This window comes from Phaethon aethereus, assembly GCF_964289735.1.
Source record: "Phaethon aethereus genome assembly, chromosome: 1".
Taxonomy (NCBI): Eukaryota; Metazoa; Chordata; class Aves; order Phaethontiformes; family Phaethontidae; genus Phaethon; species Phaethon aethereus.
The window spans coordinates 106,262,732-106,406,910 of record NC_138575.1 but is presented as its reverse complement, the minus strand read 5'-3'; positions in this window follow the sequence as shown (position 1 = coordinate 106,406,910).

Below are 144,179 nucleotides of genomic sequence, written 5' to 3'. Positions count from 1 at the left end.
AGATAACGGGGGAGTTGGGGAAGTAAGAATTTTTAGAATTCATTCAAAAAACCTGGGCTCTTTCCATCAGTCTTCCTTAATAAAATACATAATAAATTGAAGAAAATGTGTTGGAAAGATTCTGGAGAAACTTCTGTCTTGATGGCACTACATTTTAGTGGAAAACAGAAATATTTCAAACAGGGTTTCATGGAAGCTATTGTTTAGGTACTTAACACTCCTATTCTTCTTCAGGGACCAGGCTGTCCAAAGAGATTTATCCGTAACAGTTAAAGTAGAAAAGTTTTTAAGATGAGTATGCCTTATCCACTGGCAGTACTACTAGTCCTAGCTAAGATCACCAAATTTTATGAAGAGCTTAACTCCCCTTTACAAGCATAAAAGACATAGCCAGATGTCCAGAATTACCTAGTATTCTTCAACATTTTTGACTGCCATACTCAAATATTTGACAGTGAGCATCTCAGGGTGTTGAAATTCTATTCTTGGCTGCATAAATCTATGAAGAAAGTAAATTAATTTAAATTTACACAGCTGTAACAGAGTAAAGAGAAAGAAGATTACAGCCTTTCAAAGAAAGAATGAAATTAAATACAGTCTGAGACAGGCATCTGAAGAGCGCATCAAACAAAGGGGTTGTTTAGCAACACTAATGGGGAAAGTATTAGATGGTTAAAAAAAGACTAAACTGTCTAAAGAACTGGCTAAGTTACAAAAACATGGTAGACATTCTAATGAATGTTTGGGGTCTAGCTTCACATCGTTGGGTGTTGCTAAGTGATTTTCTTTTTGTTCAATTGTGAATTGAAAAGGACACAATATTTAAAGTGCTCATTGATTTACTGGTAGTTTAACATCAATCAAGCTGTCCCACATGCAATAAACTAAACGGTCTCCCTCTGGGTCAGCAACAGAAATATATAAAAAAATTAAAATAATTAAAAACAGAAAAAGACCATTCCAGTGGGTTTAACAGAAAGAAGGAAACATCAGAGAGTCATTGAGATCACCTCACTGTATAAAACCTACCTGGTATTTTCTCTGTTCAAGAAGGGATGCAAGCTAAGGCTCTCAGGGATATATCCTTGAAGATTTCTGAAGATCCTCCTGCTTGGTTGCCACAATAACCTAGGTCAGCCCACTTATTTTAAAAAAAAACCCATAGTATTTCTGCAGTCTCTACTTTCAGTTGTCTACTCTGCTATGTGCTGCTTCAATCTACCTCCTTTCCAGAGACAAATACTCTTTACTGGTATTGAAGTTGGTTTTAAGGCTATTTTATTGAGATATTTCCTTTGTTACAGACTCTAATACCTTCAGGGATCATAAAAATAACTACTTCAAGTCCTGCTGCTTTATTACTTTTCTCCATTTGTCTTTACTAAACTCATTACTAAATGCAAAACTACTAAATTTAAAGGTGGTTAAAATATAATGGTTCTTTGAAACAATTTTTTGATCAATTCACTTTTCTGTTGTGAAAATCGTCATAAATCTGTCAGCTTGGTGTTTGCAATGCAACAGGATAAGCATTTAACTCTTTAACCTCTGATCTAAAATATGCACATAAAATGTTAAATGTAACATCATAAATTATCAGGATTTGTTGTTTTCTTCTAAGTCTGGACATCAAGCATTTTTTTAGTAATTCATATCATTTACCCGAAAAAGCCCACTGCATGCTTCAAAAGAAATTCTTGGAATAGTGGGGAAGAATAAAAAACCTAGCAGTCTTTGTTGGAGTCTTGAACTGGCATGAGCTTGACAGTGAAACTTCCAAGTGGAAACTCTTATTTATTGCCTTCATTCTGTGTGGCCTTGGCAGCTGCGTAGCTTAGGAAGGTTTCATAAAGCAGAGTAATCAGAATATTTCTGGAATATGGTTGATAGCACTATTAACAAGCTTGCTAGGTCTGTTTTCTGTACCCACTGCCAAATCGATCTGTAGTAGAGTCAGGACTGTAACTGATTTCTTACAGTTAACAACTAATCCTGAATAAATCAGAACAACACAGCCTATTAAATCCTTAATTATACATATGTACATATATTTAAACAGACCTAGATGTAGCCTGTATTTTCACTGTATTAAAGTGGGGGAAGAGACTGAGTGCTGAGTGACGCTAAGACTGTACATGAGCCCTGCTCACAGATTAGTACGGTTGGTTTAAAAAAGCTGAAGTGTTTCTTCTTTTATGGCCTCTAATTCTCACATCCTGATTTATTAAATACACATCTCTGTCAAGCCTGTGACATGCGACTCAGATAGACACATTATAAAAATCACAGGGTGAAATCAGGACTTCTTGGCTATCCGAACACAACAAATATGGGCCCTTGGCTATTCTAGCTGATGTACGCATGAGTCTGCCTTACCAAATGTTACTGAATTGGATAAACACCACCACTGCATGCCAGAGAACATCACAGTTTACTACCAAAGCAGGAAAAAATTATGTTTCCAATGGAAAAAACACCCTCAGTTCTACCATTCTTATTAGACACTTTTATAAGCATGTTTCTTAGATTACAGCTGTATTTAAAAAAAAATTTAAAAACTCCAAGTTCACTCTCTTCTCTGCATCCAGATTATGAAAATATTTACTTTGCTTTTTTGTACTTACATATATCCCATTCTCCTTGTTTCTATGATAAAACTTTTATAGACTATAAATTATAAGCCACATTTATGCATAATTTATTATTTTAAATACATATTTTAGCTTTCAGCTTTTTAAACAGGGAACTCTTTTAGCTTTGTTCCTTTAAGGTCTCAGTAGTTTGAAAAATTCATGAATAAAGCATGCTTCAAGCTGCATTTACATTTTCATAGTGTGTGCTGTAACAGTATAGATTTTGCTTTCTAGATGTACACTTTTAGGTCAACAGGATTGTCTTAAGAATAAACCTTACAGAAATCTCTGGGATGTAATAAATGTACGTTTTCATTATTTCCCAGTGCCTTGGACACCTCCCGAACATACTTGCCCTTCTTCAGTGAGAAAATGATGATGTTTTCTAGATGCACATACACATCTATGCCGGTACCTGTCAGATAGCTCTTGTACTGACTTCTGTATTAGAGACAGGTGAGATTTAGCTATTTTGAAACAGAAGTCTTAATTCTACTACAGAATAATTCAGAGTTCTTCTGGAGATGGATTAGTTTATCAGGTAGGTTTATTCCTTTCTTACTGTTAAAAGGCCACATTAATATTTCAGTCACTACAAAATTAAAGGTATTTCTTTATTTCAGAATTGTCCGGACTAACACAGATGCATTTTAGATTAGAACTTGATTATTTTATCTTACATCTTCTAAACATCTCCCAGAGCAAAATGCAGGTGGTCTATTGAAATTAATCTGCCCTGGGAAAAACAACATATAACCTTTTTCAAGAGAAACAAAGCCCTACAGGCACTGGTTTGATTCAAATTCCTTTCAACTTTCCTAAAAGTACAGTGTTGTCCAGGTTACCCTGGAACTCAAGTACGGCTTTTTTTCAGGACTGAAGTTTTTCCTCCATGAAATTTAATCTTATAAGCAGTCTTCTTATGCTTTTATCTTTTTTCCCCCAAAAAATTTGAAAATATATACAGAATAGAAAATGTATTCTGCAAGTAATTACAATTTGTGGAAAACTGTACTAGTAATGTGGAGAGGCAAAGATGAGTCAATAATTTACTATTAATTACAAGAAATATCCAACCTTTATACAGATATTATTGCCAATATGCTACAAAGAGGCAAGTACTGTATCATCCTCTAACAAATTACTTCTAAGCAATAAACAGCAACAAATGTTAAGAAAAAAAAGAGGGCATAAAGAATGAATGGATTGTATTGCAAGTATAGAATAAATTTTGGAGAGGGTATCAAATTTCTTTGCACTTCTCCCACATAATTAGGGATCTCTCTATTGCTATAGATACAATGTCTTACTCTGTCTTTGCAAAAGGAAAATAAAAACATATTTTAAACCCTTTTTTTCCCCCCTACAGAAAAACTTACACTTATTCATTTAACCGTTGTTAAAATAATACATGTTTTCTCATATGTCTTAGCTGAAACATCAAATGACTAACGCAATCCATTTTGATGAGTCACTGCACAAAGTGTGAGCTGGCAAATGTGAAAACAGACCCTGAACTGAAATCACAATTTGCATTCTCAGGGGCAAGAGTTTTGCAACTAATTCGTATTGAGGGCACTGAAAAAAACCCACACCAAACTCCTTATAGCTCATGCAAACACTGTTCACATCTTTGAAATACCTTCCAATCAGCCAAAAGTATTTGGCACACAGTTTCAGCCTGTATGCACAAGAAGGATTCAAAACAAGCTCTGACTGAAATCCCACAACTAAGTAACTGAGTTCATTTTTTTCAAGCTCTCTGAAAAAGGGGCAGTGACAAATAGCAAAACCATGCTGGTGTGTCATTGCATGCAGCAAATAGGCAAAAATACTTGAGCATTTCTAAGATTCATAGCTGGGAAACAAAGATTTTGGTAGTAGGTTCCATTTTCTTTCCAAGCTCTAGTTCGGGAGTCAACCACTTTCTTCACATTCTGGCACTGCACTACTTCTGGAATTTACTGCAGTATTTTTTTTTTTTATCCTTCTTTTCCCTTTTATGGCAAGAGTATTCTCTAGTGGGAACAGAGTTCTCAAGAAGATCATCTGTATCCTTCAACTCATTCTTCACTGACTTTCCCCACAGTCAGAAATGAGATTTGTCTCTCCTGTTTTCTCCCCGCTTTTCTTTCCTTCTCATTTTCCTTCACAGCTAGTGAAAAGAAAGCAGAAAAGTTCAGTGAGGATGCAGGTTTTCAAAAGGAAAGTAAGTTGGAGTAGGATTTACCCATTATAAAATTATCCAGAGAACCCAAATATTCCTAAACACAAATGGTCATCACAGTTGTAGGGGGAAAAACTGCAGCTTGCACATGAAGCTATGAAAGCAACTGTTGAGGTTTCCTTTTCAGTCTTGTCACCTGGAAGAGAAAATGATTCCCTTTATTTTGCTGAACAGACAGGAGGCAAACAGCAAGTGCCATTGCTGACTGAACTGCAAAATCAAAATTGACAAATCCTGGAGGAGGAAGCTACTATTACAAAACCAGGCACGACTGCTATTGCTACCTTGACTTCCTCAGCTCATACCTGCTGCTGCTGCTTAACAGTCCCTGAGGTCTGAGTGACATTACTCTGGATTCTAAGACATGCCAAGAAAGGGAATGATAATTTTGTCATAAAAAAAAAAAAACAAAACCCACAGAAAAAAGAGACTGATACAGAAGACTAGCCACCATTGTAGGTTTTTTGCTACGATAAAGGCAGATAAGGGGACTGTGTTAAAATTCAGAATCCTTCTTGAAAATAGCAACAATACTATTCAGGACAGTTAAATGAAGAAAGAAGATGTAACAGAAAGTTAAGGTCAGGGCTGAAAAAACAGAATTTAAATATAACAATGGTCCTTGATTTTTTTGTTTTTCAATTTGTCATAAAAATAATTATTATTATCGAAAGAAGCTGTCTTACTCTCTACACTGAAATAAAACAAAAACTGCAAACCTAAATCCTTCTCCAATTCCCCTTAAAGCACTGCAACAATGCCACTAATTCTAAAGGGCATTTTGTGGACTTATTCTGTGGCTATATATATGTATGAACACACAGGTATATATACACACTCATCCACACGTATATGATGTATATATATACGTATTGACATATACATACATATAGCAAAATAATCTATTAATTACAGCAGTCGTCATTTCAGAATGGAAAGACTGCTGGAGAAATCTGAACGTTTTAAGAAAAGAAAGAAATAGTAGATCATAATTCATGCCTTTAGAGCTTATCCTCCATTGTCACAGGGCGGTTTGATTTGAGGAAGAGCAAACACTTCTCCAAAGTTTAATAGTATGTTTATACCAGTATCCTAAAGTTCTTATGCTCCACTTGGGTTGGCTTTAGATTAAAAATCCAAGCTGGCCTTCTAACTGTAACTGGCAATATATCACTATGAAAGAGAAGTATGAAAAGCACAGCCATGCAAGTTAAGATTGGCATGTTTAGACTTCCTCTTGCTCTCAAGGGTTTGAGGAACAGACCTGAAGCATTTATATTCTGTCTGTGAATGTGCAAAGCTCAGTTTTTGCTGAATTCATAAAATTAATTCAGTAACTTCAAAATGGAGTACAAAGCTGAAAATTTTCATGTAGCTTCAAGTCCTTGTAGCTCTGTCGGTTTTCACCAGTAGAGGAAGTACTACTCAGTTCACAGAAGCTCTAACTGAACTGCATTTTTACGATTCGCAAATTGAGAAGTTAATGTTTTACAAAATGTAATATTCAAACTCTACAAATACAACACTTGGAAGAGTCATGATAACGATATCATAGAATGAAACTATTAGAGCAAAACACTTATTAAAGAAGTTGTTATCTGCCATTTCAGAGAGGTGTTGGGCCTAGGTGCAAAGTTAAGTACCTACTTCAGGCCTATTCCCTTCTCTCTATCAACACTGAGGTGGGCGTCTCTCATGCTCTGGCATAAGGGATATATACTTCCTAAATCTTGTGAGAGGTTTGTAACAGAGGAAACACCAAATGCCAAATCATACATTAACTGTATAATGGAGAAGGGAGCCAGCTATAGGGATACAGCTACAGGGCGTAGCTAGAGAATGCGTCTTTCATCTGGTTGTGCCTTTCCAGCACAAAGCATAATATCAAGGTATTTCCAGTGCTTTGGATTCTTCCCCCATTCCAATCCTTACCAAGCCGGTTGCTGTGGATTTGTATTTCATCTTCTGAATTAAAGGGAACTTAGTAAGCACAGAGTAATTTTACTGTTTCTCTCCCTTTCCAATTATTCTCATAATGTTACATATAGATAGCAAAGTGTTAAAGGAGTGCCTCACGTACCTGTATCTTTACATATGATTTAGCTGAGGTACCTTTATACATTCTCTTTCCTAGGTTTACCATAAGGACATTTTGTAACTAGAATGCTACTTCTAGATTGGTTTGAAATTTGGTGAAAATTTTTCCTGGGTAAAATTCAACACTGCCTATTGTCTACTTGGTTAAATTAAGAAACAATAAACAACACCCAAAAAAACCCTCTGCCTTTAAAATAGTGCAAAAGCACTAAGACCTCATTTTTACCCAGATATTCGTGACTGGCAAAAACTTGAGGAAAAAAAAATGGATCCGTAACATGAAAATTGGTTGCTTTAAGTGAAATGCAACAAGTTTGTTTTGAGTTCTTTGTTGTCTGTAATCTCAAAACCCTTCTACATACTGGAACTTTATTTGGTAACAGCGAATGGATTTTTGGACTGTTTTGTTTGTTATTCCTGTTTGGATTGAAGCCGTATAGTTGGATAACTCCGGGTCTTCCTAGACTTTCTTTTTTTAGGTGCACTTTGAAATGGGGAGCCAGAGGGTTTTTACATTCTTTCTGGATTTGGGTAGTTTTCAGAGGAAACTGCCTGCTTTCCACTAGCAACCTGTCTCAGTATTACTAGTATCAAATAAAAAAAAAGATGAGTTATAGAAACTGAAAGTATTAATAAGACAGCCATTGGCGTCTTGGAAAGTTACACAAATGTAGAGATAAAGCAGAAGGTGTACTGGAGTCCTTTCTGCTTTCATTTTTTTCCTTGACTGAGAGTCAATTTTTGTACAGAAAAAAAGGACTGAAAGGTGAGAATGCAGAATTTGTTATAGCAGGAAAATAGGATGTGATGTATAATTTTTATGCCATTATTCCGTGATTAGCGTAGGTGGGTTCGTAGCTGTTATTCCTATTACCAATTTATTCACCTAGAAGCTGGGATATAAAATGATACAGCATATCTACTGTTTATCATTGTTTTCTGTTCATTTCTTATAAATTACTTTTTTTTTTAACTGCTATTTGCTTTGGCTGTAATAATGCCTTACTATATTAAAAAGCAAACCCAGACTCAAAAAGGCAAAGAAGACAGCTCCTGATAATCATAATTAAACAAGTTAATTTCTTCCAGAATTCACTCAGACTGTCTTTGAAGTCCAGTAATACCTGATTGCCATTTTCATTTACTGTAAAGAAAGCCTAATATTTTCTGTGAAGTAAAAGTATCTGTTCCCACTAGGAAAAACATCGCTTGACTATACTCAAAGGATGTAATCTTTCCAACAGCCAGCTCCACAACATGCAGAAGCCTATTAGCCCTCATAAAAAGTCATTAACATTTATAGGTAAACTCTAAAGAGAGAAACCAATGTGCACATATAATAAAAGAATAAGAATGAACCCTTGTATCTCTACGTAAAAATCCTGTTCATGCCAATGGAAGTTCGCAGAAGAGAAGAATACTCAACAGAGTGACAGGGACCAGAAAATGTTCAGGAAGGTACATGACCTCAGAGGGACCGAAAGACCAATTTATTCCTTAAGCTATAACCAATTTTGAAAACCAGGAGGTATTATTTACTGCCAGAATTAAGATCCATATTCTCAAAGCTATATATGTACCGATTCCCAAATCAATAAGCATATTTCTAATGCAAACGCAAGCAGGTACCTGGATGGGAACTAAACAATTAAAATACTTGTCAGGACCTGTCACTAACATGCTTTCTGAGTGTTATGCAGAGGTCTGGGTGGGGCCAGGTCTGGTGCACCCTCCTCGCTGCCCCTGGACAGTGTTTGACCACTGGGGCAGGGCCAGCCTGGCCTCAGCTCAGCACCCTATGGGCAGAGCTGGGAAACCGCATGGTGATGGGTGGAGGAAGACATTTATGGAAAGGGCTGTGAGAAGCTGGGACTCATGCCCGTGCACCCAGCACTGCCTTTCAGCCCTGACCATTGTCCCCAGGCTGGCCCTGGTCACCACTGAACCAGGCACCAACTCAGCCCCATCCCATCCCACAGGCTGCCTACCCAGCTGGACCCAGGACCTGTAGCAGCAACTGGGGATGGACAGTCTGTGGCTGACCCCGGTTCACCATCTCCAGCTCAGTATGGCTCTCTGTGCTCATGGCTGCAGGATAGGTCTGGTCAGGGAGGGAAGGCATTGCACTATCCCACAGCCCTGTAAATCTCACCAGACCACCTCCAGACAGGTTGCACCCTAGAAGGTGGGTCTGGAGGAGAGCTCTGGCACCAGGAGCCAGGTCCTTCTCACATGGGTGCAGACTCAAGAAAAGCCAAGACTTAAACCATACTGAACAGGATTTGCCATTATCTGTGCTGACAGTCAGTCATGGTCGGGACCACAGATCACAATACGATAAGGCTAACCATATTTTGATTTGGAAGGAAACCCAGCAGAGCAAAGACCAATGTGATAGCAGTCAATAGCATTAAACATGGCAGAGAAGTCTGTCTGAAGACATATGGATATGATTGACTCTCTTGTCTAAGGACAGAAGAAAGTAATTCAGCAAAGCAACAAGTTTTGCTTAGTATCGTACTTTAGCCTAAGAGGACCCTAGGATACCAGCAAATGACGGCTGATCCTGGCAGCTGCCTTAATAGCTTCTAACCATAAAATACAATAAGTAAACTAAGGCAGCAGTGACAAAAAAAACCCAAAACACAACATACCGAGACACTTGCCTTCCCAAGGTATGAATTGAGAATAAAGAAAGGAAAGAGTTAGATTCCAGTTTATATTTTAAGACAAGTGTTTTCTTTGTTTACCTTGAATAAACCCTTTCTTGCTACATTTGAGTGCTCAGGAAAGCGCTGTTGACAACCCAGGCAACTGAAGTCTTTTATGTACACACCCTGGGATACAAAATTATTGCTGGGTTGGTGAACTGTTGCAGGACTGGCCCATTAAGGAGAACATTAAGAATCTGAAATCAAAGAGAATCTTTCCTGGTTCTGTATGTGCCTTCTATTACTCTTCCATAGTTGTTAGCACTTTAAAAAGATGAAAGCAAGTTTAATATAAATTTTCCAGTATATGGCTACCAGCATAAAAATTATTTTTAAATTTACCCTAATGTCTGTGCCAACGTTGTTTCAGTGCTGACATACTACAATACCTATGCCATGTCATTACTGGGACATAGCAGAGCCTCACAGAGTGGTGTGTCATGTCTAATTCTGGGCCTGGAGAGGGGCTGTGCTACAGATGAGTAAGCATTAGGGAGTGGAGTGATGCCAAGAAAATTCACTTTAAATGTGACATAAATCAGATTCAAACCCAGTGTTGTATGTAATCTTTAGAGAACTGGTTAATTCCTGGTAAAATTATGACGCTATATAACAAATTGTATTCATTTGTGCTTCAAGGCAGCTTGAAGCTCTATGTTTCAGTTATATAATGTTTTTGAATTCTGCTAAGTGTAGGATTAAATTTATATTCTGTAGTAGAAATTAATTAAAAATAATTTAAAACAACATATCTTGGAGGCTTTCCGAATACAGCAGTTAGTCCTTTCAGAAGACAAGCGTGATACACCAGGCACATTTGAAACCCATGGGTAATGTAAACCATCACCGTTTAGAAATGACTAGTGATCTGCTTATCTATAGACAGCTAATCAGCAGTTTGCAAAGTACAAATGCCTTTCTCAAGTTGCCTTTTTTTTTTCCTTTTCTGCCTAACATATCCATTTTTGTTACAGTAATTCATTTCTATTCTAAAGGGCCAGTAAGCACTGCTTTAGGTGAACAACTCAATTCACCTAGGCTCTGACTTCGAGCAAGCCATCCATGACGACACTAATAAATTGTGCATGAAATTGATTTAATCTATATTTGAGACATCATTTGTCCTGCAGAATATTGTGTGAGCAGTTCACTTGTATTTTTATTTCATTTGCTATTCTGTGGCCTGTTTCATTGTATATTTACTACAATAATTTCAGTTTTCTCATTAAAAAAACAAAAACACAATTTCTTCTGAGATTGTTTTTCTACTCACTTTTATTTTTATTGAGGACAACACAAATATCCGAACTGAGATGTCCCTTATGATCCTTTCCATCTCCACCACTCTCAGCCCTGAAGTCCTTCAGTTACAATTTTGATCCATCCATAGAACATACCCAGCAGGGTGCTCTGTTGATTTCAAATAAATTATCCTGCTACCAAATACATAATATCTGTCTGGATGGAATAATTGATATTAATTTCAGAAACTCTTTGTTTAGTTTGAGCATGATATTAAATTTAATTGATATTAAATATAATCTAAAGATTTTATACTCTGCTGATCTTGAAATTTAAAAAATATCTAAAATGTGTATTTATATATATACACACAAATATATATATAAAAAATATTTTTAAAGATTTGGATAAATTCTGTTACCATGCACAGGGAAGAATCCACATATTTGACTAGAGAAACTGTAAAACCTTCTAATGGTATAAAATAGATGAATCAGAAGTTCCAGAAAATTCAAAACAAACATTAAAAGCCCTTACACTTGACTTGACACCATACAGATAACATACTAATAAAGGAAAAATAACTTCCACCATAGGAAATGATGAATAAAATTTCTAAACCTTTGTTATACAGGAAGCCGGACTAGCTGATTGCAACTCTAGACCATTCTTTCAAATGCTTATTTTTTTAAGAGTACCATGCAATTTCAATGGGATATATTTCCTTTCGAAGTCTAGATCTTAAAACACTGGCTCTGAGCCTTGTATAACATGAACTTCAATGCAACACAACTGTTTCAACACGTTCATGGCAGATCCTCTCCTAAAGCCTCATAGCTCCTCATAGCTCTTACTTGCAGGCAGTGTAGTTGCTTCTGGAAAAGGCTGAACCATATATTAAGGAATATAGGAAAGCTGCCACAACTGATACCCTGCTTATTTTATACATGAAGACATGTAGATAGGTTCAATTCAATTCCCAGTTCAGTTGCATTCAATATACTCAAGATCAGTTTTGATGGAGACACCAATAGATAAACAAAAAAATAACTTTTTGGATGCTTTTGCAATCACAAGTCTGTCTCAAATCTACTTGGAGGTTTATTCAAAGTATATATATTAAAACAAAATATATATCTCAAAATGAAAAGTTATGTTTGATTCCTGATTTAATTTTTTAACTTTAAGAAAAACTTCTGTAAATTTACAATTTTATTGAGAATTATTTGCTTAAACAAGATTAATGTCTTCTAACATTCATTCTTTCACATTGGACGTCTCTGGTGAAATGGCAGATTTGAGGCTTGAAAATACCTTTTTATTTGTACTTACTGGGACTAACAGATACATTTTCCTAGTTGATAAAGTTTAAGTATGACATTTTTATGACATCCTCCGAATCTAATATGTTTTCCTACTTATTGAGATGTGGCTTCTCCACCAATAAAACAAGAATTGGGCCAATCTTTTTTGGGGTTTTCCTTTATCTACATATCTTTCTCTTTTTTACAGGCTTTAAAAGTCATTCACTGATACTTCAAGGTCAGATATGTTCAGGATTATTGCTTTAACACTGAATCTTGTCCATGCTCTTGTTAAATTAATTGTTGCTTTGACTTTGTCCTCTGACTGTTTTGGTTAATCCACAATATGTAGGAAAGGAAATTTAATTTTTCAAGTATGAATTTCTTTCCCCCCCCCAACTAATTTCAATAAACATAAATCAAACGTATAATGTGCCAAATCAGCATTATTGCCAGTCCGTAAGAGCCATCCATATCGCATTAATTAAGCCTTTCTGTCACTTCATCAGGTTTCCTGGAATTTCTTCCAATAGCTTTTAATTCTTCTTTCATTGGGCAAGAAACATGATTTGGGGAAGCCACGACCTAGCAGTCATCACTCACGTCAATAATAATTTAACTATCCTCTCTGTAGAGTAATCAAAGGTTGTTTTCTATTCTTATAAAATCTATAAATTCTATTTCTCTTCTTTTTTCTTTTTAATGCTGTTTTTCTTGTGCAAATAGCTTCAGAAGCTGTAGATCTTCTTTGAATAAGTATTTGTCTGAAAACTTGGTCTTATAAGAACAACAGTAAATTCTCTGCTTGTTAATCACGGGAATTAAAACATTCTTTTTATTCATAGCACCTTCTGATCTCCTTTCATTTTTAATTTGTCTTTCCTCTACTTCATTTTTCTTATGTTTAAATACTAACTTCACTGTTTTCTCCTATTTGCTACATGAAGCTATTATAGTACACTTTCTTTATATTTTCCTCCAGTAGGACTTTTTTGTTGCTGGGTTTTGAATTTCCTTTTTTTTTTTAAAATGTGCATATACACACATGCACACACAAGTATGTATGTATACATATACATACTAAAAATAAGAATGACGAACCTTTAGTTTAACCAGTAAACCTTGTTTCCCTGCTATTCATTTCTGTTGCAGTAAGTAGGATATAAATATAGTTATTTTTTTATTTGGGTTCAAATAAAAATACCATTCTGACTCAGCAGTCCAGTTCCAATTTGGTTCCAATTCAATTCCAGCCCCCCCCAAATTACTGTTCACTTTAAATGTGCTTTCCCCTCTGAAATATCTGGTTTACACAGTTGGGTTCAGTGCTTTCAATGTGAGGCAGAAAGCTTCACTAACCTTTCATAAAGCTGCTAGCAGAGCCGAGTTGGAAAATGCTGCTTGCTTACTTATTTTGGCACATGTCTGCAGTTGAAACTTGGAACACAATAAATCCCTGAAGCTCATATTAGCAGCAAAAAAAAAAAAAAAACTGAAGAAGGGGAAAGTGAGGAGATAAAGTGACTGGGAGAGCAAAGGAGTTCTGAAGGCATACATTAGACATTATCTGATATATATTTGCAAATGATTCTCATGAGTTCATCCATGTGGCAAATTCCTATGTACTGACTTTAGACTTCCTCATGAATACATTTTTTTAATTTGCAGTAAAATCTCACACCAAAAGAGCTCTTTTGTTTAGAGTGTAAGAAAGTTTCTCTTTGTTCTAAAATAAAACTCTTAGCCTTTCCCTATTCTCTTTACCTCCGAACCTCAAGAAATATTAACTTCTAAAAGACAGTTCAGGATCTGCTAGGAAGCTTTCTAGCTATGTTTCAACAATGTGACAGTGTTCAGATGTTGCAATGTTTCTGCATTGTATTTCAACAGCTGAATATGTTACTTACCATACATGAAAGGTAGAGGTGTTATTGAAGCCTTAATATCATCTTCTTCTGTTGACATAACTAAATGAATCTTAGAGTATATGTCTACTTTTCTAGCTCCAAACTATTTTTATTCCAAGCACAATGAGGCAGACTTCAAGCAATGGAGGCAAGAGTGTTGTTTCGGGTCATGAGAGGCATATGTATCTCAGGCCCACTGTCATTACAGCACATACTCCTTGGGCTCCTCATGTTTGATGCTCTTTTTCAGTGTTAAAATATCTACCCTCTAGTAAGCTTACAGTTCTGGAAATTTTTTCCTTTCACATGAATTTTTATTCCATCTTGACATTTATTTTTCAGCCCTTTCATCCATCAGTATGTTGCCCCTTCTGTTTTACTCTGTTTCCACGTCTACATGCTTTGTGTGCAGAACTTCTTATTCTTTCCCATGCATTGTTTCTATTTTAATGTGAGTGCTCCTCACTTCCCACCCACTCTCAATTTCTATTGATTTTATTCTCCATTTTTCACCCACATTTCCATTACCCCAATGCATTTTTGCCCCCTTATTACCACTCAGCAGCAAAGTAAAATCCACTAGCTTTCCAATCGAATTAGTGAACACACAGTAATACAGGTAAGAATTTATGATGAATTCTAATTCTATGAAAAAATAATGAACTATTTCATTAGTTCCCTTGAAAAAGGGACCTGACAAGCAAGGGAAAGGGAACCTCCGTATTGGTGAAAAGATCCAGGATAACATAGCCCGATCCTCAATATTTTTCATAGCAGTAGCTACAGACAGACATAGTTTAAAACATTTGCAAAGCCTGCTAAGAAATTGAGACTGGATTGTTCTGCAAGCTGGGATAATTTCACTTCTGGGAGGGCTGAAATAACAAATATTTCTATCTTCCTCCCTCATAAAACAATCTGTTCCAGACATTCCCTGGCTCGTCAACGTCTTCCTAGGAGGGTATCTCTAAAGACAAATATTGAAAGCTTTTCCCTGAAATTTCTGTTGAGCAGGTGGGCTGTAGGATGGTTTTTGTTTTGTAGATACATTTTGGATTGTTTGTGAAAGCTGTTTGTTACCATGCCATCTGATGGACAATCTCTCAATACACCATCATGAGTAGAGCATCTGCTCTCACCAAACATTTCTTGCGATGTGAATAGGCCTAGGAGAAATTAATCATTGCAATGTATTATTTATGCTGATAAAAAGGTTTGCAAAGTATTTCAAAAGGTAAAATGGTGATACTGTCTGCTCAAGGGCTCTTTTACTTTTTTGTACCCATGTTAATGATTCTGATTTCTGGTATAACCTTTCCCCTGAACAAACTAACACGTGTCAGTCTTCCAGACCTCAGAATAAAACAATGAAAAGAAATTATTTATGTCCCCTGTATCTCCATGTTCTGATGAAGATTCTTCAGGACTTGTTCTCTTTATTTGGTGTGGTAGGAGGTCTTGAGTGTGGCAAGCTTACCTGTTTAAAGCACAGAAATATTGGTGTATTACCAGTTGTTCCTGGAAAATGTACTCTAGGTGATGATCTTTCATATGGAACCAGGCAAACAACAACATGCAAATACTGCATTTCTTCATTTCTTACTCCTAGTGCAATTTAATTTTTTGGTGCAGGGGTGGAGGCTAGGGAGTTTAGTCACATAACATTTTAATACCTGGCAGCCTTCTAAAATTTCACCCAGGGCAGGGAGGACTAATTCGCAGAATCACAGAATAGTTTCGGTTGGAAAGGACCTCTTGAAATCATCTAGTAGTACAACCCTTTGCTCAAGTGGGCAAGCTAGATCAGGTTGTCCAGGAAAGCATGCAGTTGGGTTTTGAGTATCTCCATGGATGGAGACACTATAACCTCTCTAAGCAACCTGTTCCACCAACTTCACAGTAAGAAAACATTTCCTTGTGTTCAGATTGAATTTCATGTGTTTTAATTTGTGTCCATTACCTCTTGCCCTGTCACTAGGTACCAATGAGAAGAGTCTGGCTCCCTCATGTGATTTGCTTCCCATCAGGTATTTATTCACAATGATAAGATTCCCCTGAGCCTTCTCCAGACTAATGAGTCTCAGGTCTCTGCTTCTCTTTAAGCGACTAGAGCATCTTTCACAATCACCTAGGCGGCCCTTTGCTGGACTTGCTCCAGTAAGTTCCATCCTTGATTTTCCATAGCTCTAGATCACACTGGTCTGCAGGCAAACTACTGCTCTTTCTAAAACCATTACTTCAGGAACTTGATAACTGCCCAGCATGTTTGGTTTTGTTTTTTTTTTTCTTTTCTATCAAAAAGTTATGCAGTTATAGACCAGTGATTTTAAAGCATTCTTATAACTACATATATAAGCTTATAAAAATATTCACAGTTAATAGCATTTCTTTCACCACTATTAGCTAAACAGCAAAGTACTAAAAGAACTACGTGCTGAGCAATTTTTGCAGTTCTTCTTTGCCAGTGAACTTTTTATTTAGTATTCTTAATCCGATAATGCTTTTACAATCATCTCTGAATTCACTTGAGATCCTAAATTCTGCACTGACTTCCTGTAAGCAGCTTTCTGTGCTCAGGTAGAGCTTGTGCAGTCTTCTGAAGCTGCTTTTAAAACCATACCTACTGTCCTTAAGAGACTGGCACCTGTAAATGCAACCTCAGGCACAACTGGAGAACACTTTACAGAGCACGTGGTGTCCTGTGCACCCTAACAGGCCTCTGTGCCACCAGGCAGCTTAATGTGCCACGAGGCACTCCCAGGCAAAGCACACGCATGCTGCCCGTGGGCTGTCTACAGGCCACGAGTGCAGAAGGCGGGTGGATGTTTCAGGCAGAGTGCCATACTCGCATCTACTCTTCCTGGCTGAAACCACTAGTGGGATCCTGCGCAGGTGCAGGATCGGCCAGAACCACAACTCATAGCAAGCTCGGTATATAACTAACTACATTGGACATGATACATTAGGGATCTTTCCAGATTCCATATGAGGAAAAGACTCTTAATGCTCTTGCATCTAAAGAAACAAAACACAGTCTTGTCAACTATCAAGATTTTATCATGAGTCTCATGGTGTTTGTAGATTTTCTTAAAAGCTTCAGGTCCCTGAGATAGGTCTTTCATGAATGCTTCTGCTTCCCCCCTTTTTTTTTTTAATATATATTATGTTTCTAATCCCCATAGTTGCAGAAGAAAACTTCGCAATATGTGACTCAAGGTCAGTCTTAAAGCTCAAAAGCAGAGACAAAAGAAAAAAAAAAAGTGGTAAGCTGTTTGTTGTTATTTTTAAGTCTTCTATTCTGGCACTTGATCTGTGCCTTTTGAACATTTGGTCTTGACAATACTGAAAACACGTCATCCTCTTTGTCACCCCAGGATCCAATGTACCTTACAATTTGGACCTTGAACTAGGAAAAATATTAGGTAAAATGAAGTACATCTAACTTTATGATATAAGACAAGGGTCTCTAACATAGAGGGTGAACACCCCAGGGGGTTCACGGTGATCTGTTGGGATGTGGGAAGAAAATTTCAAAACTTTATATACATCTAAAATTAAAAAAAGAAAGTTTTACTAGTATTTAATGTACGGCTTGACACTGGTGCCCTCACTCTGTCTGTATGTCAGAGTCCCATATCACCTACACAGTCACCAAGGTGTCCTGGGGGAAGAGTGGGTACTCCACAATGTAGAGGAGTCAACAGCGGCACCCTCAGTCATTTGCACTTTCAGTGCATTGTGACATATTGCAGTTTATGTGTCTTTGTTGAAATAGATTTACAGGTTATATTATCTGGCTTTAACTAAACTAACCCACACAAAATGCACAAGTTGCTTAAGTTGGACATATCGCTAATAATGTGAGCACAGGCAAACAACAAGAAAATGGCAGAAGGAACATTTCTCGTACTCTTAGTACAAGCTTTTTGTCAGTCACATTATAAGGTAAAAACAACAATCTAATCAAATGTAATCAGCGAAATCTAAAGTCATGTGATACTCAACCCAGTACTTCACTAAACTTAATGATAAATGTTTAGAAGCCTCTTTTGAGGTTTCGTAAAAGACAAATCTGCCATGGTAGATGTGGCTGAAATACACAGACAATATGGCAACAAACTAAAATGCATTCCCTTGTCAGCAAATACTGTTGGAAGATGCATAGAAAACATTGCTGAAGATTTGAAGAAACCTGTATTAGAACAAATTATGCAGCGTAGGAGATTTGCTGTACAGTTGGCTGAAAGTGCATATATTTCTAACGTGTCACAGTTTATAGTATTTACTATATTCTCTTTGAATAATGTAATATATTAAGAACTACTGCTTTGTGAGCCACTAAAGGAAAGGTTTACTGTTCAGGCATATCTTCTCCAGTACATGACTTCTTTAATAAAAAGAATGTTTTATGGAAAAATTGTGCAAGTGTAACTACGGTGGGAATAGCTGCTTGGACTGGAATAAAAGGGTTCCAGGGTAAGGTTACAGAGCTAACACCACACATGAAATATTTTCACTGCATCATTCATAGGCAAACTGTTGCAGCAAAGAAATTGTATCCAGAAGTGCACAATGTTCTACAGAATGTCATCGATATGGTTAATTTTATAAATATATTTAAATAGTAAAATCTTTATAATACTTTGTAATGAGATGGGGAGTGACTGGGAAAAATCTTTTGTACCACACAGTGGTTTGCAAAGTGCTTAAAAGTGTTGTTAAAATTAAAGATGAGTTATGCATTTTTATTTTACAAAAAGGCAAGTGTTCCATATTTGCTGACCTTTTCTGTGTTGACAGGTGGCTGTCAGCAGTACACTATGTAGTCTATATTTTAAAAAAAATAAACAGACTTAATGTGTCCTTTCAAGATAAAGGTGATGCCTTAACAATGAGTGAGAAAGTAACTGTTTTTTCAGAAGCAACTCATGTTATGGGGAGAGCATTTTGAAAAGTGATTTTTGGAAATATTTTCATAATTATGGGATTTTGTTGCTGAAAACAATATGTCACTGATAAAAATTCTCATATATGTATATGTAAAAACCTGGAAACAAAATTTTCTAACTTGTTTAAAATTAAAAAAGTGTCAGTGGATTTTAAAGCCATTTGTTAAAAATACAAAAACGTAACATCTTTCAATTAGGTTGCAAGAACAACTGATTCACGTTGGGGAAGTTGGAAATTTACTAGCTGGATTTCAACAAAAGCCTTTGCATAATTGGTGGATGGGATTGAAAAATGAGTGTCATGATTTAGCAAGCACAGAAAATTAGGCACTTCTTCCATTTAGATCTATGTATCTTTGAGGTGTTTTTCAGCTATGACAGTCATTGAAACCAAGTATCAAAACAATTGAATTTAGAAACAGACCTTCAAACTGCTGTATCACAAGGTATTAAACCCAGATTTAAAAAAATAATTAAGCATATTCAACTATATTGCTCTCACTTAATGTTAACAATATTTGTTCAGTGAGATAAAAACGTTTTGTACTGTTAATAAAATTATCTTCAAAATATTGTTAATCTTTCTCTCATTCCTTTTTAATAGCTATTTTTGTATATGCTTTATATTTTATGTATATGCATTGCAATTGCAAATGTATATAATTTATAAATAACTGAATATATACACATACGCTGTGGGTGCATGCTTAAAAATTTTTTACTGATAAGGGTATATGATAAAAAAAGTTTGGAGACCACTGCTATAGTCCTACAGCAGTACACTTCAAGCTCATATTATTTTACTGTTCACTTAGACTTTATTGCATACAATGGTTGTTTTTCCAGTTATTTTCTTACTGGCAGGTTCTTGGAAATTGAGTATTGCCAAAATCTTTATTCATAAGAGTCAAAAAAGGGAATTAGAACTTGTAATGTCCAAATCATGTGATGGACTCTACATCTTCCTGACCTTGATCTTTCAACCCCCTTCCCTGCCTGAAAACAAACCCAAAAACCAACCACCCTCCTCTCCCTGAGAAGTCCCTTGAAAGCTCTTGAGGAAAGTCTCAGTGATCTTCTGCTTACATATTTTCAGGTCTTTGCTGGCATATGGTACTTATCAATATACCATAGGAAAGATTTACGGTCCAAGTCATCATTCAGATTTTTACTTTGAAACCTTCAGTGACAGATAACTTGACTGAGTACTTGCATTTAATGTGCTTCTTCCAACTGAAAAGATATTTTGGGCTTTTTGAAATTCACCAGCATCTCAAGAAAAGATCCTTCTAAAACAATGCATTAAACTGGAGATTGTACGGAATAAAGTGCAGCAAACCAAAACAGAGAGGGAGGTTGTGAAATCTTTTCAAATAAGAAGAAACCATGGTGGAATCATCTTGCTAAAAGGACTGATGGTGGACAGAATGATAAAAGATAATGAGAGCCCGGGCTGTAAAAAGAAGAATTTGTTAAAAGCATAATTTAAACTCAAAACTCTGTAAATTATTTTGTAAACAAACCAAGAGCTATTAGAAATTCTGTGTTGCACAGTACTATCAGCTTACACTTTTAGAAGACTTCTGCTCTACCTCACATGTTGGTAAGTTACAATGTGTTAGGATACTTCAGGCAAAAAGAGAGATTCATTTAACATGCTAGAGGCAATTAAATAAATAAATGGAGTGGGTCATCTAGTCACTATGTTTTCTGTTCCTCAGGGTGCTCACTATAAAAAGAAATAATTGATTTTCTCTCTTAGGTAAATTAGTATAAACTACCCATGATTCTCTACCTTTTCTTTTTTCTCTGCTGTACCGTTCATGTAAGAATTTAAACTGATTCCACTTTTCCCACTGAACTGTAAAACAGTCTGTACAACATGAGTAAATACAGGAGAGAGCAGTCAGTGAAATAAGGCAAGTTAATCAGTTTTTTCCTTCTTGCTTACAAGTACATGATTTTAAATAAACATGCAGCAGTATTTTATCACAAAGCTAGATAAACCACTAGGCAAATAAAACTGTTTGAAAAAAGTAATTTATTTGTTTGTTTTGTAAGAAAAACCAATCTACTTTTCCTGTTTGGGAATCCACTTTGTCAAGTTCGGGGTGTACAAGATGTTAAAATATCAAAAAAACCTTGTTAAATGTTTTGAAAATCAGTTTCAGATGTAAACACTGCTGGGCATTACCAAGAACAAGAAATACCACAATGAGGGAAACAAGCTGGAGCATAGCCCCAAACAGTAAAGTTATAGTTGGCCATCTGGGATTCATCCTGACTCCTGTGAAGAAATACTACTGCTGAGAGAGAATCCTTAATAAGAAACTGAAAACCTTGCAGTTGGAAAGAACAAGTCAGATATCTAATGGCCCAGAAGTTTTCTTACAGAACATATAATTGTCTTAGAGAGAAGATAATGGTTCCTCATAATAAATTTACATTTGGAGGAGGAAAATGGAGAACACCCTGCCCTCCTCCCTTACATCAAAAAACCCAAACTAGTATATTCTTGTATTACTTTAAACTGCAGCTGGATCATCAGCTGAAGATATATACTCTAAATAATATATGTATCCAGAAGAAATAGGAATACATGTAATATGTACTATTGCTTGGAATGTTTTTGTTTGTGTTGTGATTTCAAATTACAACTAGAATTATAAAGTAGAAATAGCCAAGTACCTACTGAAAACAAAAGCATAAAGCAGAACGAGATAGCACTAATAAAAGGAAATGTAGTGATGGTTATGAGAAAATGCAAACTACTTCAAACGGGAACACAACCATTTTAGAAACAAGTTAGTACCTGAAATACATCCAACTTACAAGGTTTGGTTCTCCTTTGATTCACACGACAAGTGCTGCTGGTAAATGGGAATGAACTAGCAGTATGAAAGTAAACAGATACCTTTACTTCTAGTCTGGCTGTCTGCATCACCCTGCCTAACAGAAGTGTCCCTGAACGTTAACTGTGGGCTTACCTGCTGTATAATGTGTTCTACTTGGTTTTGCAATTGGAGAATTGCTGTGTTGGATCCTACCCATCACTACAGTGTTTGTGCTACTACCTATGATTTAGCAGGCAACCTCTGCTACAACAGGAGGTTGTGCTACAGAATACAAATATTTTGAACCAAACGCCTTTTTGGTATTTGGAACTTGAAATACCATTTTTTCCTGCTTCTCTGACACTGTGAGCAAAATCACATCACTCAGTCTGTGAGCAGCCGCACTACCTCTTTTTTACAGTTTCCAGATCAGGATTGGCCTCTAGTTTCCAAACCTGCAACAGATTGTACTGCTCATATTCCATTCGTTCTTTTATTCCAAAATTCTCTCCTCTTTCTGTGCATTTTCATCACCATTGATTGTAAGGACATTTTCTTCCCCAGCTTTATTTATTTCCAATAGTTCCCCCACATTTCATCACATAACCTACATCCAGTGTGCTTAGAGATACATTAATCGCATGAAAAGAAAACCTTTCTTGAAAACATTGCTTCAATATGGCCCAAAAACTGGGACAGATCTGATCTATCTTCATGTTTCATTCCAATATTATCCAAACAAAAAGTTTCAGATACTTACTTTAAAAAATAAATCTAGAAATAAAACCTTAGAGGTTACCTTCAAATTTGAAAAGGCAAAAGATTTTACTGTTTTTAATGTTCCAGGAGGGGGAAAAAACAAAACAAAACCCCCCAAAAAAGTACTATTTCTGTCCAAAGATATATTTATATAAGAACGTATGGCCAAGACAGAGGCTTTGGATCCACACATAATTCAATAACCCCCACATTCCAGCTTCAACTGAAAACATACTTTTTCTTGACTATTTATATCCCTTTACTGCTCTTGCTAAAAATCTCTCAGCACAAAACACTGGGTAAAATGAAACTGAGTTGGGTTTTTTGTGGGTATTGGTGTTGGGTTTTTTCCCCTCCAAGTGAGAAGAGGCTCATAAATCCTGGTCCTTTTTACACTAGGTCTGATCTGTGAATGTATTGACACATCTTTCATATTATCAATTTGATTTACTTTCACAAAATATATATCCTGCTATTGCACTGCTGATCTTTAATTAACAGATATTTTTGAAAATGTGCTCTTTTTGTTTTAAAGAATGCTCTCCTTACAAGGATAGAAAGGTACTAAAAATCCACTGAGTAAAGGATTACTTTTGTCTTTTTCTTTCTCATCTGTCACATCCTGAAAACCATGTCCTGTTAGCATAAAAAGTAACCATAATACTGTTTGTACACTCCTACCAGAGGAGGTGCTATCAGAGTAAGATTTTAAAAATTCTTTTTGCATTTTCCACCTATCTTCTGATTTCTATTTAATGGTATTCCTAGGTATACTGTAAGTATACTGCAAAGACAAGTTCTGAATTTTTTTTACAGACACTACAGGTAAAGCATGCTGATTTGTTTTCTCCACTAAGAATGAAACTAGAAAATCAGGGACCCCTTCCATGTTTTTAATGGCTTTGGGCCATTCAAGTACATTACCATCATACAAGAAACCTGACTCAAAGTTGTAACTGTCTTTATGCTAGTTTGTTTTTTCTCCTTTGACAATAATTTTTCTTCTATAAAACAAGGTGCAGTTTGGAAGAGAATATGCAGAAAATGACTGAAAAAAGGTAAGATTTTCAAATCTATTCTCCCCCTACTACACATGTATTTTAAGTCAAATTATCACACATGCTTTTTCGTTTTGCAATACATTAAAAAACCAAAAAAGTTCTGCATATACTAATTAGCTCTTTCAAATCTTACATCTAATGAAGAAAGTAAGTATTTTAAAACATTAGTTAATGGAAGGCTCCTTTCAGTTCACCATACAGAGTATAAAAACCTACCCCTCCATGTGTCTAACAAACATGATAAAATTTGTAGTCTTTTAGGATGTTATGATAGAAGCATGACAGATGTAATATGAAAGAAGTATATTATTCCATATTAAGTACATTTAGAGTACTTTACAAAAGGAACTCTGTATTTGCTTTAGTTTCAGAAATGCCTGAAGAACCAAAGGATATTTAGATGCTTAGATTGCACTGAAAACAACAGGAGTTGGCCACCTATGAGTCTTGAATGATTTGTGCTTCACTTAGAACCCAGACTTGACAAACAGATTCAGTTAAGCCTCAGTGGTTTTCAGCAAGATAGTTTTAGAAGCTTTTGTTACTTTTGAAAATAAAGTTAAAATCCTAGATCTTTAAAAGCACTTTTGAAAATATTATTCCTCACCCTTTTTAAATTCTATACAATATTTTTCAAATGTAACAATTGGAAAACAATTGAAATATTCCCTTCCTCCCCTGCTTAGGACCCCTAATAAACAGATCCTTTGTCATGTTGTGTGTCACACGTCCCCCGCCCGCGAGGGAAAAGTTGGTTGAGAAATTTGAGGCATTTAAAGATAGTTTTCATTTTACGGAAGGCTGAGATAAAATAAGTTAGACAGTTATTTAAAAAGCTTCTTCAAGGTGCCCCACCAGTAATCTGAATTTAGAAATGGGAAAAGAGAGGTCTTTCAAAAATAGAAGGGTGTATGACTTCAGGTAGCAACAGCAACTGTCCTCTTACTTCTCATGAACCCACTCTTCTAAACGTCAAACGTGAAAGGTATTGTTCAGGAGAGGCATGAAGTCTTTCCAACACTGCTGTGAGTTGAATGAAATAATAATAATAATAATAATAATAATAATGACAACAACAACAGTAATAATAAAGTATGATTTCAAAGAAATGTTGGCCTTTCATATTGTAGGACTGATATTTTAAGGATCAACTATAGTAAACTGAGGAGCACAACCAGAACTCAGCTATACTCAGAAGACAGCTTAATTCCATAAGCCAAATGAAGCCTTGAAAGCTTATGGGGGAAAAAAAAAATTACACCACCACCCCCCATTTAGCAAGAAGAATCTTTAAAAGTAATTCTAGGTCCAGTGCTCTTTCCTGTGCAGGAAAGATTTATAACGGCAGAAAGAACTACCCAGTCATCAACAAGCAAAAATGAAGATATCACTTCGTTTACTTAGTCAATTCTCTTTGCTCTCGAAAGTGAAAGAAATATGTGTGCAAAACTGACAAAGTAGGATGAAGGTAAGGTGCAGAACCTCAAGTAATGTGTGAAATATAGTAAAATGAATAAAGGAAATATTTTAAAAGGACATTAAGGCTTACCTTCAATAAGCAGGTCATGTCAGGAGGTGTATGCATGACCAGTATGCAGCAGTATTGCTGCCATGACCTTGCCAGACCTGTGTATGTAGTAATCTTTACAGTTACCGGCTCTAAGAAATGGGAACCAAAACTGATTTGGAGCATGATGACTGGAAGGAAGGGAATTGTCTGGAGATTAATGATGCTACTGACCCAAAAGTAAAATAAAGAGGTAAACAACTCTGTCTGGAGACTAGTGGCCCGAAATAACAAGAAATAACTAGCAACAGTAAATGAAAGGGACAGTGGTTGGATTAAGTCATTGCAAATAACGCTTTGCTCAAACCAGGGCATTGGTGACAGAAAGCCAGCTTTCTGTCTTTTCTTTTTTTCTTTCATAAAAGAAAACTTGCTGTTCAGTGGAATGATCCCAAGGTGATCCCAGAGGAACAACTGTCAGTAGGCTCAACTGCTGTGCAGACAGAAGTACAGTTTCCTGGGAGGAAGCACTAGAGTCTTGACCTCACTGCTGGACCTTAGGCTAAGGTGAACTACACGCTGTACCTGACTTGGACTGCAGTTAATATGGTGCCATCCTTATCAGTGATCTCGTCCCTGGTCAGTTAGCTTTCAGGTAAGTACCTCATGCAACTGTGAGCATGACTCCTCAGGTATAGCTGTAGCATGGGCTGTACATAACTAACATGCCACATATGAGATGCATTTGTTTTGGGTATTACTGTTGCTTGAGTGGCATTTCTTTAATTTTTATAACTAGTTTTTGTAATAGTCTTATTAATTATAGTGAAATATTTGAATTCAGCAAGAGTTCATCTATTTCTCTGGTATGAGTACCCCTATGCTAATCAACCATCACAGCACACCATGACATAATTTAATGACTTCTGCCCATGTACCAAAGTTATGGAGAGCCACAAATCAGTCCTAGTGTTCCAGTGCCACAGCTGCCCTGTGCAAGTTATTCAGCTGACATCCAAATGCAAATCACTCGGCAACTGTACAGCATCCAACCTTTAGGCTAACTAGCTTGCCCACAGATAGCAGTCAAGATATGGCTCATGCCAAAGTTGTGATAATAACCTGCTCATTTTAGAATTTAGATACCTGACATAAATGTTAACCATCTTCCAATAAAGTGCCCAAGGCAACAGTGAAATTAGCCAAAACTCATGGTGAGGGAGAGCAGGGATAACTTCTCACCTAAGAAAAGTGAAAGAACATGTCAGCCCTGTGAAGGATTGCACTGTGAAAGTTTTCAACTGAAATAGATAAACTTATTGAAAATGGAAGAGAACCAATATGAATATGGAGAGAGCTGTTTCTTGAGGCACTGGACAAGCTCTGGAGGTATTAGTTAAGAGTACTTGAGTAACGGGGAGAAGAACTGGAGAGAATGAAATGGAGGGGAACTGTGACTTTCTATACAGCATTGAATTACTGTAATTATTTTCTGAAGAATCTGCTTTTTCAATGGATATTTCATATAACATAGAGCAAAATAAAACACTGAGTTAACGCTGGATTTCAACTGTGTAGCACAGTTCAAGTTGTCTCAGTTTACGCTAGGTGAGATATACGTTGCTTAATACACATTCATTTTTTCTAGACTTGAAGTTAATTTAATTATTTGTTAAAGTAGTTGGATAATTAATAAAATAGTTTTCATCTGGTTAACAGGAGGTCTGTGTTCGTTCTGGTGGTTTATTTCTGGAGGAATCAAGATCTACACATATACACTTTTTCCGGTGTTTACCTAATGTTTGAAAATTCCCAGGGTGCACTTCCTTTTACCCTTTGAGAAGCAATGCACAGACAAGGAGCACTGCATTAATTACAACTTCACCTGGCATACACAAAAAGTTAGTGTTTTTTCTTTGAAACCTAGTTATGCAGTTGGGTGATTCTAAATTAACCCTAGACCACAAATAGGGATCTCATCTTAAGGCTCAGTTAATGATGCTGTGGGTTTAGTATGAAGCTCACTGAAGTCAGATTCCCACAGTTTTTTAGTTAACAAATGAGACAGAAAGAAGGAATACACTTTTACTTATTCCCAGTTAAAGCGACTGTTTACTTTTCAAACAGTTTCACTGAAATCACAGAAGCTAGCCAAGAAATACAACCTGCCTGTCACTTCACATCACGACTAAACATTGATTTGCATTCTGTTTTGCTACAGTTAGCTATTGTGTCAGATTTCGTTTCCCTTAATTCAGAAATACTTTGGATGTACCTACTCAGGTTAAGATCCAGAATTACTTGTTGGTATTTGATATTTTTAGGTGCTAAACTCTAGATAAAAGCAGTAGCATGTATCTTGCTTATATAGCCTGCAAAACAATGGGAAGGCAAAAAGAAATGTTCAAGCACCCTACCTATAATAGAATATGATTGGAGCACAATTATATACAATATATTGTAAATATTAGTGGGTGTTATGTTTAGTAGTTGTCGTGGTTTAGCCCCAGCCAGCAACTAAGCACCACGCAGCCGCTCGCTCACTCCCCCACGGTGGCACAGGGGAGAGAATTGGAAGAGTAAAAGTGAGGAAACTCATGGTTTGAGATAAAGACAGTTTAATAAGTAAAGCAAAAGCTGCGCACGCAAGCAAAGCAAAACAAGGAATTTGTTCACCACTCCCCATGGGCAGGCAGGAGTTCAGCCATCTCCAGGGAAGCAGGGCTCCAGCACGCGTAATGGTTTCTTGGGAAGACAGACGCCATAACTCCGAACGTCCCTCCACCCCTTCCTTCTTCTTTGTCCCAGCTTTATATACTGAGCATGACGTTATATGGTATGGAATATCTCTTTGGCCAGCCTGGGTCAGCTGTCCCAGCTGTGTCCCCTCCCAGCTTCCCGTGCACCCCCAGCCTGCTCGCTGCAGGCCAGCACGAGAAGCTGGACTGTCCTTGACTACTTAGCAACAACTCAAAACATCAGCACCTTATCAACATTTTCTCATCCCAAATCCAAAACATAGCCTCACGCTAGCTTCTATCAAGAAAATTAACTCTACCCTGGCTGAAACCAGGACAGTAGTGTTTCAAAACCCATGCAGATTCGTGAAGAAGGGTGGGTTTTCTTCCCCTCCTCTCAGTTATTCACCTGTAGATTAGTTACATTCTTCTCAATAGCAATCACAATAATAACAACAATAATAATACCTGAATAAAAGTCAAATGTATTTTTCACCAAATATCATAACAATGCCATAGAATTAATGCAGAAACAGAAAGCTATATTAAAATAGGCTTATGCAAATGTAAAAAATTGAAACATTATAATCTATGCAGTTTACCTTACAAAGAACATACATTCTTAGAAGGTATGCTTGAAAACTATTGTGATTTCAGCTAACTCTGCACTCCAGATTCTTTGTTTTGTCTGAACGGTGAAGCTATGTTTATAGCATAGAAACAGAAGCCCCAGTGACCAGTTCTGGTTTTCCTTACTTTAAAGGAATGTAACAGGAAAAACACACAACACAAAAACCATAAAATTAGACAAAATGAGTACTTGTTCACTTCATCTCAAGATAAACATAAAAATAACTCAAGATCCAATATTCTATGTTTTTTGTTTGTTTTCTTTTTTTTTCCCCTCCAAACAGCTTTCTCATTTTTTAAGAGTTTGCTCAGTACTTTGTAAAACAGAAAGTGCACACAGATGCTGGACTCTTGTCTGGCTACAATCAATGACTTGCTCAACACCAACTTATAAGGCCGTCAGGAGTCCACTTATGAAAATTATCATGGCGGTTTAGACTCAACTATGTGACTGTGCTGAAAATAAGCTTATAAAAGTAAGTGCATTCTACATACAGGGGAACTTGTACATGGGATATGAGATCTCTTAAAACACCGATTTTTTAAGTCAGTCTGCAAGTCAGCTCACGAAAATACAAAACACAATCTAAGCCCGGGGCTGAGACATTAGAAACTGAATTTGAACACTGTAATCAAAGGAATCAAGAGATACCTCACAATACAAACGATATTAATCCGGAGGCTTAGATGAATATCACCACTCCTTTTTTTTAACTTCTTGAACTTTAAACAGACAATAATACAAAGAATACTAGTTATTTCATTTTTGTTTATTTCTGTCTGGGAGGAAGCTGACTGTTTTGTTTTTTTAAATAAAGAATTTGAAAAAATAGAACTCAGAATTTTCTAACACGGTGTCCAGCTCTGGAAACCAAATTGGATGTATTTTAGGCCAAATTTTAGCAGGTGTTGAATGCCTTGCCACCATGTCCAGTTTTGTCATCCTCACTCAAAAGCTCTCAGCTCTCAACAGCCAGGGAACCATTGGTTTGGCTGTCTCACTTTGTACTCCTTTCTCAAAGACGTATACACAAAGATGTATAAACTGGTTTAGTTTTTAAATTAAATAATAGGTTAATTTATGCCATCTAATTTGGAATATCTATGAGAGAAAAGACAGTATAAAACAAGCTGAAAAAGTGTCAAGTAACATTGCAGGAAAAACTGTTGTATTATCTAGATAGCTATAATAATTTAATGCAATCCATTAAGCCCCGATATAATTTCTTGTCTTAAACAGAACTTGTAACCCATCGGAGCTCCACTGTGAACTACAGCATATTCAGAAGAAACTAACCCATAAATGAGAAATGGAAGTTCACTTAAACAAAATAAAGGGAGAGAAGAGTATGGGAACTAGATTCTGTACCATTACTCAGGCTCAGCTGTAGCTGAGCTGTAGGATTACTTGAGGGATAAAATATGGCTGAATATACGTGCAAGTGGTGGAATAAGGCCACATACACAATACTATTGCCCATATGGCAATAAAACATGAACCTGAAAGGAAAAAACCCTCAAAGCAAACTTCAGGCAGCAGAATGACAACGCATATATTTCATGAAATGTCTGATAGTGTAATGTAGCACCTAAAACACAGGGATATTATTTACTCAATATAAAATAAGCTGACATATTTATGCTTTGACTCTGGATTGGAGAGGGCAAAGAAAAAAAGATGTTAGACTAGATAAACAGAAAAGCTGGAACTAACATCTGCTTATACAGGTAGAAACAGCAGAGCTTTAAGCAAGATGTAGATAAATCCAGAAGACAGAAGCATCAATTATTCAGTAATTTGAAACACAAGTCATATCAATCCTAGGCTGATATTTTATACATGTACGCTTACACAAAAAAGAAGTATACTTTTGACATAAATGAAAAGAATGAGACAAGTAGTTTAGTAACTCCTGTGTGGTATATATTCTCAATCATGTGTTCAGCAACACTGTTACAAGGGCAACGATGATTACTTTTTTTACTCCCCCCCCCCCCCCAAATATACGGCAAGGATAGGCTCATTAATTTAGAGTGTTTAGTATTCACTGCTGTCGTGGAAAACCGCAGAATGCTGCTCTGGAGTACGTGGGAAAACCAGTACGCTTTTGAGGAATGGACTTCACTTGAGGCAAAATGTTTTTATACAGATATTTGTGGATAGATAGTGCTGAAACAGCTTTAATTAGGCCTATCCCTCCCTTATAATAACTCATGAATAAAAATGAACATTTATTTGTCTCCATGGCAACTTTCCCTTATGAGAGTTTTCAAAGAGTTTTTGTAGTAAAAATTTATTACTCAAGGATGTACAGAATGGAAATCTTCAACTTTCATGCTCCAAAACCAGATCCAGTTCTCAGCGTCAAGTTCCATGATTCGTGTAGACACATTTGAAAAATAACAAGACAAACCAAATATTTTTTAGTATTAAATAAAGAAACAAACAAACAAACAAAAAAATCAAACTGTATTTTCTACGTTAAAAAAAGAACAACTAAAAGGTTCACCCCAGAAGTGAACATTAATTGGAGATAATGGCTAAACCTTCTCTATACATGGAGAGGCACTCAGACTAGAGTGCTTTCTTAAAGAAGAGTCCCTGCTTCAAGCAGCCATCTAATTTTTAACTCTCCTACTGACTGGGTTTCTAAGGTCTTAACCCTGATTCAGTGACAAGTGCCTTTTGCTGATGATAATTCTTAACTCAAGGGCAGAAAACATTCTACTCTACTTGAAATAATGTTTTACAACTTCTCCTTTTTTTTTCCAGATATTTAAGAAAAATAATTAAGCTTGAACAGTACAGAAAGGATAGGAGAGGGGCACAGGAAACAATTTTTATAGAGAATTCAGCTTTTCAGAACCTTGGTGTGCAAAGCAGCACCCTTTTTTGTTCCCTTTACAACCCGATTCCTCAGGCCTCCTGCCTCATGCTCTAAGTCACTCTTCTTTCATGGACTCAAGCTATCTATTCTTTTCATTAAGTGCAAAAATAATTAGTCTGTTGCAAGAAGAAAGTTTGCAAGTCCTTCTAGACACAAGAAAACACTCAATTTCTGTCTCTCTGCAAAAGCTACTGGTAGCAAGAATGCAAAGATTATGGTAGTGATGGTGGGAATTGTGATGAAACTCCTTAAGAGGATAAATTCACTGATCAGTTGCAGACCTGAGGTAAAAGAGAATACCCTTGTAAATGTAGAGCTATGTGTAACAGCTTGTTCTGCATGCCAGTTGATGATCCAGCTGTGTAATAGTTTGTTGATACTCAGAAAAATAGCACAAGGATGGGGGGAAAGAGGAAGAAAAAAACCTGATACAGTATCATAGGAATATATTCTCCTATGACAGAGTTGTAGGGCATGCACACAAACATCTAACTCTACTAGGAAAAGAGAGAGAGGTGACAAAAAAGATCCTGTCTTTCAAAACTCTCCAAATCAAATCCCTCAATGCTTGAATATGCTGACCTTTGCATACTGCAAAACAAGAAGTCATGCAAAGCAAATACTGTATAGTAACTACAAAAGAGTTCAAAGTGAACCACTTTGGAAATGCTACTATAGAAGAGTCATCATCTCCTTTCAACAGAGAGATTTTGAAGATGTATGCATTGTTCGGTTCTGCCAAAAGGTAAAAGGACCCCAAAGGAACACAGAGACAGATTTCAAGGATTTTTTTCAGGCAAAATCTACTCCATCTCCAAAGCAGATTCACCTGCAACATGCCAGGCATGATTTTGACTCATGCTTCAATGCCATCACACGTTGTTCAGGTGCACAGTCTAAGTTTCAACTGTTGTCACTTTAAAATACCAAAGTTCTAAATACCAGTGTTCATATGTGCTGTCACACACCTTATGTTTCTCTCTGGAGGTCCTGGTATTTGAACCTTTGTATGACAGTATAAATTTAGGGGTTTTCCCCCTATTTGAATTAATACTCCAGCTGTAAGTAGTGTCACCTCTGAACAGTGCACCCTAAGTGATATGAAGTTCTTTCGTTAGTGGAAGGAGTATATAATTAGCCCTATTGTTATGCTCTTAAAGATGACATGATTGAACTACATTTAAAATTACTGGCTTGATATACTGAGGCATACAGCATCTGTAATTCCCACTGAACTTCAGATGTGGCAGTTCAACACCTCTGAAAGTAAGACTTTTAGAATTTATTTTTTGCCATTGTTTCTAATGCCTCCTGAGAAGCTTGGAAGAGAAATATGTCTGAGCTCTGGAGCATTTAACTCACATGTTCAGCTTTGTTATTGTTAGTAGCCTCATGAGCCTTTCTGTGCTGATAATAATTCATATAATGATCTGGGGCAAAATGAAGTATTTTTAATAAAGGATTACACTGAGGTTATAGGTAGATATAAGAAAAAAATAATTCAAATGGGAGTCTAGCACACTTGACAATTCCTCTTTAATTTACTCAGCTTTCAGAGATAAGACAATTGCTGGATGTATTTATGGTAAAGGCAAAGGATGAGAGATTTAAGCTGAATTCCATATTCTCTGAAGAATTTTTGTTTGACCTTGAGTAAGTTACATCAGTTCTCTGTGACCCCCATCTATTTTAGCAGTTCTGTCTATTTAGGCCGTAAAATACTGAAAAGTAGTCTATACTGTACTTTAAAAAAAAGCACCCTTCTTTTAACTGTGCGCTTGGTCACTGTTGTAACATAAATGCTATCAACTCTTGTGCAGATAATGAATAAGTCAGAAATTCAGAATAGTGTTTATATGAGAAACAGTTTATTTACCATCATTTTAATAGTGGCAGCACATCATCATGGCCTCTTTCTATCCTAGCACAGCTGCTACACTTATTAGGCAAGCAAGCTGTAATCAGCTACTTAAAGTTGTCGGTACATCACAGTTGTGCTCAATTTATCTGTTTAAGTTCATTTTTGACTGTGCTGGCCTCTTTTTTTCTCCCTTAAAACATTTGAGATGAGTGCTACAGATGCCTCAAACTGGCAATATTACACATAATGAATTCAATGGTGAGATCAATGTTTCCTATTTTGGTTTTCTTTTAAAAGAGAAAATTCAGGATGCTGAGAGCTCGCCAATTACAGTTCTGTGTATCTTTCCCACTCAATTGGAACAGAATTGGCATATGTATGTGGCCTACTTGAAAGTATTTTGCATTTTCTTTGCTTTCACACTAGCTCGAAACTTATATGGGCACAAGTCTTCTTTCCCCTCATACAACAGTTGAGACTGGTAACAGTATTTGGGCAGTATTTAGAGATAAACTAGTATCATTGCACTGTTCATTCTTTACAGATGGGAACCTGGAGTCACAGTAAGCAGGCAAAAGGAACCCTCAGTGTTAAGTGACCAGTTCATGGGCTAGCAGGTTCTCCCCTTAGCAATACTAATTGTACCAATCATACAGCAAATTAAAAATAACATAAAAGAAAAACAGAAGTCCACTTACTACACAAAGGTCAATACCTCCCAGGATCTTTGTGCAGTGGACTGATCACTATCAGTCCTTCCATGTCAGATATGCACAGTGTACAGTCCTAAACATAAGGTCTACAAAACATAATTAAACATCTGTAACTTCTCAGCAGTTTTACTCTACCCCTGGCTCAAAGATTAAGTTTCTAAATAAGTATCCCAACAATATCAGAAAGATTTTATTTACATCTACTAGGATTGTAGGGGTTTTTTGGTTGTTTGTTTTTGTTTCTTTTCCAATTAAGTTCAGCCCTGATTCTGCACAGGGACACAACACAAGCTATTCCAGTGTTTCTATTCCAGAGGATTTTCTCTCCTGGAAATCATAGCAAAGACTAGTAAATTTTAATAAGCACAGTAACACTAGCAAGCACACCTAACCAAGAATTCACATTAAAGAAACTTTATATTGAAAAGTTTTATATATACAACCTATAAACTGATTTTACCATGAAAGCAAACTACTTATCTGCTGAAATGCACCCGTTTACCTTTGGATATTGAGCACTTATTATTTCCAATACATAAAAACACAGAAGAAGAAAAACAACACCAAACCAAAAAATTCCCCAGTTTGCGGTAAGCAGAATACTTTTTCGGGAAGGATAATCCAGGAGAGCCATTTCTGAATGTGGTAGAGCATTATCATTTTATTACCCATTGATTCAGTGACATTATGGAGGCATATGTCTTCAAGCCCATGGCTGGAAATACTAAGCCTGTTGTAACTTTCTGTAATATTTCTGGGACTGAGTACTGCATGCTTCATTTGCACTCTGTTGGGCTTAAATCAAGCTTAACAGTTGTGAAATAAACCAAAGCAAGCCCATGAAGAAATTTCATCTTGGTGATATCAACTAAGTTCAACTAGAAGTCTCTCAAACATCTGGAGGCTGCTATCATTCCAGGAAGTTGAAGCTGCTAAGAGGAATGCTTCCCACTGAAACTTTTTCCTGAAGGGAAACCTCCCACCCCCCAAAACCAAAACTGGACCAAGAAAGATTGGGAAAGAAAAACTAAAAAGAGCCCTAAAGCAGTCCAAAAGCTTATATGGAATATTGCAAAACAAAAATCGATGCCTTTGAGTTGAGAGCAACCCGTTTCAGTTTTCCAACAACAACAAAACCAAAATGCTGTCTGTAGGATAAATTAATTCTGTTTTCATTTTTGCGCAAAACAATTCATTGCCACATCATTATCTTCAATCTAGATAGGTAATTCATCACCCTCAGCATAGCTTCTCCTATGTTATGCAACAACTTACTGGGTTTAAGCATTTTCATGTTATTTGCAATAGTTGAAGATTTCTGTAGATTAAAAATTTACACATTTTGCTCCTTCATTTGTGGTTTTGCATTTTATTGAAAAACATGTTCATTTTTTCCTGAGGACCGTAACAAGGAGGAGAAAAATGGCAGAAGGGAAATATGATTATTTAACTTCTGCTTATGACAGAAATTGGTGAACATGCTAGGCAGGTAAAAAAAAAAAGCAGCCACTGAGAAAGGCAACATCTCCACGCACATTCAATTTTAAGGGTAATGTACTAAAAAAATAGAAAAATAGGGGGAAAAAAAAAAATCAGTGAAAAAACTGCAAACCTTTTCCTTTTTTTTTCCCCGTTTTGTTTGTTTCCTAGGTCCTGATGCAGTAAATATAACACATTTAAAGAGAAACAAAAGGGATAGAAGGATAAGCTCTAGAAAAACTAGACACAAGTGAATGATGCACAGTCCAACAAAAAAATCTAAATTTGAGCAGTGTTATTCTAACACATGCCCTGGAGATCACTTTCAATCTATAAGAGTTTATAGCAGGCTGAAAAAGTGAAAAGCTTCCTGTGAATTTAATACTGTTGTATAATTCTTTTTTATGCTATTTTTATAAAAAACAGAAGGTAAGAGATTCCAGTGAGAAACTAGTATTTCCAGACAGGTGAAAATGATGGAGAAAATTAAAATAAAATAAATTGCAATAATATCAAATTAACATTATGTCACTGAAGAAAAAAAAGGTAGGAAAATGGTTTTTATCATTCATATGAGACAGCTGGGGGCTACATATCTTTAGGTATGACATTTAATAATTTTCAACAAATAGATCAGGCTTTTTTTTGTCTGTGTCACATTCCTTCCCTACTCATACACTAGAAAAAAAAAGTATAGGAGGAGAGCAGAGAAGATAACACCAGTATAGTACTGACAAACAGCAGCTCCATTTGAGCAACTGCTTCAGGATATGCCTCAAGCAACATTCATATGTTAAATACTCCTATGAGAGGAAAAGTAGTTTTTCCAGCCTGAAAGATTTATTGGATTCTCAACTATGGTTGCTCCAAAGACAACTCAGCAAAGACGACATAAGGTAAACATTTTTAGGAGTAGATTAATTGTTTCTCAGACTTAGAAAAAGCCAGAAAAGCCTCAACATCCTAGTTTAGAGTATACAGACAGCCACACAGCAACAATAGAAAAAAAAAAAAAAAAAACCACAGAAAAAAAAAAGTGTGTGTTATTCCAGATAAACAAAATGCATGAGTATGCAGGGAAGGAAGAAGTGAACTTGATTTGTTTCCTGGACTGGAGATAATCTCTCATAAGAAAATCCTGAAGAGGAAAATACAGCAAACTTAGAATTTACATAAACTACAATATATGTTAAATTAGATTCAAGAACAACATCTGAAACTTGATACCACGTGTGAGAAATGTAACAGAATATCTGCTGAAGAAAAAGCAGATATCTTGCCTAAAGGAAGAAGAAAGTTGTCCTGAAGGATAAAGCCATATGAGAGTGCTAATGGGTTATCAGATTATTACAGTCCAATCCTTTTAATGGGTATATCTCCATAGATGGCTTATTGTCTATTACCCTCCTTTAGAAAAGTAACTGTTAATTACTTACTATTTAGTAGGTTTTAGTAATTTGTACATAAAAGATAACTACTACTGTGGAAAAGAACCCAGAATTCTGGAGTCGTGGTATAATGAATACCACTACTTGCAACATGACTTCTAAGCTTATCTAAAGGACAAGGCTTTCAGAAACATTCTAACTCCTCCAAATCCCACTTGAAAAAACAGTGGCTAAATAGAAACTGAGAATAAATATGGATCTGTACTGAACATTGGTATCGCTTTCTGTAACAAAGTTGTCTTTGCATGTTCCTCTTTCCCTTCCACACATCAACTCATTAAATCTTGAAGAGTTTACAAGATCTGATTTAATAATTTCTTTCAGCATTACAGCTGTAGAATATACAAAAATACATAGTTATGAGTGGCAGTTACCAGATAATATAAGCCAGAAAGGACTAGTCATCAAAAAAAAAAGGAAGACAATTTAAGTGACACACCGTACACACACATAAACAATTTTATTTTTTTCTCCAGTGTGTCTGATGTATCTTAACAAGGTCCTGAGCTACAGAAAATGGCTTTAGTAAAAGAGCAACTAAAGACAGCCAAGAGCATCTTAGACTGCATTAGCAAAAGTGTAGCGATCTATGAAAGTGATCCTTCCTTTCTCTTGAGTACTTGTGAGGCCACATCTGAAGCACTGTGACCAGTTTGGGGCTCTCCAGTAAAATGACAGACATAGAAACAGACCGGAGCGAGTCCAGTGGAGGGCTACCAAGATGTCCGGGCCTGGAGAACGTGATACATAAGTGGTTGAGGAACCTGGGTTAGTTCAGCATTATGAAGAAAAGGCTCAGGAAAGATGATCTTGTCATCTCCCTCTTCTCTACACTGTCCCATAATATAGTTAAAGCCAGACTCTCCTCAGAGGTACACAGGAGCAGAATGAGAGGTAATGAGCCAGGTCACAACCAAGATAAGACCAACTGGCTATTTGGTAAGTGTTTTTCACAACAAAGGAAGTCAAATGCTGGAATAGGTACACAGAGAGCTTGGGGGATTACTACCATTAGAGATATTCAAAACTTGACTAGATGAAGCCTGAGCATTGATCCTTTGATCAAGAAATTTCTGGTGATGTAACAGATTAATTTCACTTTGATCCAGCCTTCATGAAGATAAAAATCAGCATTTAAATTTCTCCTACATAGAGCAACATAATGAAAGCTCTACTCTTGAAGCAGAAAAATTCTTCATTCCCCATCTTTTTATTTTTTCAAGTGACAGAGATAAAATGTGCCCATAGAAAATGTCTGAATTAACTAAATTGTCCCTGCTAACATGGACTTATACAGCCCTTTTGTCTTTAAGGTGTCCTGAGTTCTACTAGGTTTTGATGTTTTTGATGTGATTTAGAAATCCAGATTACCTAAGAAATTGGGTGTCACTGTATGGAACAATTAGTAAATATTTGATGCCTGTTGAAGTTTCACATGCAGTGAATGAATTTAGCAATCATTGTTCCTAGTTAAAATCTGCTCTATCAGTATCAAAGAACATTTTTAAGCCACCTGTCCTTTGGGTATTCTACAAATTAAATCCAGTAGATACAAAACTTGCATTTTGTGCAAATGTGTCTGACTGCACATTCAAGGGTGTATATCAGAAAGAAAGATGACATGAGCATGTGTAGATAATGCAGGTGTTTTATAAGATAGCCACTAGAGTATTTTACTAATTAAAAATCTGTTTGTAAATTATCTTTTAAAAACAAGCCAATAGGTACTGTAGTTATAAACCCAAATTTCGAAGCAGCTTAGCTATTTTAATTATTACAGAAACAGGTCTTTTCTTGTCTCTAAACTAAAATAGAAGACCACACCCTTAGCTAATACCCTTTCAAGGTTAATTAACATTCATTGACACTATAATGTTCCATGAGGAGAAGGACCTTTACATTTCCAAACTCACTAAAAAAAGCACTTGCTAGCTTCCACACTTTCTCTATCCATTCTCTTTTCATGTGAATACTAAGGACCTGGATGCACCTCTGAAGCAGGTGCAGTAAGCAGCACCACCATGAGGCTCCTCAGATGGTGGGGAACAGACATGATACCAGGCACAATTAACAGGAAAACTGTGGTCTTGTGCTGGGTGTGGTTTAATCTACTTCCAAAGAGTTAACTGATAAAGTTGTAGTTAATTTGCTCATAAAACAAACCAATTTTCAGCAAGTTTTTCTTCCTGCTGCTGCTTTCCTCCAGGAGGAATGACACCAGCTGTGTCTGCCCAACAGACAGCTCCTCTATATCTACACATCACCTCCTGAGCTGCCACCCCAAGTGCCACCACTGTGGAAACATGGCCCTAGAAGTTGTGATATCCTACCTTATCTGTGAATCTGCCCTTTGTTCAGAGAGCTTACTATTCATAGGGAAAACTATAAACTTTACAATCTCAATAACAAACTTTAAAATCTTTCATATGGGCAGAATCAAATTTCTACAGGATATAGGACTTTCACTGCTATGATAATACAAGGACACTGATTTAAATTTCACTAACACTGAATATTTCTCCTGCAGTAGGTTTTATGTATTGCACGATTGTTATTCAGTCACAGACACTTCTTTAGCATGATGAGAATTCTTACAGTAATTAAATTTCTAATCTATATACATTTCAAAATTCTCCTAGTATCTCAAAAGGAATAGAAAAGTATCTCACTTATTTCATTGCATATCACATAATTCTGTTTACAGTATGGTTTCCATAGATGTGCCATTCCCTGATCATTAACATAACATGTTCGATACTTTTCAGTGTGAGTATAAGCAATATACTTATGCTACATGTAGGAAAATTATCAGATACGTATATATCAAATTATGTTATACAAGAATCAATATCCTATCATATAATTAAAGACTGTGGAAGGTAACTGTTGCATTAACAGCTGAAACTTTCATTTTTGAAACTATTTAGTATTTGGACCAAGGAAAATGGGAAACCTCCTATTACACACACTTCCTTTGATTTGAAAAAACAAACACAAAAAAACCCGCACCCCAAACATGAAACCAGGATGGAAGCTTTACCGCCATATAAATGTTCTTTCTGTGGCAATCCAATTCTTTGAGATTTTCTGAATATCCAGAAAAAAGTTAAATAAATATTGTTACAAGTTATTCAAAAAAATTAATGTTCTCTATATTGATGTGACTTTTTTCCTAAAGTTAATGACAGTAAATTCTGAGGTAAATTATAGAAAAAGTACAGTTTAAACTTAAGAAATTTTTTGAGATACTAAATCAGTTTAAACAAGTCAGTTCACAAAAATGTTTTAGTTGAATATTAGACCCTATTTCTTAGATTTTTTTTTTTTTTTTGGCATCTTACCTATTTTCTTCAGATAGAAAAGCATCCCTATTGCAAGATGAAGAATCTATATTGAGTGGTTAAGCATTTGTAAATCCTTATCACTTTGAACGATGTATTACACCTTCCATGCATCCAAAGAGCTGTAGACAAGACTATATTTAAGATATACATGCACACTCATTTTCTTTTCACACCTCATTGTAGCCTGCAAGTCCAATAAATATAGTATTATTATTGTTGTTAGCAATAGGATTCAGGGACTGCATTAAATCTGCAAGGTCTTAGACTCAGGGCTTGTCAGGCTTCACTTGGCTTGACTTGCCTATAAGCTTTTGTTTTAGCTTGCTTAGCTGTGATGGCAATTGTTTAATGACCAGGTGAGTATTACTTAATTAGTTTTAGTTTTACCCTAGCTTTGAGCCATTTTGTTGTATAAAGCCTACTGTTACAGTAAATTTGATACTTACCTGTAATTAACAGATTGTAATAATAAGTAGCTTTCCTGCGCAGAGTGAACTATAACCTGAGAATAAAAATGCAATGTTTGATAATTGTAAAGGCCCTGAAAGCATCAGCACATGATGAAACCAGAAACGCTCAGCTAAATAGGTTCTTCATTGGCCAGTTGGTGGTCATTAAAGGAAAGTTGCCTTGGTAGCTGGGCAAAACCAGTTCTGGCGATATTAAAGAGCATACATCCAACATATGTAAAATATAGCATGTAGGGCAAATTTTGTGTATTTGTGGAATTTCAGACCAAACAAAGAAAAAGCAAAGTATAGAGTTCTGGAAAAACATAAAATATCTCCCATCAGGCCCTAGAATGAGTAGTAAGTAATTTTCATCCTCAGCATCATAATCTTGTTCATGAAGGATTCAGGATGCTGATGATTTGCCATAATCCTCCCCCACTTATTTTGAGGGATTCTAGCAACAATGATCTTCAGATACAAAAGGAGCATAAGCAGGGTAAGTACACGGACAACATCAGTTCATTCCCAAGAATCATACAGGTATTAGAAGTGTGTCATTGTAATTGGCCTAATGATAAAAAAAAAAAAAAAATCTTTGTAAACTCATCAAATGGTTAACTAGACTAACTACATATATACACATTTGATGCCTATTTATGGTGCGTTTCTGTTCCCCCCCCCCCCCCGAAATTTCACAGGATCTTTGGTTTGTTACCCCCACTCTTGAAGCTTAGTCTGAAAAACCATAGCTTAATTAGGAATTAATGCAAGCTTCTGCCACAGACTGTTGATTTCTTCTATATACATTTCATTATAACCTGAAATTCAGATGCATAGATACTGCTGATTTAGTCCTCCACACTGGAACTATTTAAACTCCTTAATCATTTGAATCCAGTTGTTTGAATACGACTAGATATCTGTCATGTGGCTTTTTTTTTTTTTTTAACTGAAAAAGCCTATACACCAGGCAATAAAAATACAAAAGGGCCATTTCCAAAGAATGACAGTTGAGGAAAAATAAACCAAAAAACATGTTAATGAGCATATCATACAGGAAGAACCAAAGCAAATTCCAGTCTTTCATGTCACACTATCAACTATTCAAAACAGTAACAAAAAACTATGTCCTCCCTCCCTTCCAATTTTCCACTCTGAAACAAAATGTCAGTAAGTTTTGCGTAAGAGTTAAAGAAAATACACTGAGGCATACAAAAAGTCTGCAAAAAAATTACAACAAAGAAATACTAAGTGAAGCATCATGAAATCATGAGAGTAAACATTTACTCTGACTGCTAACTGTAAGTGTATTGCAGTAAAAACATTACTAAACAGGGAGGGGAAAAAGGATATCTATTTTAGTCTACTTACATACAATTATAATAAAGCCATTTTGCATCTGATGAATAATATTCTGTTAAGGATTTTTAAATTTAGAGTATTTTTAGAACCAGAAATAGAGAATAGTAGTATGAAGATTTACATACAGATGTAAATAATGGATTTCTAAAGCTGTAGGTTACCTTTATACCTAATACACTGCAGATACCTTAATGAGATAACTTCCTGAAGTCTGCAGCTCAACTGCAATCATGAGACACAACAATTTATTTAAAAGCTTACTCTAAAATTCTAGAACTATAGAGAAAGTTAAAATTCTCAACTAAGAATAAAGTAAAATTCTAAGATACGAGATTACATCCAGATAGTCTTTCAAAAAGCCCAGAAACAGAAACAAACAGAAGAAAAAACACATTAATTTCAATAGTAACAAATAACTTCAAAGTAAATTTATTAAGACAAAGGGAACTCCAAGGAGCTATTTATACTTTATAAAGCATCTAATATAATTTGTTATATAATTTTAGAGATAGAATTAAAACCTTTGAACTAGTTCTAAACATGAATTGTTTATGTAACACATATGCTGAAAGAACTCATTGCCTTACTTTTTAAATTTTGTTATGATCCTTTATCACAGAGCTCTAGAATTAAAAAAGTGGTAAAACCAAGAAGGATGTATGCATCTTCTAATCACCTTCCAGCCTTATATATTGTTTATAGTTTACAATCCTCCTAGCAGTGTGATGGATCCCTGACACATTTCTTGGACAAAATGGGCAAGTCCTTATATGTGTGCATGCCAGGCAACATATTTTCACCATCACGGCCTTCCTCTATGGATCAACTTTATGTCTTCTGCTTTGAAGGAGCCTATTTCTCTAACATTTATCAGTAAGATAACAGCATATAGTGTCAGTCCAACAAGTGCTGAGCATTTCTCTGATATTTGAATCAATTTATCATCAGTTAGAAAAGGAGAAACCTGCACCAGGTATGATCTGAAGTTATGTGAGAGACTGAATCATAAAGCATTTGTCTCAAAGATTGTTTATCCAAGATATGGGTGGCTACATGGGCACAGAGATCTCCCCTTGATGAAAAACAGCCTGCCAAGATGACGGCTACAAGACACGAGATAGTCGTTTGAGGAGCAAGGCTGGAGCCACCCACCATGAAGCATATGTGCATATGCAGGAATGTGAAGATATGCAAAATTGCAGGCCTTGAATGAGAGTAAAAGGGACTGCCAAGACAAGCCTTTGTGCGTGCCAGCCGCCTCCAAGCACCATCACCCACCACCGAAAACTTCGAGAGACTTGGACCCCGGAACACTGCGGATCCATGGTGGTGACTATCCTTGCAACTCTATCCCAAATGCTTGCTTGATTTCTGTCTTTTTATTCCATTCTGTCCTATTGCTACTATTTCTTTACTTTTGATAATAAAAGCTGTCTTGGGTATACGGCATTTGACCTTGTTTGTGTCTTAATCTCGCTCTTGGGATCATACCGAAACTTCTCCCGACATTGGATTGGGACAAGTTAACACAGTGACAGCAAAAGTTGTGAAAGAGTATAAAACAGGTGTGGATGCAAACAAAGCCAGTTTGTTGTTTTTTCTTCTGGACTGAATTTGAGTAGTCTGGATTTATTTACTTTTTCTTTTTTCAAGTTATAAAAACTTTCACCTTTCCCGTATATGAAAAAAACCACAGAAGACCCAAAACAGAGAGGGTAAAAATCTCCTTGAACACTGGTGACAGTTTCCTATAAAGGCTCTAACTTTTCAATAGAGAAATAGATAAGCATAGCCTGCAAATAAATGAGCTACCTCAGTAACGGTGGTTCCAACACACTTTAGAAACTGAAGTGAGAGGCCAGAGACTGCTGAAGCAGAACTTGTCTGTGTTGAGAACAGAGCGCCAAGCAAGTACCTGAACAATTCTCTGCTATGCTAGATGTGAATTTGAACACTCAAGAAGGAGAAAGGTACAGAAAGTTTGTAAGGTCATTGCTACATGATTGCTGTAAACTACAAGAGGCTGAATACCACTGATGCAACACAAAAAGGTTACAAAACAGCTGGCCCAAGGCTGAAAATGAAAAAGTAATAGCTCAAAGGCTAACTCGGTACAGGACAGAAGGTTACTACTGTAAATCAAAAGCAGGTCTCTAGGAAAGGAGAAGGGAGTGTTAATGAAAGAAATGTGAAGCCTGAGCACTAAATATGACATACAGACTGATTCAGATTTTTATGGTAACCTGATTTACTGGTGAAATAACATAATTTTGCTGAATGTACTTCTGTTTAAAACTGATGTAAATGATTCCAGAATCGAGCCCCCAGGGCAAACAGATAACACATCTTGAAAGAGCTGGTGGGTTACAAAATATGCAAGACTTGTCTCAAAGGAGACAAGTAAAAATAAGCATTTTACCCCAAAGAGGAGTTTCATATTTTTTCCAGTAACGTCAAATATCAGTAACAGTAAATTGAACAGTGCCAGAGAAATGGTGAAGTTATTAATTCTTTACAGTGCATTAACCTAATAAAAATGATGTCTTAGACATGAATTCTCCAACCTAGCAGGCTGCTTTTGAAGCAGACGCGAAAGAGCTGTGCAAGTGACACGTACGGGATGGCTGTATAACTTGTCTTAGTTGGAAGCATCAGCAAAGCATTGTCAGGCGTGGGGGTGGGGGAAGGGAAGCCTAATCTAAGCCTATCTAGGCAGTTCTGCTTCTAGTCGTACTATTGTAGATTCATCATTGTATGGCTATTGGAACTTACAGACTGATTTATTAATAAATTAATTCTTCTTGTAAAACACAATTTTACATTTTGCAGAATTTAAGAACAAAATGGACCACCAGTCTGGACACTATAGGCCCTAAAATTACCCCAATTACTCCTATATAAAGAGTCTAACAGTTCAGGCTATGCTGAAGAATTTAGTATATACTTAGAGAAAATAATAGATTAAAAAGGACAGTATAATCCAAGGAATTCAGATATCTTGATCTCCCTCACTGACAAATATTTTTTTGAGTTACAGGCTCTTTAACCAATGACCAAAAAAAAAAATCAAATCATGTACTGTGGTCACATAAATTTGGAGAATAAAAATTTGAACACGGATAACAGATGATGAATTTCTTAGTACATATAGATAATAGTTTGTTACATATAACAGAGGTAAAAAGAGGTATTTACAAGCTTGCCCTGAGCAAATTATAATCCTTTCTCCTCTTAGGATCTTACGAAAGATCCAGTGATGAAAAAGGCTACATGACTACACTTAATGTATGTATTCTTTTTGTGCACTTAAATTCAACGCTTCAACTCATTGGGTTTGTTTTAATATTCATAGCAGCTTCAGATTGTCATGTAAGTGGGATTCTGAATGCTTAGGCACAAAGTACCCTTGTCAGTAACTCTGGAGTTCATTGTTTCCTAAAGGCTTTGATATATCTTCTGGCATGACAGATTGTCAAGATTCCCTGCATCATGTGAACTGTGGGAACTGCACATGACGTCTTAGACTGAGGCAAGCACAAGGCTTTGCATCTTAGTTCAATTCTCTTTCATCAAAAGCTGTACTAGGTCATGCAGAAATACCTATAAGATCATCAACAGTTATTCCTTAAATAGGCCGTTGTGGGAAAATAGACAAGAGAACAGTTTGCATCAACTGTATTAGGCTACCGCATGCTGAAGATCTTTAGGTTGGTGAAAATAAAACCATGTCATTGTGTAGTCTATGCCACATCAGACAGGCTGTCAAAACCAGAATAATGATGCCATAACCTTATGCTCACAACAGGGAGATGCTACAGGTCTATAGTTGCTGGCTGCTCCAAACACCGTATCTCGATCAGTTTTTTTCAGTTCTGCCTCCTTTGACTTCTAGCGGATAGTCCAACCAACATAACGTTTGTCATAACGTCCACTCCTTCCTCATCCTTGCGGACACCAGTGAGCAGCAGTCAGGGACTGTGCTGATGAAGCCTTGGGCACTGGAGTGTGTGGCAGTGGAGCTGGTGGGGCAGCATGGTGCCCTCGCTCCCTGACCAGACCTCATACTGCAATCCCCAGCAAGGCAAACCAGGGCAGGCCACAACCCACCATTGCTGCATGCTGCTTGCAGGTCCTGGGCAGGCCACTTGCCTCTCCAGTCAGCAAGGGAATATCAAGATCAGGAAAACTGAATCGAGGCACGACTGCAACGTAGCTCAGGCTCTTGACTGTGGCCCATAAATGTAATTTCCAAGACAATGTGTGGAAGCCCCAAACAAGGCTTCTCACAACTCTTAAGTGTAGCTGTTTTTCACAAAAGTCTGATCCAAGGTTACACTGCATCATAGGAGAACTGACCTTGAACACAGGCAGCCTAATCCATAGGAGTAGGGAGAAAAAGATGCAGATGCAGGTATTGAACTCAAGACCTTGATACAAACTATCCCCATTAGCTGTCTGCAACTTGTTAGCTGGGCAGTGGGCATGGAATGTTTCCTGACTGCTGCTACATCAGCATCACAGCTTGGAATGCTTTTAGCTGAAACGCCCCTGATTCTTATGCAAATTTACATTGCTGTAGGTGATATCCTCCACCTCTACATAATCTCTACATCAGTTGTTACTGTGGAAGATTTGGAAAGGAATCCAAAAGTAATTTCTGCCTGCTAGGGAAAAATAATGCTCCATCTGTCAAGATTTCTTCTACTATTCTTTATAGATGGTTCATACAAACAACTGAGATTTCTTTGTTTTGACTATGTAACTGAATATTGGGATTATAGAAAAGTGGACTGCATAACCAAACCATTTTTGGTCTTGGAACAGAATTACAAGTACCACAGACATATGAAAATTAAATAAATTGTCAAAAAAATTTCACGTGTCAGCTGTGAGCTAGTAACTGACCTTGTAAATTCTGAGTCAATTTCAAAACACGTAAAATAGATCAGGGTAAGTCAGCACTGACAAAGCATGAACAAAACTTCTCAATTCCCATGCAATATAGTTGTGTGTATACATGCTATAACTTGACCATTATCTAAACCACACTATACTATTCACGTAAATTTCCCCAGGACACACACTTCAGCGATGTGCAATTTGTAAATGTATTAGGCACTTAGTATTATGAAGCTTCTCCTCTTTATTCTTCCACCTAATACCTGTGTAATCACGGGTTCTCAGCTCACAGAGGTATCCTAGCAGTTAGCAATTGGAAGGCATTGAAGCATCTTAGCCGGGCTATTAGTATTGTTGTACAACATGGGTTGTGGCATCAAGTTGCAGAATGGGCCAGATTCATAAGCCCCCTCCAGTTGCTTTCCACTGCTTTGGTAATGGAAAGCAGCTGTAAACCCACTTTAGCTGAGCATTTAAGCTGGGTCTATGGTTATTTTGCACCATCTGAGAAGCACAAAGCAGCTGGAGCCTACTAACAAATCTGGCTTTCTATTTACGTATTCTGGTAGTGAGGAATTAATTTTCAGACCATATGCAATTGCTTACTGGTGAGAAAAGTTTTTATACTTTCCACATAGATATTATGCAATATAACATTTTAAGAGGGTGTATTAGCACAAGTGATTCAAATCAGACACATGCAGTGTTATAAAGTTAAACACTTCCCTTTTCTAATTTCAAATTGTTTTCTCATAGAATAAATAATATTTTACCCTTGAAGGGTTTTCTTTCTTTCTTATTTATCGAAAGATCTGATGGGTCTCAGGTCATTCACAGTTATGAGAGAAACTACAACAACAACAAAAAATCCCTTTTCAGAGGTGAGATCTCGTATTCTTTACTGGAAAAGAAATTACTTGCTTGGATGAAAACCTTTTGTTTGCCAGTGTAATTGCTAATATCTGTGGGGTGTCCTGGAAAATGAGATACTTTGTATCAAAGAGTTGTAACTTATCCCTGTGCATAAAAATCTAAAAAAATAAATTGGAGCAGACCTTAAGGTATCATGCAGGGAGGAAATACAAGGAATACAGCTGTGAAATCGGTGGAAAACCTCAAGTGATAACAAGCAGACAAGATAAAGTTATTTCACAGTGGGACTGGGGTGATCTGGCTGTATGGGTTTTTTTGTTGTTAAAACAAAGGTGGGAGAGGTTTTCTCTGGACAATATATTTTATAAAGAACCTTAAAATTCTTCCTGCTGTTGTAGTAAAAATAGCTGCTATTGGAAGAGTCAATCAAGGATAGATTATTTTTCTCAGGCTGTAAAGATTATTTTTCTAAAATTAAAAATTTGATAAGTTACCTTTCATACACCAGAAAACAGTATGAACAAGAATTACAGTCTCATCAAGAACATCCTAAATGAAACATTTGATGAAGGCATGAATTCCTTCCTTCCCCCAAGTCTGAAGAAGCCATCTATGGCCATGGTGAAAACATGACTAAAAGCACATTTACAAAATAGGATTGATCTTCCAGGAATATTAACAGAGCTCAGAAAGACTTTCGTCTGTCAGAACTAGCTTACACTTTATTTCAGCAGAATATACAAAACGTGATAAATCAAGCTACTGTAATTCATGAATATTACAGAAAAATAGGACCTTTGTTGCCACTGAATTCAATGCTTTTACCTTGTTGTGGTTTAGCCCCAGTCAGCAACTAAGCCCCACGCAGCCGCTCGCTCACTCCCCCACGGTGGGACGGGGGAGAGAATCAGAAAAGTGAGGAAAATTGTGGGTTCAGATAAAGACAGATTAACAGGTAAAGCAAAAGCTGCGCACACAAGCAAAGCAAAACGAGGAATCCATTCATGACTCCCCACGGGCAGGCAGGTGTTCAGCCATCTCCAGGGAAGCAGGGCTCCAGCACGCGTAATGGTTTCTTGGGAAGACAGATGCCATATCTCCGAACATCCCTCCACCCCTTCCTCCTCCTTCGCCCCAGCTTTATATACTGAGAATGATGTTATATGGTATGGAATATCCCTTTGGCCAGCCTGGATCAGCTGTCCCAGCTGTGTCGTCTCCCAGCTCCCCGTGCACCCCCAGCCTGCTCGCTGGCAGGGCAGCACAAGAAGCTGGACTGTCCTTGACTGCTCAGCAACAACTCAAAACATCAGCATGTTATCAACATTTTCTCATCCCAAATCCAAAACACAGCCTCACACCAGTTTCTGTGAAGAAAATTAACTCTACCCTGGCTGAAAGCAGAACACACCTATGCAAAATTTATTTTCTTCAGAGAATGAAGGGACATAGGCATAGGCATTCCCATTGGCATAAGACATGGGAACAGCTGTTGGTATTACAAGACTGATTTCATCAGCCTTGGTACACACCTGTGTAACACAGACTTCTGCAGATCAGAGAGTTCAGAGCAGCAGAAACCTAACATTCAGGATCATACTGCACACTGCACAAGCTCTGCATCTACTTTACAATTACACAAATGGAATCACTGAATTATCTACTTCAGCTTATCTGCTATAAACAAAACTTACTAGCTCACACATGTCTACATTCCAGATAAGTGCATTGATCAGATGAATTCCACAAATGGTGGGTTTCCCAGACATGTGGCATAAGAAAACATAAAAGAAAAGTTTAAGAGAGAAAATTACTGCCTCAAAACCAACCAGTGAATACAAAGAAACATGAAGACAGACACAGACAGGCTGAGCTTCAAGACTAGCACCTATAGCAAAAATAGTGAAAAGTTTAATGTGACAGATGTTGGGCAGACGAGCAAGAGGGGAGAAATTATCTTTTGAATGGAGAAAAGAAAAATAAATCTCACAAGATTTTTGACAAAGTTGAGAAGGCAGGAAAGGAGATGATTTAGTTTCAAGTGTGTTTATAGAGCAATGCATATGTTTCTTCAGGAATTAAAAATTTGTTCATGGTGTTCTGCAGGGGTTTTGTCTCTTCTTTTCACTTGCTTTCACATAGTTTCCAGTAATTAGTACAAGTTAAGCTCATGCTAGTGATACCAAGCATGATTTACTATCTTCTGCCTTTCAGTAAGATTATTTAAATTCACTACTATTCTTATCAGAGCCACAAAACTTCCATTTTTGGCCTGGGAGAACAAACGTATCTGGTAATACAGTGGTCAGAAACTTCATATCTGCTTACAAAGTGCTCTTCACACTCAGTACCACTGTACACATTTAAAAATAGTCTAGATGTTCACACAACTGCTACTTAATTTTCATTTTTTTTTTTTAACCAAAGTGAAATTCATCATTCCTAAAAGATCTGCATAAGTGTCTTTTATTCTTTCAAGTCTATAAACTAAGTCCTAAGTGGGATATAACAATTATGTTGACCTTCACTGGCAGATTTCACCAGTTAGGTATTCAAAACATTCAACATGGCTGGGTCAGGTAGCATGCCATGATTAAGCCAGTGAAGGTCTGGTAGTCAAAAGACAAGCATGTATTTGTCCCTTTACAGCATATTGACTAGGTGACTTCTAATGTTTAGAAAGAAACTGTCCTGCACACTGAATTTGAGAGATTACAGGATAGGGTAAAGATGACTTTATTAATTTCCTCCAATATGCATTTTTTTCGCTTCAATTCTCTCATCTTCAAAATGCCATTGCTATAAAAATACTTGTTGTTGCAGTAATACTTGTATAAAACTTTTCACTTACATTTCACTCAATGTTTCCCAAAAGAAACTAGCTGTCTATGGATTAGATCCAAAGCCTATTGATGTCAGAAAGTCTTCTGTGGATTTTGCCTTAGGACTTAAGTGCATAGAAAAGCTCATGACAGTATCTGTCAAGAGTAATTTGAAAGAAAGATTAATATTTGTAGGCTAGAAGCAACAACTGAGAACCAGCAGTTTGACCTCCTTCTATTGAGCCTCACTCAGACATGCCTGCATCAAACCTGTAACCTTGTGGTTAAAATTAAAATTATAGCACACCTTTTGGAAGCTATCCAACCATCTTCTAAATTTACACAATATGAAAAGTGCAAGACTCCACTTGATAAATGACTCCAGTCATTAATTGCCTTTGCTGTTATTGCTTAAAAAAAAAATACATCTTGCACATTATTTTCCATTTCAATTTGTCTAGCTTCAGTACTGGAAATTAATCTAGCAGAAAAAAGCATTTAGTAAAGAGCTCTCTACGGTCAAAAATATTCTTCCCGTTTTGGTACTTGCAGAACATCGTCAAATTACCTTCTAGCTTTCTCTACAACAAGTTAAAAGGATTGCAGTGGAAAGAGGATGTCCTTGTTACAGAAGGCAGAATGAAAGCATTTTTCACAAATAATTTGTACCAGAACAGCTGGAAGGCTTATCAGCTTACCCTTACCTCTCAAGACAGCACACAAGCTCCTCTGAACCAACCCAAGATCACATGCAGTCATGCAAAGGGAAATACTAACAGTCTGAAAAAAATTACTGCAACTGCTAAGAGGCTATGTACTACAAAGAGTAAAACCACAGAAACTAAAGGTATTGAGGCCTTACACTGTGACTTCATTTGAGGTGAAAAATAAGATATCTGTTTACACATGTATATGTGTACCTACACACACACATATGTATCTCCATAGATATAAAAATCAGTTTTCATTACCAAGATCAAAAGTAGAGCACGTAGAAAAATACTGTGTCAACATTTCAATACTAAAGTGATTTTTAAACATGAAGGAAACTAAAAGTAATTTTCAATATAATAACCTGTGTCACAATTAACTTCCTTTGTTCTATAGTAGTATTAGTGCACATTGTAGTAGTACTTGCAATACAATGCATCATGGTTTTTATCATTTTATAAAAAGATTTTTTTTCTAGGAAGGTAGACATTTTTAGAAACATAGCGTCTCTTAGGACATTTTTATCTCTTGACATTAAAACAATATTTAAAGTAGTGCATACATTGCATGACAAAAAACAAAAATATTTTTGGACTAGGGACATGTTTATAGTTAGATTTGATTCCTGAGAACAAAGCAGGTTTTTCTGAGACAAATATTCACTCTTATTTTACCTGTCCAACATTACTTCCAATACGTTTGTATTCCAAGAATAAGCAGGACAGAATAGTCTAGCTATAAGCATTATCTTTATTTTGGTGCTATGGGGAAAAAAAAAATAAAGATAATAATTGCCTTTTTTACACTAATAATAACAGCAACTATGGTGATAACATTAACATAATTCTTATGTTTTATTTATGTTAATATAAATACCACAATAAACACTTACAAAACAGCTATTCATCTAAACCTCTTTGTGCAAACATTCATTTCTATTAAAATTATTAGCCACAAAAAATAATGTAAAAAGTAAATCTGTATTTTGAAAGAAAAACAGGCATTTAATTATAAAGCACTTAACAAGGTGTTATTGGAGAAATTTACCTAATTGATTTATGAAGGTATTGAAGAATATTATTTAGCTAAAGAATATAAGAAAGATTAAAATTAAATGTTAGGACATGAATGTTATTTGTAATCCATTTTATAAGTTTTTATAAATGAGTAGTTAGATTTACCCCTATACCATGTCTGGTTTAGAGGTTTTTTTTTTTTTTTTTTTTTTTGCTTGTTTGGGGGTGTGTGTGTAGTGTGTGTTCATTTTTATTTTGTGTCCAGTAAACATGAAGGAATATTAAACAAGTTTAATACTTGTTTAATACAAGTAGTACTTCCTGATTAGGCTTTTTCCTTTTTGCTAAATAGAAAAACTCTAGAAGGAAGAGTAAATCATTTATTTGAATGGGCACTGCACACTAGGAATCTATCTCAACCAATTATCCGTAATGGTTTAAAAATGGCCTTCAACCAATATGTATCTATTTTGCTAGTACAGGAAACCTACATGCGTCCTATGTAAAGCTTGCTGGATTTTTCCTGAATAGTCGTATGGGATGTTGTCTCCAGGTCAAAAATAGAAGTTATCTATATTGATTAGTGTTAGAAAAGACACTTGAAGTATGAGGAACACTTAACCAACCTCCAACCCTTTAATTAATTCCTTGCACAGGTTTTAAACATCTTTAACAAGCCAGATATGAAAATGGATGTCATGTCCTCATGTTAAATATTTGACTGTGAATTTAGCTGTAAAAATTGGAATGGCATTTCCATGTAAGCAATATATTGCGCTGCCAAATCTACTTATAATGCAAGAATCAGCAAAATTTCTTAAATTAATATTTTGGAGATTATTTTTAAATTATCTAATTGCTCGCTACTTTACTATTTGCACATTTCATAGACACAAAGCAACTGACCAATAGTTCAATGTCATGCTTTACTAGAATACTTGAGCTGTTTTAACCACAAGTCATTGTAAATACTATTATTTCAAAATGAGTGTGCTGTTAAAATGCTTTTAGACACAGTAGCAGTATGGACTTGCTGTTCATTAGTCCACAAGTAAAGAAGATATTATGAATTTAAAGCCACTGCTGACATTTTTCTCGAAGATGAATAGATGTGGTATAGTTAGGTTTTTTTTTTTTTAAATAAAGGAAAATGGCTTGTTAGAGAAAGGCAAAAGTTCACCTTAGTATTTGGAGCATGGAGGATTGTTTTTGTTACTTATGATGCCCCTCCCCTTCTTACAAATGAGAGTTTTGGGCACCTCCATTATAGGAACAGTTAATTATCTAGGTTTTACAGTCTGAATATAATACTAGTATATAAGAAAGTGACTTTCACCTTAGCTCCCAGTTTGCTCAGGGTAAAATACAACTGTGGGCAAAACTCCTGAAGAAAGCCAAAACATCAGCTAACTTCTGTCTAAAACTACCAATGTGGACACGATTACTCATTTAAATAATATCAACTTTGTGCAGATATGAAGTAGAGAGGCACATTTTATAACTGTTCAGGAGATGCACAGCTTAATTATATTGCTATGATTGGCTTCCTTGTAATGTGGTTTCTTTTCATCATCACAGAATGCGGCCGAAGGTAAGACAGGCAAATTGTAAGATTCTCGTCTTCCTTTGTACTGATTTTATACAACTTTTCGGGAGTAAAAACTACAAATTTGGCTAGCTACCTCAATGAGAGAAATCCAGATCATAAGAACTGATGGATTGACTGTCAGCTGTTTGGAAAACAGTCTCTCTTCTTCCTGTTATTTATGTTACCTAACATACCTTAGTCTAACAACTTCAACAACTCCATTCCTCTTTCCAGAGGAGTGTGAGCTTGGGAGAAACAATACTCTGTAGTAAGTTACATTTCTGTGTATAGTTTACTTTATTACATCCCAAAATTCTCCTGCTTTTGGATATTGATTCTTAGACAACTTGTTAGTATAAGAACTCACAGATCATCAACAAAACTTATTCTCTTCACTAACTTGAAAAGATTATTTTGCATTTGGTTTGATACCAACAGATATATGTCTGTAGTGTGTCATTGACCAGAACTTCCACATACCACCAAAACACTATTGTGCATTAAGGGGATGTATTCTCTCCAAAAACCACACCTATTGGTTCAAAAGAATTAGAGAAAATTACCCATTGACTCTTATTGCCTTTTAAGATGCAGTCTGTATCCCTGCCAGAGACACTTTGTCATCATGAGGTTAGCACACAGCACAAAAAGGTTATGAAAAACATTAAAATCCTGAATATTTTTCTAGAGCAGCATTTTGAACTCTCAACAGATGTCACTAATGTACCTGATTTACGGTAACATGCACTTTTATATTTTGCCATTCATATTGACTTTCCATTTGACACTCTAATGGATAATCAAGGTCAACTAAAGTATAATCAATTAGTCTGCATTAATTGGTGTCCAGAACTACATATTTCTTGTGATTTCAAACATATCCGTGTACTGTACATCTTGCAGCTTTCCCTGGGCACCCCCCCCCCCCCCAAGCATGTTGCTTTCAGAGTAATTATAATGAGTTAAAATGGTTTTGTTCAATGATATTCCAGCAAATTATTTTCCAGAAGCACCAAACAGAAGGTAAAATTTGCCTTAAAACACTCTGTACTTGTATCCAAAATACTGTTTGCTCTTTTAGTGGCAGTAATACTATGAAAGATATCTTGACAATCAGAATGGAAGGCAGGAAGACAGGCAGAAATTCCCAACTCAGAAAATGCTACTAAGTTGGGACCAGAAGCAGGGTGGGGTGTGTGTGCTGTTCCTGCTGCATCCTCAGAAGGTTCTCCTTGATACACCTGGGGATGGTAGACTATCTCACTGACTGAATCAGGGATAAGAAAAAAATTTCTCCTTCCTGCCTTAAAGGTGTGTAGAAAGGAAAACCATTTACATTTAAAAGAAATGGTATAGTCTGAAGTCAGAGTAAACATCTATTAGCTAAGCTTGTTTAAAATTCATATCTTCCACGCCTCCATGCCATGCTTCCCTTTCTTCCATTCCCTATTAATTTTATTATTCCCTGATTAACCTTCTCCTAACTATCTTACCCCTAGTTATGCCTAGCATTCCTACTAACTTCAGAAGCATTGTGAATTTCTCTTCGAGCCTTGTGAGAATCACAACTAAACTTCATTTGGTCCTGAAAAAACACAAATTCCTAATGTCAAGTCTTTAGAGAGCCAAGAAAGTCATCTAGTCATTCCGACTCTTCTGAAAATAAAAGAGAAAACCATCTATATGTCTAATTTGATGCTGCCTTATTTTTTCTGGATAGACAGACTGGAATACCTTGTCTTGGTGCCATGTTCTATGTATTCTGATCCTTCTCTCATAATGGCAATGGATATAACCAGAAACTTGGTTCTATCATGAGGAGGTAGCCTTGTCCTCCAGTATATGGAATGCTGCTCTCATTTTGGCATTATCCACTGACCTGCTGACTAGGTATTTTGTGTCATTGTCCAGACCATTAATGAAAATGCTAAATGGACTTGAACCTATTTAGTCGTCATTAGGTTGTGTCCCAGAGATACCACTAGAAACCAGTTGCCAGCTGGAGATTGTCCCATTGATTATAATTCCATTGAGCCCAAAGATCCACTCAATTTTCCAGCCACTTATTCACACACTTAAGTAGTTTATATCTCAGCAATCTGGCTACAAGGATGCAATGGGAAAGAATGTCAAGAGCTATGCTGAAGTCAAGGTAAACAATATGAACTTCTCCCCTTGCCCATGCAATAAATCATCTCATCTTACAAAGCAATTGGTGCAGTCAGCTACAACTTGACTTTCTCAATAAATTTGTGCTCAATGTTCCCAGTCATCTTGTCCTATATGTGCCTGGATGTGTTTCTTGTAAGATGCTTTTCTGAAGACAAATGTGAGGTTTACCTACTTCCAGCAACAAGGAACCTCTCCTTTGCCATCAACTTTCAAAAATGACAGAGAGCAGCCTTGCAAAAGACATCAGCCAGCTGCTCAGCACCCTTGAAGGTATCCCACTGGGCTGCAGGCTAGGCTGAGACTTGGAAGATATGGGTGTTACATTACCAGAAGTATCCATGGCAGTGACATTAGTATCTCAGTCTTTTCAGTGTTGTCACTATGTCTACTACCCCATTGACCAGTAAGACCACAGGTTCTTTAGTCTTTCTTTTGCTGTCAGTTTCCAGGAAAGTTTTCATTTTAATGGTGCTCCCTTTTAAGTCAGTAAAGCAGTATCAACTTGTGTAGACAGCAGTAAAAGCTTGGGAACGACCAGCAGTCACGATCCTAGAAATTTCACTCTACAAGTGCAGAAATAGCATGCTAACCTGAGACCCCTCAAAGAAAGCATGCAACTAATGGCCTCTGAAATCATGTCATTCAAAGGTAGTCTAAAATTCTAGATTAAGGGCTCCATACAAATAGAAAATTATTTAGGTTGCTGTCATGGAGACATATACTGCTGAGAGACTGATGACCAATTTCATGGAAAATTTTTTATTAGCTTCATGACAAGGAATTTATTTGTTCATTTTGATGACATGGGTCAAAGCATTTTGATTTTTGCCACCCAAGGCAGCCACATGAAGTTTGATGGATATTCATACCAGATCTCCTTCCAAATACACTGCAAATGGCTTCTGACACTGCGTTTGAGTAGGTTGGAGACCCCAATGCAGTGACATCTGTCAGCAGTTCTCTGCAGGTTAATCCCTTTCTTTCCACTCCCACCAACAATATATTCCATGCTTATGCTATCTGTATTGAAACACGTTCATATACGAAAGCATCTAACGTCCGCATGTTTAAATGTAGAATGCAGTAGGAGTAAGGCAATATTGAAGTTATTTAGTTCAAAGCATTGTGGATGTTTTCCTGCTTGCTACATGTACCATTGACAGTGAACTGCTAGGCCAACAGGACTCGGTGAGGGTAGAGCGTGACAGAATCTTTGCAGCTCTTGTCCACTCACCCTTTATAATTTTGAACAAATGCTTTCTTTGTTACTTAGCTATTTCAGAGTAATATCTGCCAACTGAAAGACTGAGGAAGGTATTTAGCATTTATTTAGCTGTTCCCTAAACCAAAGACATAGACAACCTAAAATGCCAGACTTTACTGAACATACAGTTCAGTAAATCTGAGTGATCTGGAGACATCCATCACCTTAACATCTCAAAATTAAGAACAGGTGTCCTATTCACATAAAGATAATGTATAAAATCATGGGACATCTCCAAGCCTCACTAAGAACAAGAGATACTATGGGGCTGATATTTCCAGGATGAGGAAAAGAAGGATTTTAATTATTTCACTTGATGTGGTCACCATAGTAATGGCTGTTCAAGGTTTCCTGCTACTCCAAACCTCTTTTTCTGACATACAATATAGATGCACAATACCTGTGTCCATACCCTTTAAGCCAAATAAAAGAAGGTAGGCAATCTTTCCAGCTCATACAAAAACCTACAAGCAAAAGACAACTGAAGGAGAGAGACAGTAGCACCACCAAAAAGAGAAGAGATACAGAAATACATCCTTCAACTGACGAAAGACATCTCTGACAGAAATTGTCAGGCATTGTTTCTACACAACAGAAAAACCAGAATGACAGCCCAGCCACGCACATAGAACAACTCTGCCACCAGTGGTTTTCCTCTTTCCTCCTTCTACAGGTCCTTTATTTCCCATGTGACATTGTAGGAACAGGTACTTCTCAGTGGTGCCCGTTTTCCCTCTGCACATAGGCTGCTGTTCCACTGCAAAAACCAAATGAAGACTTCTTCCAATATGATTCTATACCAGAAAGAAAGGTTACTGCATGAGCCAGGCCAGAGAAGTGTTGAGAAGGGCAAGTTTTGTCATCACAGGGCAGGGAGAACACAACGATGACACATCTGACCTCAGGCAGCGACTATGCAGTATCCTTCTGCTATAAGGCAGAGAAGAGCTCTCAAATCTTTCACAGACTAAACCACCATGATGTTCTTCCTCACAGTTAGGGTACCTATCTAGCTGCAACCTCTCTCCCTAGCAGAAGGGAGGAAGGGAAAGGGAGCTAGGGGGTTTGGGAACTCATTCAGTATTAATATTCAGAGCCACTTGGACAAAAAGGTTCAGTAAGAAGCTGCTCTACCAATAGTTTCTCTTTAGACAACTTTGCAATTGTCTGCTCTGAAAAAATGCCAACTTTGTCAGTTTACAAGTTAAGCCTAAAAACATTTACATAGGTCTGTGACATGTTCATATACCTTATCACTTGTATACCTATCATTTTTAGGCCTGCTATCTGCAAAAGCTAATGACAGTCTTAAAGTTTACGCTGTTTGGTTGTACAATTTAAAGCTTAGGCAAAGCTTTCTCCAGATCACTCTCATAAAAAGAAGGAACAAGTAGAAAAAGCCTCCATCTGCCTTTGCAGCATTCAGTAAAACTGTTGTTTCACCAGAGTTGTTATTCAACTTCAAGTATGGAATTTGCACTTAAAAAGAATGAGATAATGATGAAAAGAAAGAATTCCATAACAAAGATAATTATGTTTACTTAATATACTAAGAAGGTAAGAAAGCGCTGTGCTTGATTTGTACAAAAGTTACTGCTGTTATGAAAAAAATAAAACATCAAACATCATTATGTAACAAATCAAAATTCCCTCAATAAATTCACTGCTGATTACCTTAGGGACAAACTAGCACTGCTGCTTAACAGCTCATTTTTAAGACATTGGTCAAGGAAATGAAGTTGTTGTGCACATTAGCTGTATTAAGGTTCCTGAGAACACTAAAAGGAATAAGCCGTATAGCGTGGTGTTCAAGACGGCATGCTGAAAGTTTCAGGCATCTTACACCTGAGAAACAAAGCTAGATTTAATAAAATCGGCTTATTTCTGGCATCAGGTCACAATGTGTAGAAACCTGTGCAACCAGGTTCAAAAGAATACAGGAACATTTGCTGCATTTCCATAGTGCTGGACAAGAGTATGAATACCAGGATCTGAGCTCCTTGTTGTAATGGAGGATGACTGAGGAATTAATAACTTTTAAGGAGCTACTTGCCCATATCTTGAATCAAATCAATCATTTTGTATTCCACCTGCCAGATATTTGATTAAAACAACACAAAAAACAACAAAAAAAAATTTGATTAAAACATCATGAAAAACTTTATATGACATACATTTCCTCTCATAACAAGCTAAAAGGAGAGACACAGAAGAACAAAGAAGTTGAGGTATATGCATCTGCATTTTTTTTTAAATGTAGAGATCTTGTTGCACCCATCTTCAGAATAGATCACATCATGATTAGTTTGCTGAAACACATGTAAATTCTCCAGCTGAGTTATGAACCACTTTTTGCTCCCTCCTGAATATTACAAAATTTTGTTTGAAGATGTCAGACACATCAGACCAAAAAAATATTTGGTTGCTGAGTAGAGCAGAAATGCCAACCGAAAGCAGAAGGATTGCTAAAGCAATCAAGTTAATTCCTTCCTTCAAAAGTAGAAGGCTTAATTCAACAACAAGCAAAACAATACTGAGCTTGTAGTTGGCTTCATGTTCTTTTACATTATTAGTTTTCCCAATGTTTGTGCACTGACGCAAGAAAGGTGAAGAATGTGCAAGAAAAGGTGAAACTTGTTCTATTAGACCTAAAAGGTTGAATTGGGATATAGAATTATAGGACTTTCTTGGTGTTTGTTGGTTGCGTTTTTTTTCTTCTCCTGAAAAATCACTAAAGCAAGTTTCAGTATGATGTTTTTCCTTAGGTTAGAGAAGTCTGTAAAGTTCCAACAGCCTTACATCATCAACAAAGCAACGGTCTAAAAATGCAATTATTCCTTTTCAAAATAGTGTACTTACACAATATTTCTATTTCCTTTCTATTACAAGAAAGAAATTCTATGGCAAGATTTTATTTTCAGTTCCATGCTGAAACTACACATGTGGGGCTGGATAGCAAACTTTGGCGCATCAAAGAAGGGGGACTGAAGACAGAACATGACATACAGATTCCCAGATTAGAACCCATTTGAATTATCAGAGTCCCACTTTAAATTACAACATCCATGTTTTTGATGCATTCTGGCTTTTAGAAAGAATGTTGGAGAGACGAGATTTCTCTAGAAAGATGGTTTTGTGAAAAATGTATCACTTCTTTGAGGTGGGGTTGCTGTGGAGGGTTATTTTTTTGGTCCTGCTTAAAAGTTACATCCATATTCACCAATGCAACTGAGAAATAAGTAGACATACTCATAACACCAGCACTAGTTCAGGAGATTAAGATCTGACAAGACTGCTCAAGCTGTTACAAATAGGTGTCTAGCAAACTGCTAAAGCTAATATCTACACCAGCTGGCTAGCTAGCGATGGCAAAGGCATGGCTTTTCATTCTGCAGGGATAATTCACTTAACTGTGTGGACAATGGATTTAACCTGAAGAATTTAACAACTCCACTTCCAGTAAAAAGGACAATTTCTTTGTCCTCAGAACCATACAGAAAACATCCTTGTGCCTGAGTGTGTGCAAATAAAAGACTAAGTTACTCACCTTGAGACCAGTCAGAAATAAGAGGAGAAAAGATGAAGCTCAGTATTTGTCAAATGGTGAAAAAGAAAATGTTGAACTTATTCTTTAAAATATAGTATGTATGAAAATAAGACAGAAAAAAGCTTTTAAATCTTTGTCTCCCAAGAAAGCATGTCTCATTCCTTCATTTCCAAAACATTAAGATATTTTTGATAGACCTGGTTCTCATTTGCTGAAAACAAATGAAAGAAGCAGCAATGAGGGAGAGGGACAGAGATGCCCTACATTACATACAACTGATATTCTTTGCTAGCACAGTTTAACTGAAAAATACTTTGTTTTTATGTTTTCTTCCCAAAGTGAATGTTCCTGATATGGAAAGAGTAGCAACTGAAAATGTGTCAGCTACCAGCCATATGCAACTCAAGGTTCTTCAGAGAACACTGGCAATGAACAGATAATTACCCACTTCTGTGTGTGTGTGTCTCTGCTTATCTTCCACCGACACTAAAAATCTGTATACTTTTCTTGAAGTTATTAGATCTACCTAGAAAATCCTAAGCACTAGAAAACAGACAGGAAAATGTCAGTGTGGCACTGCATAACAGTTACTACGGTCCATTCAGTCTGGTTTCCTGACTTCCCGTTTCTCACTTATAGCACCAGATGAAAGCACAAGAATTTACCACATAATACAGCATAACTTGCTACACCACAGCCTTTCTTACCCTGCATTTCCTGTTCTACAGTCTAAGAGGTTGACCACAAGAAACGGTGCATTTCAAAAATAAAATACTAGTAAAATGTGAAAGCTTACAGCAAAATTGGTAGAATCTGAGAGGAAAAAAAAAATTTGTTTCTACCCATCGTTAAAGATGACATATCTTTCTGAAAGTGACAGATTTTATGTTCATGGTATAAGTTTTTTTTCTTATGGTTGCAATTTGTTTTCCTTCCCATGGAGAGGAAAAAAGTTCATACTGAAGTTGACTTAATATTAGTCACCTCATTCTGTTGGGATCACCCTGCAAGGGCTCGGCCTTGAGGAGAAGGAGCTGTGGCCTTGAGAAGCTGGTAAACAGCTGGACACATGCAGGGCTCAGCCTTGAGAAGAAGGAGCTGTGGTAAACAACTAAGAGGAAGTAAAGGAGCATGTGGACACCCGCAGGCAGCGAATCCTGACTGTGTGAGGGGCGCGTGGATAGTGCGTGATATTTTGTATAGAGCCAATTGCAATAGTGCATGTAACAAGCTGTAACCAATCATGACTGTGTGCGCGGTGACTAAACAAAAATTATGATATATATTGGAGTCAGAGAAGACAATAAATGGCTTCGGAGTATAACTCTGAGTTGTGAAGTCCATCTTTCTCCTGCATCATTCAGGTTCATTTCTATTACTGCACTTAATAATGTAACTCTAGCCTTTAAGAGAAAAGTATAGGATCCAATCCTGTTCCATCATACTGATCTTCACAGCTCTTGAAAATCTGATGCAGACAAAAGCTTAGAGAACTGAAATAAGCTTTAGAAAAATCTTAAGGCAAAGACTTGGGAACCGAACAGTACAGCTACTGCATTTGTATGCATTTTCCACAGTCTTATAGCAATGACAAAAATCAGAGAGAAAGAGACTAAGCTACAGAAGAACCAGCTGGTCTGGGAGAAGATAAGCATGTCAGGGCAGGTTATGCATCCCAGGGGAGAAGAACAGAAGTGAGGAGTCAGTCCCCTCATCTCTGAATCAGAGCAGCCTCTCCTCTCCTGTCTTGTCTTCTAATAAAAGGAAGGCTGTATTTCAGAAGAATAAGAAAGAAGGTCCACTCTATTATGAAAGTCTACATTTAAGAAAAGTTTGAGAGTAAAACTCTTGCCTTACTTCAAGTATTTAAAAATTGATGAGGAAGTGTAAGAACCAAAAAGACAGCAAGTATTTGCCGTATCACCTCAGTCTGTGCATGTGTCAAAGATATGTGGTCTTGCTGACTCAGCAACTAAATGTGACAGTTCCAGAGCAAATAGATGTTTGGTTTACTTGCATATATGTGCTAATAGACAAAGAGATGAGAACACCTTAACCCCACAAGTTCTTTCTTCCAACTTTCATTAATTTACCTATATTTAAAGACTCATATCATTTAGAAATTCTACCAGAAATGTCTTGTTAACTATTATTTAGAAACTCTACACAAATCAGGAGGATGGTTAAGAACCGGGTAAGTCATCTTAAAGCAGAAAAGGTAGTTAAAAGAAAAAGGGGAAATTCCAAATGAAAATTTCAATCTACCTGAAACATTCCCAAAGTGCAGAACTGGAAGGCATTCAAGTCAGAATTCAGTTTTTTTCATAAGCCAATGTTTTAACAATGTCATTACAATCAAATCACCGCATAATCACAGAAGGAAGTGTTTTCAAGCAAGTTTCCCACATGCAGTTCCCAGAAGACATGTCCTAAACATGCAGGAATAAAAGCAAGATGCAGGAAATGTTTTAATTAGGCTGCTACTCTATTAAGTTAACCCATCTGGGAAATATAGCAATAACTTATTCAATGTAAACTGTCATTTTTAAATTGTTTTACCTAGTAAAGGCCTGTCCTCAGACCCCAGACCTTCACAGCTGGTCCACAACCTGTTGTGGGCACCCAACCTGTTCCTCATTTCAAGTAGGTTAAAGGGCTGCAAAAGAAGAGTTGTCACCTCAAAGCTCCAGCTTTGTTTCTCACTTCCTTGGAGCATTTCTAAGCATTTGTTCATATGTCACAGATATGACCTAACTTGCCACTATCATACTGAATCTCTAGGCTGCTGGGGAGGAAAGGCAGGAAGAGCTGGATTAAGAGCAGAAGGAAGGAAGAACATTTATCCAAGTTTACTATAAAGGAAAGTGTTTTGCCAGGAGCAGAAAAGACAAAAGTGATCTGACGCTCAAGCCATTGAAAACTTGCTGGCCAGAGCAACAAGAATCCCAGAATACAACAGCCCAATGTTACTACAAACCAGTTAACTACTAAACACTGCCATTCATCACTTCAAGGAGTTACAAAACACTGCTATTTGTCTATAGAAGAGCTTTGCTTCCCCTCCTTGTCAATATGAACACAGACAGGGTAATAGAAATGAAGCAGAGAAACACTAATCAGGCTATGGAATGTGTGAGTGTACTTACATATGTTTACTATGGAGAGGCTTAGAAAACAAATTGTAAGTATCTCACTACACAAGCATGAGTTACCAGTATTCTCCCAACAGCAGGAACACACTGCAGAGTAGGAGCTTGAATTCCCTCAACCTGTTGACAGCACAGTAATACACAGGCAAAGTCTTAAGAGCCATAAGCCTTGTTTTAAAGTTAAGAGCGTACTTAAGAAAATACGCCAAGTTTATTGGAAAAATATAAATGTAGTAGTGTTAGGAGTCTGTACAGGTACCTGCCCGTTGCCCTGAAAGCGGACTAACATCAAGTTAGCAAACTTTAGCAGACCTCTTCTAAAAGGCATTATATGTGAAAAATGCAGCAGTATTAAGGTAACCTTTAAATTAGTAAGTGTTGTGGCTCAATTTGGAAGAAGTGCAGTGAAGGTATGTCTTGTTTTGTAATCAACTACCTATGATCTTTGAGATCTAAAGAGAATTGGAGTGGAGGAGTTAAAGGTTTAATCCAACTGTGAGGCTTTGATCTGCTAAAAAAAGACATTTCAGAGCTGAATCTGAAAGAATCAGGGTTTCGGTCTGCTTTTCTCTGTTCATCCTTGTTCCGTTGCCCAATAAAAGTTGCACGTGCTAGCCTTATGATGGATTTGACTGAAAAACCTTTCTTTCACCGAATATTTCTAAGGTATTATCTTGGATGGAAGCCTGCTATATAACAAAACTTGACATCTTCAACACTCTAAGGTTTCTTTCTTAATATTATTATGTACTTGCAGAACAAGGAAGATGACAGATAAAAAAAGGAATTAGCAGTAATACTTTAGCTAGCTTGTTTGTTTATTTTTCCCCCCTTTGGCTGCACTAAACTCTAAAGTGGTTTGCTATGGGAAGTCACCAATAGGCTGTCAATCATATTTCTAAAAAAAAAAAAAAAAAAGGTCCTGTGTGTTACAATCACTTTCTATCTGCTGCTTTTTTTCCTTTTTCTCTCAAAAAATGGAACTTCTTTAAGAGAAACCAAGAATAGACTCTTAAATGATCTAGGAATACCTAATATCCTTATATTCAAGCTACACATAAGCTACTATATACTTTTTGGTTTGTGTATTTGAAATACTCTTTCAAAAAGAAAAAAAAAAACAAACAACAAAAAACCAGGATTATCACATGCTGGTGACATTATACTGCTTCTGGGAAAGAAGTTGTAATTAGAAGATTATCTAGCTTTGCTAAATATTCTGACCCTTAAAATAGTAAGGCTGTGTTTAAATAGATGTAGAGAAGTAACTAGTGTCCTAGCTGCTACTCAAAGGCTCCAAATCACTACCCACTATCAACATTAAGTCCCTGAAAAATTAAACAGAAGGATTTATTGACATTTAAAATTACTTCATAGCCTAGACGGCTTAGTGGTCAAGATGCAAGGCTGATAGTTTTCCAAACAGCAAAAGAGAGGCTCAGAAGTTTTATTTCATGGAGGTAAACCTTGCTCTTATGAGAAGGCTTTTGCAGGACAGTAGGGTAATACAGAAGAAAAATACGACACCTGCAGCTTCCACAAACAGAGGAGGAGGAGGGAAATTCTGAATCTACAAGTTCCAAAACAAGGCAGGCAAGTGAGAGGAAAAGGGATCAGAAAACAGCAATAGAACAGTGCAAGGGCTGAACCCTATTGTTAAAGCTGTTGAAATTAAGTTCTGTGTAATATCCTTTAGAAATATGGTTTTGGATTTGTACTGAAGTGTGACACCCTACAACGGAGAAGTTAGTCTGAGGGCATATTCCATTAGACAAATGCCTACCACAACAGGCGTAACTAGCTGGCTGTGTAATATACAGATTTCCTTTCCTTGGTGGACAGCCTAATTGTTAGTTTCAACCTTCCTCTGACTGCTGCAATGCTCTCCCTGCCTGTCTTCCCTCTCGAACATTAATCAACCCATGTCATTAGCTCCTTGATAATATATCCCTTTGGGTTTGCTGCCCTTCCATAGCTTTCCTTAGGCCTGTGTTATTCACTCCCATTTTCATGTCTCTCCTCCTCTGCCAAGTTCTCAGGCTAATACTATTCTTATAATTAAAGTATTTCACAGACATCTAACTTTAGTTAACATTAGCAACAAATTCTCAGGTTCTATTTGTATTTCAGTGTTTTCTTGTTTAGAACAGTTAGGTCTCTTAATGAAAGTAATTAAAAAAGGGAAGTTGAGAGGTAGGAAAGGATCATCATTGTCCTTATACCTAAAGAGAAAACAGAGAAAGAGGAGGAGCAGGGAAACTTTGAAGTGACAGAATATTTCAATCAATGAATAAGGACAATAAGAAGCTGCTCTTAAAATAGTACAGAAGCACCTGGAAACCTTTCAGCAGTATTTTTGAGCTTCAAGGAATGATACAGATCAAAGAACGCAGACTGAGACCATTCTACAGGATAAGCACAAAAGCAAGAATATGAACTATGAAGAAACAGACTTAGAAATACTGGGTCTGTTGTTTTACTAGCTTAATTCTGTAACCTGTTTATATTTACCAGGGACAGCAGATAACTGCAGAAAAGGATTACAATTCCTCAAATTACCTCTCCGTGTTCCTGCTGCCATTCTAACCTCTCTCCCTAATCAAATATATATACATGAATAATTATCTCTGCATACCAACTAGATCCAATATACTGCAGCTTAAATTATTAGGAGAGTATAAAAATTTTATTGCTTGATTAAAACAGATCTCGGTTCCATCAAATGTAGCTCTGAGGTTATTTCTTCTCTTCCCTCAAAGCCCATAAGACAATGAAAGAGGAAAAGAAAGATCTGTTGATTGAAAATCCTCAGCAGTATCTCAGACTTTACCACAGAAAGTTGTTATTGTAGAAATCATTCAGCCTTGTACATTGTGGGGAAAGTCATGCAGCACGCCACAAGCTGCCAGAGGGACAGCAGGGGGCAAGTCGCAATCACCTTCCCTTCCTGGAACCTCCAGTGGAAGCAGAACAGAACTGGAGGGTTAAACTATAAAGCTTTGCCTAGGTAAAGCATCTCTAGCTTTTCACACACTAGTTTACTGACAGGAAGAAAGGTAGCGAGAAATTAAATAACTCTGTTTTGGGATGGTTCTATGTTGGGGAATCTGACTTGAGACACTTTGGTGTTAAGCCTTTAGAAGCTCAGGGGTTTCTTTACATGCTAGAACCCCAGCAGCTCCAGGTTACCAAAAAGGAACTGTTAAGTACCAGCACATGGTTTTTGTTTGTGTTGGTAGGGTTTTTTTGTTTGTGCAATCACAAAAAAATGCAACAAACAAAACACCCACACAAGCTGTTGTTGTAACTGAATAAAAAAAAAAAATATGAAAAGTACTCTAAGAAATGCAAGTCCAACTTGGTAAGTTTGCAGTGCACATTAGTGTCTTGGTTACAGACATGTATTAGCTCAGGTCAGAAAGTTTTCTATACTTCTGCTGTACAATGTGGGTGCATACATTATAATTTCAACTGGAAAAGAAAATTCTAAGTGAACAATGTAGAAAAAACTAATCTTAAAAGTACGAATTAGCCAAAGTGTTATGGAGCCAAATAAAGAGATATCTGTTGAAAGAAGACTGTGTCAGCCATTTGAGTAACCTTCTAAAACACTAGAACTTGTCTATATGAAAAAAAAAAAAAGCCAATGAAGCCCAGTGCCATGAAAGAATTGCCTGCATTCAATATGGTCATATCACACAGATTGCTCTCAAGGAGAAGTATAGTTATTGTATCAGGTTTAAAGAGCTCACATGATGTATCCCATCTCATCATGTTACACACTGCACTAAAGACTTATATTTTAAAGATTAATAAAAATCAGGAGTTTCTCTTGTGAACCAGTGGGCCTCAAAATCTTTTTATAAAGTCTTATATCTATCTGAATATGTGGAGATCAAATATGACTTACTTGATTCCCTCTACAATTTAGCCACAACAGAACCAGTTGCAGTGGGTAACATATTTAACATGCTGCTTATCAGAGGCTTGTCATGGGAAATAACTTAAAGTAATTTAATAAATAAGATTGCCATGATAGCCAATAACATTTCAAAAGGAAGGTTGCTCTTTGGACTAATTAAAACTAAAGCTTTTGAGACCTTTGCGCTCTTTCCCCCCACCTTCTCTGATGTGCCTTCAAAGTATGAGGCACTAAGAGTCTTTCTGAGCTTGTTTACTAAAGGTAATTTGATAGAGTTTTGAGCTCTACTAATGAGCTCATGTGTCTTGCATATTAAATAATACTCCAGTATAACTTTGGGAATACAAAGTCCTTGGTTGTTGGACCATATAGAGAGCTGATTTTATAAAGGTCCCAAGACTCCATCTATGCACTGTGACTTCGTAAGTATATATTCCTACTATTTTTTTCCTAACCATGTTTGACCACTCCAGACACGGCAGTAAGATTTATTTTCAAAAGTGTGACGTGTTCCCTTTAACAAGTGCATTTTACTGTAGATATAGTACAGAACATTTGACTTAAGATTTAAGTTTGGAATTTTTTTTGTATTATGAGCTTTAAAAAAATAAAGCAGTGACAGCAGGGTTAAAGAGAAAAAAATTTGAGAAGTATTTAAAATGGTATCTATGCTTAACAATGATGAGTTTGCTGCTACAGTCATCAATAGCTTCCAGGCCAAAAGACACTATTCCAAAATGCTCTTATGGTAGGTTTCCCTGACGTAAGTGAACACAAAACACGTTCTGATCTTGTCTGATCCACATGCTCCAAATACCTCACCACCATACAGATAAGTATGTATTAGAGTGCATACATGGCACTGAAAATTATGAAGGCTTAAGCAAGTTCCTGACAGCACAAACATCTCATATCAACAATTGTTTCTTGCTCCAGCTAAGGTAATTTTTCCTCTTACAAAAGCGGGAGGCAGGAGGAAGAAGAGAATATAGTTATTGAGGTTCACCTGTCACAATTGGTATAACATTCCATCTCAAATAATTAAAAAGGCCTAAACTCTTGCTTAGAAACACTATAACATTTTAATCAACCATCTACTTATTTTCCACCAAAGAAATAATTTAAAAAAAGTAATTCTGAAGTTGTCTTCTCCTTTATGATTGCCTAAAAAGGAGAAATATCTATAATACAACACATAAATAGTATGTTTACATTATGTATTGTTTTTCTTCCCTATAGATAATTATATTCAACAGCTAGTTAACATTTTAGTGGTCTTTGCTACTTTTTAAAAAAATCTGAGGTTTCCTCAAAAAAAAAAGTGGGAGGTAAGAGTATTTCATGCCTCAAAAAAATAAACAACTGCTTGAATTGAAAATTTAAGAAACAAAGACAAAAGCTGTTTTGAAAACATTTCTTTTACTTAAGAATATTTTGAAAATAGAATGTCAGTTGTTATAAAAAAATTACCTAATATTAACTGTTTTGTTGAACATTAACAGTTTCATTAAGATGTTGGTGAACTAATTCCTGTAGCAGTCTATTCAGAACAGAACTACAGAGAAGATCAGGTTCAAGACCACCTGAGGAACCTGAACAGAGACCAGTGTATGGGATCTGATGAGATGCATCCCAGAGTCCTGAGGGAATTGTCTTATGTGGTTGCCAAGCCACTCCATGATATTTGAAATGTCCTGGCAGTCAGGTGAAGTCCCTGGAGACTGGAAGAAGGGAAATATTGCACTCATTTTTAAAAAAGGTAGCAAGGAAGACCTTGGGAACTACCAACCCATCAGCCTCATCTCTGTGTCTGGGAAGGTCATGGAACAGATCCTCCTAGAAGCTATGCTAAGGCACATGGAGGACAGGGAGGTGATTTGAGCAAGCCAACATGGCTTCCCCAAGGGCAAGTCCTGCCTGACCAACCTAGTGGCTTTCTATGAAGGAGTGACTACATCAGTGGACAAGGGAAAATCTATGGATGTCATCTATCTGGACTTCTGTAAGGCCTTTAACATGCACCCCCAAAACATCCTTCTCTCTAAATTGGAGAGATATGGATTTGATGAGCGGACAAGGAATTGATCGGGTGGTCACATCCAGAGGATAATGGTTAACAGTTCAAGTGTCCGGACAGAGATCAGTGACAAATGGTGTCCCTCAGGGGTCCATATTGGGACCAGTACTCTTTAATATCTTGATCTCACTGTCTATGTCACTGATGAAGTGCACCCTCAGCAAGCTTGCAGATAACACCAAGCTGAGTGGTGCAGTTTACACACCCAAGGGACATGGACCCAATGACATCCAGAGGGACTTGGACAAGCTTGAGGAATGGGCCTGTGTGAACCTCATGAGGGTCAACAAGGCCAAGTACGGGGTCCTGCACCTGGGTTGGGGCAAACCCCAGTATGAGTACAGGCTGAGGGATGAAGGGGTTGAGAGAAGCCCTGCCAAGAAGGATTGGAGCGTAATAGTGGATGAAAAGTTGGACATGAACAGACTAGGTGTGCTCATATCCCAGAAGGTCAACCATATCCTGGGCTGCATCCAAAGCAGCATGGTCAGCAGGTCAAGGGAAATGGTTCTGCCCCTCTACTCCCCCTGGTGAGACCCCACCTGCGGTACTGGAGCCCTCAGCACAGGAAAAACATGGACCTGTTAGAGCAGGCAAATGTCCAGAGGAGAGCCACAAAAATGATCAGAGGGATGGAACACCTCTGCTATGAGGACAGGCTGAGAGAGTTGGGGTTGTTCAGGCTGGAGAAGAGAAGGCTCCAGGGAGACCTTCTTGCAGCCTTTCCATACTTAAAGGGGGCTTTCTGAGAAAGATAGGGACAGACATTTTAGCAGTCTGTTGCGATAAGACAAGGGATAATGGTTTTAAACTAAAAGAGGGTAGATTTAGAGAAGATAGAAGGAAGAAATTTTTCAAAATGATGGTGGTGAAACCCTGGCACAGGTTGCCCAGAGAGGTGGTAGATACCCCATCCCTGGAAACATTCAAGGTCAATTCAGACAGGACTCTGAGCAACCTGATCTAGTTTCAGATGTCCCTGCTCATTGTAGAGGGGCTAGACTAGATGACCTTTAAAGGTCTCTTCCATCCCACAGACTCTATGGTTAGAGGCATTGTATGTATTTATAATAAAAATAGCTCCAACTCAAAGACTTTATTGTCTACTGAAAAGTCAGTCAGATATAATTTATTTGACAGTTGGACTTTATGATCTTAAAAGTCTTTTCCAACCTTAATGATTCTGTGATTTTTTTCCTGTTTTTTAAAGTAAAATTAAATTGAAAAAATTAAGAAAAAAAAAAGTATCTCGCCTTCAAAATGAAAGATCTTCCATTTGCTCTTTCCCCATTATATATATTTTGATATACAAAGTTTAAGGGGCACTATTCCTCTTCAAGTTGAAAAAGCATATTTTTCTCCTTAATATTTTAGGCACCTGACGTTCCTAAAAATATTTTTCATACTGAAACATTATTATCAGTGACATTTTTTTCAGAAATTTCCTACCTCCAACTTTCCCAGCCTCTCCCAGATGTGTTCACCTTCCACTTCCTTTTTCAAACACAGGCGAGGAAAAGAGGAAAAGCAAAAGCTGTTGTTAGCAAAAATTAAGAGGATCAAAAATGAACAAGTTGCATTAAGTTCATTTTTCACTTAAGTGAAAAAATTTTATGTGCTCTATTATTTCTACATGCTTTCTCCCCCCAAAAATCCAATTCCTTTTGTTAATACATGATATATATATTTCAAACAGTTACCAAATTATGTATTACAGATCCACTTAAATATTTATTTTGGTTTGAAAATTTATTACACAGACCAGTTAACAGTCTCATTTCTCCAGAAGTATCCTTCCATTTTTCCTGATCTATTTCAAGTCACTGGCACTCAAGCAAAATCAAATAAGGCATTTCTGAAAGTAACAGGAAAACGTTTTCCCATGATCATTCAGGAATGGTTTTTTTTTATTTCCCAGGAGCTTTATTTCTGAAGAATCTACAAGATACCTCTGCTGGTTTGCTGAAATGATAACACATGGGAAAACATTCAGCTACCACAAACCCTCATTTTAAAGAATGCTCAAGTCTATATTACTTCAGTTCCTCTAGATTTTGATGGCTGTATTCTGCTACCATAATGTACTGGATACTGTATATTTTCTGCCACAATACCTTGAGCTACCGTTTCCTACACCTGCCTTTAAAGTTCATCGGTTACGTAAGCCACACATCATGCAACTATACAGGCGGAACTGACATGATCTGCCCATTGCAAACACTTCATGGTAACAAAAGTCATAGTAACTTTTAAAGACTGACTGAAGCACGGTTGAAGACGTGGTGATGGACTAACTACTTCTTCATAATTAGTTTATCTCAAAGTGTTTTTTGTAGCTTATTTTTAGCCCATGTCTCAAAACTATAATGTGGTTAAATAAGGGATTAGGAGAAATGTGTTTGCCTAGTGACTCACAGAGAAATGTTCTGTTATAAAAATTCTATGAGGAAGAAGGCAGCATAACTGAAGAAGAAAACAAAAGAGAAAGAAAACTTACACCAGGGAAAATTCATAAGTGTTGATGCTTGGTTGCTTGAAAGCACATTCAGTATATTTACTACGTTCATATTTTGAAACCAGGCAATGAAGGAAAAGCAACGACTTTACTAGAAACTTGACAGTCATTATGTCAGAAGTTACACAGCAGGCAGCTTTCTAATATGTGTTCTGGAATGAAATATATACTGCATGGAAATTTTCCAGAGGAAAAAATATACCTTGTTGTGATTGGTTATGATTCCTAAAGTTCAGAAGTAGTTTGTACGTCATCGGGGACATAAATACCTCTGATATTACACACTTTGTCTGTAAAAACTACTCTGGGATACCAAATCATAAAGCAGAATGTGGCTCATAAATAGTTACCAGAATTTCAGAAATTCACATTTAAATGCCCTAACCCATCATCCAGCAAATGCTTGGTTGAAATAATATAGTCATAAGTATCTATAACATCTGAACAATAAAGAGGAAAAAAAGGGTATTTAAATAAATAATATTAGAAAACCTCTATATTGTCCCTACCACAAATCCCACATTCCTCTTTAGACAGACAAATACTCTTGATTTACCTACTGGCCAAGAACCATCTGTTCATCCCTCCTGCATCCTCACCCTGCCCACTTTTTTTTTTTTTTTAGAAAAAAAAAGAAAGCCTTTGTTTTCAACCAAATGTCTTTGAGGCTCTCTCTATATAATCAGCACAAGCTAAGAGCAGCAGAAAACATGTCATTTACTGCACAACTGATAAAGCATGAACAATAGGCATTCATAAGTGACCAAAACCAGTTCTTGGATAACATTCAATTGAGTCCATTATGGACACAATAAAAGTTCAGGATCTGGCGCAAGCAGACACAGTCCAGCTGTATGTGGCAGCTAACTCTCATAACCCTGTTTCAGAAATCTTTATTGCCTCGAGCATTACTGTCTGTTGAACCTCAGCCAAAAAGGCTAGTTTCTACCATTTCTTTCTTTTGTAATAGTAGTGGGCATGCTCTTCCTTGAATGACACTGAAGGTCGTTCATCAAAAAGGGAAATAAATCAAGGAAACTTGACTCTCTGTTAAGACAGAACTTAAACTTTAGAAAGCCCTGCTTCTTTCTGCCACACATCTAGAATACAATCTAAAGAAGCTGTGTCTGTTCATAGTGTAAGAGGTGAAAAAATGAGGACTTATTTATGGGAAAGCTAACTTGCCCATTCCTGTAGTATTAGGGGTGCACCATCTATACCATTGCCTATGTTAGTGGGCTTCAGCAGAAATGCCCATGCTAAACTGAGAAACAGCTTATAAACTTGTCCAGGGAGTTGCAGCTACATTTCTAAAAATCTTCTGTGTCTGCTGCATAAAAAAAATAAGGTACTTGTGTGGTTTAGCCCCAGCCAGCAACTAAGCACCACGCAGCCGCTCACTCACTCCCCCACAGTGGGACAAGGGAGAGAATCAGAAGAGTAAAAATGAGGAAAATTGTGGGTTCAGATAAAGACAGATTAACAGGTAAAACAAATGCCACACACACAAGCAAAGCAAAACAAGGAATTCATTCACCGCTCCCCATGGGAAGGCAAACGTTCAGCCATCTCCAGGGAAGCAGGGCTCCAGCATGCGTAATGGTTTCTTGGGAAGACAGACGCCATCACTCCGAACGTCCCTCCACGCCTTCCTCCTTCTTCATCCCAGCTTTATATACTGGGCATGACGTCGTATGGTATGGAATATCTCTTTGGTCAGCCTGGGTCAGCTGTCCTGGCTGTGTTCCCTCCCAGCTCCCCGTGCACCCCCAGCCTGCTCGCTGGCAGGCCAGCAAGAGAAGCTGGACTGTCCTTGAGTACTTAGCAACAACTCAAAACATCAGCCCCTTATCAACATTTTCTCATCCCAAATCCAAAACATAGCCTCACGCTAGCTTCTATGAACAAAATTAACTCTACCCTGCCTGAAACCAGGACAAGATTTGATGTAACATTTATTAGTAATATGTCCTTCAAGTTACATGGGATATTAACTTGCTTGAATGCTTCTAGTTCAATCAAAAGAAGCCACAGGAAACAAAAAAACAAGAATGTGATCCTGATAAACCATGAATCTGCTAGTTTAGATATTTCAGTTATTTTCTTACAGTTTTCTGTGATCTCTTCACAAGCCACTCTGACAAGAATGTTAATATATTATATAATATATATTAATATATGTATATCTATACTCATTAATATTCTAGCAAATAAACTATAACAATCACTGATATTCTACAAAACAAAAAGGTTTGTCTGAATATTGATAAAAGGGAAATTTACAAGGCATGCATTTCAAAAATCAACTTATGAGTATACTCATGGGGAGATGTGATTTTAGAAGTTATATTGCAACCAGACAGTAAACAGTTAGGTAGCACGTGCAAATCAAATTACAAGAGTCATATCAAGAATCACAGAAACTCAGAAGCTGAAGTATATTCACAAAAACATGGGTAAACACATTAATTTAAAAAAATTTTAAAGAAATATTCCAAAAGAGGGAGGGGTATGTGTAAACAAAAGTCATCTGAGGAATTAATTGTCAGCTCTGGAAATTATATCTTTGCTTTTAATGTAATAAACTTTATTCTAATTTGTGTATTTTGAAGACAAGTTCTGTAACTACAGCATTAAAGCAGTTAAAGTGAGCAAATGCTGAATGAATCCAGCAGACAAAATAATGCTTTTTCAAAAGGGGATAAACAGTTGAACTTCCTGTTCTATCCATTCATCATGGATGTAATGGACATGAGATATTGCATAAGGTGTAGTTTGTCCAATCACTTAAAAAATATTATTGTGCAGAAGTCTTCTAGAGAAAGAAAAGCAAAAAGTCTCTCCAAAAGTCAATACTACATTGCTTTTGCAGATTTCTGAGAAGGAAGGAAGGAAAGAAAAAAAAAAATTGCACCAACAGAGTAGTAACCATGCCTTTATTTCTTGTAAGTTCTATAGACAGAGAGAGATAAGAAAACCAGGAAACTTCATGTATGTTTTTCCATATCTACAGGCCTAAGTACCTCAGTCATCCAACATATCAGTACTTCAAAATCTTTAATTATCACCAGTTGTGTTTTCACCTTGCCTACATAGACTCATAGAATCATTAAGGTTGGAAAAGACCTCTAAGATCATCAAGTCCATGCAGCTGTTTGTAACTAACTTAGGCAAACAAAATGTTCCAAATCAGTTTACCAGCAAAGCAGCAATCCTTCATCTAAGAAATAATGTTTCACTTGAAACATTTCTGTGTTTCACTAAGACATTTCTCAATATCAAAAAGGTCAAATTCCCTTTTGAGTAAAGACACTGGTTTTATTATGCTTTATATCACAGTACCGATTTATGAGCAGAGTGAGTCGTATTTAGAGATTTCAAATACTTTTTTTAAAGCTATGTTGCCAGATAAGAACTTTCAGGATTTCGTTTGGTTTGATTTCGGGTTTTTTTGTTTGTGATTTTTTTTTTTGGGTAAGTTTTTCCATTTATGGACTTAAGGTTTCATTAGAGTTCTATCTAAAAGTGAATCTAACTTTCAGTACCAAAAAAAGTTTTTAATAGAATTCAGTCCCAAACTAAATTGTAATAACGAAGTTAAAATCCTCATTTAGCTGTCTAACTCAAAGGGCACCTACACATGTACTTTGAGTCTTGATATGCCCTAGAGCCTGGAAATCTGTTCCCGTTCTCAGCTACAAGTTCCCCAGAGCTCTGTAGGCACAGCTACACTCTCAAATAGTTTAGTTCCCCACTGCACTCCCCAATACTGGGTCCCTGATCATTCAGGCTGAATTAAGTGTTAGTTATAATTTCTAGCCATATTTAGGATGAGATCTTCAGGATAATTTGATTCAGGGAATACTCCATGAAGGCTATATAGACACTCCACCACAAGTTCTGATTCACTCAGCCTTACATGGTCCACAACTATTATTCCAGAAGGTTTTCCATCCTCAAGCATTCCTGTACGCATCACGCTACATTGCAAGTGATCAATACATATCTTCAGTACGCTGCAGGACGACTGATAGGTTATATACAGCCCTCAGATATCACGTGCTGATAGAAATAAAAGGTACTGGTAATACACAACCACAAAAACTTACTTGCATGTAATGGAGATGGTTTAGGCCCATGAAGTGTCATTTGAGGCTGAAAGAAGACCCAGAATCAAGGAATAGCTTTGATTCTATGATAAATACAGGATGAAGCTCACCCTGAGCAGCACTGCCATAATCCATCTTGCCTGACAGGCAAGGATTAAGTCCTGGAGCATGTCTATTGAGCAGAAGAGATACAGCATAGAGCATTTCTCAGATCCCAAACCAGAATAACAACCAAAACCAACCCTCAAACACCCAACAAAACACACCCACCCAAAACTCACCACATCAAAAACCCAAAACACCCTGCTCAAGAGCCATCATTTTTGTCTTCTGAAAGACTGCATTCACTAGTCTTGCTCATAGTACCCTAATCATTACCAGAACAGACATTATAAAATAAAGCCATGGGTTTTTTGGGGTTTTTTTTGGTTTTTTTTGTTTTTTTGTTTTGTTTTTTGTTTTTTTGAGTGATGAGTATGACAGCTAAGCATTATATATTTACCTCATGATTAGTACACGCTCCGGGGAAATATGATGCCTAGATTCAGTTCTCCCCTCCCCCTTAACTGAGAAGGTTCAAGCCACATCTGTCAGCAGTTATTTTCTTATCTACTACCTTATTAGTGATTAAGTTTTAAATCATCACTTCCTAGAATATACTTCTGATCCACTTTCACAGCAACTCCTTTGTATATATGCCCTACTCGCCAACTACATATATGGTATTCAGCTTTTAATTTTTAAATAAATTCAACAGAGGAGCATTTGTGTGTTTTCATGAACTTACTTGGTTTCTATTCTGCCTGTTTATTGTTTTCAGTTTCTGGCTTCCCAGTTAGTTTCAGAGAGGATAACTGTTTTTCCAGCTTTTATTACTCAAACATGCCTGCTTTACAAAAACCTTAAACTGTGTGATAAAACTTTGAGCTTCTTGGTGAAATTCCCCAACAGGAAGATGTGCTTTAACAGTGTAATTGAAAAAGGCATGGAGCACTGCAGAAAGTTCTCAGGTGCTAAGGAAGAGCTAGCCACCAGTAAGAGGATGCAACACAGAAAGCGGTTGCCCAGTTGAAAGGCTGGAGATACTCATTTGCAGCCCTCTTAAGCAGAGAGCACCAGATTCTTTCACTTTACAGACGTAATTGACACTGATCATCAGCAAAAGCTGTGGCTGATTAAAAAAGTCAACAAAAAATGAAAACATTTTTATATAGTATTCTTCCTGTTATTTTGAGTGCATAGAGGGACATATTTATCTTCCCACAAAGGAAAGCATAGAATGATTCTGAACGATGCATTAGCCAAGAGTTATTAGCAAAATCCAGCCTACATCATAGCAATCGTTTCACATTAGGAAAAAGAAAAATCCTACTACTGATTTTACCTTTAAAAGCCAGATTCAAAATACATAGAAGAATAAAGATGTAATTTCATAGAGAGGGGTTAAGTTGTGGGGTTTTTGGTGTTTGTGCTTTTGGTTTGTTTGGGTTTTTTTAAGGTATAAAGACCTGTATTAAAATGAGTAATATACTGCATCAGATCATGGTTTATCATTGGTAAGAAAGTATCATTTTCCTGGGGACAGAAAAGGAAGAAAAAAAATCAGCTCTACCCTAAGAGGTTCCTAAGTAGCCCCAAATAGTTCACAGTTTTATCTTGTGTTTAATACTCAGTCTATACATTTTCATTGTTGATTTATTTCACTATTAGAATTTGCAAAGTAGGGATGCTAGAATGTCTAACTTCTGTGTACTTCAAGCTATGTTTATAGGCAACTGAACCCTGTGAAGTTGTCAAAAGAAGAAAAAAAGTCTTACAGGCTTATTTTCTGTTTAGTGAACTGTAAGCAATACAAATATTAAACAGCCTGTGCATTTTAAGTATATTACCAACAAAGATTCAACACACTGAAAAGAAAACCAGACAAAGCAGCACAATGGCTTTGAATACAACATAAAGGCTTGCTTGTTTGTTTTCTCCAAATAAATTATTTTCTTTAAATCAGACTAGGAAAAAGACATGATAAAACTTTGAGCTTCTTGGTGAAAGTCCCCAACAGGAAGATGCTGTTAAACTGAAGATGTGATAAAATGCTGAAATAAATAAAAGTAAATCTCAGACACACTCTCAGAGATCTTGCATTTATATTATCATGTTGCATTAAAAGAATAACTTACAGGTATTTTTTTAGGTCATCATGTGAGCAGATAAATCATAAAACATTTGCAAGTCACAGACAATTGAACAAAGAATGCTGGGCAATAAAATGCCAAACAATTAAAAAGCATACATCTTTCGGAGAAGAACAAAAAATAAAACTTTCACTAGAAATCCTTGAAATAATCTACTTGATATTAACTCCCAGAAATTACAAGTAGTGATATCTTCTGTAGAGATTTGCTGTGGCATTAATTTATATGAAACTAAAGTAAAAAAAAAAAATTTTAAGAAGTCAAATTGGAATTCCAGATGCAGCAAGTCTCCAATAGAGGCAGAGATTTTAACATGTTATAAATAAAGTTACAAGTTATGCTTTAAGCTCCTCTGACACTTTTTGAAGTTTCTTCTATTACTGGCTGTTCTATCACCAGGGTTGGAAAATATTCTTGTGTAGGCAGTGGCCAGAATGCTGATGATGTAATTCATGATTATGTAGAAGGAGGTTGTAATTGCTGACTTTTAAAAATAGCACCAGCTAAATCCCCTATGACCTCTTCAAGCCAGTGGAAGCTGCTGAGGGAGATATCTTCATAGTTAGAGTAATTAGGAAGCTTGGGGATATGAATGTCTCTGGAGGGTTATCTTCATTTTATATCGTGCTATTTATACTGCAAGTTTTAATGCAACTAATAATTCCTTTTTTACTCATCATGGTGTATCAGTTATTAGATTGTTATGAGGAGAAAGAGAGAGGGGAAAAAAACCCAAAGCAAGCAGACTGGAAAGCATGAACCTCCAGTACCTAGTGAGACTAAATCTTCCGTTGTTAAGATCCAGGCAGAGAGTTTTAGTGAGTTACATCCACAACTCCCAGCCTGGCATTAAACCAAGTCAATAAATAAACTAGTTAATAAAATAATGTATTTTTCAGTGTTCCCTATAAGCTACAAGGTAAGAGTATTCTGCAATGAGTAAAGGAAAGCAGCCACTGGTAAAAATGCAATAGCAAAGAAATGGATAAAAGCCCCATCTTCAGGAATAAAAAAAAAAAATTGTACCATGGACCTTTCAAGAGATTTTTTTTTCTACTATGATTCAGCTTCACTTATGGTGCTAGCTCCATAGTATTATCAACCTTAATTTGTATTTCTTTGTGGAGTAGCCAGTCATGACGGAACCCAAGTGAGTTAACAGAAATGCGAGCCTTTCTCAGGCAATATTAGGATCATATAATCCTAATTATGAATTAAACCTATGCTGGAGGTAACCTGTAGCAGTGAAATAAATATAGATGACCAAGACCTGATTTATCCCACAGTCCTTCAAAACCAAACTTTTTCTTTCCACAAGAAATATCTTTCTAAAGGATAGTTTTGTGATTTTTTTTATGAAGACAGTGTACGAGATAATTTTAAGGTTCAGAGCAAAGTGATATTTTGGGACATCAAGTCCAACCCCTTGTTATGATGGGCATCACATCATAAAATTCCCTCATTAAAAGTACTGTGGTCCATTAAACATGACTAGGTTTGGGGTGTTTTTTTGGGGAGAGGAGGGGGTGTTGGGGTTTTTTTGTTTTGTTTTTGTTTTTAAGGGCCTCTCTATTCCTGTTTGGAAATCTATTTCAGAAAGCCATTTGTAATTCTTTGAAGATCTATGGTTTCCCATCTTAAATCTGGTTTTGGTGCCTAATTATTCCTACCTGCTTTAATGCAAACACATTCCTTAAATTCCCTCCCTAGTGTTTCCTTCTTTAATGAGGAAAAAAAGACCCAAAAACAAGCTATGAAAAATTCTAGATGCTCTATTACTAGTATAGCTGCACTTTTTCCCTAAATGCAACCCTGCCCCACACCCCCTCCTGTAGCTAGGGTTCTTTCTTTTCTAAGAGGCGTGTCTCTACATTTGAGCATTCCCTGTAATGTTCATGTATGCCACATCTTGGGCATCTGTATTTGTAACCATCATTTTAATTCTTTCTGTTGAATATTTAGACAGACATAGCATTTCCAGACTCATACAGAAGACTACTTTTCTGTTTTCAACAGCATTTTTAGTTTGCAGCAACATAAGAAGGCTCAACAGGATTCATGTTACTACAAATATAAAAGTCTTGTGTTAATATGGCTTTGCACTAATTAAGAATTAGGGAAATCTGCAAGCTGGAAGTAGAGCACTCAAAAAGCTCCCCCCACCAAGAATAAAAAAAGTGTCTTTGGTTAGATTTAGAATTATTGAAAACAAGGTAACAATTCTGTGTCACTGAATGAAAGCATTAAAAAAATTGAGAAAATAATTTTCATATTGGAGAATAAAAACCCCAATACATGACAACACACCCTTCCTCCATTCCTTGGGGTAGAAAGGAGGTTCCATGGAAGTTCTGTGACAGCACATGGCTTTCTCAAATAACAGCTCACAAAAAGAGTGCAGAAGACTGGTGTGGCTGAGATTAGTCAGTGCGAATAGTTTCTCTAGCAGCTCCCCCTCATTCCCTTTTCTTGTGTTGTGTCCAGGCTATTCCAATAGAGGAACATGTTTAAAGGTAAGAGTATCCAGAAGGACACATTTACAGTCTAAGTCTTTTTAGGTATAATAGTTGATTGTTGCTAACTATAGAGGTTCGGTAGATTCCCTTGCAGCCACTGACTTCTGTAGGTAAGCAGGGACAACCTCAAGAGGAAGGATGTCAAGGAGTATGTAGAAAATTCTTACAACAAGCTCAATTTTCTTGCAACAATCTTAGTTTTAGAATGAGGAAAAAGAACTCCAGTAAGTCAGCATGGATATGTCTGCCATGAACTATGGAAGCTGATGAAGAGTATAACATCTCAGAACCTAATTGATATTAGGCACCAGGTAATTGAGATAATGTCAGTGGCAAATTCTAGATCTTTCACCCATCTGTACGGCAGTCAAAGAAATTTAGTCCTGAGGTGCCAACACAGGCTTTCTATTCCTACAGAATAGAGCCCAAAGTTATTTTCTCAAGATATCATAGGATAAGGGATGAGGAAAGAGAAGTTTTCCTTTCTGTTGTACAGGCCTTAAGAAACAAATTATCTTCCTGTTCTTCCTTATCCTGTGTCTATTTTTGAAAGAAATCTATCTAGAAGTTAGATGTTTTGAAATTAAAGGGAAAGCTCTGGGAGAGCAGTAAGGAGTTCATAGGGCAAACAGACTTTTTGGTGATTTATAACACAAACTCTTTAGAAGTTTTTTCTTTAGAAGCCTTTTTTTCCCCCGCCTTCCTTAGTTTTTGCCTAAGGTAGACATCCCAGTAATCATTCAGAGGACAACGTTCCCAGAAGTTAAAAATAGTAAATAGTCACTTCTATAATGTTTGTGTAGTATAATAATATATTATATATTATAATACAATATGTGTTATTTGCAAATATAGTATTTGTGAATAACAAATTAGCAGTTGGTGCCACACAGCCTTGTGAGATCCCATTTGTGTATACAGTCAGAAAGCACATAGATGGAAGACACGTTCTGCTGAATAATCAAACAAAAAATGAGTGGTCTCAAACACATGGGTAAACATGTCCTCATAAGGAAAGAGCCACAGGAATAAGGGAATAACCTGAAGTTAAGGATCATGTAAATAAAATCTGGCCATATAAAAAACATCATAATAATTACATGGAGCTTCCTATCAGCACTTCTTTGAAAAATTTCCTTTTATCCTCATGGTACAAACAGGATTCCACAGGTGCTTGTGAGTTAAATCTAAAGAACAAGCTAAAGGGACTGAATGTCTTTAATGTGATGCCGCCAGCATATATATGCTGTTCTGAGAATCAGGAGAAGGTCTTTAGCTAGTGTAATACAGAGTTGCTCCACTGAAATTAATAGTTTGCCATACCCACTGAAGAGTTTGCCTCCTCTATACAATAGCTTGAAATGGAAGTTGAGGTTAGGTACCTACAGTCCATATCATACACACAGCATGACAAGATAGAATGCCATGTTATGTCAGTAACAGCTAAACAGCAGGCTATTGGGATTTCTACCACATTCATGGGTACAATAATGTAGATAGCCAAGATGCACACCAAGAGTTTCATAAAAGTTTTCAAAAAATAAAATACATCAAAGGAAACAAACTCTGAGGCACACAGAAGGAGAGTTTTGGGACACTAGCCTGTTTCTTATAGCAACCTAAACAAACACAAAAAGTTGAAGTTGTTTATTGTCTCCAGAAAACCATGTTGACTCAACCTCCAGTGGTGGTAAATGCAAAATATACTGCTTATGTTTTTAATTTACCATAATACAGCTGTCTAGAATTACATCAGAAATTACAGTGCAGATAAGTCTGGCCATTTATTTGTTGCATCGCTGTCCCTGACAACGCCTCAAGGTCTTCCTTCTAGAGTGCAGTGGAATATAGAGTCAGGGATATTGCTAATAACCACAGATTTTTTTACTACAGTCTTTCTTACACTCTCACATCAGTACAAAACTCCCTTTCCCCAACAAACAAACAAAACCAGAAGAACAGAATAAATCAGTACACAGAATTTTTACTAGAACAGTTTCCTCTAAAAAGGGAAATCATACTGTTGCATATATCTACCTCAGTCAATACACAGGTTTATCTAATGTAATCTGATTGTATTATTTTTAATTAACAGAGATCTTCAAGGATTAAAATTAGCCAATAGTTTTTCATCTCAATCTACTTGTACACCCTGTGCACAGCCACAAAAAAAGAGCGAGACAGATCTTTTGTCACAGAAGTCAGTAATAAAATAAATACTTAACAAACTGAAGTCAAGATAAACAGTATCCACTGATCTCTCCCCACCTACACAGCCCCTGATCTCATCACATAGGATAAATACATTGGACAGTCACAGTTTGCCCTAGGAAAATCCATACAATCTCATCAAGCATGGCAAAGTTGGTGGCAGTAGCAGGTTCTGCCAACAGGTTCAGAAAAATCAAGGTACTGAGTCATGTCAAGAGACTGTCCAGGACACCAACCCAGGAACAGCAGAAAATGAGGCCAGAATGGAAACAAGCTACATGTAATATGTCCATGAGCCAGCCAGGCAACAGGACCGGGACCAAGGGAAGAAAAAAAAAACCCCAAACCTACTTACAGCATAGATCTGAAGCGCATGCAGTCAATAAATGAAGACAGCAAGGAGCAGGACTGAAGACAGACACCTACTTAAGGCATAGCTCAGAGAAAGGCTAGGCTCCCAAGCCTGTGAGCAAAGAGTGTGGGTGGGGTGTCACAGGTGAGGCTAGTCAGAGCAATTAAGGCTTATTGGTGCACTCAGGGCCCTGAGAACTGATAAACTGCCTCATTTTTGCTGCCACTCATTTGTCCTTCTTGTTTGCTGCTTACAGAAACACTCATTACCCTTCATATTCCTCTATTTCAACTCCACCTGACCTCTGGTTTTCCTGATCCTGTCCATGCACACTCAGACAATGTGCCCATATTTCTCCTGGGTAACTTGTCCCCTCTTGCACCTTCTGTGTACCTCCTTTCTGTATAGGAGCTCAATCTGGAGTTGCCTATTCATCCATGCATGCCTTCTACTACACACAGAGACTGCAATCAACCACACTTGTGGTTTGTGGAGGTTGTCCTAGAAGATTAGCCAGCTCTCCTCTTCCCCTCGGCTCTCCAGAATCCTGCCAAAGAGAGCCCTCGAAAAGCTGAATCCTGTTCCACTGAAGTCCAGGGCTGTGACTCTACATGGTTTTGCTAACTCTTCTCAGGAAGTTTCACAGCCACTGCTGCCATGGCTGCCTTTGACCTTTGTATCTTTGATGAGGTCTTCCGTGTTTGTGATTAACAAGCCCAGCAGATTATCTCCCCTTCTTGTCTCACTGATCACTCACCAACATACAGAAATTGTCCTCAACACACCCTTGAAGCTGGCTGGATTTTAGTATCCCTCACTTTTTCATCTTCATGCAGACCTCCTGTTTCAGACTTCTCTGGCTCTAATGCCTGCCCTGACTGTTCTTGTCCCTCCTTGCCTGTTCCCAGGGCATTGGCCTGTTCTGTAACTGCAGCTCTGCAGGCAGAGAAGGAGCCTGTCTCCTGCTGCCAGAAGCCATACATTTCCTGCCTTCCTCATCATGTTAGCCCACCCACTCCTCCTCTCAGCACACTCACTAACTGTCCTTCCTTCTATCCACCATGGGGCTTGGGCTCTTGGTTCTGCAACACCTCTGTAAAGACCCCATCAATACTCTGTTCATCCAACCCGGTACTATGCGGTGTGCTCATCACCTCTCACAGGTCCTTCACCTGCTGATTCAGTGTCTCAGTGACAGCCCACCTCCCAAAGGTAAGGACACACAGTGCAACCCTAAGGAGAGACACCAGGCACTACCTGCAGCTGAAGGCTGCATACTCCCCCCAGAGCTCCCTCTGTGTCAAGGCCTCAGCTGTCCCCAAAACTGTTGTCCAGCTGGTGCTGGAGGACTGTGGCCTGTGGCAAGCTGACACCACAGATGAGCAGGCTCAAGGAATTTTCAGCAGTTTCTAGACCCCTTTACAGTGATAGCTGTAGCAGCACTTTGAGATCCACACTCCTTCCCCCTGGTTATAGAGCTGATCCCCACACACCAGCTGAATAGGTGTTTGACAGTCCCTGAGCAGCAGCCAGTTGAAAACAATAAACATAGGCACCCCCAAATCCGGGAACTGACAACACAAGCTGACTGTCAGAGATGATAGAAGCAAAAGCTTACAGAAGCCAACCCTCACCTGCATGAGCAAGATGCCAGAAGTTCCCCCAAGAAAGGTGATTCCTGCAGAAGAAACATATGGAAGAAATTCCCTGAAGCAGCAGCCTGGAAACTGCTGTGACAACTGTTATATCTCTGACAGCTGATTTTCTTAGTTGCACACAAGCACAGGCACAGTGAGAATTAGATAGCACATGGGTATCGTGAATATATTAAAAGGTGAGGAGCTTTCTGAGAGCCAGCCCACAGTCAATTCTTGTAGGTTGGAAAGGCAAAGATTTTCTTAAGGACTCTGAAGGGACTCTCTCACAACACAAAGAGCCATTCATGGAAAGCTGTCAACTAAAGTGAAATTGGAGAAAGAGTCCTCTAAGAAAAAGGTGCAGGCAAGGCTACGGGTAGCCTTGGGGCCTTTCACAACCAGACTGTTGAAGCCACAGGAATTTCTTGCATCGCTTACAAGAAGACCCTCTACCAGTCCCACTACTAGAAAATTCTGAAAGTCCTTGAGAAAGGTTATTGCAGTGTCCATGCAGGCAGTCCCGTCAGATTTTCAATCACCTGTAGCAACTAGCTCTGCCAGCTATTAAACGTCCGTGTAGTGAACATACACCAAAATAAACTGCCTACTATCCCACATGCAGAAACAGCCACTGGCTATGTTTATATTAGTGAGTAGTGCTGCCCGAATGAAACAGATCTGAGCAAAACAACTGTGCTGACAATGAGACATCAATATTATTTGTGCTTCAAGAGGTTTTGTTTCAGCCCTATTCTGGTTTTGCGAACTGCATGCCTATTAGCAGCTGGAACACACTAAGCACACTCCTGGAGTGCATCTGCTGCCACAACTTCATCTGAAAGAAACCCAATTCCTGCTTTCATGGCCTGTTGCATGATGTGAACTTTTTGCAGTAGATAGGAGATTTGCTTCAGAAGATTCAAACTCAAATGCTCGTATAGATACACCCACATTCTTAAGAAATGCAAAATATTATCTTGCTTTCAACCCACATAACTCTATAACCTCTTCATTCTTTGGACTCTTTGGATCATAATCTTGGCCTCTTACCAACAAAATGTATTTTCTAGAGAAATTCTGTGTCCTTCCCAGGCTGGCTTCAGACTTTTTGTCTAATACTGTTATGGTTTGTTAGCTCAACTCCGTCCATCAGCTGAAGCAGACTGGCCACCAGTGTGACCTTGGAGCAAAAAAAACAGACATCCATGTAGGATATTGCTGAATGTGGCATACATAATGTGTTCTGGCTAACACTGAGTTTGCCATCAATCATTCCTTTTGAAATAGTCCCAAAAATTAATGACAGGCAGCTTTTGCACCCTAAGCATGTCATCCCAATGACAAACAAGATCTTTCAGGGTTCACTGCTATCACAACTCTTACTTTAGATATGCACGTGTAAAGTTTTGAAACTAAGATACATGGTTTGCAGCATAGCTCGTTACATATTTCCAGCCACTGAGGATACCAATGAGCATACCAGAGAGATGGGGTTGGGTCAAAACTGGGAGATCTGTAGTGAAATCCAGGGAAGACAGGAGAAATGCAAGATATAATACTGTTTATTTCTAAAGCCTAGGGAGCTTTCCTCTTTGAATTTTCTTAATAAAGAAAAGGAATCTAACAACAATTATATGCTATTTCTAAGACCTCTCTCTGCCTGAGACTTCACAAGAAATTATCAAATTATGTGCTGTTGATACACAACTCCAGATATTTATCAGGTAAAACTAATCAAACCAGGAAAATACATGAAAAATTTGAAATTGGTAGGGTTTGTAATATACTACATTTTCCTATAACTATAAAAAACCTTTCAAATTTACTGCTGACTATGTTTTACCTAACTGTATATTTGTTAGCTGAAAGCACTTTTAAACCACAAAACATTTCCCTTTTGAAATTCTGACTATTTTAACTCTTCAGGAGAAGCAGCAAACAAGTACATTATACCAGGGTTCTATCACTACACAGGTTCCTAGTATCTGTCAAATCCATTTTAAGGATTTTGGTTATGATGCATGGACTGTATTAATTTTGAGAACTCCTTCTCTTTCTTTTGTCATCAGGCTTTGTTGAGATGGTAAACTGGTAGTCTGAGTTGTTAAAATGCTCCTGGCTTAGACATAACTTATATTTTCAATCCTTGAACAGTACTTAGATACTATAATGAGACATGCAATATAAATATTGCATACATGAATGACAGATGCCAGAACTTGATGTGTATTTTCTATGAAAGGTATGTTATGATTTTCCTTTCCAGTTAAAATGTGGCTATAGCCAATGAGTCCTTGTCAAATCATTTTTTCAAAAGTAAAACTAGAAAGGTCTTGAATTAATGGAATAATCTTGTTCAAACATGGTAGATCTTCTTAGCTTTGTTTCTCATCTGCTCCACAGAAAACTTCAGTCTTTAAATTCCCCATCAATGGCTAACTTCCCACCACCTGCCCAGCTACCACAAATACCAGCTAATACCACACTACTCCATTTCAGAGAATCTTTTCAAGAAAATCTTTTTCAATTCTTGTAAACTCTAGCAGTTTGTAGTTTAAATAGTATGATGGAGAGTGACAAATGCAGAGACCAGATAATAAAAACACTGTTGCTGTTATTTGTGGACACAAAATAGCAGAAGAGTCTAGAGGATAACTGAACACCCTTTTAAATATTAATACCAACTAAGGAGTTTCAACTGTTTTCCAGCATTCTTACAGTTGCTTTTTTCCTGTTGTTTAAAGTCACACATTTTGTTTTTGTTTTTCCCTTGGCAGCACACCATGATATTGCCTTTTTGAAAATTGCAGACAAAGTGAGATAGATGTCTTGAACGTGTAGATACCAAGGGAATTGTTTGTCAAGAAGCTATGGCCATGTGTAGCGCTCAGGACTTTCTCCCTCCTCTGTTGTGAGAGATTTGTTAATAATTTGCATAACAAGTAGAGAAAATCAGATACAAACTACTACAGCTACCCAGACACATTTGAGAAAAACACCGGGAGATAAAGCCAAAACAGTATTAGTGAATCAGCAGGCCTCCTACTTACTAAGAGCTAACAGAAAATTTTCCAGAGAGTGCAGTATCTTTCTGTGCTGCCCTAAGATGAAAAACAAGGTATTATAAATGGTAAAGAGGGACATCTGTTTCTTTATCATTTTCCTTTATCAGATATTAAGCCTCCTTTTTTTTTCTTTTTCATTTTATTGGCAGGAGGTTGGTTTTCCTTTCTTTTTTTGACATAAAATGCCAGAACTTATGAATAAAATATTTTTTGTTAAACAGAACATTCTTTTACACCTTAATTACATTCAAAAAGCTTTTCTCTGCTTTTTTTTTAATATACATGATAATTTTGAGCATATTGCTTATAATGTAATCAAATGTAATCAAATATATGGTTATTATCTGTAAGGTAATGAATGAGGAAGAATGTATTACTATGTTCTTAATCATTGTGGAGTCCAGATGATATCATTAACCAAAGGACCCTAGCTCGAGTGGTGCAGTAATAACATCTGAACCCTAGTATTGATTTGTAATGTGTAATCTACCATTTCGCTCACTGTGATTCATACAGGTAAGAAGAAATTAGTTTCTTTTAGAGAAGTTTTGAATTTCAAAAATATAGTTTTAAAACCTTTTCTTTCCTGAACCATAGACCTAAAATAAAATTAGATGGCAGTGGAGTGGCAAGTTACTTTATGCCGACATGCACGCATTGACTTTATCTCATTAAGATGGAGAATTCTTATTTTGTGCTATTGATTTTTACTTCTTTTTTATAATTTTTATTGGCCTGATACTGTCTTATTCTTCATACTATTTATTTCTTTAAAAAAGCCTATATTGTAGTCTCTGGTACAAGCCAGATTGCCCAAAATTCTCAGTCATCTTGTGCTACTGTTAGCGGGATGACAAAGAAGAAAGGTTTTATGTGACCCATACATGCAACTCAGAAAAAAATTAATTTTTTTCAGAGCTCAGATGACATCTCAGAAAAACTGTTTCCTGAACTAATTTTCGTGCTATTCCTTATCAGTCCCTGACATTCATGGTTGCAAAATATCCCTGAGGCAACTAACAAGGCTATCGGTAAGCTAGTCATTAGCATTGTCAACATTGTCATCAACAAGTGCTCAATAGATTCTAAGTTACTTGTAATCTAAACGAAGACAAAGGTAAGATTTAGAATCATGATGTCAGTCATTCAACTTGAATCTCTCCATCACTTGTGTGATAACTATTATGCTACCCAATTTTATTCAACTCAGGAATCAAAACTGTGGCTGACAGTATAAAAGACCAAAAATATTCCCTAAAAAGTAGGTATTTAAATTATCCTCGATGTCAAGAGAGGATCCAGGAAATAACGTAGGAGAAACATGAGGAATCAAGATGTGGGCCATGAAAGTGAAAATTCAGCACCAGTTTAAATATGACTGACTCGGTCTTGAGCTGAATGTAGCCAGTTAAGAATTCTTGAATTAGCTATGTATGAATCAGTAAGACACAAGGGATAGAGCAATTTAGTATAGGTCAGTCGCTTTAGATATTTTGGTTGATGCATTAATCTTCTCATAAAAAAATCATTTAAAAGTGAAGTACACAAAACTGCAGGTGAACAGTGGGGTGATGAAACTGGCCTTGTGAGAGAAAACTGGAAACAAGTGGAACATAGGAAGGGGATGGGGGAGAAGGCTGAGAAACAGGAAAGTAATGATATATGGTATGATATGAGGAAGAAAAAGGACTAAAATGTGCTGATAAAGACTAAGGAGAAGGTGGAAAGGCTCAGTGAGACAATAACCTAAGCCTGAAAACACATGGTTTGATATTTGGGGTCATCCTTCAAAGTTTTTTGAATTCAGGTCCACTGATGCTATCTTGGAATTCCTCTAAGAGGAAGAAGACTCTTCTACTCTGTCTTCAAGCAATTCTTTGCCTTCTTTGTGCTGCTGAAAGATTGACAGGATAGATAAAGGTATTGCTCATTTTTTAATTATACATTAATGCCATTGACTTAACATGTCTACCTTGAAGAGCTATTTTTTTCTTCTTTATACTCTATCTGTAAGTTGTGTTGTGGGTTGTCCTTATAGCACACACACATTCTGCACAGCACTCCGCCTCCCTCACCCTACTGCTATCTGGCTGACAACTGTTGGGATCACCCTGCATGGCTCGACCTTAAGGAGAAGGAGCTGTGGCACTGAGAAGCTGGTAAACAGCTGGATATCTGCACGGCTCGGCCTTGAGGAGAAGGAGCTGTGGTAAACAACTAAGAAGCAGCAAAGGAGCACAGGAACACCTGCAAGCAGCGAATCCTGACTGTGTGAGATGCGCGTGGACAATGCGTGGTATTTTGTATAGAGCCAATTGCAATAGTGCATGTAACAAGCTGTAACCAATCATGAGTGTGTGTGTGCAGTGGCTAAGCAAAAATTATGATATATATTGGAGTCAGACAAGACAATAAACGGCTTCAGAATATAACTCTCATAGAGTTGTGAAGTCCATCCTTCTCCCGCAGACAACTTTATTGTAAAACATCAACAGAAAAGATGTAGTTGCATATTTTTGGCTCCCCAAACAGGCCACATTATGTTAGGCTGCAAAATAATTACATGACATTCTTTGCTTTCCAAATTCAGGATTATCTGGCCTGTGCCTATGGCACTAACGCTACATCTGCTGGTGATGTGCATGACAGCAAGAACAGAGGCTGATTTGCAGTCTCGGAAGCTATCAACACTAGCAGCACTGAAAATACAATAATTATATTAATTGGACAATGCCTCTACAGCACAAGCTTTAGCTTGGTCTTAGCATTTAATAACATATATTGGCTATGTTACATATTAAGAAAAGTCAGAAAATGCTCCTCAGTGTCTTGGCTTCACAGTAGGTACACTCAGAAGCAACCTGAGCTGGTCAAAAGGTTTTCCATGGAGTATTTTCTGTTCGGAAAACATAATTTAACCAAAATAAAAACATTCTGCAAGAACATACTGATTCTGACAAATTTAATTCAGCAAAAACATACTTGTCTTTTGGTATCATTATGAAGCATTAAGATTTTTTTTTAATATAGTTTTAATTTAAGAGCATCTCTTTTACAGAAAGTATACATTAAAAGTAATAATTAAAAATCAGTTTTATTGAAATGGAATATTTGTATTGAATTAGCATTATCTTTTACAAGAATCATAATGAAACAAGTTCAGAAATCGCAGATTTTTCCATTCTATAGATTTTCAATTTCTGGCATATTCCTGCAAATATGAAGTAAAAAATTACCTCACTCCACTATTCAGAAACAGATACACAGTCTGTCTGTTTCTGAATCTGTATCTGTCTCATATACAGTCCTCTGTAAAGGACTTTCACAATGCTTTTCTCCAGAAAAGTGATGAAATTTATAAGGTGATGTTTCTGCTAAAAACTTCCTAGAACTCAGGGCAGATCCTAAAGTGATATAAATCAGAAAGTCCACTGTGACTGCAGCAGGTGGTGTTTAATGCAATCAATCATCATGAATGTACAGGCTTTTCAGGTGCACTTGGTGATAGACACTTGCAGCATGTTTTATAAAGTTAGCATTTAAAGAACTTACAATTGCAGTTCAGTTTGCTGTTCTACTCTGTAGTGTGAATTTTTGGCAAGTCACTTAATCATCTTCTGTCTGGTCTCCTGTAAAATTGAAATATTTTCCAACTTTAATTCAGTCTGGAATTAGACCTTAGGATATACAGATGTTGGTAGACTGTGTAGAGCAAATTGGAAACAGCAGCATGAACATAAACTACATGGTTAAGGGAGACATTAGCTCTTCAGAGTGGAAAATATCTTCTACTATCTAGGGAGAACCTATTAGAAATAATTTCTTTGTCAGTCCTACAAAATATATTAGAATATAAATGAAAATAAATAACAAGTTTCTGCTTTTAGTATTGGGAGACTCTACTGTAGTTCTTGTACGCTGAGATTACATAGCTCAAGTTGCTAACTGGTAGCCTCTTCATAATTTAGAAATTTTTAACTAACTACGTACTTCATTAACTCTTCCTTTATTTAAACTTTTGGACAGTGGGAAAGATCATATCTTCACACCTCTGCAGTAACTGGGATTTTTAACCTTTTTTTTAAGTCTGCAGGTTAAAATAGTGATGGTATGGATGCTGTATTGCAAATCCAATCCTCATGCACACAGGCTTATTTTTTAAATTTTTTAAAATTGCTTTTCATGTACTCATGAAAGCGAGCCCATGAACCCTTGAAGATCTCAAAGCAAAAGCTATTGACATAGAGGAATGTATTAGATTTTCACTGTAAGGGAAAACACCTTTACAAACTCCATAGTTAACAAATTCCTCTATATTGAAAGATTTCCTTAAACAGAGCAAGGCTGATAAACCCTTCAATGGCATGCCAGAGAAGTGTTAGAAAAAGACAGTTACTGATTTGCAATTACCCTGTAGATAAGGTGTCTAAGCAATATTGATTACTTCTATTATTTACTAATTACTGTTAGATTTGTCATTACAAGTCATTGTTCAAATTTCACCTAGTCTGCCCTTGTCAGAGGGGCAAAGGACACTTACTGTATCCCAGAAATTATGAAATTGGTATTCTTAGCTAATTAAGGCAAACGTATTATGGAATGGCACATAGACTAGAATTCGATGTTCTCCCTGTTAGCTATATTTCTGACTATATGCAGCGTGTGGTTCACACTTATGCAGGAATAAAAACAAAAAAAGGATTAGGTATAGGTTAAATATAACACTGTTATTTGACAAGGGAGAAAAATTCATGCCAATTGTTGGAATTCTCTACGTGTGGTCTAAAATGCTCAGCAGCAGAGCATCTACAATTCTGACATTCATTAACACAAATTACCTTGTGATATATCAGAAGAGCCTGTAGCAGCATGCCATGTAATAATTGCCTAGGATATAGTGCTATGGATTCTGCAGTGCCTCCCAAGAGTCTGCCAACTGCACAGCAGAAAGCCAACAGTTTGTGTGCAACAGCTACGCATGTGGCCTGTTAGTGAGCAAGACTCCTTAAACAGTCAGGAGTAAAATGACAGTCTCCATTAGAGCATTACACAGACACTAGGTATCTTCCTTGCTCTCCAGAGCAATAGGACCTTCCTAGCAGCTTTGGAGTTACATGACCAAAGAGATATAATTGCCCCGTGAAGACAAGCCTGGGACTTCAACATATTTATTTTGTAACATTTATTAAGGAAAAAAAATGTTTTGTTGGTAGGAAATTTCAAAATTGTGGAAAGAAATTCAAAATAGGATTAAAAGACATTCTTTGAAAAATTATTTTATCTATGCAACAGCCTTCAATATAAAATCCCACAGCCTGAACCTGTTTTCCTGTTGGCATACCTATACAAATTGAATTCATGCTATCCTAAATTGTCTTAATAGATGCATGGACCATAACTCAGTAGCTGCTTCTTTACCTCTGATTTTGTAACTGGCTTTCCTTCTACACAAGTATATTGAACTTGGTAGAGTGCCAGCTTCATATTAGAATATAATAATATACTTTCTGTTAAATAGGTGTTAAATAGAAACCAACCTGATTCAGTGATAATTCAGAAGGAAAAAAACCCCACAACTAAATAGAGTATATAATATATACATTATATTATACATATGCATTGCAGTTAATAATGAAACCAGAATGACCCACTGGTAAATTAAGAGAAGAAGTGGTTTTAATTATGCTTGTCATTATTATATCATTCAATAGAGTTATACCATAAAAACAAAATAAACATTTTTTTTCAAACATATATAAATATCTTGTCTCATATATATATATATGAAAATTGTTATCATGCTAAAATATCACATAGGTCAGTATCAGTATAGAGTTGTATCACCTACTTTTTTCACTGCATGATTTAACAATGAAAAAAACCCCTCAGGTCTAATTTCAGTTTGGAGATATCAGAAGGATCAAGTTCAGGATTTGATTTTCTGGAATCATAAAGATTGATCCATGTTACTCCAGTTCTTGACAGAATAAGCCCTGAGAATTCAGTGGATTTCACTGAAGACTGAGTTACCTTTCTAATTAAGCTATTCACCAAAGCTTCAGTGAGTAGTTTTACCACAGAATGACAACTGTTTGTTTATGTAGGCTTAAACAGTAATGTTTTCAGTCAGTGCATTACTTCTCTTCCTTTGCTGTAATCCCTCCTAAACTGTGCTTCAAAGTTTGAGAGGTATCTTTACTCCCTACAGTAAAAGGAAGCTAGGTCTGGAGTTCAATTTATTCTTGCCTACCATAAATATCTCTGCAGTTGAAAAGGATATGTTAAGCTGGGTTAGCCCTGTGTAATACAGCTATATTCTGCTTCCTGTACCCACTAATTCATTAAATGTCATTGCTGGCTGCATCTCTACTTCCCTCAAGATGTAGCTCTGGTACAATAAGTTCCCAGAAAAACCTCTGAATACATGAAGGGAGTATGTATACTTAAGTATTGTACTGATGAAGATTCACAAATTTTAGTTATGAGTAGTTGAGGTGGTGTTTTTTTTTTTTTTCACATGGTGAGATGCTTGCAAACAACAAGTATCACCTGCAATTCATATACTTAAACTTTTGTTTGGAAGTCAATGTTGCAGATGTTATTGGAAAGACAGAGAAATATTTAATTTTCTTCTTGACTGTGTCATTATATGTAAATAATAATTTGAGCTGTTTTTTATTTGATACAACATGTATTGAACATAATTTTATATAATGATGAGCTATAAGAAAAATCTAGGTCTTGGGGAGGTGTTGATACACTCAAACTTGTTTGGACAAAAGGAAACACTCCTAAAAAGCAAAGTCAAGTATTTATTGCTAGTGTAATTGAAATCCTAACCATCTAATTAAAAAGTTCAAATCAAATCATTACAGACAAAAGAAAAAAGATTACTATTAGAGAAAAAGATCTCAATAATAATGGATTGTTATACAGACAATTCCTAGTACCTAGCCATTGCCCACTGTTATGGCTTACCCTTCCACTATCCTTCTGGGTTCTAAGGTTATTGGCTAAACCTTGGGGGCAGGAGGAGTCTGACAGCAAGTTGTCAGCATCCCCAGTCCTTCAGAGGGAAAGCTATGATGTTTATGGTGGGTGTTTCTTTCTCCTGACAGAGAATAGTGACAAGCTGGACAGCTGCTAAACCAGGCAATGACAGCACTTAACTTATCCTGGTAGTATCGGAAGCTTTAGAGGAGGTATCAGCCACACTTCCTCTCCAGGAGAGGATGCAACCACATACCAAAACACAGATGACATTCCATGAAAACAATATATTAATTTCTTAAATTTCAACTATGAAGTAAAACCACAGACATTATTAAATAGTGGAACTGCCTAAATGGTTTAAGATATGTGTGGTCCAAATTAATATCTTCCGGAACTGGTTTGGTAACTGACTCACCAACATCAATGTGATACATAATTACCAAGAACATGCTTACACAGTGTAATACTTTGGACATATTTTTCTAGAGTTCAGAGCAAAACCAATTTTGTAATGAAATGCAGTGCTTCATGAAGGCTAGAGTTGTGCTTTGTGGAAGTTTTCATGTATACACATTCATAACACCTTGTAGGATGGAGAAGCTACCAAAGTGGAGAAAACAAAATAGTTCAAGCAAGCCATACTTTTTGGTTTAGAGCAAAATACCAGTAATCTACCATGGCTGTGATGGTATGACTCCCTTCCATACTGACACATATAGATCCCACAAACCACAGAAACATTTGGACTGTTATTCTTAATGGCCTTTTAAAGACACTAACAATAAATGCAAGAAAATATCCTGGGTATCAAACCCAGTCTTTCATTTACATTCCCATGGTATGTATGTGGATATGCACATTTGCTACACAGATCTAACTGCTGGTCTTTTTTCTCTTTTAAGTAAATGTCTCTCTCTCTAACTTTTGGGGATTTTTTTTTTTTTTAAACCTTAGGTAGTTTTTCATGTCCTTTTCAGTTCTCTGGTCTTATGTTAATGAATTGAAACGTAAGTACTCAGTTATATTTTCAAACTGCAGGGGTGTATATATACGTACACATATACACAAAAAAAAAAGTGAAAAGACAAAAATCCCAAGAATTTTCTACACATAACATTGAAGGTTGCATCCCACTTGCCACTTCTGACTTCTTCTTCAGTCTGAATAAATAAAAGTTTACTGCTCATACTCAGAGCATTTTGTGTTGACACTAGTTAGGTTTTTACTCCCGTCTTACAGGGAATACCCTTAAGGTAGGCAAAATTCTCAAGTCACAGAATCTTTCTGGTGGACTGTTGCTGGTGAGACTTTAATACAATAAGGTCCTCATGATTTGAGATTGGCAAGGTTTGGAGCTCAGAACTCACAGTTACTACTAAACATACAGAGAAAAAACCCAGTAGAGTAACTACACCATTCACTCACCAGAAAACAATTCACTCAACTAGAGCATAGACATGATAATGCTTCAAAAACATTCAGTAAAAAAAAAAAAAGCTGTTGATGTGCCCAACACATATCCAGTTACAAGATTATTCTGGTGACTTAATATTACAGAATTGCCCCTTATAAAAATTCCTGATGAACAAGAGAGTCATGTAGCAAGAATTAGACTGGAAAGACTGTAGCTGTTCGGTCTAATCTTCCACATCCTTGCATTTTTATAGTAATTTATGCCTCTGCATGATAAGGTGCAAAATATTTGTAAAATATAATTCTCCATTCAGCCACAAATCTAGAAGCAGTGACATTTTTTACATACTTTACAGTGATATACATGAACACATAAAGGTGTATTATTATACTAAAGAGTACAGAACTGAGTACTGTTGTTTCATCAAAAGTTCCAAAAGGTTGTAATGCTTTTCTGCTACTCCCCACTCTGGTACCCAGTTAAAAATGGTCTGAAATTTCTGATTCCCTTTTAATATATCATTGCTGAATGTAAATATGAGTTGGTTTAAACAAAACAAAAGGGAGAATTTCATGCGCATAGATTCAAAAGAGACTAAAGGATGGGTCAGAAGTATTCCAATACAAAGGATATCTTGTAAGAACTGTCTTCTAGGTCTTTTTTTTTTTTCTTCAGTTGATATTGCATGTTTTTTTTTAAAAAAGGACTGATAAAGAAACATCCTTTCCCCCAACAACTACTTTTGACATTAATACTAAATCTGGCAGGGAAAAAAGGTCTATACAGAGTCGCTTCGAGTGTAGGAGTACTAATTAGCTGATTGAAGGCAGGACAATATTATTTTCTTTCAAGAGTAAAAAAAAAGTTAAAAAAAAAAATCAAATAATAGGAAAGAAATAAGACAAGGAATTGTTTTCCTTTTTTAAAAAAGTAATAAATTGCAAGTGCTTATGAAAGAGATGTTCTTTAAAAGCAAATTTAGAGTTCTATATAAACTTTTCCACTCAGCTTTTTAACATATTATATTGTTTCCAACTTAAAGACTTTCTCCACAGTTAAGATTGTATTAGGCAAGAATAACGAGTTATAACATAGACTAGTCCATACCTGAATAAGAACTAGACTGACACCATCACATTCACATCTGTGATGAACCACAGGAATTCAAAAAAGTCATTCTTGTTAGCATGACACTTAATATTGAACACAATTGGTCATCTTGCATGTTTCCTATTTGAATGACCATGGAAATTTTATACTCTAGCATGGTACAAAAAGTGATTTAAGATAATCTTTTTCCAAGTCCTGATATGTATTAATTGTAAATGTTAACAATGTTAGATAAATACAATGTAAATACGTAAATAAGTATGAGTAAAAAGCCATTTACTCAAAGAAGTGCTCTATCAAATATTGAAGATCAGGTTCCTATGTATGTACTTAGAAGGCAGTGAAGGAGCAAGACATGAGCTGGTTTTCACCTTAGAATCACTACAGCAGCAAGGGACCCTCTGGTAAGGAGCCAGAGCAACCAGTTTTTTTCTCTGTCTTCCTCAGCAAAAGGTGCATAGCCATGCACCTTCTGCATCAGAGCTTTTTTCAGTTTGCAGCAGATAATACAGGACTCTGTTTTTTAGGTGTTGCTGATTGTAGCACAGTTTCCACTTTTGTGTACCTATATTGAGAACTGAAATATGATTTCTAATATGGAGGACCTCAATTTGGGGATTTAAAATTTCAGCTCACTCCTACTGCCAGGTTTCTTCACTACTGCTCATTTTTAACTAGACCAAACATTTAACTGAATTTATCACGTGTTTCTGCTATCCAAGAACCTGTTGATATTGTCTTCCTTCCATGAGCAGCAAGAGATGGGAATAGATGTAATATTTGAAGGATTCTATTTAGATATACTTAAATGATGCTGCTGAGTCTTCCTTACCAGAATAGCCATATATGTTCACAATCAAGAATTTGTCTAGTATATCCTTCGGTTGCATTTAAAACATGGTAAAATGAGTAAAGGAATAACGTTTGAAGTTCAAAAGCCGATGGGTTAGAAAACAAACCATAGGAAAACACTGAAAGACTTTAAAATATCTTGAAATATCTTCACATACGTTTATTTCAGAATATGTTTATAATCCTACAATGTTCATTGCAGAGTACAGCGTCATCATCTCTCCAAGAATGCATTCTGATTCCCAAGTCAGTCACCTCTTTAATTTACTTTAATTGACATATTTCTCTTCCCCCATGTTTTATTACAGAATCACAGATCAAGTCCAACCATCAACCCAACACCACCAAGCTTACTAAACCATATCCTGAAGTGCCACACCTACAAGTTTTTTTGAATACTTCCAGTGATGGTGACTCCACCAGCTCCCTGGGCAGCCTGTTCCAATGCTTGACCACTCTCTCCATAAAAATTTTTTTCCTAATATCCAGTCTAAGCCTCTCCTGGCACAACTTGAGGCCATTTACTCTCATCACTAGTTACTTGGGAGAAAAGGTGGACACCCACGTCGCCACAACCCCCTTTCAGGCAGTTGTAGAGAACGATAAGGTCTCCCCTCAGCCTCCTCTTCTCCAGACTGAACAACCCCAGTTTCAGCCGCTCCTCATAAGACTTGTGCTCCAGACCCCTCACCAGCTTCGTTGCCCTTCTTTGGACACACTTGAGCGCCTCAACATCCTTCTTGTAGTGAGGGGCCCAAAACTGAACACAGGATTCAAGGTGAAACCTCACCAGTGCCGAGTACAGGGGCACAATTCCCTACTCCTGCTGGCCACACTATTTCTGATACAGGCCAGGACGCTTCTTGGCCACCTGGACACGCTGCCGGCTCACATTCAGCTGGCTGTCAACCAGCACCCACAGGTCCCTTTCCGCCGGGCTGCTCTCTAGCCACTCTTTCCCAAGCCTGTAGTGTTGCATGGGGTTGTTGTGACCGAAGTGCAGGACCCGGCACTTGGCCTTGTTAAACGTTATACAGTTGACCTCTGCCCATCGATCCAGCCTGTCCAGATCCCTCTGCAGAGCCCTCCTACCCTCCAGCAGATCAACACTCCCACCCAGCTTGGTGTCATCTGCAAACTTACTGAGGGAGCACTCGCTTCCCTCATCCAGATCACCTATAAAGATATTGAACAAGACCGGCCCCAGAACCGAGCCCTGGGGAACACTGCTTGTGACCGGCTGCCAGCCGGATTTAACTCCATTCACCAAAACTCTCTGACTCGGCCATCCAGCCAGTTCCTCACCCAGCAAAGAGTGAACCTGTCTAAGCCACAAGCTACCAGTTTCTCCAGGAGAATGCTGTGGGAGATGCTGTCAAAGGCTTTACTAAAGACCAGGTAGACAACATCCACAGCCTTTCCCCTCATCCACTAGGCAGGTCACCTGGTCACAGAAGGAGATCAGGTTGGTCAAGCAAGACCTGTCTTTCATGAACCCATGCTGGCTGGGCCTGATCCCTTGGTTGTCCTGCAGGTGCCCTGTGAGCACCCTCAAGATGAACTGCTCCATGATCTTCCCCAGTACGGAGGTCAGGCTGACAGGCCTGTAGTTCTCCGGATCCTCCTTCTGGCTCTTCTTGTAGATGGGTGTCACATTGGCAAGCCTCCAGTCTTCTGGGACCTCCCCTGTTAACCAGGGCTGCTGATAAATGATGGAGAATGGCTTGGAAAGCTCCTCTGCCAGCTCCCTCAGTACTCTCAGGTGGATCCCATCAGGCCCCATAGACCTGTGGGTGTCCAGGTGGTTTAGCAGGTCCTTAACTTTTTCCTCCTGGATTATGGGGAATTTATTCTGCTCTCCACCCCTATCTTCCAGCTCAGGGGGATGAATATCCTGAGGATACCTGGACTGGCTCTTAAAGACTGAGGCAAAGGCGGCATTAAATACCTCAGCTTTGTCCTCATCCTTGGTGACAATGTTCCCTCCCACATCCAATCAGGGATGGAGATTCTCCTTGCCTCTCTTTTTATTGTTAATATATTTGTAAAAACATTTTTTGTTATCCTTTACGACTGTGGCCAGACTGAGCTCTAGCTGGGCTTTTGCCTTTCTAATTTTGTACCTGCTCCACCTAACGAGTTCCTTGTACTCTTTGTGAGTTGCCTGCCCCTTCTTCCAGAGGTGATAAACTCTCCTCTTTTCCCTGAGTCCCAGCAAAATCTCCCTGTTCAGCCAAGCCGGTCGTTTTCCCTGCCAGCTCGTCTTACAGCACATGGGGACTGCCTGCTCCTGCGCCTTTAAGATTTCCTTCTTGAAGGCTGTCCAGCCTTCCTGGACCCTTTTGCCCTTCAGGACTGTCTCCCAAGGGACCCTCTCAACCAGTGACCTGAACAGGCCAAAGTCTGCCCTCCGGAAGTCCATGGTAGCAGTTTTGCTGACCTCACTCCTTACTTCACTCAGAATCCAGAATTCTGTCACTTCATGATCCGTAAGCCCAAGACGGCCTCCGACCACCACATCCCATGAGTCCTTCTCTGTTTGTAAACAGCAGGTCAAGCAAGGCACCTCCCCTGGTGGGTTCACTTACCAGCTGTGTCAGGAAGTTATCTTCCACACACTCCAGGAACCTCCTAAACCGTTTCCTCTCTGCTGTGTTATACTTCCAGCAGGTATCAGGTAAATTGAGGTTCCCTACAAGAACAAGGGCTAGCGATTGTGAGACTTCTGCCAGCCACTTATAGAATGCTTCATCTGCTTCTTCACCCTGGTTGGGTGGTCTGTAACAGACTCCCAGCAGGATATATGCCTCATTGGCCTTCCCCCTCATCCTTACCCACAAGCACTCAACGTGGTCATCACAATCGTTGATTTCTATACAATCAAAACACTGCCTAACTTACAGAGCCACCCCACCATTTTTCCTTCCCTGCATATCCCTTCGGAAGAGCTTATAGCCATCCACTGCAGCACTCCAGTCATGAGAGTCATCCGACCATGTTTCTGTGATGGTGACTAAGTCATAGCTGTCCCGCTGCACAATGGCTTCCAGCTCCTCCTGTTTGGTGCCCATGCTGCGTGCATTGGTGTAGATGCACTTGAGCTGGGCTATCGATTTCACCCACAACACAGGCATGCCACCGCTAAGCTCACCTCTAGTGAGCCCGGTTTTATTCCCTTCCCCCTTCAAATCTAGCTTAAAGCCCTCTCGATGAGACCTGCCAGCTCGTAAGCTAGATTCCTTTTGTCCTTTGGAGAAAGTTGCACTCCATCTGCTGCCAGCAGGCCTGGTGCCATGTAAACCTCCCCATGGTCAAAAACCCCAAAATTCTGACGATGGCACCAGCCCCTGAGCCATGTGTTAACCAGGTGTGTTTTCCTATTCCTTTCAGCATCCCTCCCTGCCACTGAAGGGATTGAAGAAAACACTACCTGTGTTCCCGCTCCTTCATCAGTTGCCCCAGTGCTCTGAAGTCCCTTTTAATTGCCTTCGGGCTTCTTAGTGCAACCTCATCGTTGCCAACCTGTATGACCAACAGCGAGTAGTAATCAGTGGACTGAACCAGACCAGGGAGTTTCCTGGTGACATCTCTCACCCAGGCCCCAGGGAGGCAGCAGACTTCCCTGTGGCTTGAGTCTGGTTGGCATATTGGACCCTCTGTACCCCTCAGAAGGGAGTCACCTACAACAATCACCCTCTTTTTTTTCTTAACAGAGGAAGTCTCGATGCGTGGGGCTGCCTGTCTCACCCTAGGCAACCCCCTGGATGGACTTTCATCAAGGTCCTCATGTGTCTGTCCCAGAGCCCCATACCTGTTGGGTAAGGGCAGCTGGGACACTGAGGGAGGCCGGGAGGGGATTCACCCACCGCCCCAAGCAGGAACCTGTTTCCATTCTCCCTCATCTCTTAGGTGTCCTCCTTCTGTCTGGCAGCAAGAGGGCAGGGGATCCCCTGCTGCATGTGGAGCCTCCACCGGCTGCCTCTGCCTCAGGGACAGCTGGGGGTGGCTCCACCGATCTATCATCTCCCTCTCACACCCCCTGATGCTCCTCAGCCTCTCCACTGCTTCTGCCAGCCCTGTCCCAGGCTGAGCAGGTTGCTCACCCGGTCACACCGCACACGGGTGTTGTCTCCACTGCCCTCCCGCACGAGTGACAGGCTCAGGCGCTGCCTGCAGCTGGACACCGGGACAGCTTCGTGTGTGGGGGCAGCTCGGTCTGGGTCGCCACATTCCTTCTGGCCATGGCTTTCAGCCGAGTGGAGGCCATGGCTGGGCCTCTTCTGGGCAGGCGATAGCCACTCGTTGAGAGACTCTCTAGTGCCGGGGGGACGCTGCACCCCGCCCGCACGCCTTCCCTGTGCGAGCTGTCACGCAAACTGACATGCCAACTGCCGCACCAACTGCCACGCGAACTGATGCGCTACCCTCTGTTTGCCCACCCTGTTCGCCACGCTCCTGGTTGCTTGTGCTCACTGGGGCGGCTCTTGTATGTGAGGGGCTTTGGCCACTGCCGCTCTTGTCGTGTCCCCTCCGCGCTGCGTCAGTGCTACTTGCCGGGAGCTCGCGCTGCCAGCTCAGGGCATTGGTCGGGGGGCGGCTGGGGCCCCTTCTCTCTCCCTGCGCTGCCACCTTCATGGTTTTGCCACTTTAGGAAGGGTCCCCCAGCATGATCCTCTGCTGTTTGACGTCATAATAGATTTTAAAACTATTCATATGTGCAAGAAAAACATGGAAATTCAGGAATTTTGATATTATTGCAGCCTGAAACCTACACAACTCTACTACAATCATATGTCATTTTACACAATTATTTTTTTCCCCTTCTTTGCCAGTAGACCTAGGTATTTACATTCCAAAACATATATTTAGTACAAAGATATAAAATTGTTTGCCAACAGAAAAAGAGTACGGAAATAGTGATTGCTATTTAATATCCTGACTAGGATATCATGAACTAGACAAATTCGAAAGCATTAATGAAGCAAAATTTCAAAAATAACTGGCATATCCGCATATATCTGTAGTGATAGAACAAGAGGTAACGGTTTTAAACTGAAAGAGGGTAGATTTAGATTAGGTAGTAGGAAGAAATTTGTTACTGTGAGGGTGGTGAGATACTGGAACAGGTTGGCCAGAGAAATTGTGAATGCCCTCAGACCAGATTGGATGAGACTTTGAGAAACCCGGAAAGTATCCCTGCCTATGTTGGGGTGGTTGGGCTAGATTATCTTTAAGGTCCCTTCCATCCCAAACCATTCTATGATCTATATTTAAAGCTGTAGAATTTATAAGGTACAATGAAGAAATTCTGCACCACACCATGTCAACCTAACTCAATCCATGAAACCTCATTTCCTGAGGAAAGGGTGGTCGACCTAGGCCTCTCCCCTCCATGGCATAAGGCCTAATGTGACCACTAGCTGTGATCAAAAAAAAAATCTCACATCTGTTCCCCTTCAGTGCTGTTGGTGTCACTACATATAATTTATGAGCATCACAGAGAACTTTTATTTCCCTTACGATGTCCAGAATAAGGTACCGCTTGAAGTATTTCACCGGGGTGCTGAGCCATCAACATTCCTGTTTCTCAGAGCTCCTAAATATATGTTAGCCTTCCTAACAATACAAAAATAGCTTAATTATGCTAATAAATAAGGATAACTGAAACACATACTTCAATGTGTTGCTTGATTAAGAAACAGATCAAGTACTAAGATTGTATTTCTGTGAATAAAGTAACTAGGATTTGGCCTAAGATCTGTTTGTTGTTCCATGAATGAATAATTCTAAAGAGACTGTACAGTCTTTTGGGTAAAATAAAATAAACCTATTTTGTTGATTAGTAAAAAAAATTAGGGATTCTGTCATTACTGTGATAATTATTTGCATTATCACCCTGTATCTAAACAAGCACAAGCACTGTTCTGTGCTAGGTGCACTGAGAACTTAAGTATGCACTGCGAACTGAGACCTTAAGTATTTCTTGTAAAGATGAATCAAACGTAGGTATTTTATGATCAGCGATATCAACCTGACACAAGAGCCTTTTCATCTAACACCTCTGCATCAGCATATTTTTGTACAAGCATTTTCTTTAAAAAAATAAAAAATAATTTGATCTTGTATATATTGCTACCACGTATATACATCACCTTACAAAAAAACCCAAAAACCAAAACCCAGCCAATTTCCTGTTTCAAGTATGAAACATGTTAAAAAGGCTGTTCAACTCCTGTGTTGTTTTGTTTTTCTTTTTTATTTCATAGCATATTTGTCATACCCATTGGAGTCTGTTCTATCTCTGGCACAAGGCAATTTTTAAATACTGGTGTATCATTTTTCTGCAACATTATCACTATTTCTACCTTTCACAGAATTCTGCTAATCCTTGCCATCTACTTACTCAAGCTGCTGCTTCTGAGAGATCTAATGAATAACATATTCTGTAGCATGTTGACTGGTAAAATTTTTAAAAAACAAGGACCAGTTCAACTGAGGTGAGTAAAAATAAATAGTTTATCTCTGTGTTTCATCTCTTTTTACCTCATATATTTTCCTTGTCAAAGACATAGGTAATGTTTCATTTTCAAAGTCACCATTTAGAATGGCTGAGGATTTAAATGTCACCCTTCATTATTGTTTGATGTGATAAAGGTATTATACCACAGACCACCTCAGTAAGGATAACTATCCAATTCTTTCAGGAAATTTATTAATTTTGTTTCTTAAACTAGTTCTTTATCAGAAGGTCTTTTGTCTTGGTTACATACGTTATTAAATAGATCTTACCAGACTTAAAGTTCATCTAGAAAAGTATTTTATGTGTTTTCTGAAATGTCTTTTACGTGTTTCACATTTGAATTTTGCCAGGTAAGGGTTTGATAGCTTTTCCCAATAGGAACAAATGAGGTTAGGTGACACAGTGAATTAACTTTAAGACATTCAGAACCATATGCTCCCACAGTCTGCAGGCCTAAAGGAGCCGTAAATCATTGTACCACCAATGCCCATCCCCGCCCCCCCCCAAAAAAAAAAAAGAAAAAAAAGAAAAAAGTACAAGTTGCTGAATCTGCCTCTGAATTCAGTGTGTGAGCTAAAAAAAACCCAACACCTTACTTGGCATCCTGCTGGACCGGAAAAAAAAAAAAAATGGTCAAACTACTCAGAGTTTTTGTGTACCAATCCACAACCTCCTTAAAAAAGTGTGACTTTCTGGGGGTCAGACCTCTTTTGCCACTGGCCCTGCTGCTCCTTTCCCTGCTCAGTCACCCCAAAACCCCAGCCTGCCCCTGGGGTGGGTGCCCTATGGCACCCTGTGCCATGCCTATGGGACCAGGGCTTGCTGACCTCCCAACCAGCGCCTTAGCACCCTTGTAGCCTCAGGGGCCCAGCACAGAAAAGCCCCAACAAAGTTAAATAACACAGTTAAGATTGTTAAGGTGTTGGGGAAGCAAAAACAAAAGCCCCTTTGGAAATTAAAAAGGCTTTCCCCAGCAGCACCCCTTTTCTCTGGTGTTACACTTACCCTCCCACACATGAGGGTCCTTCCCACTTTCTCACCCCAGCCTGCTTCCTCCTTGCTGCTCCCAGCAGCCCACTGGCCATTGGCGAGGTGTCCCCTGCCCAGGGCCAGCTGTGCTAATGGCCCCAGGCCTGCCAGGAGCGCGGCGAGCATACCCAGCCCCAACCAAACATAGCTGCAGGCAAATACTGTAGCTCAGTGCTCTTTTCTGACCTCCATTTCCACAAAGCCGTTGGAGTCAGCTTTCTTGTAAGATGTCCACCATGAACCTATGCAGCTGGGGAGAGATATGTTGTTTTAAGCTCTGCCCACAGCCGGTGGAGACACCCCAGTAGTGAATCACAGAATCACAGAATAACTAGGTTGGAAAAGACCTTCAAGATCATCAAGTCCAACCATTAATCCAGCGCCACCATGTCCCCTAAACCATGTCTTGAAGCACCATATCCACACATTGTTTGAACACTTCCAGAGATGGTGACTCCACCACCTCCCTGGGCAGCCTGTTCCAATGCCTGACCACCCTCTCGGTGAAGAAATTTTTCCTAATATCCAATCTAAACCTCCCCTGGCGCAACTTGAGGCCATTTCCTCTTGTCCTATCGCTGGTTACTTGGGAGAAGAGACCAGCGCCCTCGTCGCCACTAGCCCCTTTCAGGTAGTTATGGAGAGCGAGAAGATCTCCTCTCAGCCTCCTCTTCTCCAGACTGAACAACCCCAGTTCCCTCAGCCGCTCCTCATAAGACTTGTGCTCCAGACCCCTCACCAGCTTCGTTGCCCTTCTCTGGACACGCTCCAGCACCTCAGCATCCTTCTTGTAGTGAGGGGCCCAAAACTGAACACAAGATGCAAGGTGCAGCCTCACCAGTGCCGAGTACAGGGGCACAATCACTGCCCTGCTCCTGCTGGCCACACTATTTCTGATACAGGCCAGGACACTGTTGGCCTTCTTGACCACCTGGGCACACTGCCAGCTCATATTAAGCTGGCTGTCAACCAGCACCCACAGGTCCCTTTCCGCTGGGCAGCTCTCCAGCCACTCTTCCCCAAGCCTGTAGCATTGCATGGGGTTGTTGTGGCCAAAGTGCAGGACCCGGCACTTGGCCTTATTAAACCTCATACAGTTGACCTCTGCCCATCGATCCAGCCTGTCCAGATCCCTCTGCAGAGCCCTCCTACCCTCCAGCAGATCAACACTCCCACCCAACTTGGTGTCATCTGCAAACTTACTGAGGGAGCACTCGCTTCCCTCATCTAGATCATCTATAAAGATATTGAACAAGACCAGCCCCAGAACCGAGCCCTGGGGAACACCGCTTGTGACCGGCCGCCAGCCGGATTTAACATAGTTCACCACAACTCTCTGGGCTCGGCCTTCCAGCCAGTTCCTCACCCAGCAAAGAGTGAACCTGTCTAAGCCACAAGCCACCAGTTTCTCCAGGAGAATGCTGTGGGAGACGCTGTCAAAGGCTTTACTAAAGTCCAGGTAGACAATGTCCACAGCCTTTCCCTCATCCACTAGGCGGGTCACCTGATCATAGAAGGAGATCAGGTTGTTCAAGCAGGACCTGCCTTTCATGAACCCATGCTGGCTGGGCCTGATCCCTTGGGTGTCCTGCAGATGCCCTGTGAGCACTCTCAAGACCAACCGTTCCATGATCTTTCCCGGTATGGAGGTCAGGCTGACAGGCCTGTAGTTCCCAGGATCCTCCTTCCGGCCTTTCTTGTAGATGGGTGTCACATTGGCAAGCCTCCAGTCTTCTGGGACCTCCCCTGTTAACCAGGGCTGCTGATAAATGATGGAGAGTGGCTTGGAAAGCTCCTCCGCCAGCTCTCTCAGTACTCTCAGGTGGATCCCATCAGGCCTCATAGACCTGTGCATGTCCAGGTGGTTTAACATATCCTTAACTGCTTCCTTCTGGATTATGAGCGGGTTATTCTCCTCTACATCCCTGTCTTCCAGCTCAGGGGGCTGAATACCCTAAGGATACCTGGACTGGCTATTAAAGACTGAGGCAAAGAAGGATGTAGTACCTCAGCCTTGTCCTCGTCCGTGGTGACAATGTTCCCCGCCATATCCAATCAGGGGTGGAGATTCTCTTTGCCTCTCTTTTTATTGTTAATATATTTGTGAAAACATTTTTTGTTATCCTTTACGACTGTGGCCAGATTGAGCTCTAACTGGGCTTTTGCCTTTCTAATTTTGTCCCTGCTTCACCTAACGAGATCCTTGTACTCTTTGTGAGTTGCCTGCCCCTTCTTCCAGAGGTGATAAACTCTCCTCTTTTCCCTGAGTCCCAGCAAAATCTCCCTGTTCAGCCAGGCCGGTCGCCTTCCCTGCCAGATCTTCTTATGGCACATGGGTACCGCCTACTCCTTTAAGATTTCCTTCTTGAAGGCTGTCCAGCCTTCCTGGAGCCCTTTGTCCTTCAGGACTGTCTCCCAAGGGACTCTCTCAACCAGTGACCTGAACAGGCCAAAGTCTGCCCTCTGGAAGTCCATGGTAGCAGTTTTACTGACCCCTCTCCTTACTTCACTCACAACTGAGAATTCTATCATGTCGTGATTGCTAAGCCCAAGACGGCCTCCGACCATCACATCTCCCATGAGTCCTTCTCTGTTTGTAAACAAGGCACCTCCCCTGGTGGGCTCACTCACGAGCTGCGTCAAGAAGTTATCCTCCACACACGCCAGAAACCTCCCAGATTGTTTCCTCTCTGCCGTGTTATACTTCCAGCAGATGTCCGGTAGATTGAAGTCCCCCACAAGAACAAGGGCCAGCGAATGCGAGACTTGTGCCAGTCGCTTATAGAATGTCTCACCTGTCTCTTCGTCCTGGTTGGGTGGTCTGTAACAGACTCCCAGCAGGATATATGCCTCATTGGCCTTCCCCCTCATCCTTACCCACAAGCACTCTACTTGGTCTTCACAATCATTGATTTCTATGCAATCAAAACACTCCCTAACATACAGAGCCACCCCACCACCTCTCCTTCCCTGCCTATCCCTTCGGAAGAGCTTATAGCCATCCATTGCAGCACTCCAGTCATGAGAGTCATCCGACCATGTTTCTGTGATGGTGACTAAGTCATAGCTGTCCCGCTGCACAATGGCTTCCAGCTCCTCCTATTTGGTGCCCATGCTGCGTGCATTGGTGTAGATAAGTGAAGCAGGACTTGTGGAGGGCACGTGCTCTCCATTGATTAAGGAGGGGGGAGTTTGGCACTTAACGCAAATGCTTCAATTAAGTACCAATAATTGGGTGGAATTAATGGAGGCTTAGTCCTGCTGAAATGTTTCTTCCACAGTCCCAGCCCTGAAACAAACAGAAGCCAGATTTCACACAGGTAAAATGCATGTCCTGTGGACATTAATTCCTGCCAGGATTTCCAGTCATTCATGAAGTAAGGAATGAAGCCTATAGTGAAACTATATTATCTGCATGAACAGACGACTGACATGGCACATGTCATTTGAATAGATTTTTTTTTTAAGCTGGCTTTTATTATACTAAAATGGAAACATTATATGGAGACCAGAATTTCACCCTATTCTTCTCAGCTATTTGCTGTTCAAAACCATGCTTTATAGCCTTAACAAGGATTAGCTCAATAGTCTCTTGTATCAACCTAGCCTCCCCAGAAAAAACAAACATGCCGAAAAGCAGACATGCGTCTTCGCCCAAACCACATCCAAAGACTGCCCCTGCCCCAGACAGCCAGTGAGACAGTCCGTCGTTCACCACCTGCCCTTATGTCCAGCCACTCTCCTCCAGGCTGCCCTCCTGCACCAAAACCCCAATGTCCTTGCTGGCCCTGGTACAGCTCCTCCATGGGCATCCCCTTCAGTATCACCCTTGATGGGTTTAGGATCACTGAGGCGAGGCACTTCTCCGCTTTAAAATACTTTTTTAAGTTCTCCCCCACCATGCTCCACTCAGTCCCTCATGGCTTAATTAATTTTATATCCACCAGTCAGTATTCTCAGTTCTCTCCCTCCTAGACTCCTTCCTAGTCTAGTATTCCTAGACTCTGAGTTGTGTATTCCTGCTCAGGATCCCACAGCTTCAACCCCAAGACCTTTTGGATTATATGAATGGGTTAAAAACAAAAGCTTTCTAATTTTTTAAGATTATGATTACAGCTGAGACAGGATCTTACGCTAAGGGTATGGAAATATTGTAATTTGCTACTTCTTTGTTCCTTGTAAATATGAATACTCCATATACAAACACTCCTAAATGTCTACAATTAAAAAAAAAGTATATTGAGATTAATTCCATTAAAGGTAAAAACATTTACCTTTTACTAAAATTCTGCTTGCAGAACTGTGATGGTTTGTTTTAATTTTCCTTACTACTATGCTTCTTTTTCCTATAGAAGATTAGAGAAAGATTCCATCAGAGGTCCTCCCTAGCACTCAGCATTGTTTATGGTATTTTATAAGCAGCATTATTAGCATTAGGAAGCTTGCTTTTTCTGCACTTCTAGTCTGGGAAATTTTCATAATTAGCTATGTATAATTAAGATTTCCATTAGTTGCTTTTTTTTTTTTTCAATTCCCCTTGTCCCAGTAAAAATGACAGATAAACGCCTTGAGACTTTGTTCTTAATTGTTCCCCAAGAGTTAGATTACAGAGTTAGGACCTGATTCACGCACATTTTATGCACCATTTCCTTGACTTTTTTTTTATGTAACATTTTGCTCAGAAACTTAATGTTGCTGAGAAAAGTGCCAATACTTCTTATTTACATAAAACCCTTGAGAATAGTTGCCATGTCTTCCCTCTGCACTTCATTATGCACTACATGTACTCCAAAGAAGAGAAAGAGTCAGTTAACAACAAGGTATGCAATAGTCCCACTAACCAAATAGATACAGCTTCTTGTTGGTAACACATTTGATTTCAACCCTTCAAATAAATCATGCCATGGGTTTCTGCAGTATGTACCTGATGCATCTCAGAAAAGTGACTCTGAATTCACATCAGTATAAATAAAAAAAGATTTTGAATACTAAGAGATAGCCATTAAAACAATGATCAAGAAAATACGGCACACATTGCAATCTGTCTTCCAGACTTTATAAATATTTCATCAGAAAGCCTAGTTACTACTATGCAAGGGTGAGCTTCTAATAGAATATTAAAATAATTGGCTTAAGAGGCAGCCATAAAGTTAGCAGAAGAGGTATTGCCCCTCTTCTCCATGAAACTGGGCCCTTCTTGTCTGGACCTGAGACAGCAGTGGGAGGAAAAGCTTCCCTCACAGCAAGCAGTGGTAGTGCAGCTCCCAGCAGAAAAGGTGGAGTTGGAAAGGAGCAGTCTGCAACTCCTAACTCTAATTTGAGCTAACTCAAGTTAGCTCTAACTGGAATGAACCACTTCCATTCCAGCCCTGCCACTGTATATGACAGTATTAAATTAACTATAGAGCAAGAGACTTGGAAAAAAAAAAGTCATAGCATATTTATTGTAAAGCAGTTTTTCATTCAGCATAAAACCTGCAGATTTAGTTCCTCCACCTTTTCTGATAACTTGCCTTCCACTTCAGTGTCCAAAACACCTGTAGTTTGTTAGCTTAAAGGGCACTGAGCATGGCAGGAAGCAGAATTGCTCACTGTACTCCTCTGCCTTGGAGACCCATTCTAGTTAGACAAAGTCTCCTTTCCTGTTCTGACTAGCTGGATTCTTGTCAAAGGAGGAAATGGTTCTACAGAATTCCTTTTTGTTGCCCTGCGAAATCCTTAATATTTTTTCTTTGTCAAAAGTATCAGGCAAAGATATTAGTGACTGTTCTACTCTTGAGACTGCAGTTGTTAAAGGATTCTGTGTCCTGAGAACAAATTCTCAGTGAAATCAGTTCATTATATTTGGTTGTTGGAATACAGTTAGGTCACCCAAACTTTTTTAACAAACAGTAGATCCTTGTAATAAAAAATAGCAGTGAGGTGGGATTTAATGAGATTTTCCTATGTGGGCCATGTGTTAAAAGACATCCAATAAAGAAAAGTAAAATAAAATAAACTTTTAGCTGTCCAATATTATATGACCAAAATAAAGGGGAAGTATACACAGGAAACAAAATTTCTTTTTCACATTAGAAAATTGAAAAAAAAAGATTTATTGTTTCTTCTTTATGTGAGCGATTTTCAGATTTCTTTCCTTTTCTCTCCTTTCACACAAAGGATAGCTCAAACATGATTGTAACCCAAAATATTTGGGATACGGAAAAAACCCCCAGTAAATCATTATGAGATTTTTCAAATGTTCAGGGAAATATTTACATGCAATTAAAAACCCCAAAACCCTAAATCCACACAGTTTCTTTCATTGGCTCCTATTCCCCTCTCACCCCCCACCAAACAAAAAGTTACTTTTTTTTTTCTGCTCCCATGTTCTTGTAGAAAGTTAAAAATACCCATTAGCTTAATAAAGCTCATATGTGTGATATATAACACTATAACATATTTGTTACATATATATGGATTTTTTTGTAGGGTCATGCTGCTTCAGTATTTCTTAGTTCTTCCAGAGGCTTTGAAGAGATTGAATCCCTATGGCTCATCCAAGACCCTCTCCAGAAGCACACTGAACTAAAGCTGCAGAGAAAGAGCAAGTAGTGTTTTGTTAAAGAACCTGAAAATTACTTTCTACCTGGCCTTTTAGATACAATCCATAGGATTTTGTTTTGTAGGGCAGCAACTAGCAAAGGCATGTACAAAATTAAATGCTTGTGTATGTGTGTTTCTGCATAAACACACTTATTGGATGCTTAAAATTACCAATTGCCTACCACCATTGTACTTGATACTTTTCATTCTTGAGCAAAAGAGGGGAAATTAATATTTCCTGAGGATACATACAAGTATTTATAATGATGACTATAACAGTTACTAAGAAATCTGTAATAATAAATCTGCATCTTAAAAGCAAGTAATTATATTCCTTTCCCCAGCCTCCCAATCCGTACAAATTCATACACAGTTCTTGCTCAGTTTAAAATATTCATATCAAAACAATAATGCACAGAAGTCACCAATTTCACTTATGCAGAGAAACATATCGTAAAGAAATGTGACAGGCTTCCTGTGTTCGTTCACAAAGAAAAATCTGAACAAACTTCAAAAGGAAAGAAGGAACATGCCCTCAATTCTAGCAGGCACACAAATCGAAGGATTACCAAATCTTGTAAGATGTTCTCATTGTAATACTTTTCTGTATGGAAAGACCTCTGAACCACGTAGCTTTACAGAATATGCTAAGGCTTAGACAGAAGATACATTCAAGAACATATATATTTGACTCAATAATATATTGTACTAACAGTTATTCCTATGGCCACCCAAGAACTGCTGTACTGTGAAAGACCATGATGACCTCAAGATACTTGCTTAAGGCGTTGCTATTCTCCTAAAGTACTTACATAATCAAGACCTACACCTTCTTTATCTACTTTTTTCCACTTTCACCTTTGACTGTGTAGTACAGTGGTTTCTCAACGAGGAAAAAGAAAAATAAGAAAAAAAAAAATCAAATATTCTTTACCCCAGTGCACCTCTTCTTGCTAACAGACCTGATAAAGATTTGACTGTGTACAAAAGTCAATGTTACTGTGCCATTGATTTCATTTTAGGAAGGACAGTCTATTGCCATATTTTCTAATGAGTGTGTGTACACAATCTGTGGAATAAAAATACTTTTGTCTTGGAACATGTAAGTTTTCATGTTTGTCTTAACTTTTTTGATAGAAAACCCATTATTTGTATCCTACACAGAATCTTTAACTGAAAAAAGATTATTTCAGAAGTTTATAATTCATTCAGAACCACATAAAACTGAAAGGATTTTTTTTCTAAATGTTAACTGCTCAGCTGATGCTTCAGAAAATGCTTTTTGTAGTAAGATTTTCAACAATGTAGAAGATACCTCAAAATGCACTGCTTAGAAGAATAGTCAGGAACACCGATGTTTCAGTTAAAATCATTGGTATTGTAGCAGTCTCTAAAAGACCTCAAAGTGGAAGTATTGATAAAAAAAAAACATACTGGATTTCTAATGATCACCTTCCGGTAAATATATGTTTCCTTTATTTTATATTGCTCAGATACTTTTCTGGGGTGATGGAGGAAGCAAACCTATTAGGCAACTTGTAATGATTGCAAGTCAATGAGTTGAAAGTGAACTGATACGAAAATATAAATTATTGTCTTCCACTACTACATTTTAAAAGCAATTAAACTGCTGCTTTTAAAAAGAATCTGAGTTTTAACTTCTTGGTTTTTTGGTACATCTCCCATTTTAAGCAATCTCCTCACTTGATGTTTACAAAGAGAAATGAGCTGAATCTGTTCACTATCTTATTTGGCTAATGAGGTTTAGTAAATATTGCAATAATTTTACTTTTTTCTTAATACCATGTAATTTTTAATAACTACCAAAATTTCTCTCTTTTCAAATATCTTACTGTAGATTTGGAGGTTCACAAGACAGCTAAGATATACCTATAAATGTTGATTGATAGAATGTGTTAATACACATTCCACTTGTCTCCATCAGACATCAGTCAGTGACAAAAGCGAGACAAGTAAATTCAGGTTTTCGCCGAGAGCAGAGAACCTATGTTTCACTTTGGACAAGTCTGGTATGATAGTGGAGGAGTCTGTAGAAGATCCTAGCAACTGGACTTTTCCTAAATGCCTATGCTATCAGTTTATATCTGAGAAAACAAGTATAGTTCACGGACCTTGATTTGAGACTCACACGATCTTGATAAAGAATAAAACCTTTTGGTTCTATAAGAAAACACCAGTTTATTGAGATAAACTGTTCAGAAGAGAAAAAAAATGTCACCCTGACAAGTCTCTCAATTCACAACCATTTACAAGAAGTTTTCTAAGTGCCAAGCTTATTTTACACAAATAATTACTTTTTCTTTTTGTAAGATCTTAAGACTTTAACTACTCCATAGCTTAAATGAAATATGCCTGCTCTATTTATTTCAAGTGATTTATTTAGGAAGAACTGAAACGTTTTGCTTGATAAATACTTATTAATATTTGACTGAAAGGAAAATATTGAAGTTAAGCTTCCACAGAAATAGTTAAAAAAAAAGTCCATTGGCTCGTACTCCATTGTCTCCTTTACAATAGAGTACTATAATGCAGATCTCATCATACTACTCATTGAGACCACACTTCACTTATTACATAAGTGGCTGACTGATTACATTGCACTCACTGTTCATAAACTGGCACTGGCGATTCATTTTTGGTTAGGAATCAAGGGAGTCCTAAATTGTCTGAAATGTGGTCATACACACAGAAATTACATCTGTCCTTAGTCTGAGTGTCTCAGTAAATTCCAGAGCCCGCTCAGTTTAAATGAGGAGAAAACTGCTAAATTATTCTTAAGAATGATGTGCAGCTGCTCAGTTTGGAAATCAGCTCCTTTCCCTCCCGGGCCTGCAAAAACCAGCTGTGCTAGCCTAGTCACAGCTTACTGTTCCTCTGCTTTCATAGAGGAAAGACAATGTTCACCAAGGAGGAGGGAAAGCAGAGGTAGTGCCGATAACCAGGAGACACCTTTATACCACAAGGTAATCATCTCTGATGCACAATATCTTCATTTAAAGTGGGATAAATCATCCAGCATGGCATTGTTGGAGAGGTCATAAGGACAGCCAAAACATCAGATGGATATTTTTGGTAACATCTTTGTAAAAAAATCCAAACCAAAACAAGCTGTGCTGTGTAACACTCATTATGGCTTGAATATCCTGTGCTAAATTTCCAGTGCATTCTTCTCTGTGATAAAGCATGACAACTGACCTATAGCTCCAGAATTAACTGACTCTGGGTAATATTCAGATTGGGTTTGTTTCACTTAACAACAATACAGTACTTAATTTTGTGAGTCATTCTCTAGATGGTAGTTCAATATTAAAAGTCTTTCTAAAGAATCTTTAAATATCTCTTTTTGTAGATAATTTTTCTACTGCTTCTGGAAACCTCTTGCTAACTATCCCCATTTTACATTAAAACTTTAATTCACATCCTTTTCTGACAAATCATATCTTTCCTCTATACCATTTATAATCCTTTCCAGCGAGCTCTATCCAGGAAAATTAGTGAAATATTAGCATTGAGTTAAGTTGTATAAATTTGTGTATAAACACATAAACCATTTGGCTAGAAGACATACTTAATCAAATCTCCATTTATTTCAGTCCAAAAAGAGTAAAGAATTCACATAAAACTGTATTAAGTACAGTGACAAATACATTGAGAAACCTCTGTTGTAACAACTCTAACTAAATCCAAAAGTCATTCTTTCTTCCTTAAAGTTCTGAACTTTTGCTCATGAGAGTTTACTATTCCTGAGAAGTACAGGAAGTCAAGACAAAAATGTAGCATATTGTCAATGCTTGTAATCAAAGGGAAGTGGGTAGAAGCAAGGAAACAGAAAATCTCAATAATGTGAGACTGCAGTTTTGAAAACCAGGGGTTTTTTTTGCCTGTGGACCTAGGCAAAACAAAGTTGGTTTTTTACTGGTGGGTATCAGTGAAAGTACAGAAGGAGCAAGTACCAGTATATAGTAACATGGCATTTTCTCCAAGTACACAAAGCACTAAAATGCTATCATCCATAGGTGGTAGGCAAGTACATCTATTTATCTAATATTAATGGAGAAGTCTTTAGGCAACTTTTTCCATTTTTTCATTGCTGATCTTTCAAATTCACTATCTGTTCTCCATTAGTCTTTACTAATTTGGTTTTGTTTACTTTTCTCCTAACTTAAAATAATGTGTTGACTTGAAAGGAATGTTTCTTGAACCTTATGTTTTTTGGGCTGCAGCATATGGGTCTTTACATCATAGAACTCAGCAAAGCTGAGACATAATTCCTTGAGGTATAACTCATATATAAATATATCTTTTTCCTTCTGTAGATATACAAGATTTTATCATGTGTCCAAAGTAAAAGATCTGTGCTAGAGAGTGCTATGAATGTTTGTAGGGAAAGAAAGATTGCTGTTCCCTGGCTTTTGTTATCATGCTTATAGCCCTCCCTCAGTACATTGATGAGTTATCTCTATCATATACTAGAAGGCTCCCATTTTATTTTAGCTCCATTATGATACTTGACAAATCGTATCTTTTCTCCTTTAGATCCAAGTTTCCAGATTATAGTAATTCAAAACATCATGAATGTTTAGTACAATTTTATATGCCTGTGTGGATCAACCCTGCATCAACTCCAAACTACCAGATAATGAATCAGCAGGTATACTACAAGCACTTCTACTGGCAAGTCACTGGCTCAGGTTCCCCCAAAATTATAATAAGCAGATATGTTTCATTTTGATATCTTAATGAATGTATGATTCCCACTTGTAAACATTTGAAAAAATTACGAGTAATAAATAGCTGTAGTGAAAGTTACAAGAGTTATTAACTTTCTGTGCAAATGAAACATTAATATTAACAAATAGAACTATTTATATATTGTATTAGGTGTGCTTCTTTTGGCGAGTTTAGACTTTGAAAACCACTTCTGAACGTACCAGGTGCCCTGGACATAACATATCTGAATGTAAAAATAGATTGAAATAATTGAGACCCAGGCTGAACTATTTCCACTTTTTATATGAGTGTCATCTTTTAACACCATGCTCTGGCAATACAAGAACATGGTAACTGTTACTGGGAGTTATGCTATCTGTGGCCATAAAGGCAACAGATTTAGATGCTGGAGAAAAACAGTATGAAATTAAAAACCTTTCCTTGATGTTAGGGGTATATGCAGTTTAAGAGCGTTCCACATAGATCAATATTAGTTCCATGTTATGCATCAAATCAGGATGAATAATCATTGCTGAAAATATCTGCAGATTCTAGAAACTAAGAGAAAGATGAATGGGGATGGAAAAAGTCATGCAAAGTGAGATGGATCAATCTGTGAACTAGACCATTCAAACAAAGATCAGGAGTCTAGAAATAAGGCTTTGAGATGAGGAGACAATTCCTAACAATAAGTAATATTTAGAAACCAAGCTTCTTTTCAACTTCAAAAGAAAGATAGGTGATGTGTACTGCATGCAATTATCCTTAGAAGACAGTACAGAAAGCAAACAAATGCAGTGAGGAAAGGTATAGCAAGAATAAGTACTTGAAAAAAGATAAGTCAATTAAGAAATTGGACTTTTTTTTTTTTTTCTGTAACAAATATTATCAGAATAAGCTGCTTGAGAAAGCAAAGGACTCTCATGGTTCCAGAGGTCTTCAGTTCACAACTGCACATTCTGGAGCATAGGCTTTATCCAGACAAATTGCTTTTATCAATGGAAATGTTCTATTCAATGTTATAAGTGATATATGGAGATCAGATTGGATGACATAGCTGTTGCCTCTAGCCTGAAGATCGGTAACTATCTATTTTGAGAGCTTGGAGAGGGGGCAGAAGTTGGTTGGTTTGGCATTTTTTTTGGTTTGTTTATTTGTTTTTAAGAACATTTTTTTGTTGATGGCTGCCAAGTATATGACTAGGATTCAATGACCAAAGTAGCCTTCATCCCAGTGTTCCCCTCCAATAAATATAGCCTACTTTCTTGCAGGGTAATTATCAAATTATGTACTGTCATGTGTCTAATAAACACAGAACTGTTTTCCTACAGTAGCTGTCAGGTCTTTCAACAACAAGCAAAAACATGTTTGTAAAAGTAAAAAAAATAATGCACCAATTTTATTCTTATGAACTAATACTCAAAATCCCAGATTAACAGAATTACCTGATTCAAATAATTAACAGGTGAACTGTCTTTTCACCCAGGAGAAACTATTCAGCTATGGCTGAATCTGTTTATATTGGAGACATTTTACAGTTAAAATGGTGTCCTCATACTACACCAGCAACAAGTTCCTAGTTATATCTCATGTACCGACATCACTGCACTTCTCTAAGTGAAGTAATCCCATCTCTTGCACAGGAAGTTGTACAAATACTAGCATGGTTTTGCTAATAACTATGCATGTCACCCCACTTTTGCTATCTTGTCAACAACTGTTTCCACGTACCCTCTGCTAGAAGACTGAAGCATCAGCCTGATGTGAAACCCTTTCATATTACAGACAACAAGGATCATCATTTCACTGCAAAAGGTGTCAAGTAATTTGCTTGGTCAAAATCAAGTATCTCAGATTTGACCAGACTGTGGTACATCAAAATCATACCCAAAACATTGATCATAGATCTTTGGTTATAATAGCGTACAGAAGAATCTCAGCTGAAACACAAGGAGGACAAGTGCCTGGCTAATCTTTTAGGGTAACGCATTATCCACAGGCAATATTGCTTTAGAGATTTCCTAGGAGGTACAAGGTTTGTAGGGCAGAAGGTGGCCTTCAGGAAGACTTTGGAAATGTCCACAGGATTTGTCTTTCAGAAACAGGACAAGAGGACAAAGCATTTTCTTGTTCAGAGAGCAATTAGGATCCTGGGTTGTAGCCCAGCATTGAACTACTGGAGCTCAACACTTTCTCATCCAACTTCATCAGTAAGGACTCTGCATACTGATCTGGAACTTTATCATGCCAACTATAGAAAGCTACTTTCTCAGAAATACAGAACATGCATTCCCTGTATAAAAGCACAATGCCTCTCTAAATTAAATAGGAGACAGCATGAAACGAGTGTGTCTCCTTCTAATATGACTATAGAGAAAGAGAGCAAATGCTGTTTATTGGTTTTGTTCCTTTATGAAACTTTCTTATTTTCCATCTTGAAAAACTTATATGTCTGTATAGAGAAACTATAGATGAAATAGCTATGATGGATCACAAAGTTTTAATGATAAATATATATATTCCTGCACTGGATGTTTGTGAAAAAATTTGTGTGTTCTTGATTTTTTTCCATTTTTTTTTTTCTTCAAAGAAGCTTTTCCATTAGCTCTAGGAATTCATTACAGTGTAATGAATACAAAATAAGAATACTTTTTCTAATTTTAGTGCAGGCCATTTTTGCAGTTAGGAATATATCTAGGTTGTTGAATACGTTGTTAACATAAACAACATCCAGAAAGTTCTTGTCATATTGATCTTGTGTTGTATCATCGGAATTGTCATGCTTTACCAGAAACTGTGATGTTTCACTGTCAAGTTTTTTTTCTAAATGTCTATTGCATTTAAAAAACAACAAACAAAACACCTTAGCAATAAAAATGTTTCTAAAAGTTGAATATTCTTTGGGGGAGAAAAAAAATTGGTTCCATTTTAGCAATAGAGAATATTCTAAATTCTAAAGTGTCCTTTACATAATTAATCTTAGCATAAGCAACTTTAAAGACAAATTAGAATTACCTCTTTTTCATAAGGGGAACAAATTAAAAAAATAAGGCCTCTAAGTTCCTACTCCAATATTGCCATTCCTCTAGGACTATAATTCCTGGATAAGTGCCACATCTGCCTTGTGTGGTTTAATTACTGATGATTTTACCTTTTTCTCAGGAATACATAGTATTTATTCATATAATATGACATGGCACACTATTACAATGATTATCCAGTTACTTTATGTATGGTCATAATACCATCTGGTATACAGCTAGCCTTCTTTTTGCATGTGTGCCATCTGGAACATCTATCTATATTCTAATTATTGTACAGATGAGATTTTTGTTTTTACAGAAACACCATATTGGATGTATCCTTCATTGATTGCTTAATTTAAAAAAATACAATGTAAAATAGTGTAAAACAGAAACAAAAACTTGGCATCTTAAATTAGTTTTAGCTGTCATATTCTCCTATGCATTTCTTCTAAGGAATTAAACAAAAAAAGACACCTAAATATATTTACAACTACTTTGCTATTCATTTTAGTAGAAATAGGATCTGGTTATTTAGGCGAGATGAGATAACAATTTCAGTTTAAAGTAGTTTGGAAGCTATATATACAGCAAAATTTCACACATTGAACTGAATTCAATTCTCCACCATTCTGCACAAGTTAGAGTATCTAAACCCTTCTTACAGAACTTCATTATCTGACCACAAAATAGCATGATTCGTTCAGTTGTCGCTGGCAAGTGTACATACCTATTTGTAGACCAGATGATGTAATTTTGGTTCAGGGGCTAAGAAAGAGTTGGTAAGTATCATTACAGCCTCAGTCCTGAAAATGTATTTTTGCAAAAATGAAAGTTAAAAATGTTCCTAAGACCCTCCTCAGTTATTTGCATACATTTGCCTTAGCTAGACCATCAGCTGTTTTCTTGTATTTTCATAGCAAAAATGTCATTAGGCTAGGACCCCGTAAGAAACACTTTATGTCTCAAAGAGTTTATGTGGGAGGGAGACTTGGTAATAGATTGCAGGCAGGGGCAGACAGTGACTCACTAAGTTTCCTACTGCTTCATTGAACGACTGGACAGGGCTGAAGCTAGAGAGAAGTCAATGACATTATGGAATCCAAAGAAGCCAGTAGGTCACTTCTTCCCAGGGTCAGCCTGGACTAATCTGTACGTAACATTGCTGGCCCATATCAACAAGTAAGCAGTGTCTCCACTATCATCCAGGAATGCTCCATGGCATGTCTTACAAACCTAATATCCAGCTATAAACTTATTGCACCTTGACACGATTTCAATCAGGGACTAGTGTTTTGCACCAGAGGTGGGGAGAAAGCTGAGAAAAAGAAATAGAGTAGGGTTCTTTCTGGATCTCAAAAAGAAAGGCCTGACAAATGGCATAATAAAATACCTGTTTTAATAAAGTAGAATAAAAAGAGGAATATAGCTAGTAAGTACATTTTATGTCCCTTTAGACTCCGGGAACCTCACTTTTGTGGGGTATTGGGCAGAACTTGGGTGGATTTTCCCATGACATGCTGCACAGATTCTACCTGTGGAGACCTTCCTTCTTCCTCCCATGCTGAGGTGCCTTTTATTTTGTGTAACAAGCAAAACCATAGATCTTCTCCTGGCAAGCTGGAACATCATCTCTCTCATAACATCCACTAGTATACAGGACAGACGAACATGGCATACTCCAAAAAATGCACTTACAGTGCTTAGTCATGTTAATATAATGGCTTCTCAAACCCTGAGTACAAGGCCCAAAAGAGCAGACAGGATATGTTCAAGACCACTGACTCCTCAAATGTTTTCTGCAAGACTTCCAGTACAACTACATTGCACATCATTGCTCCATGCCTCAGATTTTCCTTCCAAGAATCACCCATAGAATCATCGAATCTTTGGGTTGGAAGGGACCTTTAAAGGTCATCTAGCCTAAATCCCCTGCAATGAGCAGGGACATCTGCAACTAGATGAGGTTGCTCAGAGACCCATCCAACCTGACCTTGGAGGTTTCCAGGGATGGGGAATCTACCACCTCTCTGGGCAACCTGTTCCAGCGTTTCACCACCCTCATTGTGAAAAATTCCTTCTTTATACCTACTCTAAATCTACCCTCTTTTAGTTTAAAACCATTACCCCTTGTCCTGTCGCAACAGGCCCTGCTAAAAAGTCTGTCCCCAGCTTTCCTATAGGTACCTTTAAGAACTGGAAGGCTGCAAGAAGGTCTCCCTGGAGCCTTCTCTTCTCCAGGCTGAACAACCCCTACTCTCTCAGCCTGTCCTCATAGCAGAAGTGCTCTGCCCCTCTGATTGTTTGTGTGGCCCTCCTCTGGACCCTCTGCAACATGTCCATGTCTTTCCTGTGCTGAGGGCTCCAGAGCTGGACACAGTACTGAAGGTGGGGTCTCACCAGAGGGAAGTAGAGGGACAGATTCACCTCTCTTGACCTGCTGGCCACACTGCTTTCGATGCAGCCCGGGATACGGTTGGCCTTCTGGGCTGCGAGCACACATTGCCGGCTCATGTCCAGCTTTTCATCCACCAGGACCCCCAAGTCCTTCTTGGCAGGGCTGCTCTCAATCTCTTCATCCCCCAGCCTGTACTGATACCAGGGGTGGCCCCAAGCCAGGTGCACGACCCTGCACTTGGCCTTGTTGACCCTCATAAGCTTCACACAGATTCATTCCTCAAACTTGTCCAGGTCCCTCTGGATGACACCTCATCCCTTGGGTGTGTCAACTGCACTACTCAGTTTGGTGTCATCTGCAAACTTCTGAGGGTGCACTCGATCCCATATTGTCTATGTCATGGATGAAGATATTAAAGAGTATGGGTCCCAGCATGGACCCCTGAGGGACACCACTCATCACTGATCTCCATCTGGACATTAAGACGTTAACCACTACCCTCATGGTGTGACCATCCAACAGTTCCTCATCCACCCAACAGTCCACCCATCAAATCCATATTTCTCTCATTTAGAGAGAAGGATGTTGTGGAGGACCATGTCAAAGGCCTTACAGAAGTCCAGATAGATGGCATTGATAGCTCTTCCCTTGTCTGCTGATGTGGTCACTTCATCATAGAAGCCCACTAGATTGGTCAAGCAGGACTTGCCCTTGGTGAAGCCATGCTGGCTGTCTCAAATCACCTCACTTCCCTCCATATGTTTTAGCATAGCTTCTAGGAGGATCTGTTCTATGACCTTCCTGGGCACAGAGGAGAGACTGACAGATCAGTAGTTCCCAGGGTCCTCCTTGCTACCTTATTTAAAAATGGGTGCAATGTTCCCCTTTTTCCAGTCTCCAGGGACTTCACCTGACTGCCAGGACTTTTCAACTCTCATGGAGAGTGGCCTGGCAACTACATCAGCCAATTCCCTCAGGACTGTGGGATGCATCTCATCAGGTCCCACAGACTTGTGCATGTTCAGGTTCCTCAGGTGGTCTCAAACCTGATCTTCTCTTACAGTGGGAGGGACTTTGCTCTTCCAGTCCCCATCTTGCAGGCCATCCCCTCAAGAGGTGTGGGAAGAGACACTGCCAGTGAAGATTCAGACAAAGAAGTCGTTGAGTACCTCAGCCTTCTCCTCTGCTGTTGTTACCTGTTTGTCAGTTTTGCTCATTGTCGTGGTTTAGCCCCAGCCGGCAACTAAGCACCACGCAGCCGCTCGCTCACTCTCCCTCCCACAGTGGGACGGGGGAGAGAATTAGGAAAAACCTCGTGGGTTGAGATAAACACGGTTTAATAGGACAGAAAGAAAGAAGGGAACAATAATGATAATACCAACAAAGGAATGTATAAGAACAAGTGATGCCCAATACAGAAATTGCTCACCACCCCGTGATCGACAGCCCGTCCCCGAGCAGCGATTTCCGCCCCCCCGGCCAACTCCAGTTTATGTACTGGGCATGACGTTGTATGGTAGGGAATATCTCTTTGGCCAGTCTGGGTCAGCTGTCCCGGCTGTGTCCCCTCCCAGCTCCCCGTGCACCCCCAGCCTGCTCGCTGGCAGGCCAGCACAAGAAGCTGGACTGTCCTTGACGGCTCAGCAACAACCCAAAACATCAGCACATTATCAACAGTTCCTCATCCCAAATCCAAAACACAGTCTCACACTAGCTTCTGTGAGGAAAACCAGCTCTATCCTGGCTGAAACCAGGACACTCATCAAGGGGGGGTACGCTTTCTTTGACCTTCCTTTTCTGGCTGACATGCTTATAGAAGTCCTGTTACTCTTTGCATCCCTTGACAAGTTCAGCTCCAGCTGTGTCTTGGCCCTCCTGACCTCATCCCTACACAATCGGGAAGTGTCCCTGTACTCATCCTGGGATACCTGTCCCTGCTTTCATTGCCTGTGCTTTTCCTTCTTGCCCTTTAGTTTGCCCATCAGGTTTCCACTCAGCCATGCCAGTTTCTTGCCTTCCTTTCCCGATTTCTTACACCTGGGGACTGAGAGCTCTTACACTCTATGGAAAGGGTCCTTAAAGATCTGCTCTGTTCTGCTCCCTTGTCCCTCAGGGCAGTTTCCTGGGAGGTCCTATTGACTAACTCCCAGAAGAGCTGTAAGTTTGCTTTCCTAAAATTCAAGGTCCTGACTTTGCCCTTCACCTACCCCATTTCCCTCAGGACTGTAAATTCCAACAGTGCATGCTCAGGCTGCCTCTAATCTTGACATCACCGATTAGCTCACATGCATTGGTGACTAACAGGTCCAATATGTCATCCCCTCTGGTAGGGCGGTCTATTACCTGGCACAGGCAGTTATCCTCCATGCGCTCCAGGAGTCTCCTGGATTGCCTGCAGCTCACTATGCTACTTTTCCAGCAGATGTCAGGGTGGTTGAAGTCCCCCAACAGGACGAGAGCCTGCAAGTGCAATGCTTCCTGTAGCTGGAGTGAGAAGGCTTTATCAGTAGACCCCCCTTGATGGGGCGGCCTGTAGTAGACACCAACCACAATGTTTATAATATAATAACCACATGACAGGATAGAGCAGCAACTACTATTTATTTCATTAGATTCCCAAATGGGGATGCCTGGTACCTCATGACTGTGAGATGCACCATACCTCATCCCTTTTCTATAGCTGAGATATTCAGTTTACAGATGACCTCTGTCTGGCCTATAACAGTTCCGTTGTAAGAATTGAGAGTCAAGTCTGCATTTGGCCATGTGAAACGTATTTTCAAAGTACGTGTAAACACAAGGTAAAGGCAGCTCCACTACTATTGTCTATACAGTGTATTACTATATGTCACCTATTACACAGCTGTAGCAGAGGCTTCCCTTCTGCTAGCACACATTAATTAACAGTAAAGAGGAGAGAGCAAGAGATACTTCTCAAAGAAAAGAACAATTTAAACCACATTTACAATCACTTTAATTAAAATTATTGTTATCTAAAAGGTAACTTGCAGTTTCAGATAATCTATGACCTTTAAGAATATCATCATGAGTACATGTTTCATATACATATCAGATTGAGTAAGATCTCTAATTTATTTATTTTGTTTTTTAACTTTGTACAAGATTTTCCTTCGTGTTTGCAACCTATGTTTTTTTCTTTTTCCTTTAAAATTTAGATAGTATTTGGACCTCAGGTAAAACTGTAAGAACATAATGCATTAGGTAAAATAATATAAAATTTTCTTAAACTCAGATGCTGAAATATACTATCAAATATGGTAGGGGCTATTGCTTCCCCTAGTGTAATGTTGCTTGCTTTTAAATTGTTCTTTTCTGGCAAGAAATCAATAAAATACAGAATCCCTTTAATTAGTTGGAATTTCAAACTAAAGGTTTTTTCCTTTTAGATTTAAAATCATTAGGAGGTTAGGAAAAAGCCTACAGAAATTAATTCCGTAAATAAATTATATACAAATTGCAAGATGTTATTTAATTCTCAGTTAATTCGGTACAATATTCTCTAAATGTTTTCCTAGACTAAATTGTCCAAAGTGATTCTAAAAATTCACAGCTTGCATATTTGAATAAGGGTCCAGCTCAAGCAGGCAAAACTCTAAATCTATCACTGAACTTAAAATAACTATAAAAGAATTTAAGGACCAATGTACAACTTTTAAAGAAAGCTCAGATCATTTTTAAAATTTTATTAAGTAAAGAGAACTTTTTGCACATGACCTTAGCTTATAACTCTTTTATGACTTAGGATTTAATTGAGCTAGTAATTCCTTAAACTCTAAATTATTTCCTCCCTACATCTTTTTAATACTCAGTCTCTGTTTCCTCAATAATATATCCCTGTCATTCATAGTACTGAAAATAGAATTTAAATGGTTATTTATATCTAGCATTCACCTATTTATGGAGAGATTAAGCAATATTTGAATAAGATGGAAGTACCTAGGTAAGCAGGGCTTCTTCAAGAATTTGAAATATTCGTAAAAGCAATCTCCAAGCCATTAGTGATTATTTCCCATGACTTGGAGCATAGATGATGTATCACAGGCCAGTAGAAGACAAGACTTAGTCTTTTACTTTTAAAAGAGGAAGAAAGGGTATGAGAAAATTATAGACTTGTCAGCCTCTTTTCAGTATCCAGAAAGATACTGTAACAAATTAAACAATCTCTTTACAAAGCCTTGAAAGAATAACAAAGTGACAAGAAACAAACTGCATTAAACCAATTTAATTTCCCTCTTCAATAAGCTAAGTGGACAAGGGAGAAGAAGTCATAAACTGTTCTATATTCTCAAAAAATTAGGAAAACATGGTGAAGAGGAAGCTATTCTATGCTGTCTACAGCTACAAAAAAAAAAAAAAAAAGAGAGAAGAGAAAGAGAAGGCCCAAAAAACCTAATCAAAACATTGTGCACAGGCAACTCTTTGGTAAGTCTTCTCAGTTTGACATCAAATAGGATTCTGAAGAGATCTACTCTGGGCTCAGTCCTTAGTTTATAATAAGACTTAGCTCCAAGTAGGGAGCAACAGATGTACAGATTATGCCGTTTGTGTGGTGAAAACAAGAAAATTTCATTCTGTGACTTATTACTTGGTCATCTCATGGGTAAGATACACAAGCTTGCTATTCTATTCTCCTTATTTCTCATGACGCTTCAGGTTGTCTATCTTTTAGGCAACACACTTTAAAAACGTAGACAAATGAGAGGGAGAATAGAGAAAGGCAACAGAATCAAGGGATTTAAAAGAGGATACATTAGAAAAGGTTCAAAACCAGATGTTTTTATTCTTGAATACCATACTATTACTGTCCTTGAGGACTGCAGGGATAGGTAGGGGAGGGAAAAGGTGATTAATGATAGCATTGTTCTAGTGAATAAAATGTTTTTATAGAGAGTGTGAATAGTTTTTCCTCCAGATTAAGAGAGGTTTGGTCAAGGAGTAATGAGCTTTGTCTCCAAGAAAATACAGATTCCTAGAAAGACAAAGACAGTCTTTCACACATATAAGCATAATAACTCTTTACCTGGAACGGTTGAGGAATTCTTGCCAATAAACCACTTTTCAAAGTCACTAGACTTATGTTTGAGGCTGTGACAAAATCTGGGAGAAGTAAACAACAAATAAGTGACATTAATAATTAGAATCAATGCGTTTCTGCCCCCCCCCCCAACCTTGGAAGATGAAATCGAAAGAGAAAAGCATATTTGAAGCTGATTTTACAGTTGGAAATCAACAGAAACATTTTCACTTGAGTCTTATTAGGACCACATAGAACTAAGAAAATCAACCTATTAAATGTAATGTAATTATAGAGAGGGAGAAATACTGATTTCTTCCCAAGATATTTTATCATTTAATGGAAAGGGATAAAAATTTACACATAATTGCACACATACTTGCTTAAGAAATTCTTATTTGTCACCACAAGTTGTATATAAATACCCTAGTTAAAAAAAGCTAAGTGAATCAAGAAGGGTAAGAACTGTAACGACGGGAGGAAGCTTACCATTTTAACTACTTCCCACTTTACATAAATTGTTTCAGCAAATGAAACAAAGGTAACACTTGAGTCCAAAACCTGCCTATCACATTCGTTGTCCCTGAAGTGTATAAACTAGAAGTGAACCACAAATACACTTTCGTGACACTTTTTCTGAATCAGTCTAAAAATCAGACAGACTTATACCAATGCCATCACACTTTACTCTTGAAGATGTAGTGACCTGAATAAAAAAAAAAAACCACAAAAAACCCCCCAAAATAAACAGAACTAAAAGCTTGACCACTAAATGTTTAAAAAAAGAAAAAAAATATAGTGTTGCAAGTCCAGAGTAGATAGTTGATATCAGGAGCAAATTTTGTCCTTAACTACATTTTGCTTCTGCTTAAATGTCTTCCACTGTTCCAGTGAAATAAAGACATATTCTTCTCTGTTAGTTCTGAATCAATTAAAAAACCATACAGATCTAATTTTAAGAGAAGAAACATTCAAACAGGAAATATGACACATACAAAAAGCTATAAACACAAAATAATAGACTTAATTCTTTATTAATGGAAATGTTCAAATGAAGATCAAATTTCTGCTTAAGGGGCATACTAAACATTCAATCACAACAGTGACTAATCTCAAAGCAAAAGTTTAGGGAAACACATCACAGCTAGGGGTCAAATCAACTGTTTCCGCACCAGCATCTGGTGCTAGTTGTGATACCATCAGTTATCCCATCTTGCCTCCAGCTACTACTATGAAAGGGCACAGATCATCTGTAGGTCTGATACCATATCTGACACAACTTCATGGGTCAAGCAGTAACTAAGACATCTCTGCCAGGGAGCAGCAAGAGGAGGGCTGGTCCGCAAGGGGAAAACAAGCCAGGAGGCCAAGGGTGACCCCAGCACAAGCAATGCCTCCTTAACCGCTCACAGTACCTGACCAAGGCGGGTAGAGCCACATGCTGACAGTAACAGGTCCCACCGACAGCCCAGTGAGCACCAAAGGCAAGAATCAGAGCCAGTGCTCAGCAAGGAGGAGACAGGGACAAGGACAACATAGATAGAGCAAGACTAGTGCCTTGGCCCAAGCTGACATGGGCCCATGAGTAAGGGTGGGGGTCTCAGGTGAGGCTGGTCAGGGCCATTAAAGGCTATTAGGGTACTCAGAGTCCTGATAATCTCAAATGGCACTAGATGTCTTAGCGAGGGTGAACTAGGCTCCTAATATTTTGCAATTGTTGGATAATTTGGTCATAATAACAATCAGATGACTTTATTGTATTGTCTTTATTATCTATAATAGAAAATATTAATATTTTGATCTTACAGATAGCATTTTATCTCACTTTTCCCTCCTTTTTCCTTGCAACTCTAAAGGTACCATTGGCTTTTTTTAGTCTCAATTTTTCCCACTTCCATACATATAATTGCCTTATTTCTGATTTGCTATTCCCTCCCATATCTTATTTCATACCCCCCTTTAAAATTGAGTTGCAATAAGATTTACTGACCTTTAATCCATTTAATTTTTGCATTTTTCTTTCCCTTTTAATTTAAGATGATGTTTATAAACACACAGAGACATCACTATAACTGGAAATGGTTACTTTATATTTTAACAAAGAGAGACACACAACAGTTGGCAAGTATTGCGTTCTGTGCATGCTACAATTCTCAGTAAGGATGTTATTCACTACCAGCTGTTTATAGTGCAATGAGGGTTGTGGACCAATTGACCAGGGATTATTGCTTCCTCCCTGCTTAAGGTGAAGTGTTTACACGTTCTGTGAATGCAGCTGATAAGAGACCTATGGGAAAAGGCTGGAACTATGCTGTAATCTGATTGTTTGTGAAGTTTTTCTTCAAATGTTTGTGATTTTGTTTTTTAATTCTGACCTACATATTGTACTACTCTAAATAATTGAAAAATAGGTATCACATGATATTGCTTATATATTTAAAAGAGAAGAAACTAACATAAAAGCAAATTAATATATATTTGTCAAACAAGTCCAAAGGAAACAGTCATCAAATTAAAATCAGTCTGAACAGCCTTCCTCTTGTAAAAGATGTTGGAACACATCTCTTGGTAACAACAGTATTGTGCTTTCTGAACTGTAACATGGGCCTGGTGAAATCTGCACTTCCTCTCCATGTAATAACCCACTGACCTCAGTGTAATTATTTCTAATTTACACTGTAGCTATTGAGAGAATTTATGAATCCATCCGTAGGAAAACAAGTAAACCAAACCTAACCCCTAAAAAACACAAATCACTGGAAAAAAATTATTAATAAGAAAACTTTCCAACATTAGTACAAAAAAAAAACCATTGAAATGATGAATTCAGGTAAATCAAACATGTTCGTAAGCAAATAAAATACATTCTAATAATATGACTTTTTGTAATAAAGATACTATCAAGTCCATACAAGCTGAAAATTGATTCCACCTCTAGTGAAAACATGCCATATAATTTGTGTGATGCATTGTATACAGAACTAACTTATTAGAAAATACATTTAATAGAGTAACAGAATCAGTATGATGTCTGGAGTATAAAAAAAACATCTACTTCCATTAGGAATTTATTTTTTATATTGCCTTTCTGATAACTAAGACTGCAACTTAACAGTGCATTTTTAAAGAAAAAAAATTAGCTATGCAGAGTGCAAGTGGCATGTGAACTATAGTACCATAAAAAGCAACTCATTTAAGAAGCGTGTCTAACTGATCTGGTGTCGGTTTTCCTCAATTAACAACAACAAAAAAGATAATTGTAATGTTCTAAATAACCTGAGTATAAACACACACATAAAATTTACTTATAATGAAATTCTCCATGTGTGCCTCCCTTATTACTGCTGAGAAACACCTTACTTATAAAGGTTGAAGGTGTGCAGGGACAGAAGAGCTTAAAAAACTGTTGTGTTATCTGTATCTCTAAAAAGAATGCAGGAGGCAGAGACAGTAAATGAGTTTGTAAGCAATACCGAGTAAAATTCTGTATGGATCAGCAAAAGACCTATATGGGTTTATATGTCGGTGGATGTGATCCCCACACCTCAGATAGACTTTCATCTGTAACTTGGAGAGATATTTACTCCAATTCTTGCCTTTTTTTTCTTTTTCTTTTTTGTTTTTTTCCCCCCATGAGGAATATAATACCTATTTTAGGATACAATGGACAAAGTAAGACATGAAGCCCCTGACCAAGCTCACATTGAGGTTTGGTGCAAACGAGGCTAACGGTTCTAGCTCAGCACTCCTGAAATGCAGAGTACAAGGGAGGATGAAACAGAAATGTGAGAGTTACTCCAGGTTTACTCAGCTAGTTCCTGCTGGGTTTGTTGATTTGTTTTTAGCTGCATGGTACTAAATCTAGCAGAGAAATCCACAATGGATGGAAGGAAAGGGAAACAGCAGAAGCCTCAGTGAAAGGGAAAAAAGAAGCAGAAGGGAAAGAGGAAGGTGAGAAGGTAGGTCCAAAGAGGGCCTAAAGAGTACATTCCCACCATCTTCAAAAAAACACCACTTGCCAAAAAAACCAAAAAAATTAAAAAAAATTACCATGCCATGGAATAACTGGCCTGGAACTAGAAGACTTCCCTTCAATGGCTGAATCTTCCATCATTTGAGAGAAGTACTTACATATAATCAGTGGCTATCACTGTGCAACCAATACATGCTGACTGGTTGTGGCCAGATGTGTGACTTTCCTCACTAATTGTGGTGTTGTATTGTAGAAATAATACTGTTTTGTTTGTTAACAAAGTGGCTGGCTATGGCATATTTTTATTATATCCGTTTCATCATTACTTTTGTCAGAAAGTCAGTTTCAGAAGTCAAACTTTTTTTATTTTAAATTTAGGCCTTCTCATTGATAATTCTATTGAGGGAAAAAAACTAAAGCTGAGAGACAGATACTACTCAGATAAGTAAAAGCATGTTGTAAGAGATAATCAGTCTGCAGAAAGTAAGCTAACACTGTGTTACAAGTACCAGATTGATGAACAAATCAGAACCACTGCCACAACAAGCAGCTGACACCAATAATTTCCAAGCAAGTAAGTTGCCATCTTTCACTATTTACATTTGCATTCCCTCTTGTGCTGTCTGTAATGCTTGGGGGAAGTCCTTCGAATACATGCCTCCAAATTTTCCACATTATTTGCCATGAAATCCTTCCTCATTCTGTGAAGGTTTTGCAGGGGTTGGTCATAGCACATCGCTTTCATTGTCAGTAGTGCTGACTACACTGTCTACAGCTCCACATCTGTACATACTTATGTGACTGTGGATGCTTACAGGTTAGAGTATACACAAAAATGATCTGTGTGACACAGTCAATAACCACTTTACCAGGAAAAAAAAAGATAGATTAGTAAACAAAGGTCAAGAATTGCTTAGAAACCCTTAAGTAGACTTAAAACACAGGTTATTAAGCTACTGCAAAGTAGTAAATTTCAGCATGGTTTCTCTCAAACAGCGGTCCATGAACCAGTGGTTGATTATGGAGCCCTGAGGGTATGTGGTCTATAAGTCTTCTATTCTTACAGCTAACAAGATGAACTCAAATTCTAACCCTGTCTTTAGTGAAATCACAGGTTGCAGTCCCAGGGAAGTTATGGGATTATAGTGCTCCATGCTAGGCAAAGGATTCAGAATACCTTTCCTTGTGAATAAGGTGCCGAACTAGACATGTGGGTTATATCTAAGACTCCAAAGGAAATGTTGGCCTCCCTGAAGGTAATGGAATTTTGTCATTTTATAAAATTACATTTATTATAAAATATTGTCATTTTAATAATATTTTATTTCCCATTAATGACTTTTTTAAGAAAGTCACTTCACCTTTCTAAACAACCTATTCTTAAGCTATAAAATAAGGGTAATAATGAAATACTTCCCTCTGTAGAAATATTTGATAAAAATCACCATAAGACTGTGTTCTCAGGAATACAGATTTTACTTCTACATGTCAAATATATAGCACCCAATTGCTATCGCAGTCGCGTTCAATAGAAGATTGGTTCTATACTAAAGGTAAATTAAGAAATAAATTATATGATTATACTGAAATTTTATAGTTCTGCATTCATTTGCAGTAGTTAATGCTCAGCCATTTATCCTGGTGGTGAAACAGATATTTAAAAGTTCTGTTAAGATGACAACAGAGTCTGGCTAACACAAATGACTGATCTTAAAGCTACATTCATTTCTATCAAGGAGTAATATTTTTATGATACATTCTCCCATTGACATTTTGGCAGGTGTCAGAATGATAGCACTGAGCATCAAGGAATTCCCGCAGACTAGATTCTCAGCAGATGTAAATCAGTAGAGCTAAAATGCATTAGAGCCACGAGAAATTATACCACCTAAGAATCTGCTCTGATATCTGCTATCCCTACTGAAATACCTTTCAAGTCATCAGTGTGCCCTGTTATCACTTTAATACCGTGTTGTATTGAGTCCTAAAAGTCATATGCCAAGCCTGTGAATCAATGCAAAACCCAGCAGACCAACATTAATGAAATTATTGTGATGGGTCTGCAAACTGTCTGTAATATTTTGTGTCTGTTATATATCCAGCTTCTTCTTCTATTTGCTCTGTGGTCTATTTTGCCTTTAAGTAAATCTGTTGAAAGTTGGCGGGTGATTTTTTAAATGACAATGCACCCTCTTGTCATGCTTTCTTCTTGTAATTTTGAAAATATGGCAGTTTTGTTTTGAATAGGCTGTTCTGGGTCACTGTATTCATAAGCTGGTCATGGTTCCTGAAGCACAGGTTTTGCATGCTGAGCAGTCATTGCTGTTTTGCAGGATGTCCATGAATCCAGGACAAGTGGACTGATCACAAGGTGTTTGGACTGATACAAACTAGAGGGGTAGCATAGAGGGTGGGTTCTCCAAGAGTTCGCCTAACCTCTATTTTTATTGGAGTTTTACTACCAAGGGGTCTTCATTTGTCCAAAAATAGATTTGGGCTTTACCACTGTGAAAGAAAGCAAAAAATTATTGTTTTTCTTTTCTAGTTCATATAAACCAATGACAATTTACATGTTATTTCCAGATGGGAAATAACGTAATTCCAGCAAAAAGCAATGTCAGGTGTGAGCATTTTTTAAAAAATAAAAATTAATTTATAATTAATTAGAAATTAAAAGCAAAGGACAGATGAATGTGGTGGTTTGAAGATAAAGGGGAAAAACTGATGCAGAGCAATAATGTGCATTCCATACTATATTTTACAGAAAGCCAGAAATGACTTGTTTTTTTCAGAATGTGAAGTAACCACTTTCTAGTTATTTTATTTCCTCAGAGAAAACTTGAGAAAGCAGCCTACCTAGAAACTCCTTGAGAAGTGCTATGATGTTCCTGTACTCAATTACACTGGAAAGATTTCATCTTCATAGCATTTGTTAAAGAGCTCCTGTATTCTATCAAGTGAAGACTGCATGTTCAATATATAATATATAGTAATATGTAATTCACATATAAAATAAAACAAAAGGCAATAAATGCATTCCTTTGGTCTGGAACTTTAAGACTACGAGTACAAAGTATACCCAAGGCAATAAGCATTTCTATTTCTGTGGGCATCACTTCTATATCAGTAAAGGATGGTGGGGGTAATAAATGAACAGATTTTTTAGTATTCAAGAAACTGTATCAAGTTCCAAACAAAAAATGCCATTTTCTAGTATATTTTGGGGACAGCAGACCCAGTCTAGAAATATGTAGATGTTTCAGCCAATAAATTCCAGGAAAAGAAAATCACTTCTGATGACAAAGCGACAAAGTTTCTTCTTTTTATAGCTGTCTTTTTTAAGCTTCATGAGCCATCTGTGTCTGTGTACATAGCCCAAGTACCTCTGAGCCTAAATGTTAATTCAGTGAGATACAAAAGGGAAAAAAAAGTGTAAAAATCTCCTTCAAGATAACCTTGTGCATATAAGCCCTAGGTAGTAAATGAAGAAGAGGAGTATCTCACCTTGCTTCCTTCATTAGCTTACCTGTAGAGGCTCCAACAGGCAACATCACAGAATCACAGACTGGTTGAGGTTGGAAGACACCTCTGGAGGTCATCTCATCCAATCCCCCTAGTCAGGCAGGGCCACCTAGAGCTAGCTGCCTGGGACCATGTCCAGACAGCTTTTAAATACCTCCAAGGATGGATACTCCACAACCTCTCTGAGCAACCTGTGGCAGTGCTCAGTGTCCCTCACAGAAAAAGCGTTTCCTAATGTTCATACAGAACCTACCTCCTATGTTTCAGTTTTTGTGCTTTGTCTCTTGTCACTCAGCACCACTGAAAGAGCCTGGCTCGGCTCCATCTTCTTTAGAACTTCCCTTTAGGTCCTTCCCTTGCAAAGCTCCTTTCCAGCTGGTCAGCACCCAGCGTATATAGGTATCTGGGGTTGTTCCTCTCTAGTTGCAAGACTTTGCACTTCCTGTTGTTGAACTTCATGAGGTTCCCATCAGCCCATTTCTCCAGCCCTGTTGAGGTCCCTCTGGATGGCAGCACAACCTTCTGGCATATCAGCCACTCCTCCCAGTTTTGTGTCATCAGCAAACTTGCTGAGGGTATACTCTGCCCATCATCTGGATCGTTAATGAAGATGTTAAGCAGGATTGGACCCAATTCTGACTCCTGGGGTAACCACTAGTTAATGGCCTCCAGCTAGACTTTGTGCTACTGATCATCATTCTGTGGTCCTGGCCTTTCAGTCAGTTTTCAATCCACCTCACTGTCTGCTCATCCAGCCCATACTTCATCAGCTTCTTTATGAGGATCGTAATGGAGACAGTGTTGAAAGCCTTACTGAAGGCTAGGCAGTCAATTATCCATTGCTCTCCCCTTGTTTACCAAACCAGTCATTTCATCATATTCATTTACGCTTGTCAAGTATTACTTCCCCTTGGTGAATCCATGCTGACTACTCCTGACGTCTTGTTGTTCATGTGCCTGGAAACGGTTTTCAATATTAGTTGCTCCATCACCTTCCCAGGAACTGAGGAGAGGCTGACTGGCTGGCCTGTAGTTCTCTGGGTCCTCCTTCTTGCCCTTCTTGAAGATAGAAGTGGCATTTGTTTTCCCCCACTTCTCCCAGTCACCGTGATCAATCAAATATTATCCAGTGGCCTCTTAATGACATTAGCCAGTTCACTCAGCACTCGTGGGGGCATCCCCTCAGGGCCCATGGATTTATGTATGTCCGGTTTGCTTACATATTTGCCATCCTGAACTTCTTCTATCAAGAGTACAACTTTCTTTTTCTAGATTTACCCTTTGTTCTCCAAGGCCTCAGATTCCTGAAGGCCAGTCTTTAGTAAAGACTAAAGCAAAGAAGGTTTTGAGTACTTCAGCCTTTTCCAGGTCCTGTGTCACCAGATCATGTGCCTCATTCACCAGTGGGCCTACCTTCTCTCTAGCGTTCCTTTTGTCACCTGTGAACTTATAGAAGAACTTCTTGTTCTTTTTATCACCTGTGAACTTATGAAAGCACTTCTTGTTGCTTTTGACATCCCTTGCCAGAATCAATTTGAGTTGAGCTTCGGCTTTCCTAAGTGCCTTCAAAGCCAGAGTACAAATACAGAAGGCGTCTGTGCCAGCACAGGGCACATCGACCTGCTCCAGCATGGGGTTCTCCACAGGATGCAGTGTGGATATCTGCTCCAGTGTGGTCCTCTCCAGGGGCTGCAAGGGAACAACCTGCTTCACCATGCTCTTCTCCAGGGGCTGCAGAGGAATCTCTGCTCCAGTACCTGGAGCACCTCCTCCCCTCCTCCTTCTCTCGCCTCAGTATTCACAGGGCTGTTTCTCACATTTTTGCCCTCACCCCTCACTGCTGGGCAGCATTTTGCCATTTCTTCTTTGTGCCTGATGAAGATTTCCCAAGAATATCTTCAAGCCACAGCTACAGCCAGCTATCAGGGTGGGTTGTGTCTATGAAGGCTGGAGGGACTGGAAGAACAATGCACTCTACCACCTGCTTGTGACCCCAATTCCTTTCCTCAGGCACATCTTCCACCTGGAGCTGGGGGAGATGCAAGTGAGAACTCCTGTCTAATGTGCAGTTGGAGTTCATGTGCATGAGGGAGAAACTGGTGCAGGACATGCAGTGCTTTCTTCATCACCGCCAAGAAAATCTGAAGAGAAATCCGGAGCCCAGCCTCCTACACATCCTCTGCAGTGGCCCCTACCTCAATGTGGAGAAACCCTCCTGCTGGTTCCAGATATTGGTGAAAGCAGCCTGGCAGGTTATGCCTCAGTCATGGCACTGCTGGCTAACAGTGCTGTCCTCCAGCTGCTCCTGAAAGCTCCAGTTGACAAATACCTGCAAGGGAACCCTATCCATAAAGATGAGGTTTGGGTTGTGGCTAGATGACTCAGATGCCTTCCTGACCATCAAGTAGGTAGAGGCAGGCATTACCAGCAGCACAACATGGCCGGACAGCTACACCATGGCAGGGATGCAGTTCTTCAGCAAATGACCAGGTAGGCCCAGCACAACAGCTTCCATCTCAAGTATCTGCAGCTCTGCACCAGTATATTGGTAGCCACAGAATTTTCCACCCATGCCTTGAAGACAGCTGTGACGCAGCTCCTGATGACCATACCCCGTCAAGCTGGCACAGCATGAATTCCCTGCTGGTGCTGGATGATAGGCTGAGGCAGCTGTGCTGCTGCCTGGAGGATAAACTCCTCAACCACCTCCTTTTCAGCAAGAAGAGGATGCCTGAGGAGATGGTCTTGTCTCCAGACTTCTGCATGACCAGCCTGCTCAACCTCTCCCAGCACCTGACACAGGAGTCAGCTGCCCATGCCCAAGCGTGAGTTTGAAGAGCTGCAAGATTGGCTCACAAGGCTGCTGATCTTCAGATATTGAAAGAGGTCTTCATGCATAGAGCTGTGTTTGCAGGACTCACAGCTGATAGCAAATGATGACCTCGTACCTCAGGGAAGAAGCACAAGGGACAAACGCCATAAGTTGGTGAGTTTTGGGCCCCTCGTTACAAGAAGGATGTTGAGTTGCTGTAGCATGTCCAAAGAAGGACAATGAAGCTGGTGAAGGGTCTGGAGAACAAGTCTTATGAAGAGCAGCTGAGGGAACTGAGGTTGTTCAGTCTGGAGAAGAGGAGGCTGAGGGGACATCTTATCGCTCTCTACAACTACCTGAAAGGGGATTGTGGTGAGGTGGGTGTTGGTCTCTTCTCCCAAGTAACTAGCGATAGAATGAAAGGAAATGGCCTCAAGTTGTGCCAGGGGAGGTTTAGGCTAGATATCAGGAAAAATTTCTTTACTGAGAGAGTGGTCAAGCATTGGAACAGGCTGCCCAGGGAGGTGGTGGAGTCACCATCACTGGAAGTATTAAAAAGACGTGTGGATGTGGCACTTCAGGACATGGTTTAGGGAACACGGTGGTGTTGCGTTGATGGTTGGACTTGATGATCTTAAAGGTCCTTTCCAACCTTAATGATTCCGTGATTTTGAGTGTGGAGCAAGGTTCTTTCTGCTGCCCCAGTATGAGGCTCAGGCACGAGCCAATGCAGAGCAGTGGCTCTGAGTGCAGGAGGCACATCCCATCACAAATCACTGAGAGAAAATTGAAATTTTTATGACCATTTGTTAGTAGCCATCACACTGAATAACTTTTTCCCTGTCAGTTATTTAATCTAATGCCCGAGTATTTCCCTCCCTAATTAGCATTGCTTTTGTATAATCAAACTTTTGGTTTCTATAGAGAGATGCTATAGCTATGACATTCATAATTAAAAATGTTGTCATGAAATCGAAGATTTTTATCTATATCCATGCAATCTTAGTGAATCCCACAGCTTTGCGAGTATGTCAAGAACAGATTTCAGATAGAAAGTGCCACAGAAGGTGAGAGAATACAAAAAAGCTTCGGTGCAGTAGATATAGCTTGCAAAACAAAGCCCACCATTGCACAAACCACCAGCTAAATGCTATAAACCATGCATTACAGCTCTTATGTTGATATTCTGAAAATAATTGTGATTGTGAGCTCTCAGAAAGATTCACTGCACCAATTATGTTATCACCAACTGACAACTTACCTAGGCAAACCCTTTTAAAATCTGAGCCTCCTACAACACTAATGAGCATTAAAGAACAAAATATATAGCTCCCATGAGTTGGAGGCACAACATCATAGCTTACCACTGCTATAAACAGTAAATCTTTACACATGCCTATTGGCAATGATGTTCCACAAATGTCAGCATAGACTCTTGTTTTCTAACTTCATCAATAACACTACTCTTCATTACATTTATAATCTGCAACTAAAATAAACTGTACCAACATGAAGAAGTATGTTTTATACAGAGAATGAGATTTCCTCTTGGGATGGGGAAAAAAACAGTGGTGTGTAAAGGGTTTCATATAACTTTCAGGAATTGACAACCCCCCTGAAGATTTCTAGGCCTCTCTCTAAAGATTATAATGTTTGTTTCCAGTGAAAGGTTTTTGTTTGTTTCTTTGTTTGTTTTTTAAACAGTGCTGGCCATGGAACACTGCCACAGTCTCTGTCACATTCTATGCTGCAATGTAGCCATTTGTCACAATGTCATATGCGCTACAGGGTCTCATTGAGGTGTCATGCCCTCAAAACCCATTCCTGCTGCCAAGAATGAGACATAATAAAACAGGAGTATGTGCTCCTAAAGAAAGAAATTGTTTTGTTTGTCAGGGGTGTTGAGAGCGGTAACTTCACTCAGAGGAGCACTCTCAGACTATTTTGGCACAGTTGTCACATGCACAGATAAACCCAGTGAAATATAGTTTTCAGGATCATTATTTGTATAGCATTTCAAAGCAATTTGTCTTGACCTAATGCTTTCATAAATACATGATACTTGGAACTTCTGGGTGCATCTACAGGCTACTCCAAAACCGAAGCATAGATAAATGTAGTAATCAACTGTGTAGTACCTTATGTGGAATACCATTTCATTAAGATAAGACAAAACAACAAAGAACACATCACTAAAGTAGAGATTTCTAACAACATAACAGAGAAACAACAGGAAAAATATTTATAAGGCAAGAAACATTTCAGACCCCTTCACGAAAAGGCTGAATTCCTTTATAGAGTCAGGTGCAAAAATACCTGGTGAAAGATACATAAACTGGGTACTCAGAAGCATATTTTACTGCAGTGTCCCTGCCAATGCTCTTCAGGACAGTTCCATGGGAGTCTGCACTGTCCAAAGGGAGATATAACTGGTACACAGGCAGGAAAAACTTCAAATGCAACTTTAAATTGGAAAACATTTAAAGTGATGGGAAAACCTTCCAGCATATAACAGAACCAACTCATATGCACCTTGGACCACCCTGAATTTATAAATATATATCCCATAGTGATCTGTGAGCATGGTCCATCCCACATACACTATCTTACCCTCATGTCAAAATCCTATGCCCTTGATTATCCAGACATACACTGAAGCAGCATGATAAATGCGATCAATGAGTAAGAAATATACTGGGGAAGTGCTCTTGCCTCCAGAATTAGACGTTTGGAAAGATTATTGGCAGGACCTGCCTTACAAAAATCACACTTTTGATCATTGGTACAGGAGAGAGGTAAGAGAAAGAAAAAATCGGTAGCTACCAGAGAAAAGGAGAATTTGGGCCTCCAATTCAAGAGTTCGATAGGGAGAAAAAGGCAATGAAACATCCAGCATGCCCACACAACTGCGGGCTTCCTATCACCACAGACACACCGTTTGCGCAGAAGGATGTTGAATAGGTAAGACTACAGCACTAGTCTTGTCAGCAGTGAGATAGTGACCTTCAGGACACAACAACTTGCCCTTTTTGGCTGACAACCTTGGTAGACAAGAGGTGAATTCTATTAGTCCTTCCAATAGCCCATCTGGTAGCCAGGTTTTCTCTGCCTGGCAATAAATCACAACTAGTGATATGGACTCTGCTAACCCTGCTCTTCTTCTGGTTGGAAGATGGAAGATGCCCATTATGACTTGCGATCGAAAGGAATGGAGCAGAGTAGTGTCACAGACCTCTGCAATAATGGCTGGAATGGACTTGCCAATGCTTTGTTTCTGTGATATAGATCTGTAGGAATTTGACAAGTCTGGCAAGATAATCTTCCAGTGAGGAATTTGCAAGCACTTGTGCAGTTACAGCAGTTAGCAGTTGCTGCAAAACAGATGACAAATACGTCTGTTGGTTAGTTTGGTACAGTAGGTTGGTCATATACCTATGTCTGAAGTGCATTCAAGAAGCAATGAAAACAAATTACATGGAGCCTTAAAAAAGTATTTCTTTTCATAGGTTTAATGTTTTCTGAGCTTTAATGTAATTAGATGTCTTCCTGCACCACACCTGTTAAAAAACCTCACATTTTCTGCTGTTGAGTCCATTCATTCAAGTGGATCAGAAGAAGAAAAGAAAGGCCAGATTCTGCTTCCAAGAAGTTTGAAGTCTGGTACATCTCTGTATTCATCTTGCTCAAAAAGGTGTCATATATCTCTACCCAATAAATACTGAATAACATTTTTCATAAGTTTTTAAACCATTGTAATTTTACAGTCCACCTCCTGCATAACCTACCTTTTCACAGATATACTACTAAATTGATGCTTGTAATAAGTTTTACCTACCATTTGCCCTGCTGAAATCTGTTAATTAAGACTTTCAGACACACACAATAATCCTACCTTTTCTGTTCCTGGAGGACTATGCATATGCATGAGTGATCTCTGCAGCTGGAATGTTAACACTGCTGAAGGTAATATTCTATATATGGAACAGTAGCCATATGTCCACACATCATACCTTGCCCCTTTTACATAAAGATAATCTATGTTCTGGGATATGCAGTGTTTCAGAAAAGATAGCTTGGGAAAGGAAGGTTTACTGGGCAACAAATTTTATTTAAGCCGGGGGCGGGGGGAAGGAAGTAGAAATAATAGTTCTGATGCTTTCCAAAAATAAAATACAGCTATCAGAACTCCCTGGCTATTTGACACCTCCTTTTCTCTGCAGTAATAAATACATCTAAGGAGGCGTCTATTTTGATAGTCCCCTCTGAAAAACCCTCCACGCTGTTCAATACAAGATTTTAAGTACCTTTTAAGATCATTGCAGTTATTCAAGATCCCTTACTGCATAACACACAAAAATGTATTTTCTGGCTGAGAAACAGTAGACCTTTTAGAAAGCTATCCAAGCCTTGTAATATTATAGGATATAGGCTTCTTATGCAGTCCATCAGGAAAAACAGACACCTCATAAAGGGAGATATGAAGCACCTATGAAGCACACATATGTCAACAGGGACCAAAGTTTGTCTTGACATCCTACCTAGTAAAGCGTTCATTGAACAAGATGAAGATCATAGTCTGATGCCCTGATTGCTCTGAGGATGCTGACCTCCATAACTCACATCCCAGCCATGGCGTCTAAGCAGATGGCTATTCCAAGGCCCAGGATACTCCCAATCTGCTCTGGGTTTGCCTCCACACACAAAAGATACGTGCTCAGTCAGAAAAAGAAAATCCAAAAGTGAGTATTAACTACAGACCCAGTCTTCCCCCTTTCCAACACAACTCTTTGAGGTGCTCCTGAATCGCTAAACTGGAGGTTAGTTCCCATTCTTCCTTTTTGTGAGACAGTTGTTGCCCACAATGATTTAACAACAATTGCAGAATTCAAATACTGCTCTCCAGCAGGGATGAGCTGTGTCCCCTCAGTCTTTCCCATGCTTAAAGAAGCTCTATTTGATAAATAGGGTATTTGCTGTAATTCTTGTACAGAGAAACATAATTAATGTTAGTGTAGCTGTAGTAAATTATGAACTTAAATATTATCTTGCAATTTCCATTTTTAATGAATAGAAATCTTCCATTCATGGTGGACTTGGCTGGCCTAAGCAGATGCAGTCTAGCTCTTGCTCTTTGCAACACTATCAAAGGAGCTGTGTTTCATTGTGTCATTTCCCATTTTAAACAGCAAAGCCTCCATTTCTCAAATCACGGGATCTGGAATTCACATGATCTGCTCAGTACACTAGCCAGACTCAATCAGTATCCCTACCCACACCAGAGGACAGTAACCAAAATTTCTGAAGTAGGGAGAATATTTTTTTCCTAATATTTGAAGTTCAGTAAATAATGTGTCATAAGAGGGAGACAAGGCAACCATGTCACAGCTGGGTTTATGGCT